Source organism: Lepus europaeus, chromosome 3 (genome assembly GCF_033115175.1).
Source record: "Lepus europaeus isolate LE1 chromosome 3, mLepTim1.pri, whole genome shotgun sequence".
NCBI lineage: Eukaryota > Metazoa > Chordata > Mammalia > Lagomorpha > Leporidae > Lepus > Lepus europaeus.
The window spans coordinates 96,462,934-96,607,112 of NC_084829.1; the positions used below are offsets into that span (position 1 = coordinate 96,462,934).

At 38.6% G+C, this 144,179-nt stretch overlaps 1 protein-coding gene across 4 annotated transcripts; it reads right to left on the reverse strand.

The window, feature by feature from the left end:
• Positions 1-9,911: 9,911 nt before the first annotated feature.
• On the reverse strand, positions 9,912-87,896 carry FBXL4 (F-box and leucine rich repeat protein 4). Of its 4 annotated transcripts, none has more exons than XM_062186528.1 (9): positions 87,781-87,896; positions 74,857-74,974; positions 73,634-74,233; positions 66,366-66,711; positions 57,841-58,085; positions 47,760-47,973; positions 21,669-21,740; positions 15,082-15,445; positions 9,912-10,449 (listed from the first exon to the last, which is right to left on the reverse strand). In XM_062186528.1, exons 3-9 carry the CDS (start codon positions 74,143-74,145, stop codon positions 10,286-10,288), a joined length of 1,917 nt encoding a protein of 638 aa, XP_062042512.1. In that variant the 5' UTR covers positions 74,146-74,233; positions 74,857-74,974; positions 87,781-87,896; the 3' UTR covers positions 9,912-10,285. The 4 variants fall into 4 exon arrangements, with proteins under 4 accessions (XP_062042512.1, XP_062042509.1, XP_062042510.1 ...); XM_062186525.1 differs by having other exon boundaries at positions 9,913-10,449; positions 73,634-74,218; XM_062186526.1 differs by lacking the exon at positions 87,781-87,896 and adding an exon at positions 84,313-84,332 and having other exon boundaries at positions 9,913-10,449; positions 73,634-74,218.
• Between the last annotated feature and the right edge of the window lie 56,283 nt (positions 87,897-144,179).

The window sequence follows — 144,179 nt, forward strand, 5'->3', positions numbered from 1 at the left end:
ACTAGTAGTAGTGAACTGTTATTATTATACTTTAAAAAAACATATTATGGGGGGCTGGCGCCGTGGCTCACTTGGTCAATCTTCTGCCTGCAGCGCCGGCATCCCATATGGGCACGAGGTTCTAGTCCCAGTTGCTCCTCTTCCAGTCCAGCTCTCTGCTGTGGCCCGGGAGTGCAGTGGAGGATGGCCCAAGTGCTTGAGCCCCTGCACCCGCATGGGAGACCAGAAGGAAGCTCCTGGCTCCTGGCTTTGGATTGACACAGTTCTGGCCGTAGTGGCCATTTGGGGAGTGAACCAACGGAAGGAAAACCTTTCTCTCTCTCTCTCTCACTGTCTATAACTCTGTCAAATAAAAAAAATATTATGAATTAAACATTTTTAAATAGTCAATGATCAGAAATTAGTCTAAATTTTATTTTTATTACAATACATTTGATGATTAAAATATTTTATGGACTAGCACAACTTACAAATATTAATTAAAGCACAATGAAGTCCTACATACAAATGTTAAAAAACCAGCACTTCCTTTAGGTATTCAGTTACTAAACTAGGATTTATATTTCACAGAATTTTAGAATACCAAAAAGAAACATCCTAAAAATCAAGTAAATGAATAAAAATTGATTTAGAAATTATGCATCAAAGTAAGAATTAATCATGCTCCAAATATTTTTAACCATATCACCAAAGTATTAGTCAAATTCCAAATCTTCTTATATAAAATGTTATTATTTATGTTTAAAGATTTATTTATTTATTTGAAAGGCAGAGTTATACACACACACATGTGCAAACAACATACACACAGATTTTCCATCTACTGGTTCATTCCTCTAGTGGCTACAACAGCTGGGGATGGGCCAGATGAAAGTCAGAAGCCTACAACTCCATCCAGGTCTCCCAGGTGGGAGGCAGGGGCCCAAGGACTTGGGCCATCTTCTGCTGACTTCTCAGGCTCATTAGCAGGGAGCTGGATCAGAAGAGAGCCAAACTGGCCCTCATATGGGATGCTGGCATTATGGAACAGCTCAATCCACTGTGCCCCCAAAATATATTTTTAAACAAATTCCAAGGCATTATCTATAGCAAATGTGCTAAAAGTTACTGTACTCCATACCTTTGCAAATACACCACAGAATGCTGCTGAGTGGCCTTTTTCCAAACTGTGCTCTGAGAAACTGAAATTCCCAGGACATGTCGAAGGTGTTCCACAGAAAACTGAGAGAGCTACAATCCTTAACTCATGCCTCGTTCACAGAGTTCATTGCATCTTCAGCCGTAAAGGAACCTATGTGACCAACCTACAGCCCATGCTGATGTCACCATAGTTTATTTTCCTGGTATGTAACAGTTCTTAAAAACCTCAGTGTGACTATTCTTATGCATTCTGTATATTTGGCTCTCTTACCTCCCAATCTATGGCTAGCACAGAGGTGTTAATATATCTCTGTTGTCAATATATAGGAGAGACTTCAAAATGTTCAGGGAAAAGTGGAATTAAAAGATGATTTGGTGTAAAAATTTTGAAACGCATGCAGTTTCTCCATAATATACATTTTTCTTGTACTTTTTTTGAAGACCACTTGAATACTGAATATGTATGACTGTCATTCATCCTGGCTCACCAGAAGCACTTTTGGCATGATCAACGGAAAAGCTAATTAGAGGCCAGCGCTGTGGCACGGAAGGCTAAGCCTCCTATTGTGGAGCCGGTATCCCATATAGGTGCCAGTTCTTGTCCCAGCTACTCCTCTTCCAATCCAGTTCTCTGCTGATGGCCTGGGAAAGCAGTAAAGGTTGGTCCAAGTGCTTAGGCCCTCGCACCCACATGAGATCCAGAAGAAGCCCCTGGCTCCTGGCTTTGTTTTGGCTCAGCTCTGGCTGTTGTGGCCATTTTGGGGAGTAAACTAGCAGATGGAAGACCTTTCTCTCTCTCTCTCTCTCACTCTCTGTAACTCTACCTCTCAAATAAATAAAACGCTTTTTTAAGAACAAGCTAATTAGACATGAATGGACTGACTTTTATCTAAAGAAATATATGATACCTTAGAAGGAAAGGAGGAAAACACTGCAACACACATTGGTTTAAGTAACAAACTTTTCAGTAAACACATCTTAATTTGGGAAAATGACTGAGATGGTAGCAAGAAATAAAGAACAGTGTGAAGTTGTATTTTATAGCATATTTAATTGCAGACTCATTTTCGATTCAATATGCACCCAAGCTAATGTCATTTCACAGAATGAGGACACTGTTGGTGTTCTCGCACAGGTGATGGCTCATTTTCCAGGCTTATCCTTGTCTCATTTCATGGGAACAGCAACAAAAACCCATTATTCAAACCTTCCATTATATCCAGCAGTGCCCTCAAATAATCAATTTTGAAAGTCAGCTAATGAGATACTCAAGCTTACCTTATTATTCTAGAGTACAAACTAATACAAACAACAGAAATCATTGGACACTGAGAAGCATAATGTAAATAAAATTTAAACCATCTCAGTCATTTCTCTATATGGGTCTTAATTAGTAACAGAGTTGTTTCACTTTTGGTATATTCTACTCAATTTATCTGTTCACATGATTACTTTGTTTTTAAACTTTTCCTTAAAACTGCTATAATTGTGGTGTAGTGGGCTAAGCCTCCACCTGTGGCACTGGCATCCCATATGAGTGCTGGTTCATGTACCCCCTGCTCCTCTTTCCATCCAGCTCTCTGCTATGTCCTGGGAAAGCAGCAGAAGATGGCCCAAGTGCTTGGGCCCCTGCATCCATGTGGGAGACCTAGAAGAAGCTCCTGGCTCCTGGCTTCGGATCGGCGTAGCTCTGGCTATTGTGGTAATTTGGGGAGTGAACCAGTGGAATGGAAGGCCTCTCTCTCTCTCTGGCTGTACCTCTCTCTGTAACTCTGTCTTTCAAATAAATAAAATGAATCTTTTTTTTAAAGAAACTGTATATTCTTAAAGAATATTGTTGAACGTTGAAGTGACTGAAGTTACATATTATTAAGAACTTAGCAATGCACACTGAAAAGATAATCTAATTACAATTTCTTTTTTAACTTTCATTTAATAAAAATAAATTCCCAAAGTGTAGCTTTTGGATTGCAGTGGCTTTTTCCCCCTCTCATAACTACCCTTCCACCCGCAACCCTCCCATCTCCTGCTCCCTCTCCCATTCCATTCACATCAAGATTCATTTTCAATTATCTTCATATACAGAAGATTAATTTAGTACATATTAAGTAAAGATTTCAACAGTTTGCACTCACACAGAAACATAAAATGTACTATAACTAGTACTCAAACAGTACTATTACTGTTTACTGTATTACTATATAACTTTTAGTTATAGCTATAACTAGTTATAGCACTAATTCACATTGAACAATACATTAAGGACAGAGATCCTACATGGAGAGTAAGTGTACAGTGACTCCTGTTGTTGACTTAACAAATTGACACTCTTGTTTATGGCATCAGTAATCTCCCTAGGCTCTTGTCATGAGTTGCCAAGGCTATGGAAGCCTTTTGAGTTCACCGACTTTGATCTTATTTAGACAGGGTCATAGTCAAAGTGGAAGTTCTCTCCTCCCTTCAGAGAAAGGTACCTCCTTCTTTGATGGCCCATTCTTTCCACTGGGATCTCTCTAATTACATTTTCAAAGAGGGTCAATGATGTATCTAATCTACTGCTAGCCTCTGAAAAAATCATGTACCTTAGTAAAATATTAAATAATTAGACAAAAATTTAAGTCAGTTGTCAAAGCTACCAATGAGTCATTTGGCTTTGCATTTCAATAAAGTTGACATAAATTCTTTCTATTGTAGTAAACATTTTTGTCTGCTCTAAGACAATAAAATACTGTTTTTTCATTCTTAAATCTAAATGGTAAAATGAGAAAGGTAACAGCTGAGAGCAGATCCCATTGTGGTTTACAAAATCAGGAATAGGCAAGCCTGGATTTATCAACTGACATGAGAAAGCCTTGGAATACAGGTTGCAAATTTGTTTGACTAGCCAAATCCAGCCTGCTCCTTAGGAACCACTTTTGTGTTTCTTAATTGCTAGAAAAAATGAAAAGAATAGTAAAAGATGAAAACAGCGTGGAATTTGCTGTCCATAAATAAAATTTTATTGGAAAATGGCCTCATCCACTCCTCCATATATTGTCTGCGATTATTTTCACACCACAATGGCACAGCTGGGTGGTGGCAACTGAGACTGACGGGGTACTCTCCTCCTTTTGCCCTGCAGCAGGACACGCTACAAATCAGCTGTGCAGCTTTAATTACCAGTGTTTTGAGTGCCGCATTTGTTGTCATACCACAATGATTTTATACTTCGCAGTAGTGAAAACAAGTGGGTCATTAGAAGAAAAAAACAGAAATATGGACCTCAAGTGATGTTTTTAAGGCACTATAGAATACAGATGATTCTGTTATCAAACGAGGTGGCAAAGTATGGTATTTAACATGCAACAGATATTACAGCTACTCTAAAGGAATATCATATGTGTTGGGATGCCAGATTAATAACTCATCACAATATTCTCAATTCACAGAAATAAATGATGGGAAAATTTTAAAATTTATTATTTATTTACTTATTTGAAAGGCAGAGCAACACACACACACACACACAGTCCATCTGCTGGTTCACCCTCCAGATGGCCACAACAGCTGGGTCTGACCCAGGTTGAAGCCAGGAAACTCAACCCAGTGTCCCACATGAGTGGCAGGGCATCATTTGCTGCCTTCCCAGGCACATCAATGGGAAGCTGGATCAGAAGTGAAGCAGCTGGGACTTGAATCAGCACTCTGAGATGGGATGCTGGCATTGCAATGAGGGCCCCACTGAATATTTAACACACAGTATTTTATCACAGAATTAATTAATTAACTAAGTAAAGGTTTATTCGATTGAAAGGTAGAGTTACAGAGAGAGGAGGAGAGACAGAGAGATGTTCCATCCACTGGTTTACTTCCCAAATGGCCACAATGGCCAGGGGTAAGCCAGGCCAAAGCCAGGAGCTAGGAGACTCATTTCAGGTCTCTTATGTGGGTTCAGGGGACCAAGCCCTTGTGCCATGCTCTGCTGATTTTCCAGGTCATTAGCAGGGAGTTGGATCAGAAGCGGAGAAGCCATGACTCAAACTGGAGCCCATATAGGATGCAGGCAGCAGCTTTACCTGCTACACCAAAACCCCAGTCTCATAATTAATTTATAAAAGTAATGTAATGACATTGAACAGCCCTTGTCTAGACTGTTGAGGAAGAATTTCTTAGCTTTTTTTCTTCCCCCTCCACCTCCTCTCCCTCCCCCTACTCCCTTCTCCTTCTCCTTCTCCTCCTCCTCTTCCTTCCTCGGACTAAACAAGAGAGGCAGGAGGAAGAAGGGTGGGAAAGTGGGTAGGAGGGTGGGTACAGAGGGAATTACCATGTTTCTAATGTTGTATTTATGAGATACACACAAATAAAAAAAAGTAATGTAATGGTAATGGCTCAGTTGGGTCCTGTCACTCATGTGGGAGACCTGGATTGCATTCATGGCTCCTGGCTCTGGCTGTGGCCTCACCCTAGCCTGGCCCAGTCCAGCCATTATTCAGCGAACTAGCAGATAGGGTTCTGTCTCTCTCTATTCTGTCTTTCTGAATGTCTCAAATAAATATAAACAGTTAAGCTGTAGCCAAAATAAATGACTCCATAACAAAGGGAGGAAAACCTTTTACTAGCGGTGATTTAAATTGTTTGCATATGCTGAAAAAAGTGTCTAAAGTTCCTTTTACAAAAATATTTATTTATTGAAAGGCAGAGTCAAATAGAGGGAGGAAGTGACAGGGCTGGGGGATGGGGGAGAGAAAGAGAGAGAGAGAGAGAGAGAAAATCTTCCACCTGCTTGTTCAATCCCCAAATGTATACAGTGGTTGGGGTTGGGCCAAGCCAAAGCCAGAAGCCTGGAACCCCATCCAGGTCTCCAAGGTGGGAGGCGGAGGCCAAGCACTTGCGATGTCTTCAGCTACTTTTCCCAGGAGCATTAGCAGGGAGCTGGGACTCAAACCAGCATTCATGGGATGCCGGCATCACAGGTGGCAGCTTAACCTGGTGTGCCACAGTGTCAGTTCCAAGAGTAGATTTTGTTAAATTATCTTTCAGCAAGAATAGTTGCTCAGGGCTGGCGCTGTGGTGTAGTGGGTAAAGCCACAACCTGCAGTCCCAGCTTCCTATATGGGCACTGGTTCAAGTCCTGGCTGCTACACTTCCGATCCAGGTCTCTGCTATGGCCTGGGAAAGCAATAGAAGATGACCCAAGTCCTTGAGCCCCTGCACCTATGTGGGAAGACCTGGAAGAAGCTCCCGGCTTCTGGCTTCAGATCAGTGCAGCTCCGGCCATTGCAGTCATCTGGAGAGTGAACCAGGGGATGAAAGACACCTCTCCTTCCCCCTCTCTTTCTTTCTCTGCTCTGCCTTTCAAATAAATAATCTTAAAAAAAATAGTTGCTCAAAGAATCGAGAACATTGGGAAAAACATCCATAGTAAGGACTAATAATAATGATAATAATAATAAAGGCAAATGATCCTGAGCTGTTTTTCTTCACTCTTATCAGTCAATAGATGTTATTGATATTGTCCACTTACTGTTTATTTAATAGTCAATGCCAGGTTGAAGTGACTGAAGCATTAGTCTCTATGAATTATCCACATGGAACAATTACAGGCAAAAATATTTTCTAAGAAGAAAACATGAATCTTGTGCCACCTAAAACAACAACCTTAAGCAGAAGCTAAGATGAGCTACAACTGGTAAAAAATATGTTTGCAGCAAAGATTTAGTTGGTTAACTTTACAAAAATTTTGAAAATGAGAGATGTTAAAAACCTATGTTTATTTACTAAATTATTCACCATCAGTTACTATGTAGAATATTATCTGATTTAATCTTATTTTATTGCACTAGTAGAGTTAATGGTGAACTTCATTTGCTCTTATTGATTTTACCATCAACAGTCTGTTATCTTTCATCAGATATAGAAGCTGAAAAGCCTGATTTTCCCTGCCACATAGAAGTTCATCGGCTCAGCAGTGGTAGTTTCATTCCGAGTTTTTTTTTTTTTAAGATTTGTTTGTTTGAAAGGCAGAGTTAGAGAAAGAGGCAGAAGCAGAGAGAGAGATCCACCTTTCATCTGCTGATTCACTTCCCAAATGGCCTCAACAGTCAGGACTGGACCAGGCTGAAGCTGGGAGCTCCCTCTGATCTCCCACATGGGTGCAGAGGCCCAAGTACTGGGCCATCTTCTGCTGCTTTTCTAGGCACATTAGCAGGGAGTCAGATTAGAAGAGAAGCATCTGAGACTCAATCTGGTGCCCATATGGGATGTCAGCGCTGCAGGTGGTGGCTTATCCTGCTATGCCATAACCACAGCCCCTACTGTGAGGTTTTCTAAAATTTTACTTAAGGTATACAAATTCCATGTATTTCATATTTACAGCTTCAGGAACATAGTGATACTTCCCACCCTACCCTTCCTCTATTGTGAGTTTTTGAATTCAGATTTTATATTGAAATTTCTCTGAAATAATTTATAACATTTATATTTTAAAAATGAATAAATATGAGTATATATTCTTATTCATTCAACAGATATTTACTGAGTGCCTACTATTTGCTATATGTATAAATGTACTAGCTTAAGAACTTTGGGCAGAGCAGTGCTTCTCATATATGTACTATTCAGAGTACCTGCAAAATTTGCCTACACACACACACACAGAGCTAATTTTTTGAAATAAATGCTTTTCTTAAATGAATAAATCTTACAACATGAGAAACATTTTAAAAGATTTATTTATTTTGTAAGTCAGAATTAGAGAGAGGGAAAGAGAAAGAGATCTTCCAATCGCTGCTTCACCTTCCAAATGGCCACAATGGCTGAGACTGGGTCAGGCCAAAGCCAGGAGCCAGGAGCTTCATCCAGGTCTCCCACAAGGGTGCAGGGGCACAAGCACTTGGGCCATCATCCACTGCTTTCCCAGCTGCATTAGCAGAGAGCAGTATTGGATGTGGAGAAGCAAGGACTGGAACTGATGGGATGTTGGCACTGCAAGTGGTACCTTAGGCTGCTATGCCGCAGCACCAGCCCCGAAACATGAGAAATTTTAGAGTACTGCTATCTAATAAAACTTTCTGTGATGATGGAAATGTTTTCTACTGTCCAACATAACTACTAGATTCATATGACTACTCAACAGAAGCATGGCTGGTATGAACTGAGAGAATGCATTTTTAATTAAATTTAAGTTCAGCAAACAGTTTGTAAGGAAGATGGTGGAGCACAGGGGGAACTCACTGCTCTAATCTGGGAGAAGATAGTTTGAAAACAGTGGAGACACTCTCAGGGAAGAGGGAGAAAATGGCAGAAGAAACTCCATGCATATTAGAGGGACACAGCAGACCTACGTGGAGGGTATGGACACACAAGCCTCCATACCAGTTTTGGAGAGTGAGGTGAGACCAGACTGCAACAGCCCAAGCCACTGGTGATAAAGCTGCCAAAAAATCCTGGAGGGACTCCAGCTTCGAGCCCTGTGGGGGACAGTGTACTTGCCAAACTAGAGGAGAAAAAAATTGGGGGCACATTTCTCTCTCCCCAGTCACCCTGCAGTGGTTTCCTGTAACAAGCTGATAGCCAAAGCAAAAAATAGGAATATTTATGGAAAAATGGCAGGGCAAAGTCATTACTGATCAATAGTCACCTTGAATGTAAATGGCCTCAACTCTCCAGTTAAAAGACAGACTGGCTGATTGGATTAAAAAAACAAAACCCATTTATGCAAGGCCATAAAGCAAATTCAAAAATATCAAAATCATACCATGCATATTCTCAGACCACAATGGAATGAAGTTGGACATCAGCAACCCAGGAATCTCTATAAAACATATGCAAACAGGTGGAGATTGAACAACATGCTCCTGAATGAACAGCAGATCATAAAAGAAATCAAAATAGAAATCAAAATATTTCTGGAAATAAATGAAGGCGACAGTATAACATATCAAAACTTATGGGACAGGACCAGCGCTGTGGCATAGCAGGTAAAGATGCCGCCTGCAGTGCCAGCATCCCATATGGGAGCCGGTTTGAGTCCCGGCTGCTCCACTTCTGATCCAGTTCTCTGCTATAGCCTGGAAAAGCAGAAGATGGCCCAAGTTCTTGGGACCCTGCACCCGTGTAGGAAGACCAGAGGAAGCTCCTGGCTCCTGGCTTTAGATTGGTGCAGCTCTGGCCATTGCAGCCAATTGGGGAGTGAACCAGCAGATGGAAAACCGCTCTCTCTCTGCTTCTGCCTCTACCTCTCTGTAACTATACCTTTCAAATAAATAAATAAATATTTAAAAAAAACGTATGGGATACAATAAAAGCAGTGTTAAGAAAACAAAGTTTGCCTCTGTTTTTTGTCCCATATCCCGCTCCTCCCACCCCCACTATAGCTGAATTCTAACTATTTAAGGTGCTAGAACACAGGGGAAAATTACATATGTATATGTAAATGAAACCAATAATATTTTCTATACATAAAAATTACATATAATTTAGAAGTGTTAAACCTTTTCTTTGGCAACACTGTAAGGCATCCACTTAACAGAATGCAAATTCATTCAACTTCTATTTGTTCTTGATTAGACACATATTTTTATGTTGGAATTATCTAGAAATAAAATAGATAACCAAAAGAGAAGTGGACAAACTACAAATTTTCCAGTTTAATAGTTAATATATCATCTTAAAGAGATCCTCATAGATAGAAAACAAGTCCTTTTCTCCAACTAGCTCTGACAATTTTGTGTATACCAAATAAAAAACTTGCCAGGTCATAAGGCTTAATAAGGCATCTTCACATGAAGGTGTGGAAAATTAACTTTATTTTTGCATAATATCATGACACTTTTCTGTTCAAAGTATTCCTTTAAAAATAAGTTAAATTTTTCCATATTATTCATTAATCATACAATCATTGACTAAAGCATACAGTCACTGATTAACATAAGGTAAAAATAATATCAGCCATTTACATTTTCTTGACGAAAAGTGCTTGTAACATTAGTGAAAACATTTAAACATTGTTTACATTTTTACTTGATTTAATGTGCAACTTGATATTTTTCTTTAGAATCTACAAATGTCTTAATTCTTACCATTATAAAAATTAAACAAAAAATAAAGCCCCCCCAAATAAAGCCCTACAAAAGCACATTAATTTTCTTACATAACCTAGATTCAATCACTGAGTAAAGCTCTTTTTTATGAACACTTTCGGAAAGCTAGCATTCAGTTCCAGCACAGCTCTGTTGTCAATCTGCGAACAGAAGGACACATCAAGTAGCGAGAGTTCTCTACAAGATTCCAGGAGTTTTCTTAAGGATGCTGGACTCACCATTCTTGTTCCTGTTTGAACAAACAACACAAAACATGTTAAATATGTAATTTATAAAGTCTTCTAATAATGAGTCTCTTTATTATTTACTGTTTGAAATAAAATTATGATAAATGACCACTGCAAAGTATTTTATTATGCATAATATTTTATTTTTTAATTAAAAAGTTAAGATAAAAATTATGCACATGTATGGGGTACTATGTAATATTTATTATATGTATACATTATACAATATACAATTATGGTGAAATTGTTTACCCTTTCAAGCATTTAACATTTCTTTGAAATGAAAGCACACAAAATCCTATCTTCCAGGTTTTATTTTAATAGATAGGCCTATACTTTATTATTTATAGTAACCCTAGCATTATGCAATAGGACCCCAGAAAGATGTATTTTTTTAAAAGAAAAGACTTCATAGTGAATCAATCTGGTTAAAAGCAAAACACTGAATTTTTCCAGCCAATCTGGCATCCAGGTCCCAAATGCTATCAATACTGTATTCACCACCTTCCATTCCTACCTCCTGGCCCCTTCAAATCAGCTACTCCATTCTTATTTTTGTCACCCCAGTCAAAAGCGTTTTCCATATCTCATTTTTCTTAATACAAAGGTCAAGTCAGGCAACAGCAATCATAATAATTAAACCTCTAGTTCCACACAACACTATAACTAAGCAACTAACTACTCTGCTAACAGTGCTGAGCATCTGCTTTAGCTACTGGAGGTACAAAGATGAATATGACATGCATTTTCATTAAAAGACATGTTGATCCAAGTTGAAGCAAAGAAACAGCACAATTTGGTTGGCTTTATAGTCAGTGGTGAGAATAAAATGGTTCTTCTGGAAGATGATGCATGATAAATTCTATTTAGCACATGTTAAATTTAAGTGATTATGGGATAGTTAACTGTTCACTAAATTATATAAAGCACCTACCTGCACATGGCAGGCAATTTAATAAGTATCAAGTACCAGCTGACTATGATATTGTTTGTGTAACACAATGTTTGCTTTAATACACAATACTTTAATGCAGCATTTCTGGGGAGAAACAATCACAATCACATGACATACCACACATCTAACGGGAGGGGCTTTACAATTTCTGAAATGTTAACCTAGCCTTATTCTCTGAGACCTCCTTTCTACTCTTCTTGCTGTCATGGGCCCCATAAATTCTAAGTGTACTGCCACCTGGCCTGGGACTGGCTCTAAGACAAATCAATGTAGATTCTCCTGGGACTTTTAAATTGGAAAAGTTTCAATGTCTATAGTTCCCTTAAACTAAGATATGTAAAGCTGGCTTGGGGCTGTTACACTGGCCATGTGTATACAGAAAAGCAAAAATAGCTTGTAAGATGAGGAGAGAACAATGCAAAACCAAAGGGAGAAGCAGAAAGAAAAGTCTTGGTGTGTATGCAGTGGGAAAGCGTGAGAGTGAGGAAAGGTACCTAAGCATGCAAGATAGGAAAAGGAAGGAAAAGGTGAGAATGGTTTCCAGTCCCTTCTGAGGGCTGACTGTAGTTCCTATACATGGAATCTGACACACATATATCTTTGTAATAATTTTTTTTCTTATGCTTAAATTATCTCAGGTGGGTTTCTGTGAAGTAAGATCAGAGAACTTCAACCCAGGAACACTAACCTATGTGGGATTTTCTGCCTACTGTTGTAATCATTTCTCGATTTGCTAGTCTTGCCCATTAGAATCAGAACTAGAAGTTCCTTAAAGCCAAGAGAATGCCTAGGAAGGAAGTCAGATTTAAAACTTCACTAGGCTAGGGTCCTCTGTACTCTGGTTCCAAAGTACTTTGCACTTCTTCTGTCTTGTTACCTATTTATAACATGGTTATGAGTTCAATCAGCTTGCTCTGTCAGGGCAGGGGCCGTATCCATGTTGTGCATTGTCATATCTCCATTGCTTAAAACAATGCTTGACATAGTACATGCTCAATAAATTTGTAATGAATCAAAGAATGATGGGATGGTGGTTAATTTTCCAATATAATCTCCCTGGACCCTCACAGTAAATACATTACTGCAGCAAATCTGATTTTGATCTCTTCTTTCTCCAATCCAACTCTTACTAGATTCTATATAAATATTCCTAAAACACAGTGCTGAAAATATCATTCCTTCCTCTAATTAAATCCTTGAAGAAGCTCTTCCTTGTTTAATTTTGTGCAGATTCTTTATCCCAGTGTTCAAAACTCTCCATGAGAGCCTCTATTACACTGCCATTCAAATTATACTATTATCTGAAGGTATTCTGTATTTCTGGCTTCTGTAGAGATGCTTCTCAATGTGCTGTGGGGCGATATCCCAATAAACCCATTTTAAATTTAAAGTACTGCACGCTGAAAATGTATTTAACTCGCCTAACCTATTGAACACCATAGCTTCGTGAGACAGTACATAGTAGCCTATCAGCTGTTTCCCCTCATGATTGCTGGCAGGGTTGCAGCTGTGGCTAATGGTGCTGTCCAGCACTGAAAGCGAGCCTCATACCACGTGTCACTAGCTAGGAAAAGATAAAAATTCAAAGTGCAGTTTTTATCGAATGTGTGTAGCTTCTTATTTATTACTGTAAAGTAATAAATAAAGAAAAAGAAGGAAATAACAACTCAAACCGTCACACACAAGGGATTGTCTGCAACCGTTTTTCACGTGATGCCCTCCGCCTAGCATGCCTTCCCGTTCCCTTGTTTCCTAGTCACTTTTCAAGAATATCTTTAATGACACTTTCCCCTAATTCTCCCAATAATACACGCTCTCTCTTTTCTGAGTCCCATCAAATGGACTAATCTCTGGCTTGCATAATATTTATTTATATATTTGTCTTACTTCTTGCTAGGTTATGAACTCTGTGAAGGTAGCAACTGTGTGTCTCACTCAGCTTTGTACTAAGGATCAGTATTTTCAGTCTGATGAAGTTAATCCTCTTAACAACCATATGTTCTAGTCACAAAATAACTTTTATCAACTTGATCTAACTAACAATCCTTTTTTTTAAAAAAAGGCTTCTAATATTTACAAATCAAAGAAAACTAAAAAGCAACAACAAGAAAATATAGCACCGTGGCTAGGATCTATAAAATTTAGCAGGATCTATACTAATTTAGCAGGATCTATAATAATTAGCACTATACTCTGAAGTGAAGTTTCTATTCATTTTTTTTATAAATTTTAGAGATTTATTTATTTGAAAGGCATAGTGACAGAGAGAGAGAAATATTGACTTTCCACCCACTGGGTAATTCCCCAAATGGTCCAGGTCAAAGCCAAAAGCCTGGAACTCTATCCAAGTCTCACACATGCCTTCCCAGGTGCATTAGCAGGAAGCTGGGTCTGAAACAGAGCAGCGAGGACTCAAAACAATACTCTGATAAGAGATCCAGGTGTTCCAAATGGTGGCTTAACCCACTGTGTCACAACATCTGCCTTCATATTCATTTTAAAAGCCAGTGGCCATGTTTCCTTGTTCTCATTGTGAAGTCATGACTTTCTCTTACATTTCTTACACTATTTCTTTTATAAAAGGTCTACAACAATTCAAGAGGGAAGGTGGGTAGGAAGGAAAGGATGTAAATAAGGCAAGTAGATGTAATGTTGCAAAAAAAAAAGTATTTAGAGTCTGGCCACCAAAAAACATGGTTTGACCTGTTGCCCCTCTACTTATTAACTGCTGAGCACTGGTACCCTCAAGTATGAAAAGACAATGATATGCAATTCCCTGAGCTGTGAAGATCCAGTAAAATACACTGATGAAGTATTCTGTCCAAAGTGTGCATGTAAAGGCAAGAGTTTTGGCATACATTTTTAGGTCAGAATTTCTTTGTAAAAGTAGTTTGAATAAGTTAATATCCAACTATATAAGCAACATCTACAAATGTATTGTAAACCTGGACTGTGGGAGAATTTAACTGAAACCACAAATTCAGGTGTTGAAAAGCTTCAGGTTTTCTGTTTTGCTGAAAGTTAAACAAACAAGGAAAAATAAATACAAATAGATTACCAGAAAATTCAATTCAAGTGCTATTGAGAGTTCCAAGCAATTCAATTTTGTGGGAAATTATAACTAAATGGCACAACTAGTACCTCTGGCTAATAGAAGAGGCATGTAACAAAATCTCACAGGTTTCCTTGCTGATGAATACAGTAAGGACACACAACAGATCTAACCTGGGGTCAAACTGCTCCAAAAAACTAGAATTATCAGAGATGGAGACTTCATAGTATTCCTCAATCAGGAGCTTAACATTAAGAATCTTCCCCCCAAAAAAATCTAACATGAATTCATTATACAAATGGACTCATTTTTTCTTTTCTAGCCTTAAAAAAATAGAGATCAGGACTCATTTAGATCCTAATTCTTCTAACTAGATCAAGAATTTGTGGTTATTGAGAGGTTTTGACAGGTTCAGTTACAAAATTACATTACTATCCTTCTATTTTACTTTACACCATTTGATACCAGTTAGTCGTACACTTCCCATCAAGCAAACTAGTCATATCAGGACAAAATTTTCATTGTACCAATAAGTTGTGCAAAAAGACCAAGATTGACCTTTATGTCAAGGAATGCGGCTTTAATGGGGCTTTAAAATGAATGTATATAGGAGCATTGTATCCTTACCTAATATGTCCAGTTGCCGTAATCTGGTACAATTACCTGCCAGTTCTTCAATGTCTGTGTCACACACAGACCTGTTGGCTGTAAGAAAGAGTTTTTGCAAATTTGGGAGCTGACGTGCCAGTCTGGCGAAGCAGCCGGTGCTGCTCTGCAGAGTGGGGCACCAGCCCAGGTCGAGTTCCTCCAGAAGTAGACACCCAGAAGCCAGTTCTGCTATTCCATTCTCGGTGATATTTTTACATCTCCAGAGATCCAGGGTCCGGAGCTTCTTACACTTAGCTCCAATCATACTAGCTACCACATCATAGTCTTCAATCTGGAAATCAAACAATTCCAGTCTTGTACATGCAGCGCTCAGAAATGCAGACTGTTTAGAACAAGTTAAAACATTCTTAACCACCTCCTCCACATGAACACACCCACTTGTTAATACAGATCTGCCCACTCATCTCACAGATCTCTATGCTTCCTAGAACAGCACGGGTAGCAATCACTTACTCAACAATCCATTTAACAGAACCCCAGTTAGATGTTAATGAATTGAGTCCCAAGGCAGTCTAAAGTTCTGTCTCCCACGAAGAATTTGAAGATTATGTGTTATTCTTTTTTGACCTTGCAGCTACTTGTTGACAAGGCTCAGTCTCTTGTATTTTTCTAAGATTTTATTTTATTTATTTAGTTGAAATAATTTAGTTGAAAGCGAGAGAGAGAGAGAGAAAGAGAGAGAGAGAGAATCATTCTTCCATTTTCTGTTCATTCCCTAAATGCATGCAACAGCCAGGAATGGGCCAGTCCAACGCCAGGAACTCCATCTGCGTCTTCCACATAAGGGCAGGGACCCAAATACTTGGACCATCATTCACTGCCTTCCCAGGTGCATTAGTAGGAGCAGAACAGCCAGGGCTTGAATTTGCACTGATATGGAATGCTTGCATTGAGAGTAGTGACTTATCCTGCAGCACCACAATTCTGGCCCCAGTCTCTTCTATTTTATATATGATTAATATACTGTGGTAGGTACAAATAATCTGTCTGATACAGATATGCACTTGCTAAGTTCTAAATCATGTGGAAATGACGACAGTACTAATAAGGATACTAGTTTGGGGTGAACATGAGGCATTTGGGGGTTGACATACAACATGAAAATAATTTAGATTACGAGATGTTAATCACTGTCAAGTTATTGGAGGTGTTCAAATCTTATCTCATGATTACAGGATAAATCCTTACAAATTCAGGGTTAAACATTTCAGTTCTTGGGCTTTAAAAGCTTTAACAATGTGTCTTTATATAAGTTCATTCAATAGGTTCATTTGATTTATAGCATGGATCAAAATTATCATGAGAAACCAAAAGGAAATAAAATAGTAAATGACTACAATGGTCATTTGCTTTTGTTCATTTGTCTATTCTTATTTTCTTTTTTTAAGATTGATTTATTTATTTTAAAGTTAGAGTTACACAAAGAGAGGAGAAGCAGAGAGAGAGAGAGAGAGAGAGAGAGAGGTCTTCCATCCGATGGTTCACTCCCCCGCAACGGCTAGAACTGTGCCGATCCGAAGCCAGGAGCTAGTAGCTTCCTCCAGGCCTCCCACACGGGTGCAGAGGCCCAAGGACTTAGGCCATCTTCTTACTGCTTTCCCAGGCCATAGCAGAGAGCTAGATTGGAAGTGGAGCAGCAGGGACTCGAACTGGTGCCCATATGGATGCTTTAGGCCAGGTCGTTAACCAGCTGCGCCACAGCTGTCTATTCTTATTTTCAACAAATATTTATATCCCTACTATGGGCCACCACCACTCTAGATGTTAATATAGCAATAAACAAACATTTTGTTTAATAAACAAAGTAAACATTTGTTTAATAAACAAAGATTTTGTTTACATTTTGGGGAAACACACACAAATAAATGAGCAAAAGAAATTCAGATAGTGATAAAAGGTGTAAAACAACAAAAAAAGGTGAGAGTAGTCGAGTCTAAGGAGTTGAGTGGGAAGACAGTGGTTGTTTGGCTTCTGACAAAATAGCTTGTTGCATTCAAGAGTCAGAAATGAGATGGGGGTGGCCTATGAGAGGTGAGGGAGTGGACAGACTCATGGAGCAGAGTTAGGCAGAGACCAGGGCATTTTATTTTAAGGACTACGGAAGTCAGTGGTAGGTTCTAAGCAAAGGAATGGCACAATATATTTTATGGAAGTCCAGTGAAGAGGCCAGTAATGCTATTGTGGAGAGACAAATAGGACTTGAATTTTAAGGTGGTAAATGGTGCTGGAAGAAACTGGGCAGAAGCGGGGCTATGCTTTTGAGTGAGGATGACAGATTAGATGTAATGGTGATGACTTCTAAGGCTCTGGTCTGCAGCATCTGTGTCTGGTGGAATCATGCAAAAGTCTATCAGAAACAGGCTGGGAACACAATTCTTTCCCTAAGTGTACATGAACATATAAACTATAATTAGTGTAGCCTATTAGCATTGTTTGAGACCAGAAATTGAAAAACTTTCCGAAATCCATGATTCTGATTGTGCTGGACTTGTACCACGGCAATCTCCATGGCGTACAGACTAAATTCTCTACCAGCATACTATTCCGTGTGAAATTCTTTCAAGAGTTTTCATGTGTGTGTGAAAATTTCACAACATTCTTAAAAATACAAATCACAAAGAAATTCAACTGGAAAAATAAGAATCAAATACTTCTTATTAGACTGGAAGTGACCTATCCTTTCCTTAATAATTATAACTCACTCTGAATTACAGAAATCATATAGAACAGTTGTTGCAAAAAGACCAGACACATCAATATTCTCATTCATTATCTAATTTTTAAAAATTTGACATATGCCACAGAACGATCATTAAGAAGTTAGGTGACTTGGCCAGTATCATACAATTAGATGGAAGTCTGAGAAAACGTGAGCTAGGTCTTAAAATTGTTAATTTGGCCAACTTTAAATTACTTCAACCACATGTGGGACTTTAACGTTCCTTCATCACATTTTATAAAATGAAAAAGAAACAGATAAAATTACTTTTAACAATATATTCTTTATCTATAACACTAGCATTTGAACATGAATATAACAAATTGAGATGGTTAACATTTGTTGGTACTACGCTTTCAAAATCTGGTATATTTTACATTTATATCACTTCTCAGTTTGGACTGGCTACATTTCAAGTGCTCACTATCTACATGTGGGTATCATCACCAGATGGAATAGCACAAGCTAGAAACTAAGTATCAAGTAAGGCTATCTGGCAAATTATGCACATTCTTTACTTCTCTTTCTCACCATCCACCAGTGGGTCATTTCATTGTTTCTTACCTCTTCCTGAGATGAATTTAGTAGAAAACAAATATAAAACTAAACACATTATTGATGTTAACTTCTATTCTGAATTTTCCTTGAGCATGACTCCCCAGAATGAAAACTGTACTTCGAAGCTTTCTGTGCTACAAAGTATGTCACATAGTTAAGTTCTAGATAACAGGAAGTTAGCTTTGAAAGGTATGCGACATCTAGAAAGTATCCTTCGGGAGAGGTGTAGGCTTCTTTCTTTCCAGGCTGTGTGTCACGGGGATGTGATAACTGGAGCGCCACTGTGGGTCATGAGGTCAGACGTGGCCATGGGGACTGCAGAGCAGTGAGCTAGAAGTCTGGCCTCTCAGAAATCTGAGGAGTAGCTTTACCATCCCAGCCTGTACCACTCATTTCCAAGACTTTATCTACATGAAAGAGAAATACACCATCTTGTTTAAGCAGAGTCAGCTGGAGGTTTTCTCACTGGCAGTTGAACCTAACTCTAACTCTTATATTTGCTCAAAGATTTCATAGAAGGGAGGGCTGGAGCTAATGGATAAAACAAACTTAAAATTGTTTTGGGATTTTTAAAAATCAGTTTTTTCACTGCTTTCCACTAAAGCAGTCCTGGATGACACAACTTTAAAACAGAGATGATCATTTATTAATTTTTTTTTAAAAAATCCTCTTTCCAGAGGAATAATAAAAATGTCCAAAGAGTCCTACCAAAAATGTTTATGGTACTGATTTGAATATTACTGGTGAGATACTACTCTTCATAAATTCTCACCACTGAAAATGTATGAAACTGGCAACTGTGGCACAAAGATTATTTTCAGAAAAAAAAAGAGCTATACAACTAATTTGATGTTAAATTAAATAGAAAAAAAAATGGCATAAGACGACGACTCAGAGAAGACATATAATGGACCATGATCACTGTGCAAAGTTAACATAGTGCTCTACTTATATTGACAAAGTGCTGCAAACAATACAAAACTGAAAACCGCTACCATTTTGATAGTCAAAGATAAATGATCAAGTATACCATCCTGACATCTGGTCAACTGGTAGAAAAGAAAGCAAGACAATCAAACATGAACTGTTTGTGTCACTTTCCTGGAGAACCCAGGACCTGCTGTAAAATAAGAACAGCATTTCTTTTTTTTTTTTAAGCTTTTATTTAGTAAATATAAATTTCCAAACAATTACGGACTATCCCAATCACGATGCTAGTAGTAGTATCTGCAATATTAGCATTATTTCTGAACTTCTCTGTCAAGTACTGAAAACTTTATTTCTGAGCAAACAATATCTTACTGACAACTACATACTTTAAAAATAGCCTGTTTATCTAAAGCAGCATGTCCTTTATTGTTTTACATACATAATAAGTGTGGCATGGACAAACAGGTTCATGGCCAGGTAAGACTGGAAAGAACAGTGTTTTAAAGAAGGATAAAAAGTTTCTTTGTTGTAGGACATATCATAGCAAAACTCTGGATGAGGGGCCGGTGCCACGGCACAGTAGGTTAATCCTCTGCCTGCAGCACCGGCATGCCATATGGGTGCCGGTTCTAGTCTCGGCTGCCCCTCTTCCAATCCCGCTCTCTGCTATGGCCTGGGAAAGCAGTAGAAGATGGCCCAAGTGCTTGGGCCCCTGCACTCACATGGGAGACCAAGAAGAAGCACCTGGCTCCTGGCTTCGGATTGGCATAGCTCTGGCCGTTGCGGCCATCTGGGGAATGAACCAATGAAAGGAAGACCTTTCTCTCTGTCTCTCCCTCTCACTGTCTGTATCTCTACCTTTCAAATAAATAAATAAAATATTAAAAAAAAAAAACCCTCTGGGTGAGGGGGAGGGAATGGAACTGCAACATCACTTCTTAACTAGGAATCCCCAATCTACTTGTTACACTCCTATATAAATACCTTTAAAAACTGTTTATAAGTTGTTATATCCTTCAGGACCAATTTTCCATGGATCAATTTAGAAAATGCTGACTTAAAATGTATATAACTAGGGACAGACATTGTTCCAGTTTAAGAGGAGGTAAATAATGTGCCAAACTCAAACAGCAGCCTTACCAATCTAATGAGGACAGGCCAGCAATAAAGCATAGATCTAAGCGGAAGTAACTGGCTAATTTGTTGTTAAAGAAACTGCCATCAAATGTTACTGGGCTCACCCAGAAAAGCCACTTGGGGGGGGGGGGGGCCCACAGAAGCTGATCAAATGGCTCATTAAGGTGTGAATTTGACCAGAAGTAAGGAGAACGTAATGAGTACCCAAGACTTTTTCTAGAAAATGGGATGGCCTGAGCCCAGATATCAGGATAGATCTAAGAGCATTCTTGGGGTTTAATAAGACCTAATTTCTAAGATTAAAGACTATGGGGACATGGAGATAGAAATATGTCATTCTAAGATGCCTCCTCTGCATCTCCCACATGGATGCAGGGGCAAGGATTTGGGCCATCAGCTCATGCTTTCCCAGACTCATTAGCAGGGAGCTGGATCAGAAGTGGAGCAGCCAGGACATGGGATGCAGGTATTGCAGGTGGTGGCCTAACCTGCTGTACCACATTTACCCCAGAAGAGTCATTTCTAATGAGCATGTATAAATGCAAACACACCTCTCCCATATCAATTGCCCCTTCAGCGTTAGTTTTATTTATAAGCTATATAGAATGATGTAGCTTACATAAAAAAGATTCAACGATTCCCTTGAGCTCTTTCTGTGGAACATGAAAATTGTAATTTTAAATCTGGAAGGACTTTAGAGATTGTCTAGTCCTACGTCTTTGGATTTCAGAAATCAGTAAAATTTCAGAGAAATATGAATTCCAACACAGAGTGTCCAATTTTTATTTTGTCCAGTAAGGAAAGTAAAATAAAATACACCCATTAACCTCAGCAACATTTCCGGAAAACAATCTCAGAATTTAAAGACTAAAGTTAGCTACATGGAAAATTTGTTTACCTTATTTTGCAAAGAAACCCAGAGAGGTACATAGCTCATCTGGAGATAACATCTGGCTTGGGGCAGAACTGAACTGTTTCTACCATACTAACATTCTTCCCTCCCTTGCTCTCATAGGTAAATATTGGTGTTTCAATGACATACTCCAATCTAAGAAAACTATTTGAAAGTGGGGCATAAAATAGTTCATCATAAATCTGAGAAACTGTGGGTGAGTGTGAGGTAGATGACTCAGAATAAAAGTCACCCATGGAAAGAAAGAGAGAGCAAGCAATTGAGTAAAAAGAATGTTCAAATACTTACCATTATACAACTGCCCAAACTGAGGTGCTGAAGCTCTGAACAGAAGTTCAAAATGCTGAGCAGTGCAGTTTGCTGCCATCAGGGACCACATCAGAGGCAAATATGGAAAGTGAATGAAAGTGAAACAAAGAGAAGAGGTCAAGTAGACATTAAAGGCTGTCACTGCTTTTCCTGAAATACAGCTCGAAATCCCAGTTACAGATACCACAAATGCCATTTAATGAGTCCCCAGGTGCTCCACCATTGATTGGCTTGGAGTCAAGGTAATCATTACTAGTCTTCATGTAAGTCATCACTTGTATATGGTTTTGTATGGCCTAAAGACACATATATTCCTTCTGAACTTTCAGTTCATTTCCCAGAGGTAAGCAATTTGGAAGTTCAGTTAAGAATGAACAACAAGACAAGTTAAACAGCCCCTCCTTAAAAAAAAAAAAAAAAAAAAAAAAAAACACCACAGGAGGCTGGTGACACTAGCAGCAGCTGTGACATTCACTGATCAGCTGCAGCCTGATGGAACTGCCAATAGAGCCACCCAAATCAGACTGCGCTGGTGACTTTAATGTCAAAGGATTCTCTTTGCTGACAACAATACCAACAACCACTGAGCACCTGTCAGCAGCAACATGCTGACTGAAACGTATATAAAGTGCACTTTCTGGTCATGTTCTTGCCATTTAAGCCCATTTATCCAACGCAATGGAAATGGCCTCACCACCAAAGAAATCCAGAAGTATGCTAGACTGCTACATAACAACAGCATCTAAAATATCTTTAAAAGTTGTCATTTCACTTTTTCATGTCTGCTGTGAAAAACTATAAATAATGAAACAGTACAAAATATTCATACTTTTACCTTTTCTTTTTTTTCAAGGAAAAAACTACTCAATTCCTGTGGCTAAGTTTCTTTGTAAATATTTGAAATAAACCATATCTAACAAAATTAAGATGTATTACAATTTCTGTTGAATCTGATCCAAGTATTAAGCAACCTAAAATTATCATTTGAGGGCAGGTAAAGAATGTGTCAGTGATAATACAAACCATTTGCTCAAATCCCAGATAATATAAAATATTTACAGAAAATCACTTAAAGCAAAAATCAAAATAATATTTTTAAGAGACTTTAGAGCAATATTAGAATTAACTCTCTTTCACTTTTGGGCATTTCTTTAAATTCAAGCCTAAAAAAGTTCACATCGATCTTACACTTAAGTTTCAAAATAGCATTTATGAGACATGTAAATGTAGCTCTCAGAATGTTAACTTTAGAAAGCATGTGTGAAGATAAATTAATTTAAGGTTCTCCACAATACTTAGTCATGTTAATAACAGAGAGGAATATGACATATTTTTTTATTAAGGTATCAGATCTTTATAACAAGATTGTTTTATAAGATTTTTCCATTAACAAGATCCAGAGCATATCAGAATTTTTGAGAGGTTCTCACATATTCTTATTATTAAATCTTTTTTTGTCCTTTTAAATTAAAAAAATTTTATTAATATAAAGAGGACAGATTTCATGTATTGCATAGGTACAGTTTTAAGAAGATAACCACAGTTCCCTTCTTCCCTGATCCTCCTCCTTCCTTTCCTTATTTTCATTAATTTTTGCAAAGACATAATTTTAATATATCCTATAATTAGAGGCTTAACTGACCACTAACCATAAAATTCAACAAGTTAAAAGCAGGAAGACCACAGTTCTACAGGAGTATAAACAAGGGCTAAAAACAACAATCATATCACAAGATGTCTATTTTATTCCTATACATTTTTTGTTCTTAAATTAAAAAATACATACATATGTAATTATGGAATTTATTTCATAATTTATTTAAATTATTTACTACAAACAATCTCAAGTATATAAAAAAGTATAAGATCCAAAATAAACCATGTAGCCACCACTCAGACTTATCAACTCTTAATATTTTGCCTTCTTTATTTGTATATCTCTCATCCATTCACATGCTTCCTTAGAAGTAATGGTTATTTATCATGACAGGTATTTAGAAACATGCTTAATATTATACAATTTTACTATAGATCCATAAGTAGCATAAAAGATTGATCGTTCAATGTGGTTTTTACATAAGTAACATTATGATACATATATCTTATGCATCTTCCTCGTCAGTATTAGTGACGGATTTGTCTATGTTGTATGTACAGTTCTAGTTCACTGATTTTTAACTGTTGTATAGTATTCTGTTATGCAAATACACTACAATATGCATGCTCTTTAAAGGGGTAGTTGTTTAAAATTTCACTATTACAAATGGTGTCAGAATGACTGTTCTGCATGCTTCCTTATGCATTTACAGGAGAGTATTTCTCTTAAGCCCATACTAAAGGAAGAATTTCCAGGTGTTTGGGTGTGCTTCGACTTTATTAGATTTTAGAAAAATAGCTCTCCTGAGTTCTTGCATCAATATATTCTTCCACCAGGAATGTAAGAGGGTCACAGTCTGACATCTTTGGCGTCATACAGTCATTTCATCATTTATTTATTATTGATAAAGAGGACAGATTTTATGCATTCCATAGGTACAGTTCCAAGAAGAAAACCACAATTCCCTATCTACCCCTGTCCTCCAATCTCCCTCCACTCCCCTTTCTTCTTCATCAGTTTTTGCAAGACATGATTTTTTAAGGATTTATTTATTTATTTGAAAGGCAAGGTTACAGAGAGGCAGAGGCAGAGAAGAGAAAAATAGGTCTTCCATCCACTGGCTCACTCTCCAAGTGGCCACAACAGCTGGAGCCAGGCCAATCCAAAGCCAGGAGCCAGGAGCTTCTTCCAGGTCTCCCTCATGGGTGCAGGGGCCCAAGGACTTGGGCCATCTTCTACTGCTTTCCCAGGCCATAGCAGAGAGCTAGTCTGGAAGTAGAGCAGGTGGGACTAGAACCAGTGTCCATATGGGATGCTGGCACTGCAGGTTTACCTGGCTTTACCTGCTATGCTTCAGCACTGGCCCCATAAAGACATAATTTTAATCCACTCTACAATCACATGTTTAATCCATCACTAACCATAATATTCAACAAGTAAAAAGTAGGAAGTGCTTGGGCACCTGCACCCACGTGGGCTCCTGGCTTCTTCACATGGACCCAACTTCAGCCTTTGCAGCTATTTGGGGAGTGGATGAGCCGATGGAGGACCTCTCTCTCTTCCTCTGCCTCTCTGTAACTGTGCCTTTCAAATAATAAACAAACAAATCTTTGAAAAAAAAAGTAGGAAGACCACAGTTCCACAGGAGTATAAACAAGGCTAAAAATGACAACTGTAGCACAAAATGTCCATTTCATTCCTATACATTTTTTTTGTATTCTATATTAACTGATCAATATCAGAGAAATCATGTATTTGTTTTTCTGAGACTGCTTGTTTCACTGAGCATAACGGTTTCCAGTTGTATCCATTTTGTTGCCAAGCCAGGATTTCATTCTTTTTATGGCTAAGTAGTATTCCACACTGTATATATACACCACATTTTCTTTATATGCTTATGTGATGGTATAATTTGCATTACCACAATTACTTGTGAGGCTGAAGAACTTTTCATGTTTCTTAGCCATTTGTAGTATTCTGCTCTGTAAATGGCTTAACATATTTTGTTGATTTTTCCTGTGGTTATGCTTCTTCCTTCATGACTTGTAGGGAATATTTTATGTTGCAAACCAAAATATTTTCAGTTGCATTCATTACAAGTATCTTCTCTAAATCTGAGACTTGTCTTTTCACTTTATTTATAGGGTCTTTGAGATGTGAACATTTTAAATTTTAATAAAGTCACCATTAATATTTTTTGTTTGTATTCTGTTTTCTTTCCTGAAAATTCCTTTTTTAACAAAGAAAGAATATTCTTCTTTTTTCTAAATGGCAGCTTTAAAGTCTTTAATTAGATTTTTAATACAACTATAATTTTTACATGATGGTAATCCAAAACATTCACAGGAAAATGGAATTAAAAGGTAAGGCTGTTTTGGTGCAACAAAAAAATTGAAATCCATGCATATGAGGGGGTCTTCAAAAAGTTCATGGAATGTATGTACTATGAAAAATATGTATGGATTTCAAAACTTTTGCACCAAAATAAACTTCTGCTTTAACTCCATTGCTCCATGAAATTTCTTAAATATCCAGAGGATGTCAAAATTGTATTCTCCACCCTTGCTCCCTTGTTCCAATTCAGTTTATTGTTGACTCTGCTTTATTCACTGATTTGTGGTGTTTCCTGTCATTTATCAAGTTCTCATATATTGTGAATCCATTTCTCCAACATTTGGTTTTGCTATTTGCTTGCCTTTCTCTACCTGTACCAACACTTATTACAATTTACAATAAGCCTTAAAATCCAGTAGGGCAAGTATCTTTTCCTCTTTCCTGAAACTCTCTCAGCTGTTGTTGATCCTTTACTCTTTTTGCTTTTTTTTTTGTTGTTGTTGAGTTTCTTTACAAATTTATTTAAGCAAAGTTTTTCTTTTTCTCCCCCCTATCCCCATCATCCTCTCTCCCATGTGAAGGACTTGAAATGTTTATTACACCAGAGGAGCTCACTCCTTCTTGGCTGCCCTTTTCCTCATAGCAGCCAGGATTCTGCTCGGTTCCTCCCATTTGCTCTTGGCTCCTATTTTCTTGATGAACTTGAGGACCTATTTGCCCTTAAAGAACTTCCACAGTTCTCCCACAGGGCACTAATACGTGGCAAAGCCGCACACCTCCTAAATCATGTCTGCCAGGAATTCGGTATCACTTGGTAAGGTGCCTGCAGTGTGACTGTGCCTCACTTGAGGCCTGTGTTGAGGCCCACAGACATACGGTAGCACAGAACTATGGTTGTGGCTTCCCATCACCGTCTAAACTGTGCACAGGGCCTAGTACTCCAGATGACAATTGATTTACTTTTTTTTGGAAAGGTAGAGTGATGGGGAGAAAGGGAGAGAGATGGACAGAGAGAGGGAGGGAGGGAGGGAAGGAGGGAGGGAGAGAGAAAAAAGGAGAGGGAGACAAGACAGAGATATCTTACATTTGCTGTTTACTGCACAAATGGCCACAACAACCAGGCTGGGCCAGACTGAAGCCACGATCCTGGAACTCCATCTGAGTCTCCCACATGGTTGGCAAGGGCTCAAGCACTTGTGCCATCATCTGCTAACTTTAGTAGGTGCAATAGCCGGGAACTGGAATGGCAGCAGCTGAAACTTGAACCAGTTCTCTAATATGGATGGGATACGACCACGTGTAGGTATCAGTGAATGGAACAGATAATAACCTACAGAGTAATATCATTACTACCATTTATAGAGGAGGAATTGGAGTCAGAGAAAATTAAATAATGTTTTAGGTATTTACCTCAACCTTGAATGAATTAGCCAGGTTTAAAATTTTATGATGACAATCATCTTCTTTCAGCACTTTGAAAGTAGAACTGCACAGCTTATAAGCCTCTATCTTTTGATAAGACATCTATTGTCAGTCCAGTTGTACTCCTTTGTGGGCAGTATGTCTCTTTTCTCCCACAGCTCTTACTCCTTTATTTTTGATGTTCTGTATTGTCATCACAATGTGTCTAGATAAAGATTTATTTTGTCTGACACTCTGAGTACACATGTGATTTAAAGGCAGGTAATGGAGAAATCCATGTGGAAAGAAGCAGAGGCCTCCAAACAGCTGAAAAAAAAAAACTGCCAATAGCTACATCGGTGTGTTTAGTGGCTGACCACCCATCACAGTCAAGCCTGGTGGTGACTGGAGTCCCAGATAACCACCTGGCTGCAAATTCCCTTAGAGCTTCCTTCAGGCTCTTTAAAGTCAAAATTCCTCTGAAAAAACTGATCCCCAGAAAGTATGTGAGGGGGCCAGTGCTGTGGTGTAGTGGGCTAAGCCTCCGCCTGCAGCACTGGAAACGCATACAGCCGCTGGTTTGTATCCCAGCCGCTCCATTTCCAGTCTAGCTCTGCTGTGGCCTGGGAAAGCAGTACAAGATGGCCCAAGCGCTTGGAGACCCGGAAGACCAAATGGGAAGACCCAGAGGGAGATTCTGGCTCCTGGCTTTGGATCGGCCTAGCTTCAGCCATTGTGCCCATTTGGGGGATAAACCAGCAGATGGAAGACCTTTCTCTCTGTCTCTCCCTCTCTCTGTAACTCTACTTCTCAAATAAACAAATAATTTTTTTTTTAAAAAAAAGAAAGCATGTGAGGGAACAGATGTAGGTTGTTTTGCTACTAAGTTTTGGGGTGACTGACATACAGCAAATTGGTAAATAATACAGAGACTAGCACATATTTTGCACAATTTATATAGTTATTAAAGAAATAGGGTTGCTTGTAGGATTAAACAAGTATGTTTATAAATATACATATAAAACACATGTATGTATATATATATGATATAAATATATATTATTTCCATTTATAGATGAGGAATCTGACTCACATAAAATTAAATACCTTGCTTGATTTTTAAAATTACTTCAATCTTGAGTGCTTGAGGCTTAAAATACTAAGATGACAGGCACGAACCAGCAGATAGGAGCCTTCTTTGTCTCTCTCACTGCCTCTTAAGTTAGGGCCTCCTTTTGTAGAAATGAGTTCAGAGCAGGAGTTGACAAACTACTGCCCGTGGTTTTCACCTAGTTCACGTTTTTTTTTTTTTTTTAATGAAGTTTTCCTGGTACACAAGCACACTCATTCACTAATGTATTACTCTACAGGACTGTTTTGCACTACAGAAGCTGAGAGGAGTAGTTGTGACAGACTGCATAGCCTATGGACTTAAGATGTTTACTATCTGGGGAGTGCATTGTGGAAGTCTCACAACCTGTGATACTGACATCCCACATGAGCACTGGTTGCAGTCCTGGCTGCTTTACTTCCAAACCAGTTGCCTGCTAATTCACCTGGGAAAGCAGCAGAAGATAGGCCAAGTGCCCTTGCCACACACATGGGAAACCTGGTTGGAGTTCCAGGCTCCTGGCTTTGGCTTGACCCGGCCTTGGCCATTCGGACAGTGAACAAATAGATGAATGATCTCTCTCTCTCTTTCTCTTCTCCCACCCGTAACTATGCCTTTTAAATAAACAAATAAATCTTTAAGACAAATAAATATATTTATGATCATCTGGTCCTTCACAGGAGGTTTTCAGACTCCTACTCACAAGGACAAAAACAGTAATACCACAATGAGTACTTGTAGTAATTCTACACATCTAGAACACACAAATGGATGGAGCAAGGCTACATTGTTAAGTGCACCATGAAAAGACATTTAGAAATAAAAAGTAAAAGACTTTATGAATGTCTCATTTAAGACTTAAGGTATTTCCCGACGCACAAATTCACAAATTTTACTGGTTAGTTCTGTAAAACTCAACTTAATAGAGGCAGGATTGGTTCTATTAAAATTAAACATAATTAAATAGCAATTTTAATGCAAAACAGCAGATTCATTTTCAAATGAGTTTATAATTTTCAAACAAAGGCAAACCTTATGTAAATCATTTTGGAAAGGAATTCACTATAGAATGACTGGATCCATGGTCATTTCTTCTATAAAAATTTCAAAACATATTCTAGGTGAATGCAATCATCTGGCAGAATATACATTCACAAAGAAAGAATTCTTTTGCATCCCACCTACAATCTCCCTAATAATACTGTTCAGCAGCTTCAAAGTCCAGTAGATAACTATGAGCAATAAATTCAACACTCCCCACACTAAAATAAGGATCTTTTTTTATTTTTATTTTTTGACAGGCAGAGTTAGACAGTAAGAGAGAGAGAGAGAGAGAGAAAGGTCTTCCTTTTTCTGTTGGTTCACCCCCCAAAATGGCCGCTATGGCCGGCGCGCTGCGCCAGTCAAAAGCCAGGAGACAGGTGCTTCCTTCTGGTCTCCCATTTGGGTGCAGGGCCCAAGGACTTGGGCCATCCTCCACTGCCTTCCCAGGCCACAGCAGAGAGCTGGACTGGAAGAGGGGCAACCGGGACTAGAACCCGGTGTGCTGGCACCGCAGGCGGAGGATTAGCCGATTGAGCAGTGGCGCTGGCCAAAATAAAGTATTAATAGCTTAGTAACCTAAGACCAAACTGTAAGAATAAACAGATAAATATTCAGGTTGAACACAGGATATTCAGCCATTTCAATAGTGAAACCCCAAAGTACAGAAGAAAACTACCAAATATTATAACTTCATTAATGAAGAGAAAAGCAAGACACAAGCTATGTAGGAACCGTTTTCATAAATGCAATTGGTGAAAAACAATTGAAGGGCATTCTTATAAAGGATCAAAGTCCTTAACCATTCGCTACAAATCAGGAAAGGATTTTAAAGAACGGGAGAAAGGCTGTTTCTCCCTCCTTTCACAATTGCTTTCCTGTTTCTTTAGCAGTTGTATTCCTCACTGTGTCCTTTGTGAAGCCTCCCAATATTCAGATGCAACAATGTTTACTTCTAAAAATAAGATTTCAACTTCAGAAACGTTTTCATTAGGGAAATGACTGATAATAGATGTGAAAGTCTAGAGTAAACAGACACAAAGTGTCATGTACCTGTAACTGTTATTAAGATCTTTATTTGTTACAAGGAAAGGTATTAATAGGTAAAAGAAGGCATGACAGCTTTTTAAGAAATGCTACCCCATAAACTTCATAACTTTCCATCTTCTAGACATCTAATGTACTAAGAAAAATACTTCACAAAAGGACAACTGAGGTATATTATATTCACATGTAACTTCTTGACAGTCTAAATTTATGATTAAGTAGGGTTATATTTATGCACCCATGCACATTTTATAATATATTGAGACTCTGTGTAATCAATGAATGAAGCACTATGTCTCTAGTTTACACTAATAGAGATTTATGGTTATTATTATTAGTTTATGACTTACATTCGATGTTAAAAATTAACTGTTTCTTATTTTTAATAAAGAGTGCAGCCCTTATTTACAAACTCTAACTATAAAAGGTAGGACTAAAACTTTGTATTCTCTACTTAAAAACATGATTTCTAGAAAGCATATTGATAAAGGGACAAATGGTAAGTTTACATGTTACAGAAGAGCAGCTAAAATACAGACTGGATATCATGTGATCACAAACAAAAACAAATCCATTGGTCAAAATACACTTCAAAACACAGCAGAGCAATTTCCCAAGGAGTAATATGGGATTTTTAAAAGTATAGCCATTAAAAGAAAACTCATAAATTTGTATAACACGTACCTTGAAAGAAATCCTAAAAATATAATTATTCAATTAGAACTATATATATTATTTATTATAACATTTATATTAAATTTCATATATCTTATACATTATATATAATGTACACATTATATTTAATGTATAAAATATAAGTATATACATATATATATATATATATATATATTTGTGTGTGCGTCTTTCTCCAATTTTAGCTTTGGGGTGTTTTTTCCCCCACTATTCCAATTTCAATAAATTTGTGAAAGGGGAAGCTGAAATATTCTGAGAATTATTAAAGTATTAAAACCAGTCATACATAGGAATAAATAATCATTCCAGAGTATTTAAATTCAATTACTTTATGGAGATTTTTTTTTTAACTTTTATTTAATGAATATAAATTTCCAGTGTATAGCTTATGGATTACAATGGCTTTCCCCTCCCATAACTTCCCTCCCACCCACAACCCTCCCCTCTCCCGCTCCCTCTCCCCTTCCATTTGCATCAAGATTCATTTTCAATTCTCTTTATATACAGAAGATCAATTTAGTATAAAGATTTCAACAGTTTGCACCCACATAGAAACACAAAGTGAAACATACTGTTTGAGTACTAGTTATAGCATTAAATCACAATGTACAGCACATTAAGGACAGAGATCCCACATGAGGAGCAACTGCACAGTGGCTCTTGTTGTTGACCCAACAAATTGACACTCTAGTTTATGGCGCCAGTAACCACCCTAGGCTGTCGTCATGAGTTGCCAAGGCTATGGAAGCCTTCCAAGTTTGCCAACTCTGATCATATTTAGACAAGGCATAAAAGACAGAGTGAGGATAGTAACCAATGATCCTAAGAGTGGCAATTACCAGTTTGAACAATTATACAGCAGTAAGTGGGGAAGAGGACCATCAGTACACACAGGTTGGGAGTAGAGCCATTGGTGGTAGAGTAGAGGTTATGATTACAAAGGAATGAGGCCCAAGTGTGCTAGACAGGGTCTAGAACAAAGGACAGAGTCATTATTAGATGTGCTAAGAAATCATCTATTACTAATTGTTCTCTTTTATATAGTTTAAATATACAGTATTGGAAGACTATACACTGATATATAATCACAACTTGAAAATAATATTCTGCATGTTAAACTTTATTTTATTTTTTTAACTTTTATTTAATGAATATAAAATTCTGAAGTACAGCTTATGGATTACAATGGCTTTTTTCCCCCCATAACTTCCCTCCCACCCGCAACCCTCCCATCTCCTGCTCCCTCTCCCATTCTATTCACATCAAGATTCATTTTCAATTCTCTTTATATACAGAAGATCAATTTATCATATATTAAGTAAAGATTTCAACAGTTTGCACCCACACAGAAACACAAGGTATAAAATACTGTTTGAGTACTAGTTATGGCATTAAATCACAATGTCCAGCACATTAATGACAGAGAGTCATAATGATAGGACTAAGAGTCAAAGGGATCACACAAACAAGATAAGTGTCTGCTAATACTAACTGATAGAATCAAAAAGGGAGAGAAAGATCCAACATGTGAAGTGGGATACACAGCAGACTCATAGAATGGCAGACGTCCTAAACAACACTCCGGCCTCAGAATCAGCCCTTAAGGCATTTGGATCTGGCTGAAGAGCCCATGAGAGTATTGTAGGCATGGAAAGCCAAGATACCATGGAAAAGAAAAGAAAGAAGAGACCTAAATGAAAGATCTCTGTGAGTGAGATCCCAGTGGAAAGAACGGGGCCATCAAAGAAGGAGGTACCTTTCTCTGAAGGGAGGAGAGAACTTCCATTTTGACTATGACCCTATCGGAATAAGATCAAAGTCAGCGAACTCTAAAGGCTTCCATAGCCCTGGCAACTCATGACTAGAGCCTAGGGAGATTACTGATGCCATAAACAGGAGTGTCAAATTGTTAAGTCAGCAACAGAAGTCACTGTGTACTTACACCCCATGTGAGATCTGTCCTTAATGTGTTGTCTAATGTGCAGTGATGCTATAACTAGTACTGAAACAGTATTTTTACACTTTGTGTTTCTGCGTGGGTACAAACTGATGAGATCTTTACTAATTATATACTGAATCGATCTTCTGTATATAAAGATAATTGGAAATTTAAAAAAAAACCTGGTGTTAAATTGGAAATGGCATAGAAAATTAATTAATTTAAAAAAAATTATGTAGGATCTCTGTCTTTAATGTGCTGTACACTCTTATTTAATGCTATAACTAGTACTCCAACAGTATTTTTTTTCACTTTGTGTTGCTATATGGGGGCAAACTGTTGAAATCATTCCCTAATATATACTAAGCTGATCTTTTGTGTATAAAGAGAATTGAAAATGAATCATGATGTGATTGGAAGGGGAGAGGGATCCGGAAAGGGGAGGGTTGTGGGTGGGAGGGAAGTTTTGGGAGGGGGAAGCCATTGTAACCCATAAGCTGTATTTTGGAAATTTATATTCATTAAATAAAAGTTTAATTAAAAAAAAAAGAAAAGAAACAATGACCTGATCAGCTTTTGTCCTGACTCTAGATGCACAATGTAACACTTTATCCTTTTTAGTATTTGTTGTTGTTGTTGTTGTTCTAGTACTAGTGGTTGAACTCTGTAATTAACACACAATTATTCTTAGATGTTTAAATCATTCCCACTCTTATATTTAACAGAGATCACTTTTCAATTAAATTTCAACACTTAAGAATAATTGTGTATTAATTACAGAATTCAACCAATAGTATTAAGTAGAACAAAAAAAATACTAAAAGGGATAAAGTATTAAGTTGTTCATCAACAGTCAAGGCAAGAGCTAATCCAGTCACTGTTTCTCAAAGTGTCCATTTCACTTCAACAGGTTTCCTTTTTGGTGCTCGGTTAGTTGTCACCGGTCAGGGAGAACATATGATATTTGTCCCTTTGGGGCTGGCTTTTTTCACTCAGCATGATGTGTTCCAGATTCCTCAATTTTGTTGCAAATGACCGGGTTTCATTGTTTTTGACTGCTGTATAGTATTCTATAGAGTACATGTCCCATAATTTTTTTATGCAGTCTACTGTTGATGGGCATTTAGGTTGATTTCAGGTCTTAGCTATTGTGAACTGAGCTGCAATAAACATTAAGGTGCAGAAAGCTTTTTTGTTTGCCAATTTAATTTCCTTTGGGTAAATTCCAAGGAGTCAACACTGTAGGGGTCAGCATTGTGGCACATGGGGTTAAGCTGCTGCCTAAGATTCTAAATGAGCTGCCTAGTATCCTATATGAGCTGCTCTACTTCTGATCCAACTACCTGCTAATGTGCCTGGGAAAGCAGAGGAAGATGACTCAAGTACTTGAGATTCTACCACCTACATGGGAGACCTGGAGTTCCAGGCTTCTGGCTTCAGGCTGGCCCACGCCCATTGTGGCCCTTTGGGGAGTGAACCAGAGCATGGAAGATCTTTCTTTCTTTTTTTTATGTCACTCTGCCTTTCAAATAAATAAATGTTTTTTTAAAGGATCAAAATTATGGTAGAAAAGTTAGAATTGAGATTCATCTCTAAAAAGAAAAGGTGACATAAATTAATAAAGCTTCTTATACAGGCTTTTAAGAAAAGTTCCCTTAATCTTACTGTAGATATTTTATAGCTAGCCTAGGCCACAGACAAAATCTTAGCTGTAAGAATTGAAAATGAATCTTGATGTGAACGGAAGAGGAGAGGGAGCGGGAAAGGGGAGGGTTGGTGGGAGGGAAGTTTGGGGGGGGGGAAGCCATTGTAATCCATAAGCTGTATTTTGGAAATTTATATTCATTAAATAAAAGTTTAAAAATAAATAAATATGCCTTGTAAAAAAAATCTTAGCTTTAAAGTACAGCTTTCAATATAAGCATGAGATGAGTTATCAAATTCCAATAATACATGTGTGCTTGGAGCAAAATCTAAGACTAAATATTCATACCCCTTTGCCTCACCCTGTAGTCTCATTTCACAGCCTCTTTCTCTGACTGCAAGTAGATCTCTCCTACAACAATATAAAGGAATACATCTTTCCTCACAGATGAATAAACTGATCAGGTTCCATAATGACCATAATGGATGATAGGGATTTGCAGAGCTGAACTTGGCAGTAACTTTGTTGAATATTCCCATCAAAACAATGTCCTCATCAAAGGGGGTAACATCTGGACCCTCATGGAAGCATGTAAGAGCAACTGAAGGCATATAATGCTTGACACTGATCATCTCAATTATGTCCAGCTAAGGGACTGCTCTGGTCTACAGTCTTCATCTGTCTTCTTCTCAAAGCACTTCTCTTTCTGTTAAGATTAAGGTATCAACCTTTTCTGTCTTGACGTCTGTAAGCACACGATTTTCGATGTTCTTCTAAGCTCAACAGATAAGTCTTCATAACTCTTGCTTCTTTTGGGACATGCCAACATCAAGAGAAGGGGTTAACCGTCCATCTCTAATGAATGGTGTCCCTTCCAGGTAGATTTCTTTGCTGGTTTCTGTCATGATTGCCTGCACCTTATGAGATGCATCTACCTGCCAAGCGATTACCTCCCCTCAGACAGCAGTGACAAGTCAGGGTTCAGAATGACTGACACTGTCAACTTCAGAGCCTAAAATAGATCCTTCTTATTTCAATTTCAATTTCTGCTCTAGGTCCACCATCAATGGTTCCAACAAATGAGGGGCCTACCTCACTTGCCATACTGTTTGGTCTTCGAGTCTGAGTTTGCTAGTTGCACTGGCTCCATTAAAGGAGAGGTCATCACTGCTTCTACTTACTAATGTATAATTACGATTTCTTAAGATGAAAGCAGTAAGGAGACCACCATACTTACATGTTAGAAAGCCAATTTATGGCACTAAATCAAATCACATTCTTTTCAAGAGACAAGTTTATATGTTCTTTTGTGGGAAAACCCAGACACTTTCATTGACAGGGTGAATTTTTACTTACAAATAAACAGGCACAGAAAAAAGAAAACAGGAGTCTTCATATACAAAGTTCAACTACTTTTGCTGTCTTCTAGTTCATGAAGATGAAGGCACAGGGGGTCCTTGAAACTGTCGACACAGCCTAGTAGGCCAAGTAAACAGTTGCTGAACCATACTTATGGATTACTGTCATATACTAGTTCCCCACAATACCTATAATCAGTTTTTTCACTTCTTCAGATTCTTTCAATTTATGCTCTATCATTCTTGAAGTGAGGCAATCAAAACTGGATGCAGGTGTTCCATTTATAACTCCAACTTTTAAAAAACACTCTTGGTTTTCTTGTCTGCTGCTAAGCAACAGAATAACATTCTTACTGAGCTACCCATCAAGCCCCACTCTCATTCCCCACTCTGGATTTTTTTTTTCCCAACAAAGGAAAGGTAAACAAGCTCAAACTTCTAACACTGACCTAGATTGTTTTCTGTAATACACAAGACTTGTCTTAAAGACCTCTTATCTACTATATTAAAAAGTTATGCTTATAAAATCCTTTCAAACCATATTGGTTTGTTAGGATTGCCATAAAAAAGTACCAGCCAAGGCAGCTTAACATGAACTTATCTTACAATTCAGAGGCTGGAAGCCCAAGATCAAGATGTTGGTACAGCCTAATTTCTTTCTTCTTGGTTAGTAGAAGGTCAAGTTCTGATGTCTTTCCATGGCCTTCCCTTTGTATTTGTGTCATAATCCCCTCATCTACACTCATTTGGACACCAGTCAGATAGCAATAGGGTCCATGCTAATTGCCTCTTTAAAAACTCTTATCTCCACAGGAAGTCACTTTCTGAGATACTAGAGGAGAGAGACATCAATGTAAGAAATTTTGGGGAGCCACCATTATGGCGCAGCGGGTTAACGTCCTGGTCAGAAGCACTGGCATCCCATATGGGTGCCGGTTCTAGTTTCGGCTGCCCCTCTTCCAATCCCGCTCTCTGCTATGGCCTGGGAAAGCAGTAGAAGATGGCCCAAGTCCTTGGGCCCCTGCACCCACATGGGAAACCAAGAAGAAGCTCCTTGCTCCTGGCTTCGGATTGGCACAGCTCTGGCTGTTGCAGCTAATTGGGGAGTGAAGCATCAGATGGAAGACCTATCTCTCTCTGCCTCTCTTCTCTCTGTATAACTCTCTGACTTTCGAATAAATAAATAAAATATTTTCTTTTTAAAAAAGGAAATGTTGGGCTGGCGCCGCTGCTCACTAGGCTAATCCTCTGCCTGCAGTGCCGGCACACCAGGTTCTAGTCCCGGTTGGGGCGCCGGATTCTGTCCTGGTTGCTCCTCATCCAGTCCAGCTCTCTGCTGTGGCCTGAGAAGGCAGTGGAGGATGGTCCAAGTGCTTGGGCCCTGCACCCGCATGGGAGACCAGGAGGAAGCACCTGTCTCCTGGCTTCGGATTGGCGCAGCACACCAGCCATAGCGGCCACTTGGTGGGTGAACCAACGGAAGGAAGACCTTTCTCTCTGTCTCTCTCTCTCACTAACACTGCCTGTCAAAAAAAAGGAAATTTTGGGGAGATATAATGCAGCCTATAACATAGCATTTAAAAACTCCAGGCCTATGCCCCTCCAAGGGTAAACTATGCTTTCTACTCTTAATATTTTATTTTTTTAATTAAACTTTTATTTAATGAATATAAATTTCCAAAGTACAGCTTATGGGTTACAATGGCTTCCCCCTCCCAAAACTTCCCTCCCACCCACAACCCTCCCCTTTCCCGATCCCTCTCCCCTTCCAATCACATCATGATTCATTTTCAATTCTCTTTATACACAAAAGATCAGCTTAGTATATATTAGGTAACGATTTCAACAGTTTGCCCCCATATAGCAACACAAAGTGAAAAAAAATACTGTTGGAGTACTAGTTATAGCATTAAATAAGAGTGTACAGCACATTAAAGATAGAGATCCTACATAATTTTTTTAAATTAATTAATTTTCTATGCCATTTCCAATTTAACACCAGGTTTTTTTTTAAATTTCCAATTATCTTTATATACAGAAGATCGATTCAGTATATAATTAGTAAAGATCTCATCAGTTTGTACCCACGCAGAAACACAAAGTGTAAAAATACTGTTTCAGTACTAGTTATAGCATCACTGCACATTAGACAACACATTAAGGACAGATCTCACATGGGGTGTAAGTACACAGTGACTTCTGTTGCTGACTTAACAATTTGACACTCCTGTTTATGGCGTCAGTAATCTCCCTAGGCTCATGGATTGGAAGAATCAATATCATCAAAATGTCTATTCTCCCAAAAGCAATTTATACATTCAATGCAATACCAATCAAGATACCGAAGACCTTCTTCTCAGATCTGGAAAAAATGATGCTGAAATTCATATGGAGACACAGAAGACCTCGAATAGCCAAAGCAATCTTGTACAACAAAAACAAAGCTGGAGGCATCACAATACCAGATTTCAGGACATACTACAGGGCAGTTGTTATCAAAACAGCATGGTACTGGTACAGAAACAGATGGATAGACCAATGGAACAGAATAGAAACACCAGAAATCAACCCAAACATCTACAGCCAACTTATATTTGATCAAAGATCCAAAACTAATCCCTGGAATAAGGACAGCCTATTCAATAAATGGTGCTGGGAAAATTGGATTTCCACGTGCAGAAGCCTGAAGCAAGACCCATACCTATCACCTTACACAAAAATTCACTCAACATGGATTAAAGACTTAAATCTACGACCCAAAACCATCAAATTATTAGAGAGCATTGGAGAAACCCTGCAAGATATAGGCACAGGCAAAGACTTCTTGGAAAAGACCCCAGGAGCACAGGCAGTCCAAAACAAAATTAACACTTGGGATTGCATCAAATTGAGAAGTTTCTGTACTTCTACTCTTAATATTTTAATAGAGGTAAAAAGGTCATTAGGTTTCCAGTTTCTTTCAAAGGGATCAGAAAAACAATTATGCAGCTAGCAGGGGGAATACTGGTGAAGGTATATGGGAAATCATTTCTTCAATGTCCAAAATAAACTTTCCTGAAAGTCTGAATTTATTTAAAAGTTTACTACTCTCATGAAGATAAATCATCATTTACCCATATAGCTAAAGACATGCTTGCAATCAATGTTTATCATACAAAATAAGAACAGGGAAAAAAAGGACAAAGGAATTGAAACAAAATCCTTGGTTATTATTATACCTAAATCTACAATAATTACCTCCTTGCCACACATAGTAGAACTAAGCACAACTAAAATTTCTTGTTCATTTTATATGCCCATTTTTTTGCCTAAAGTATCAGTTTTTTAAAAAATTACCCTTTCTACAAACCCATATTACTAGCTATTTGGGGATCACACAATCAACGGGGCCTAATGAATCTCAGCTCAAAGATCACTTACCCTAAAAAGGTTTCCTAACACACAGCATCCTTCAGCCCAGCACAGACCTATAACATTGTTAGCACTCATTTGGGATCACCTTGTACCAATGCACTCTGTCTCATTAATGTAACTTTATTATGTATTTACTTCTCTACACCTACTGAAATCCAACAAATAAATACTACCAATTCTACAAATGGCTTACATAGTGGGGTTTTTTTTTTGGCTGATTAAAAGACATTAGTTATTTCTCTGTTGATGTGATTTTTCTAAACACATCTAAAGAAAGAAAAAAAAGTGTCATGAAGTAAACCAAGAAAACAAACTGAACTGTATTTTACTACCCTATGAGGCTAACATTATGTCTGAACAACTATTTTTGCAGGGAGGGGTATATCAGCATCCCGGGATCTACCTGCCAGCATATAGGGCCATTCTGATCGTTCTGAGATCTGGTTCTTACTGAGTCATCAAGACTGTAGCATGCCAGGCTATGGCTAATCACTAAGAACACACCATAAGAACATGTCGCTCAGACATCAACAACACATCATTTTATGAGCCAAAATCTTTGAGGATTATCTGTTCCAATGCAGCAAAATTGAGGTTAGGCCTTTATAATATAATTGCTTGACTTAGTACACTATGTATTTATTCTACAAAGTTTCACTTGCATGTTTCTAAATATAATTTGAATAATGAATTGTGATTTATTAATTCAAAACAACTAAGATTTCAAAATATTTGTTCATAATAGAATCGAAAGATAATAATTCCATTTTCTTAAGATATCTGAAACTAAAAGGTACTTAGAAAAGATAGTTTAGTTGGAACTGGCACTGTGGTGTAGGGGGTAAAGCCTCTGCCTACAGTGCCAACATCCCTTATGGGTGCCGGTTCAAGTCCCGACTGATCTACTTCCAGTCCGGCTCTCTGCTATGGCCTGGGAAAGCAGTAGAAGATGGTCCAAGTCCTTGGGGCCCTTTACCTGCGTGGGAGACCTGGAAAAAGCACCTGTCTCCTGGTTTCGGATTGGCGCAGCTCCAGCCATTTCAGCCAACTGGGGAGTGAACCATCGGATGGGTCTCTCTCTCTCTCTTTCTCTCTCTCTCTCCCTCTCTCTCTCTGCCTCTCCTTCTCTCTGTGTGTAACTCTGACTTTCAAATAAATACATAAATCTTTTTTAAAAAAAGATGGTTTAGTTTATTTTTACACTAGACTATAATGTTGTGTATATGAGTGGCAACATTGTATTGCCTTTTCAACTGCAAATTAGAAAAGGATTAACAAATAAAAAAATCCCGCTTTAGATAAAGGCAGCCAAGCTATTAAGATAACCATTATTCGATGCTTTTACCTGATGCTTTTACCTATTTTGCTATTTTATCTACAACATTGAGGCTACTAGATCTGGGTTCAAATCCTGATTCTAATTATTGCTCTGGGCCCAAGACAATTTATTAATATTTGGAGATCTTAATGTCATCATCCATAAGAAGGGAATATCACCTACTCCCATACAATAAGGCAAAATATCTAGGACACTGAAAGAATATAGTCAATAAGTTTTCCCAAACTTTGGGACTAAAAGTCCAGTTTCCAAAATCTCCTAGAACTTTATATTATATATACATAGACTTGTATAAGTCTTATAAAATGCATAAATGTATTGTTTATTAACATAAATTTTAGACAGGCTCATAAATTGTATGCTTACTTCATAAATCTGACTACTCTGTAGTTAATATGCCATAATAGTTACATTTTTAAATACAAAGTCTGTATTTATTTTAATTTTTCTTTATTTTCATCTTGTTTTTTTTCTTTTTTATTTTTTTACTTATTTATTTATTTTCATATTATTTGAAAAGCAGAGAGAGAAAGAGACAGATCTTCAATCCACTGGGTCACTCCTCAAATACTAGCAACACCTGGGTCTGAGCCAGACTCAAGCTAGGGACTGAAACTCCAGGTCTCCTATGTGGTTGAGCCAACATTGCTGCTTTCCAAGGTTCATACATAGGTGTAAATATCTTTTATACTTGAGAAATGAACTCTCAATCTTCAGAAATTGCAGATATATATACATATATTTATATATTTATACACACATATAAACATATAAGATATAAACATATAAAATATGTATGTGTGTGCATGTGTGTGTGTATGTATGTATTCTACCAGTCTCTTGAGGCAAATTTAGGAAAACTAGACTATTTAATGAGTCTCTGAAACTTGGACCATGTTGACATAGCTATTTCAAAGCATCTCATGGAATATATATATTTTTTGACAGGCAGTTAACACTTCAAATGTTAAAAAATAAATAAGTATATTAACTTCTAGAATATATACTAGAATGATTAGAAAATTCAAAAAGAGACAAATAAAAAACTATTAGAACAATTTTAAGCATTCAGTAAGGTTAGCAAACATAATATACACCCCCTCTTTCCTTTATACTAACAATAGCCGGTTAAAATTAAATGGAAAGGAAAACAGCACTGGAAAATATAACATGCAATGGACAAATTGAACCAAAAAAGATATAGGACCTAAGAAAACTATAACATATTCTTAAATATAAAACAAGACCCACATAAACAGATGGGAAGCCTTTATAAGAAAGCAAAATGAAATATAATGAATGCACTTCTAATAAAATCTTTGCTGAAAGATATGGTTAGAAGAATAAATATATAAGTATTCACCCAAAAAAGTACTTAAAAGGAATTCTGAGGACAGTCTTCCCCTACCAGACAGTAAAGCATACTATAAAATGGCCAGGATATTACTACTACTACTACAACTACTACTGCTGCTGCTGCTGCTGCTGCTGCTAAGTATGAAGTGTACACTATGTTCCAGGTACTGTCATAGTGCTTTATATGTAATTTAATCCTCACAATGACCCTATGAGATTCATATTTTTTTAGTCCCATTCTAAAGGTGAAGAAACTGAAATATTAACAGGCTGAATATCTTGACCAAGGTAACAGTCAAGATAGGCACAGGTCTATCAGTGGGAAAAATCATTGGTATAATATTATATAAAAGTAATCTGGTTGTTTTTTTTTTCACTCTTTTTTAAAAAAAGATTTATTTATTTATTTTGAACATCAGAGTGATAGTGAGAGAGGGAGAGACAAGGAGGGAGGGATGGAGACAGGGAGACGGGGAGACAGAGAGACAGACAGACAGACAGAGACAAAGAAATTCCATCCACAATTTCATTCCGCAGATGATCACAACAGTCAGCCCTGACCGATGCTGAAGCCAGAAGCCAGGAATTTCATCTAGGTCTCCCACATGGGTGGCAGAGGCCCAAACACTTGGACCATCTTCAGGTGCTTTTCTCAGGTGTATTTGCAAGGAGCTGGATAGAAGCAGAGCAGCCAGACATGAACTGGTGCCCATATGGGATGCTGGCATTGCAGGCAGTGGTTTTACCTGCTAAACAACAGTGCTGGCTCCTCTTTATTCATTCTTAAGAAGTGTCTACTTGAGCCGGCGCCGTGGCTTAACAAGCTAATCCTCCACCTTGCGGCGCCAGCACACCGGGTTCTAGTCCCGGTCGGGGCGTCGGATTCTATCCTGGTTGCCCCTCTTCCAGGCCAGCTCTCTGCTATGGCCCGGGAAGGCAGTGGAGGATGGCCCAAGTCCTTGGGCCCTGCACCCGCATGGGAGACCAGAAGCGCCTGGCTCCTGGCTTCGGATCAGCACGATGCGCCGGCCGCAGCAGCCATTGGAGGGTGAACCAACGGCAAAAAGGAAGACCTTTCTCTCTGTCTCTCTCACTATCCACTCTGCCTGTCAAAAAATAAATAAATAAATAAAATTTTAAAAAAAAAGATCTTAAAAAAAAAAAGTGTCTACTAACTGGCCAGTCTTTTAACGTAATATTCTAGATGCTGCAAACATGGCAATAAAAAAGACACAGCTGCTAATATTATATCCTAATGTGAGGAGAGAGAATATGAGCAAGAAAACAAATAACCTTTCAGAGAGTGATACAGATACTAAAAAGGAAAGAAAACAGGTTCTGTGACAGAAACAAACTAGAAAGGGGGTTATTTTTCCAAGAAGTAACTTCTAAAAATATTTTTAACAATAAAAAAATCAAAACATTAAAAACATTTGAGACAGGAAGAAGAGCAAACCATCCAGGCTGAGGCCAGGTCAGAATGTTCAAGGAAAAGAAAAAAACCCAAAATGCTGAAATAGGGAGAGACACGTGTAAAAGAGAAACGTGGGTGCTTACTATAGAGGCCCAGGCACATACTCTCCAACCCGGACTCCACCCTACAGCACTGATGGCACACACAAGTAAAGCCATGTGCAGAAACATGTTAATGCTAGACAGTTTGTAAAAGGAAAATGGCTGGAAAAACTAAATGCTCCTCATGTGCAGTTTAACTTACACTACCCAGTTAAATTAGATCAACTGCATACTGACTTGGAAAGATGTCTTATAGACATCCCAGGGAAGAGATGTTTAAAAGTGAGTTGGCCAAGATTTAACTTACATTTTAATGTTTGTGGGAGGTGCTTTGACATTTACAAATGACTAAATTCAATGGCCTCTCAGTACTTGTATCATTTAATTTATTTGTGACATTTCACACAGCTGCCCACTCCATCTTTAAAACGGATGCTCCTCATCATGGCATTACATGAAAAAAGCAAGTAGACTAATATATACAACATGGTTCTGAATTTTTTGTATTTATTGCTATTATTATTATTACTTTAAAATGAGATTCATGACCTATGTTAAAGTAATTTTAGCCCCTAAGCCTGGTCCTCAGTAAATTCCACTCTGCTCCCTTCTCCTGCTAGGAAATAACTCCCTGCTTCTTTCTAGTTCATTCCTCCCAATGTTTCAGTTCACTTTGTTTCTTTACCTGGGAACATGAACAGTAGAACATCACAAAAGTTTTAAGAGCTCAGAGAAAAATATGTCTTTAAAATATAAAAAATTATATACTCCAAATAACTTTGAAATGATTGCAACAGCTCTAATAATTTTTTAAAAAATTTATTTGTTGAAAGACAAAGAGAGAAAAAAAGTACACTCCCTCTGTTGGTTCACTCTCCGAATGCTTGTGACTGGCAGGATGAGGCTGGAGCTGAAGCCAGGAGCGAGGAACATCATCTGCGTCTCCCATATTATGGTAGGAACTCAAGAACTTGAGCCATCATCTACTGCCTCCCACCTGCATTGGATGTTTTGGAAGAGGAACAGCTGGGATTAGCAGCAGTACTGATATGGGATCTAGGTGTCCCACACTGCAACTTAACCCACTGTGCAACAATGCCTACGCTTTCATTTTTAAAAAAATCTTTTTTAGGGGCCAGCACTGTAGTGTAGCAGGTAAAAGCTGCTGCCTCTGACACTGCATCCCGTATGGGCACCAGTTCGACATCGGCTGCTCCGCTTCCAATCTAGCTCCCTGCTAATGCACCTGGAAATGCAGCAGGGGATGGCCTAAGTCCTTGAACCACTGCACACTTCTGGGAGACCCAGAAGAAATTCTTGGTTCCTGGCTTCAGTCTGGCCCAGCCCTGGCTGTTACAGTCATTTGGGGAGTGAACTAGCAGATGGATTTCTCTCTCTCTCTCTGCACTCTGCCTTTCAAATAAATAAATCTTTAAAAAAATTTATTTATATTAAGGGAAAAATTTCATGCGTTTCATATATACAGTTTTAAGAACATAATGATACTTCCCTTCCTCCTTCCTTTCTTTTTCTTTTTCTTTTTTTTTTGTCTGGATGTGGGCCAGCCTGGGATGTGCTCCAGGTATCACTGCTTTGTTTTCATTTTTTTAAATTTATTTTTAAGGAATACAAATTTCATGAGTACAACTTTAGGAATATAGTTATTCTTCCAACCATACCCGCCCTCCCACCCACACACCCACCCCTCCTCTTCCTCCCTCTCCCCTTGCCAGTCCCATTCTCCATTAAGATTCATTTTCAATTAACATTGTACACAGAAGATCAACTTGATACTAAGTAAAGATTTTAACAATTTGTGCACATACACACACATACACACAAACTGAGAACTAGTTTTACAGTAAACTCTCATAATACAACTCATGGAGGACAGAGGTCCTGCATGGGGAGTTCATGCATAGTGACTCCTGTTGTTAACTTAACAATTCACACTCTTATGTATGATGTCAGTGACCACCTGGGGTTCTTGACATGAGCTGCCTAGGCTAGGGAAGCCTTTTGAGTCCACAAACTTAACTTTATATACAGAAGACCAACTCTATACTAAGTAAAGATTTCAACAGTTTGCACACACACACACACACACACAATGTATAAAGTACTGCTTGAGAACAAGTATTGCAGTTAATTCTCATAATACAACTCAATAAGAACCAATGTCCTACATGGGGAGTAAGTGCACAGTGACTTTTGTTGTTAATTTAACAATTAATACTATTATTTATGATGTCAGTGATCACCCGAGGTGCTTGTCATGAGCTGTCAAAGGCTATGGAAGTCTTTTGTGACCACGAACTCCATCAATATTTGGACAAGGCCATATAAAAGTGGAAGTTCTCTCCTCCCTTTAAAAAAATAATACATCCTTTTTTTGATGGCCACTTCTTTCTGCTGGGGTCTCACTCACAAAGAACCTTCATATAAAACATTTTTTTGCCACAGTGTCTTGGCTTTCCATGCCTGAAATGCACTCATGGGCTTTTCAGCCAGATCAGGAAAACTTGAGGGCTGATTCTGAGGTCAGAGTGTTACTTAAAATGATTATCATTCTATAAGTCTGCTGTGTGGACTGCTTCCCATGTTGCAACATTCTCTCCTTTTTAATTCTATCTATTATTATTATCAGGCACTTGATTCTATTTACATGATCACTTTAACACTTAAATCAGTAAGCATGTAAGTTACCTGCATGTCCATGTTTATTGCAACTCAAATCACAGCAGCTAAGACATAAAATCAACCTAAATGCCCATCAACTGGGAAAGCCAAGACTCTGTGGCAAAAAATATCCTATACAAAGAATCTCTGTGAAATCTCAGTGGAAAGCAGGGGCCATCAAAGAAGGATGTACTTTTCTCTGAAGGGAGGAGAGAATTTCTACTTTGCTTATGTCTGTATCCAAATACTGATGGAATCTGTGGTCACAAAAGGCTTCCATAGCTTTGGCAGCCCATGGCAAGAACCTCGGGTGATCACTGACATCATAAATAATAGTGTTAATTGTTAAAGGAACAACAGAAGTCACTGTGCACTTACTCCCCATGTAGGACCTCTGTCCTTATTGAGTTGTACTATGAGAATTAACTGCAAAACTTGTTCTCAAACTGTACTCTATATGTTTTGTGTGTGGGTGGGTGCAAACCATTGAAATCTGTACTTAACATAGATTTAGTCCTCTTTCTATAAAATTAAACTAAAAATGAACTATAATTAAGAAGAGAATGGGAGAGGGAGTAGGAGGTGGGATGGGAGTTGGGGTGGAAGGGTAGGTATGGGGGAAAGAACCACTATATTCCTGATTGTACCTATGAAATTTGCACTCATTAAATAAAACTTAAAAAAACAAATGCCTATAAACTGAGGACTGGATAAAGAAATTATTGGATATGTACACTATGGAATACTGCACAGCAGTTAAAAAAAAAAGAAATCCAGTCTTTTGCAACAAAATGGATGAATCTGGAAAACACGATACTTAGTGAAATAAGCCAGTCCCAAAGGGACAAATACCATATGTTCTCCCTGATCAGTGAGAACTAATAGAACATTTAAAATGAAATCTGTAGAAATGAAATTGACACTTTGAGATGGGATGACTTGAGCTGCCCTTGCATTCACTCTCAAGGAACAGTTTCGATTTGTTTGTTTTTCTTCTTCATACTATTTTTTTGAACTCTTTACTTAACATAGAGTTAATAATATGTGTATAAAGTCAAATGAAAATAGGTCTTAGTTAAAAAATAAGAGTGAGAATAAGAGAGAGAGGAGGAAGTTTGTAACTGTAAAGCTGTATAGTTCTGCATACATTCCTACGGACGTCCTTCTTAGAGTACAGTTTAAAAACTTATCATGGAACTCCAAATTCCATTAAGCTTGATGGTAAAAATGCCACCTTAATTGTTAAAGTGATCATATTAGAACTTACAGATAGGGTTAAGTGTTAAAGTGATCATATTTTTCTTTTAATATATGCAATGACAAATTTTTGCTTTATTTTATAATCCCAAGCTTAACCTTCCACTAAATAAATAATTCAACAAATAGTAAGTAGAAAAACCACTGCTCCTCAAGAGAATAGATAGGGTTATAAACAAGAACCGAATCTCAAAATGTCAATTTCACTCATATACATTACATAATCAGATGGCATCATAGACTTTGTTTAAAAGTTAGAAATCACATTATATTGAGTAATTAATAGGCAACTAAATATTCCATTGGCTATTACAGTAGCAGATATGCAAATGAGTTATTCTTACCTCCACCTTTGTTCGATAAAGAATGAGACGTTTAAGGTTGCATAATTTGGCAATGTGGTTAAAAGCTTGAGGTGGTAGTTTATCACAGGATGAGAGGTTTAATTCCTGCAGATTTGGACACATCTCAGAAATAACCTCCAAGCAAGTTTCATTCAGGAAGTGACTACAAGATAACTCAAGGCGTACTAATTCAGATCCACAAACCTTCAGAAACCTGTAAAAACAAAAAAAAATTCAATGTGAATTTTATAAAATTATAGGATATTTTCCGTAAGAACTTTGGAATTATATCAACTCTAAATAAACACACTCAGAAGAATAGAATTCTATTACAGAATATACAAAATTTGTTTTGCTTAAATTCTCATCTACAGCATACTGAAACATGTACAGTTAGGGTAAAATAAATTAACCTAATAGAAAAGATTGACATCATATAAAATATCAGCTAATCGAAGTGAAAAACAAAGAAAATACAGGGTACTTTTCTCCTTACCTGTTAATTCACATATGAGTTGGTAAAGTCAATAAACAAAACATAACAAAGCTCTAAACTCTTTGTACAAGTAGCTGGATTATACATTATGCTCCCAAGTAGCTGGATAATATATTTTGAACACTACACACAAAAGGACAGCTTTTATTAAGTGACCTCAGAAATCAGACAAGATTCCTCTAAGAAAAATGTTAGGTTGGTTTAACTGCATTTTTGTGATATAGTCCTTGTAGCTGTTACTATTTAGCAGGTTGACTGCTTGATATGGAAATTATTAGAAAATATTCACCACAGCTTAATATAAAAACATAAAAATAATCCAAGGGGAAAGATATAAAATGCTTTATGAGAGTAGGAATCATCGTGTTTATCTTAGTCACAAAATAATCTACAAGGAAATGTGCATCTAGGAGTGTTTCAATCTGGAATTTTAACAACTAAGCAAATGGAATCCTTAAATAGTACATCAGTTAACTTTGTCCAAGTCTCTCTTCAAAATTTTGACCATCAAGGTTCCATGAGTAATATAGTTAGTTAATTTATGCCAGTTTTTTTTCCAAAATGATTTTGCAAGCTTACAAATCAATATACAAAACAAAATTGAACTAAATCAAACCACATGTGTAAATCAAGGAAGTAACACTGTAGTACAAGTCAAAAGATGAATTTTTACCTTGTTCTGATGCTTCCTAGCAGTGATGTAGAAAAAGGCAGTCACCCAAATCTCAGCATTCCCTCAGCAATAGCAGGCAGACTTGAACACATAACAGTACTTACCACACTGCCTTGCTGTTTTGAACATCAAATAATACATGAAGGCAGTTTGTAAAGGTCAGGGCATCCCCACCAGTATTAACATGTGAATTAAATATTGGCCAATTCACACTTAAACAACAGAATTTGGTTGCTGCAAATTTACTTTAAATACATAGATATCTCAAAAAGTTTGTGGAAAATTGAATTAAAATATGTTTATTTTAGTGCAAAATTTTTGAAATCCATGCATAAAAGGGGTCTTCAGAAAGTTATGGGACATTCCATATTATAAAAAAACTATGTATGGATTTCAAAAAATTTTTGCATCCAAACCTATCTCTCAATTCCATTTTGTACAAAGTTTCTGAAGTATCTTCTTGTTGCAAATAACCCAGTAACCTACACATCTTATTTATAGCTGAACATCCATTTGTTCCTAGTCCATTGCAGTAGGTGTTCTGCTTTCTAACAGCATCCTTTCTTTTCAAGTGCTACTACATTCAATGCCCTCTCAGTATTTGGATCATGTCATTTATTTGTGACATTTCACACAACTGTCCACTCTTTCTTTAAAAGGGAAGCTCCTCATGTGAATCCCTCTTTGAGATGTCTTCCAGCCCATCTCATTAGTTTCCTTTGCTAGTTGTGTTAGCTGATTTTATTTTTCATTTTATTTGAAAGGCAGAGAGAGAGAGAAAGAGAGAGAGAGAGAGAGAGAGAGAGAGAAAGAGAGACAGAGAGGTCTTCCGTGTGCTGGTTCCCCTCCCAAATGCTCTCAAAAGTCAAGGTTAGGTCAGGCTGAAGCCAGGAGCTAGGAATCCAACTCAAATCTTCCACTGCCCACTGAGGCACATTAGCAGGAAGTTGGATCATAAGATAAGCATTCAACCAGGCACTCTGGTGTGGGATGCAGGAATTCCAGACAGGGTCTTAAGTGCTATACCAAATACCTACCCCATATTAGCTATTTTGTTAAAAAAATTATTTATCTAAGTGTCATACACATACAGAGAGAGAGAGAGAGAGAGAGAATCTCCTATCCACAGGTTCACTCTCCACATCTCCACATGTCCTCAATGGCCAGTGATGGGCCAGGGATGAACCTCAACAAAATAACTTCTAATTCTACTTTTCCATGACATTTTAAAATTACCCTTACAAAGCAGGAAAGGGCAATAGGAGATGTCAAGGGTGGAGAGAGTGGTCAGAGAAGGCCTAATGAGATGATGAGAACGAACTAAAGGAAGGGAGAGGGCGAGCAAACACTCATCTTTAGGAAAAGTGTTCCAGGCAAAGGGAAGGGCATGTGCAATGGCTCTGAGGCAGGATAACAGGCAGAGCGGGGCACAGTTTGGAAGCTAATTCGGGAGGCACAAAGTCAGGGAGGGAGAAGAGGGCAGTGCAGTGAGAAAACAGTTCATACTGTGTGCTATGACAAAGACCTTGGCTTTTGAGGGAGATGGAATTCCCCACAACCTACTCGTATTTTGCTTGGATCGCTCTGGTTTTTGTGTGGAAGAACAGACTGATGATGAATGGACCACAAACAGGGGGACCACTCCCACATCTTGTAATATTCAGAGAAGAGAAGACAGCACACTGGCTCCAGGTAATAGTGTTGATGTCATGATACACCCTCAGATTCTGCATCTACTCCAAAGGTGACAACATATACTAAATTATGATACCTCTTATATATAGAATCAAACTCTGCTATCATCTATGTCCCACTCTTTATGTCTGTTAATCACAATTTTCTGCCTCACTACTTTTTATACTGAATTTCATAACCCGTTTCAAATTCTTTGGCAATCAAAACAGATCCTTGGTGAACCCAGCACTTAGCACATGTCAGGTACATAAAAAAGAAACCTGTGATGTGAGTTAGTTGAGTGAATCTCTTGGGTTTGAAAACTCACCTGATAAGTTTAATACTCCTCTAGTCATGAACAAACTAATTTCTAGTGAGTAAAGATATTTATCTCTTAATAGAGTCAGACTATTCCCAAGAAATATAATGAAATTGAATTTCACCTTACTTTAAGTATATACCATAGTTATGGGAAATTTTTTCATTATTCATACACTAACAATCTAGAAATATATGTGAAATATAAGAGAAGTAAAGAATACCCTATTTTGATTGTGTAAGTCTAAAATTATTTGCAGATTACAAAACGTAGTGGGCATATTAAATCAGAATTAAGTTTTAGGCATCTTATTTCTTAAAGTTCATCATTTGACAAAGTCCTTAGTTCTACACTTCTTTTACTTATTTGATTTAGAATGATTTGATTTCCTTGTTCTTTTCAGTCCCACGACTCAACATTTCCCCTCCAAAGAATCTACAGAATGCCATCAGGCAGATCAGGAATCCAACTGTTTATAAACAGCAGACGGACTTCCCAAGTTGACTTAACGAATGAAATAATTTAAAAAAAGAAAATTTCTCTCTCTCTCTCTCTCTCTCTCTCTATATATATATATATATATATACATATATATATATATATACTTTCTTACTTCACTTATTCTCTAAGATTCCAATATTGCATATTTTTACTTGGGTCGAATATTTGGACAATATTGCCATATCTGTACCATCTACCATTTCATATTTCCTTCCCAAGAGGCGAAAGTAGCAGCAGACTTAATTAGCTGAACACAACTTACTTCTTCCCCTAATGCTCCTCATGTAAATTTTATTTTAACGCATAATTACATACATGTTTTTATCTTGATCAACTATTTATTCCTCATAATTGTGACACTGGTCCCCTGAAAGAAGAACTACAGTTCATTTGCTTCCTGTAACCTATTCATGCTACAGTGTGAAGCCTCATAAAGTATTTCTGAAAAAAACCTAAGTTCATATAAACAATCCTGAACTAGGTCCCCTGCTATGAGGAAAGCCATCTCTGGAGAGAGAAATAAATTGCTTATCCTTATGAGGTGAATTCATTTGTCCAAAGTAATACTAATACATAAGAAGTAATTTACTAAGTGGTAACTAGTACCCTAAAATAATTAAAATCACATGAATGAACAATTTAATCTGAGTTTACTCATCACAAAATAAAAGGCAATAATCCTCACAACCTCCCTGAAGTATAAAAGTATGGGGAGAATTAGATATAATATCAATAGCATATGATTCCTAATCTTACATTTTGTTAGCTGATCCTCAAATTTTACAAAGCCATATATTAATTAAGATATTTTTAACCTCAAATAACTCAGAACATTACTTGATGTATGTGATCCAAAATAAAAAAATAAAAACAAACTTTGCACTAAACTGTGTATGGTACTATCCACCAACAGTACAAAGAGGGAAAAGGAAAGTCCTAACGCTGTCTCTGCTCTCTAGGATTTGACAGTCTAAAATAGATAGCTATATAAAATCTATCCAGGCAACTGGATAAATATCTGAATGGGCAATAAGCTTTTTATTTCATAAATTTGTAGCTCTGTGTCATAATATCTAATAAAGTTTTCGAATCTAGAAACTATGCAGTAACACTCCCTGAAGGAATGACTATACACTACTTAAAACAAGTAGAAGGGATGGGGTAAAAACCCACCCTTGCATGAGGGAGAGGTCAGGGTGATTCACTAATAATTGAGGAAAAATGGGAGTAGAAAAATGAACTTAAGGCTGTTCGAAAGGAGAGATCCGATTAAGCTTTGAAACACAAATAGGCAGGGAGGCCAAGGAATATCCAAGACTTTAGGGAACTGTGTCATAAAAGCATAATTGTAATAGATGTGATTTTAATGAGTAATGATATGCATGAACAGTACTCAAAGTTGCAAATCACAAATCTGTAGCTAGAGTGGGATTTTAATAACTGATTAAAAGTTTTAAGTTCTCTTTATTCCCATTTAACCTATTTCTCATCCTCTCTGAGTAATACAAATTCAAAAAAGTTCTTTAAAATCCAGTTAAACAGTTCTTTCTTGGAAGAATAAGGATTTTAAGGGAAAAAAATTAAGCTACATCAAACTTCCCCATGAACTTGCTCAAAAAGCCGCTCATATCATTGGTGTCTAGCTTTAAAATAAATTTTTCTTCTTTAAAGTATTATAAATAAGTCTTCTTCACAGTAATGAGCATAAATAGACCCTAGTTATTCATAGATTATTCATTAATAATCAAGCCATGAATATTTATTGTTTATTCTGGGAAGGCTGCCTACAAGCCATAATGACTATCAATTCAGCAGTCAAGTCAAGGGGGCCAACAGCAATCAGCAGGCAAAACTCCAACATGCTCCTGCTCAAAGAGATTCTCTCTCCCTGTGACTTAAAACTTTTTATTTTCTCAACAGGAACAGTGACTATGCTTAAAGGTATGCTATCAAGATTTATGGTTTCACTGGCTCAAATACTGAAGGAGAATATGGAGAATTGAAAATTATGTATGCACGCCTGTGATTATTCAAACATCCCCACAGCAACTAACCTGGGTAAACTGAAAATAGAAGAGAAATTGCTGGTGAGAAAGTAGATTAGAGCTTTGCAAAAGCAGATCCTTATCCATTACCAGTCTAAAATTTAAAAAATTATCATTGCTAAGTTCTTTTCTCATGTACCAGAATAAGTCATAGAGTTTTTAAACACTGATTTAGAGGTCAGTGCTGAGTATTAGCACATTAAGCCATTGCCTGCAAAGCCAGCAACTCATATGGTTGCCAGTTCGTGTCTCGGTTGCTCTACTTCTGATCCAGCTCCCTGCTAATGGCCTTGGAAAAGCACCAGAAGATGGCCCAAGTGTTTGGGCCTGTGCACCTTCGTGGGAGACCTGGAGGAAGTTCCTGGCTCCTGTTTTTGGTCTGACCCAGTGGTGGCTGTTGCAGCCACTTGATGAGTGAACCAGAGGATGGAAGATCTCTTTCTGTTCTCTCCCTCTTTCTCTGTAACTCTTTCAAATAAAAAACAATTTTATAGAAAGCTTTTATTTAATAAATATAAATTTCATAAGCACAACTTTTGGATTAGAGCAGTTCTTCCCCCCATACTCACCCTCTCACCCCCAAACCATCCCTCCTCCTACTCCCTCTCCCATCCCATTCTTCACTAAGATTCATTTTTAATTATCTTTATATACAGAAGATCAACTCTATACTAAGTAAAGATTTCAACAGTTTGCACCTACACACACACAAAGTATAAAGTACTGTTTGAAGACTAGTTTTTACCATTAATTCTCATAGTATAACACATTAAGGACAGAGGTCCTGCATGGGGAACAAGTGCACAGAGACTCCTGTTGTTGATTTAACAACTGACACTCTTACTTATGATGTCAGTGATTACCCATGGCTCTTGTAACGAGCTGCCAAGGCTATGGAAGCCTTTTGAGTCCACAAACTCCGATATTATTTAGACAAGGCCATAATCAAAGTAGAAGTTCTTTTCTCCCTTCCTGAGAAAGTTACCTCCTTCTTTGATGGCCCCTTCTTTCCACCAGATCTCACTCACAGAGATCTTTCATGTAGGCCCTTTTTTGCCATAGTGTCTTGGCTTTCCATGCCTGAGAAACTCTCATGGGCTTTTTAGCCAGATCTGAATGCCTTAAGGGTTGATTCTGAGGCCGGAGTGCTATTTAGGGCATTTGTCATTCTATGAGTCTACTATGTGGCCAGCTTCCTATGTTGGATCATTGTCTCCTTTTTAATTCTACTACTATTAGCAGACACTTGGTCTTTCAAATAAAAAATCTTTTAAAAATTGATCTAATATTACCTTTACTCATCATTACCATGGTCGTTTGAAGGACTAAGAAGAAATTAGATTTCCGTTGTTTATTTCCAATGTTTTCTTCAATGTATAAAAGTATTGCTATTCAGCTATTTAATTTATAAAAATACATAAAAGATAGGACTGGTATTGTGGCATAGTGGCTAAAGCAGCCACCTGTGACAATGGCATCCCATATGGGCATTGGTTCATGTCCTGGATGCTCTACTTCTGATCCAGCTCCCTGCTAATGGCCTGGGAAGAGCAGTAGAAGATGGCCTTTTGGGCCCTTTCCACCTATGTGGGAGACCTGGATAAGGCTCCTGGCTCCTGACTTTGATTTGGACCCAGCCCTGGCCATTTTGCCACTTGGGAAATGAAACAGTGAATAGAAGATATCTCTCTCTCTCTCTCTCTCTCTCTCTCATACACACACACAGACTCTCTTTCTTGCTCTCCCTCTTAACTCTGACTTTCAAATAAATAAGTCCTAAAACATATAAAAATATATAAAAAGGATGTTAATATATACCCTTATACCATTATCTTCTCTCTATATAGCTGAAAGTAGGAACTTTATTATTTTAAGTTGTCAACAACACTCACTATGATGTCTTGCATACAAAAGGTGAAAACAATGCATTCCTAATAGTGGAAAACATTAGGGAAATAGCTATGAGGGTAACTAAAACATCCTAAAGGTCCTCACAATGTAAAATAATGCTTATCGACACCACTCATTCAATCTGCTCTCAAATTCAGTTAGCTTTGATCCTGATTGATAGTATATGCTCTAAATAGTGATCATTAGCTTCTGTTCTTGATCCTATCATCAGAGAATAGAATTTGCAGATGAAATGGGTATGTCTGGGGCAAGGAGCAGTAGGGAGGACTAAGTTGTGTTTGGGGCTCAGAAAACAACACCAGGGGCCGGCTTGGTGTGCAGCTAGTTAACCACCACTTGAGGTATCAGCATCCCATGTCAAAGTGCCAGTTCGAGTCCCAGATGCTCCGCTTCCAATCAAACTCCCTGCTAATGCTCCTGGAAAAGCCGTAGAAGATATCCAAGTCCTTGGATTCCTGCCACCCACATAGAAGAACCAGGTGTAGTTTCAGGCTCCTAGCATCAGCCTGACCCAGTCCTGGCTGTTCCAGCCATTAGGGGAATGAACCAGCAGATGGAAGATGTCTTTCTCTCTTGTCTCTCTCCCTGTTACTCTGCCTTTCAAATAAACAAAATAAATACGTTGAAAAAAAAAATAAACAAGGCCTCACATAAGGCACTTTGGCATGCTGAGGACACTGACCTAGACAGTGGGAGCAGAAGCAGAACCAATGTCTCTCAGACCCTCTTCTGCCTTCCTGGCTCTTGGCCCTCATTCTTCTCTGAGGTGAGCTATAGAAGCCAGAATTATGCTTCTCCAAGTCAGGTAAGGGGTACTAGAACCCCTTTACCTCCAAACAAGTCATACAGTATTTACTCTAACTTTCCTTTATCCATCTGTCTAGGAGCTACCCAAAAAGAAGTTCCTTGATCAACCCTCGTCCAAAAGGACATCATAAGATCTTCATAAGACTTTCATTCCAGAAGGGTCTTGAACCATACCCAGGAGCAAAATATGCTAATACAGAGACAAGAGTCTCAACAAGGAGGTCTTGCTTTCCCACTTTGCCTATTACTAACAGATCACACTCTTTTCTGTCCAGTTCCATGTCTGTACTGCTGTTCCTGCTTCACTGAACTACAGTATAAACTCCAACAGTTCTCCAGTATCTTTGAACCTTCGCTCTTAGGTATGCTGTGTCATATAAAACTGTGATTAACTAAACTTCTTACACTCATCTCTTGTTAATTTGTCTTTAGCTATAGGGGTATCAGCCATGACTTTTATGATGGGGAAGAAAGGAATTATGCCCTTTGTGCTCCTACATTGTGTTCCACTGGACAGCTGTCAAATGGACAAAGTGAACCCCTTCCCCAGACTCAATTTCTGGCAGAAAAGAAACTCAGTGCATCTACAATTTCATCATGTGCTGTGGGCCACAAATGCTTGTTTATTTTTTACCTTGACGCAAAAACTATCAGTGTTGGCATTCTGAATACACTGTTTCAAACATGACTTCATCCAAATCTAATATCAAATATCAAACACTTCTGGAATTGCATATTTTTATAACAAGGGAACAAGGCTCCAATAAACATCTCTAATTCGTAAACTACTGTTCAAAAATATATCCACTGTGGATATGTATAAAGGTAGCCAGCATTTATTTTTTGTCTTTAAAAACAAGATAATTAAAAAGAATAGGTAATTTCACCAAAGTTTCTACTCCTTCATTACTTAACTTCATGGAAATAATGGGATTATATGTAACATATAATAAAAACAATAATCATCAAAGTTAAGATAAAACACCTGTTTGTATCATAAGAAAAAATTACTGTGGCATTTATTACTAAATAAACATGCACTTGTGCAAGCTTTCAAATGTTTAACAGGTGACATTTAATAGTAAGAAAACTGCTGAAATAGAAAGGAACAGAAACACCTGGGCAGGTCTGCAAGTGTGGTCGTCTATTTAGCATGCAATTGCATTTTCAACATAATTAGTTTAAATGAGCTTCTAAATCCGGGTGATGTATTGCACATGTAATTAAGATTTAATTAAAAATGTTCTATAATAAATTGTTTTCCATTTATGACAAATCACATTAAAGAGGTAGATTTTGATTTGGAAATAGTCTTTAAAATGTCTTAATCATCTGTGCTGAAAATATGAGAAAATATGAGAAAGAAAAAAGGGAGCGCTGTTGAAAGTCACTTGGGATTTTAAAAATATAAAAAGGTATAGTTCACTTCCATATTATTAGGAACTTTAGCTGAAGAGAATAGTAAAATTCAAATATTTTTATAAGCAGCAGCATTCTGAACATATAATATACTAAAAGTATCTCTTTACTTCTGTGAGATTCATGATATATAATTTTGAACTTTTATTATAAAAACTACTGAAGAGTAAGTACAGCATGCTGATTAAAAAAAAAAAAAAAAAAAAAAAAAAACCTCAACAAGGCTTTGCACTAACCTGCTAAATCCTGCAACAGAAATGAAGCCCCTATTGCCAGTCCAAGACAAATTAAGCCACTGGACGAGAGTGCAACGAGCCTGTAGAAATTCTAAAGAGGTGTCATTTACTTTTGCCCAGTATGGTTGCAGATTGAGGTGGATGTACTGCAGAGGATCACAGCAATGCTGGTTCAGTAGTTTGCAAGTCTGTGCTAATCTACACAGGTCTGGTAGGGTAAGATGATTCAGAATCAGTTGAATGAGCTACATAAAACAGAGAAACCAAGATCATTAAGAGTGAAAACCAGTATCACTTTATTAAGCATGTGGCCTAGTAAAGAACAATAGTGTTACATATTTTATAACAGTATTTTCATATAGCAAATAAACCAACAGAATTATCCAAATTGGGGAAAAAACCTATTTAAGACTACATTATATTTCAAAACTGTTCAAAAGTATACTCAGCTCATGTTGACTACTCACTTTCTTAGGATACATTGATGTACTTTGATAATCTATTAATAAAACAATTTTTCATAGACTCAACACTTACTGAATACCTATTACCTGCCAGACACTAGTGACAGAAAAGAAAGTTCCTCCTCACAGAGTGTTCACAGTGCAGTGGGGATAATCAATAAGTACAGTGATATATTTTAAAAGCCTGAACAGAAGCAGCACAGGAAGACACTAGAGTCTAACACAACATACAAGTTTAACTCCAAGGCCAAAATGTGCTCACGCCAGGAAGACAGCTTTAAAAGATGAAGGGTGAAGTAAGTGAACAGTGAACAGAGTCTAATGGTGAGGACTGGGTAACAAAGACCCTCACAAGGAATTTGGATTCATCCTGAAAGCAATGAGTATCAAAGGGATTTAAACTGCCGAGAGACATGGTCTGGATTTGTGTTTTAGGAAGATCATCGCAGGTGGTGCTACTGAAGGGGGCAAGAATGGAAACTAGACAGGGGTTAATGCAGAATTCCAGAAGAGAGAAGAGGCCTGCTTAAGGCAGCTGGCAGTGATGACAGAGCAGTTAACAGATTCAAAAATTAAGAAGGTGGTATCAAAAAGATGCTTATCTCTAATTAAAGCTGTCTCCCTAGTCTGCTTTTTCTTCCTTCTTTTTAAAGATTTATTTATTTCTTTAAGAGTCATGGTTACACAGAGGGAGAGACAGAGAAAGATCTTCCATCCACTGGTTCACTCCCTAAACAGCCAAAGCAGGAGCCAGGGGCATCATCCAGGTCTCCCCTGTGTATGCAGGGGCCCAACCACTTGGGCCATCTTCAGCTGCTTTCCCAGGTGCATTAGCAGGAAGCTGGATTAAACTTGCAGCAGCTAGGACTCTAATCTGTGCCAATATGAGATGCTGGCATTTCAGGGGGCGGCTTTATTCTTTATGCCACAATGCTGGCCCCTTATTTTTCTTACTGGTAAGCATCTCAGGTCTAAACTAGTTTTCAAAGAACTTCTGCTTAAATATCTTATTTCGAATCAAGACTTCTAAGGAAAAAAAGGCTAAATTTTATTAAATGTTAAAAATGTCAGGCCTGGTGTAGTGAAGTAGGTAAAGCAGCCTCCCACAATGCCACTTGCATATGGGCAACAGGCTCAAGGTCCTGCTGCTCCACTTCCAATCCAACTCCCTGGAGTTCCCTTGCAGGAGAAAGCAGTGGAAGATGACCCACGTGTCTGGGGCCCTGTCACCCACGTGGGAGACTTGGATGAAGCTTCTGGCTCCTGGCTTGGGCCTGGCCCAGCCCTGGTTGTTGTAGCCATGTTGGGAAGTGAACCAGTAGACAGATCTCTGTCTCTTCCTCTCTCTCTGTAACTCTTTCAAAATAAATAAATAAATATTTTTTAAAATGTTAAAAGTATTACTTAGATGAAAAAGAAGGCTGAGTTTATTTATCTAAACTTTTTTGTTTTGTAATTATGGCCTTTAAAAATTTTGAGAGGCAGATAGGCAGTGAAAAACAGAACACCAGACAGAAGGAAGGTACTTCTCAAATGCCCACAGTGGCTTGGGGTGGAGTCAGGACAAAGCCAGGAGCCAGGAATCCACTCCAGGTGTCCTACATGGGTGGTAGGGACCCAACTACTTGAGCCATCACTTGCTACTTCCCAGGGTGTGCATTAGCAGGAAGGTAGAACTGGGATCAGAACTGTGACTTGAGATACTCAAATACGGAATGCAGACAATCCTGACCAGAGTCATAGCCACCAGGCCAAACACCCATCCTGTAATTATGTGCTTTCACTGAACTGCTCTTCTTCAATTTACGTAACTATCTAGGTTCAGTAGGAATTTCAGTTCAGAATTTTGTTCTTTTGGGGCCAAGATATACAGACTAACAACAATATGATCTCTAAAATAAATTTACTATATTTACTATATGAATATGAATATATTATAAAGTATGAGCATTGGCTGGCTAATGGATGCATTGTATATAAGGAGGTTTGAAATATTTTTTGTATCTTAACATCTGAATTAGACTTTAAAAAAATGACATCAGGGGAAGTGGTATGGCACAGCATGTTAAGCCATCACTTGTGAGGCTGGCATACCATATCGGAGTCCCAGTGAATTGCACCTCTTCTGATCCAGCTCCCTGTGAATGGACTTTGAAAGCAGCAGAATATGGCCCAAGTATTTGGGCCCCCGGGCACACATGTGGGAAACCTAGAGGGAGTTCCTTGCTCTTGGTTTCGGCCTGGCCCAGATCTGGTTGTTGTAGCCATTTGGGGAGGGAGTGAACCAGCAAATGGAAGACCGCTCTCTCTTGACTCTCCCTCTCTCAGTCACTCTGCCTTTCAAATAAATAAATAAATCTTTAAAAAAAATTAACATCAGGTGTGTGTTTTGAAAACAAGGAAATTAAAAGTCTCAAATCTGACAAAGGTTCTCTGCTTGACCAAAACAGTCAACCTGAACTTTCTTCTTCTAGGCTCATCTATGCATCTTCTTGTAAAAGTCAGTTTAGCAAATCCTCTACAAATCCTCCAGTGGGGGCCACCCATGTGATGTCCAATCACGTTAGTAAGAATCCTGTTGGTTTGATTTCACCAGGATCTCACTTATCCTCGATGCTTCCTTTCAGTAATTTTCCACCCACTTAACCTCAGTGTTCCCCTTGGCTACAAATTTCCACTTGCCCACACTGTGTTCAGAGTCAAGCCCAATCTCTCTCCCCTACTGCAAAATCTCATTGCAGGGGCTGACGTTGTGGCGCAGCGGGTTGAAGACCTGGTCTGAAGCGCCAGCATCCCACATGGGCACCGGTTCTAGTCCTGGCTATTCCTCTTCTGCTCCAGCTGTCTGCTATGGCCTGGGAGAACAGTGGAAGATGGCCCAAATTCATGGGCCCCTGTACCCACATGGGAGACCCAGAGGAAGCTCCTGGCTCCTGCCTTTGGATCGGCGCAGCTCCTGCCATTGTGGCCATCTGGGGGAGTGAACCAGCAGATGGAAGACCTCTCTCTCTCTGTCTCTACCTACCTCTGTAACTCTGTATTTCAAATACATAAAATGAATCTTTAAAAAAAAATCTCATTGCAGCAGTCCTGATACATACTGCAATTTAATAATTTTTAAAACAAGTTCCATCATCCAGACAAATCTGTTGGCATGTAAAATATACAAACAAAAAAATTTAGATAAAAATTTAGAAAACCCAAACACTGAATAAAGGTAGAAAAAAAGAGAAGTTTCTTACTCTCTACCCTCAATTCTAATAATCCTTCTCCATGGAGATAAACACTCTTAACAGGTTTTCTTACCTCTTCTAAATAAATGTTTATGAAATACTTTTAATATTCTTAAAATATTACTACTATATACACTATTCAGCAACTTGCTGTTCTTACTGATAGCATACTGTAGGTCTCTCTATATCTGTTAATATAAATCCATCTCATTGCATTTCAAAGACGTAGCATCCAACTAGTTTCTCACTGATGTATCTCCATTTTAATTCCTACTAGAATACTGCAGTATCATGTGGATGTAATATATATGTACGTTTATTCTGGCAAACTTTGCAAATATATCCTTGGAGTTAATTACATGCATTTAAAAGTTTTGATATAGTGCTGAACTGCCCTGAAGAATATTCATGTAAAATTATATATCCATAGTGTATAAAAGCACCAATTCACCTGTATCCTAAACAGAACCGCATCAAAGTTTTAAATTTTGTCATTCAGAAGGGAAAAAAATTAAAAAGAAAAAAGTATGGGACTACTTTTATTTGCAGTTCTCTATGTTTTTTAATTACAGAAATTTAACCTTTTGCTAATAAAGCTGCCAGTGTTTCCTTCCCATTTGCTCTGCTCCTGAATTATTTTTGTTACATCTTACCATAATTTCTCTGATATTAATAGCCCTCTAGGTAAAATAAGTTTTGTTCTAAAATTTTTAAGGTATATGTGTTGGAGTGCACTGGTTTGGTTACAAATGAGAATAAGGCTAAATGCCCACCCATCACTCTTCCAAAATTTTCCTGTTATTTTCATCTCTTCTTAAAGTGAACTTTTCAGTTAAAAAAATTCTGGTTGCATTTTAATTGGGACTTCATTGAATGCATGGTTTCCAGAAAGTTTTCATGGAAAACTGGAATTAAACAATGCTTATTCTGGTTAAAAAATATTTTAAATCTATGCATAGATTTTTTTTCCATAACACATTTTCCATGAACTTTTGAAGTTAATAGATCGGGGAAAACTGACACTATATTTTGTGCTCCTTCTCAAGGGTATGGTAGGATTTATCATTTAATGATCCTTTACGTTTCTAAAACTATGAGTTTGTCTATTAACTTTGTAACCTGCCAATTTACTTACTGTTCCTAATAGTTTTTGGTTTATGTTCCTAAGAATTCTCATAACGATATTGTCTGCAAATGATAACTTTTACAGCCTCCTATCCAAAAATTATGCATTCTCCTTCTTCCTTGTGTTTACTAGCATTGGTTTACACATCCAGAACAATTTAAAATAACATTGTTGTCTTATTCTTGCTTTTAATTCCAATGTGTACCATAAACAGGAGAAAACATATATATGTCATTTCAAAATTTTTAGTAACTAAATTTCTAAAAGCAAAAAGAAACAGATGGAGTTAGTTTTTAGCATATGCAATTAAAAGTGATCATTTCAACATGTAATCAGTATAAAATTACTGAGATATTTTACATTTTTTTGAAATGTCTTTGAAATCTTGTGTATATTTTGCATTTTCAACAAATCTCAGTTCAGACTAGCCATGTTTCAGGTGCTTAACAGTACATATGACTTGTGATTATCATATCCAACAATGTACTCCTAGTGTTTCATAATTAAATACGATAACTTGGCTGTTATATCTGATAATAGCCAATTAGTAGATAGATTAATAAAGTATTTCCTTTTTAAAAGAAATGAATACAATTTGATATCTATATAGCTATCACTTGTTAAGTAGTTTTGCCACCTGCTGAGATGATCACAGGATTTTCTTCTTGTTGGCCTGTACTGTTGTGTACATTCTCTGATATGCAAACATCCTTGAATTCCAGAAATGCTGAGTGATTTCTTATAATACCCTTTTAAAATCATCCAATGTGCTATATTTAAATTGTTTACATATATAAAACTGTTCTGTAGTTTTTCGCATACTATCTTAATCAGCATAACACTAGTTTCACAAGAAATTGAAAACTTTTTTATTCTATGAAAGCTTAAATACTATTATTTTTTTTCTTAAATCTTAGCAAGAATCTATGAATTATCTGAACTTGGCAATAGTTGGGGCACTTCTCCAACTATTTGCAGAATTAAAATTTTGTTTAATATTCAGTTATTTCAATAGAATTTCTAAGCAGTTAGTACAAAGAGATATCCTGATCTATCTGTCCTCAAAATTAATTCTATTCAATATAATTATTTAAACTATGAGAACACGGTATCATTGCAATATTTAAATATGGTTTAATTTCCCCTTGAAATAATGTGTTAATTTGAAAAGAACACTTTTTAAGTGTTTCCCTTTTTATTCACTGTGAGATCATTCAATGTTTCACAGCATTAACTCCTTACATGGTACACTTCTTTCACCAAGGCCATCAGTTCCCTCCAGAACTGATCCCAACTCCCGGTTTCTTCTACAGGACTTTGTTGTACAGACTAAACCCCTTGCATGTACTTGAAGCTTTTTCTCTCGACAGGTTTCTCCCCTTCAGAATACAAACATGCTGGAATCTCTCCCAACCTTCATCACAAACAGAAACTTTTCCACTCTGTGACATCCTCTACCACTACCCTTATCTTTTTATCCTTTAGAAGGTAAGTTAGAAGACATCATACCTGTAATAATTTTATACTCTACCTTGAATGGATAAAATAGTAAGTTGATTTTTTTTTTAACTTTTGCAGTGAAATGGGATTAAAAGATAACTTTATTATTTCAGCCATACTGAAATACTGGAGGCAGACATGGTTTCATTTACTTTTGCCTCTGTATACTCTCTTTCCTTTGCCTAGATTCCCCTCAGTCATTCACTTGAATTTGATGTGTCAAGCATTTTTAATAGGTATGGTTAAAATTCTATGAATTGTTTAAGATATGTCCACTGAAGTTAAATTTCTAGTTGTGAGAATGGGTAGGAATCCAAGAAGTGATCCACTGTCCTAAGGCAGTGCCCCCACTCACTACTGTGAGAACATACCCTCCTTAAAGCACCAAGGAGCCACTGTGTCACTGTCTCCTGCTCCTGTCTCTCACCAACTTATCCCTCATCCCATTAAGAACAGACGATCTGTCCATTCTGTAATGATGCTTCCTCTCCATAACTCAAGAAATGATTCAGAAGGCCTGGGTGGGGTCCTGGTCCCATGCCCTTCTGAGTAAACCCCCTACCATATATTCCTTCAATTCATCTTTATGTGGCAATTTCAGCAATTCACAGGATACACCACAGCATTTTAGCTGCAAAATGATGACCAGGTATTATAGTCACCATCAGGCATTTAAGAGGCTGACATATTGTTCCCTGTAAGTTAAATTAGTTATTACAATGAAACTGGAAATAACCACCAGTTTGAAAGGAGGGTATTTAAGTTTGTTAAAAGTTGAGCATTGGGGTCGACACTGTGACATAATGGGTAAAGTCGCCACGTTCTCATATGGGAACCTGTTTCTGTCTCAGCTGCTCCACTTCCAATCCAGCTCCCTGCTAATGGCTTGGGGAAAACAGTGGAGGATGGCCTAAATGCTTGGGCCCTGGCTCCCATGTGGGAGACCTGGAAGAAGCTCCTGGCTTCGGCCTGGCCCAGTCCCGGCCATCGTGGCATCTGAGGAGTGAACCAGTAGATGGAAGATCCCTCTGTCTGTCTCTCCCTCTCACTCTGTAACTCTGACTTTCAAAATAAATAAATCTCTAAAGAAAGGTGTATCGGGGCCAGTACCATGGCACAGTGGGTTAATCCTCTGCCTGCAGCGCCGATATCCCATACGGGTGCCAGTTCTAGTCCCGGTTGCTCCTCTTCCAGCCCAGCTCTCTGGTATGGCCTGGGATACCAGTGGAAGATGGCCCAAGTGCTTGGACCCCTGCAACCGCATGGGAGACCAGGAAGAAGCACCTGGCACCAGCCGTAGCGGCCAGTTGGGGAGTGAACCAATGGAAGGAAGACCTTTCTCTGTCTCTTTCACTGTCTGTAACTCTACCTGTCAAATAAATAAATCTAAAAAGCAAAAAAAGAAAGAAAAGAAAGGAGTATAAATTTTTCTTAAAAAGAAAGCTGGTGCTATTTTTAACTGCGCACAGCAGTTTTCAGCAGGAGACAGAAACGTCTAGCACTGCTCCCACCCCACGTGATATCTGGAAACAAGTGAGGAGAGGTTTTGGTGTCACCTGGCTGCAGAATCCTCCTGGCACTTGATGCCTGATAGCCAAGAATGTGAAATATACTGCAGGGACTGCAGGGCTGTTCCTGTACAACCACACATCCTGAATACAGGATCAGTCTAGACACATAAAAAAGCATTTCCTGGTGGTATCTCTGAACCTACCTAGGCCTAAAATTGTAGGTTGAAGAATACAGAATAGAATTTGAAAAGAAGAAGAAATAATACTCAGAGAAACTGTGGACTTCTAAATGAAATAAGCATTCATTTCACAATCTTTTTACTCTTTTATAATTAACAGCAAATTATATTTGACATGACTTTATAATCACATATTGCCCATACTTACATCATATAATTATGAATTAAAGTAGACTGAAATTTATTATTGGCTTATGTATTTGGTTCCTGTTAAACAGTGATATAATTTATTTATCTAGAATCACTAAAGTTAATCTAAAACAAAAGCAATGAAATTACTTAACATAATTTTGTATATTTTTTCCAAAATCAAAATACACAGCATATCAAATTATGTAAACCTTACCAATGCCTTTATTCCTCTGATATCTAGCAAAATAAACATAAATATCAAAACACTGAAAAGTCTACACTGATATATCCAATATTACTACTGTATATTTTTGGCTTACCTCATATGGTAGTTTATCAAAATATCCATTATTTGGCCCTTCCTTGAGGGCAACACTGCTAAATTTTTTGTTAAGACTGTCCATTCCACAACCAGCCTCTTCAGGATAGTCTTCATCCTCGAGATCATTCATGTCAATAAGTGAAGTCTTGAGAGACAGCATTGGCTTGTCCTTCAGACCATGTAGCACAACTGCATCTAATTCAGTGTAATAATCCAGAAGAGAACTATTTACTTCCAGTCGGATAAGATTTGTGGGAAAATTTATCTGCTTAATACAAGGTTTAAACTGGCGAGCCTGGGAAGCATTCACCTTCGTAGGTTTCTCTGACCAAAGAATCTCCCATCTGCCAAAGAAAGAAACTTCCCTATAATACAGTTTAGAATGAGATCTATTGGTTCCTTAAGGTTATGGCCCCATCCCCAATATGTTACAGTGAGAAACAAAAGCATCAAAAAAAGGGAATAAAATAAAATATACATACTGTTACAGGACATAGAAAATTTTTATAAATGAAATCACATAGGCCTAGTTACTGAATTTATTGTTATTTTTAACAAGCCCTCCCAAAACCCTGTTTTTTTGTTTGTTTGCGTGTTTATTTGGTTTATTGGTTGGTTTTTGCAGACTTCACAATGGTCAGTTTAAATACTAGAATAGCTGGTCAGAGAGATCTGAAAAACATCCAGTTTTATAGACTAAGTTAACCTTAAAAAGACAGAACACAAGACAAACGTCTTTTCTGTGTGTGCATCCTAAACCAACTGTAGAACAAAACCCATCATCTCGCCTCACGAAGGTTTCCTTCTCAGGTTTTTCTATGCCTGTTACTGGCTTCATACAAACTCAAAACTTCCATATATTCTTTTTAACGTTCTCTTTCATCATATCATTAAGTTTTGTCAGATCTTTCAGGAGACTGTCTCATATCTGACTTCTCCTGAATTTTCATTTTTGTCATCTTTTAGTCATCCTTATGTCCCCAGTACCTAGCAACATGTGAATAGCACTCTCCCTGTCTCTCTGAATGAACCCCCACTCCCCAGCCAGATTAATCATCACTTTAATCATTAATCATACAATAAACTCAATTCCACTTTTGTGTCTTTGTTCATGTTGTCCTCCCACAATGAAATGGCCAACCTACTAAGACTTGCCCATCTAATTTTTCCAGTCCCAACTCCATATAAGTGTTCTTATAAAACTATTTCTCAAGATTAAAGATTCTTTATAACATGGTATCATTAGATAGTTAACACTCTCATGTATGTCATAACTACTATTTTTCTAATATTATTTCCTAATAAACAAAAAATTAGAAACAGATAAAAATCCTTCAATAAATATCTTTCCTCTATTTCTCATAATTTACTCTTGCTATTGGGATTTTTAAGTAAATATTTTATGTCAAAGGATAAATTTTTACAAACTGCTTTAAAAAATTTAAGTCCATAGTATACAGAAAGAAGCACTGAAAATCTATTTTTCAAATTACCCCCTAATTGCATAGGCAATCACATCTCCTTATGATGTAATTTACAATTCACTGGTTACTAATAACACTTAAGATGTTTCTATATGTTCATTCATCATGAGGCTTCCCCTACTCCTTGCCAATAAACTATTGTTTCATTTCTTTGGCCCCTTGACCTATTGAGATCTAAGTAAAAACTGATTAACTATGCCAAGATGCATAGGAAGCTAAAATATGCAAGAGTGTGAAACATGAGGGAGAAATCTGAGCCAAAACTATAGAGGCCATCAATAAACAGACATCCTAATAGTCTGGGGGCCAAGAAGGTAGGTAGCACTAATTTCAGAAGAATGGAGAAGGAAAGTATGATACTTTCTACCTTTAGGAACAAAAGCATCAAGGCAAAAAACACAGAGGGGATTCCAGCCAACATATCATCAATGGAATCTGGAACCACAGAACAGGAAACTGTAACAGTAGGAACTTTTACAGTGTCTAGCACTTTTATAATTTCCCCATAATTGATGTTTCTACTGATTCTCTCCTGAAAATTAGGAACAAAAGCCACCAAACATAAACAGTTTTTGAATATTTGCATCCTTGACAGCATAAAAGCAGGAATGGATGGATTGATGTTGGTGGGCAAATGCATGCCTGATTTTGAAACACCTATTTCCAAGAATCATGGAGTAAACTGTAGAATGTATAAAAAAATTCAAACCTTGATTTTATTCCTCCTCTTGTTGCTATTGCAAAATGACATTACCAGATGGTATTGGAGGAATTCCTCATGCCCAAGAAAAATGGACTACTCAGGATCCTGTGAAATAACTGCCTCTAGAGTTCACAGCACATGTGGAATAAACCAGCTTGTTTTTATTGTTTGGCTCCAAGGAAGAGTTTTGTGATACTGAAGAGAAACCTTGAGAATGTAATACAGAAATCACCTCCACCAGAGGCTTTGCAATAAATAAATATGCAGACAATACATGTTCCTCATGTATAATTTGAAATACATTATAATGTAAATTAAATTATAAAATTACAAATATAAGCTTAAAGAAAGGCACTGATTAGAGAATAAATATTCTATTTTAATAATGCATTAATCTACCAAAGACCTCTCCATTTCCTTTGCAGAATATGCAAAAGAGACAAGGTGAAGATGATGCTCTAAACTGACTCCCTTAACATTTCTACACGCTTAAACATATCAGGATTAATGGTATTTTAACATCATTTTTGCTTCAGACTTCTATGAAGAATGAACATTACGTATCTAGTCACACATACATCAGATGATATAAAAATGATAGCATACTTAAAGCAGAAAAACAGAATCTTAATAATTTTGAGAAAGATTTTTGGGGTATTAATAAAAATATTTTCTGTGAATTCTGTAAAAAGTGTTATAAAAATAAAATTTAAGGGTGATTGTTCAAATAAATGAGATTACCAAAGAGATAAACATCATGTGATCACTAAAATTTACACCTAGAAAAATCATAAATCCAATACAGAATTCCATGTTAGTGTGTATACTTATAACACCTATCATTTTTATACCTGAAATTCTTTTTTAAATTTATTTTTAATTTTTTTTAAATTAAGGGTGGTTACCTTCTTAGAACTATACCTATGAAATACTGGAATCTCCTCTATTATATTAATTGAAAGGTTTTAAAATGTCTAAATATAAAATATATTTTCCAAGGGAATCATTAGTTTATTCACATATTTTAAATTTTTTCTTGATAATTTAAATGCAACTAGAAAAAGTGCTAAAATATTACGGGTATATGAATACTTAACGTTAACTATGAGACTAACATAAATTGATTTTCTGGTACCTACTTGAAAGTGAATTTTTGTGTCAAATTCCTTTTTAAAATCAGAATGTATCATTTCAAAGTTAGAAAAGTACCTATTGTACCCAAGAAGAGACTATACCAGTTTCTTTTATTCTGTACAACTAAAGCCAGAATATTAAAAACTGACCAGTGAAAACAAATGTTATCTTCTGGACAAATCTATTTAAGGCTCTGAAGTCTAGGGTACCATGTGTGCCTGGAGTCCTCAGACTATGTTTTAGTCCACCTGTGGAGCATTCAATTCTGGGATGGTAACCAGCAGCACTCTCTTCCTAAACCCAACTTAATGATCTTTCAGTTGATGGTCCTGAGTGCTTACTATGTGTCCTGTGCCTGAAAATAATAAACAAATCACTCTCTTCCCCTTTCTGTGATTGTTGACTTGCTGTTCTACCACTGAGAAACTCTCCAGGCAACCAGGAAGCAACAGGAAGACAAGAGAGGAAGAGAAATGTTTCATTAATGGAAACCAGGGGAAACAAATATCCTAGCTTGTATTCAGGTTTGAAGCCAGGTACCAAGGTGCAAAAAGCATTCCTGTAAACCAAATTTCTCCTGATTGATAATCAAATCTAGTAGCCAGCACAAAGAAAGTTTCCCTTCCAACCTGCTCAATCTCACTAGCTGAAACTGAGGGATAGTACAGGAAAACAAATATGAGCACAAGAAACAAGTCTGCTGACCGATGTACCTGCTCCTCCTTATTTCCCAGCCCATCCGAAATCCGACACAAACTGGCAATCTGCTTTTTAAAAAATTAGCCTATGAAGGAGCTGTTCAATTCTGACTTAAAACTCCAAAACTATGTTTCTTGGCCACAACATCAATGACAAATTTGTGTAGTCACTGCCTACCCAACTCCCTTTGGCAGCAATTTTTCTGTGACAACCTTTCTTTCTCCCTGCTTCCTCAAGTTCAATATAGTTGAAGTGTTTTCAACAATCAAAATAAATAAATTAATTAATTAAAAAAAAACCACCAATCAGTTTTTTTTTTTTTACTGTGATCTCAATTTGTCATTTTATCCTCTCTATTCCAAATTGTAACAATGAATTAGCCTATTTTCTAACACCCACAGAGGCATCCATTAAGATCTTATCTTCAGGGTCAGGGCACTCCATTATTGCCTTTTTCTACTATACACAAAGCACCAGGCAAGAAGCCAAAAGACTGTGACATCTGGTAGAATTACTTGTATCTTTTCTACTTCATTTACTGAACAAAGAAATGCAAGCTAATGAAACAGTAAAAAATGGCTTTTAAATTCTGAATATCGGGGCCAACGTTGTTGAGTAGTGGGTAAAGCCACAGCCTGCTATGCCAGCATCAAGCCCTGGCTGCTACAATTCCAATCCAGTTACCTGCAAATACGCCTGGGAAAGCAGCAGAAAATGGTCCAAGTCCTTGGGTCCCTGCACCCACATGGAAGACCCAGAAGAAGCTCCTGGCTCCTGGCTTTTGGGAAGTGTACCAGCAGATGAAAGATGTCTCTCTCTTATTTTGAGTACCCTCACGCTATAGGAAGTTCATTTTCTGAAAACAAATTCTTGAGCTACTCCAACGTACTCTGCATTTCTAACTTCTAAGTGGACATAAACAATAGGCTGGGTAGCCCAGTGGTTCCCAAAGGTACATGGTGGTCTTCCGTAATAAACAGGAAAAGGAATGTGTACTAGTTCATACAAACACATGCACACATATTATGTGTTCTTGCAAAATTCCCAACAGTTCTTTATTCAAGAATCTGATTTTATTAATTTCCTGATATAACCTGAGGTTCTTTTTTTTAATTAATTAATTATTTATTTATTTATTTTTGATAGGCAGAGTGGACAGTGAGAGAGAGAGAGACAGAGAGAAAGGTCTTCCTTTACCGTTGGTTCACCCTCCACTGGCCGCTGCAGCCGGCGAGCTGCGGCTGGCTCACTGCGCTGATCCGAAGCCAGGAGTTAGGTGCTTCTCCTGGTCTCCCATGTGGGTGCAGGGCCCAAACACTTGGGCCATCCTCCACAGCAGAGAGCTGGACTGGAAGAGGGGTAACCGGGACAGAATCCAGCGCCCCGACCAGGACTAGAACCCAGTGTGCCAGCACTGCAAGGCAGAGGATTAGCCTATTGAGCCACAGCGCCGGCCTAAACTGAGGTTCTTTTATGAAAAGATAGTGATAAATGAGGTTGCTGTTGCATTTTCTAAGTGTATGCTTATTTAGCAAAGTAAATAAACTGACAACTCCATAGGAGTTCCTCAGCTTTTATAATCATTGTTTTGCTCACTAGTTAACACAGTTCACTCCTCCCACGTGTGTCACTTAGATCTGCAGAGCAATCCTCCAAATGGGCTTGCCTGGCTCCTAAAGGCTTATGTCTGCAAGCTTCTATACAGAACTACCTTGAGCCCTCTGAGCTCTTCTACCCAAACACTTGCATGTGCCGGGAAGATATTTTCTTTCCCCCAACTCCTCTAGCCAACAGCCAAAGATGGGTTTAGGAGTAGAAGAGCTCAGTTCCCTAGCAACCACTTCCCAGCAGACTGGGAATTTACAAGAAATTTCATCTTTGCATATCTTCTTTACCTTCCCTACCATGCTTTCTCACTCCCTTACCGCTTTCTCCTAGAGCACTTCCGTGGCAAACAGCTGTATATGAACTCTGGGAAATTAGATCCCTGACATCTAGGAAATCTCAAAGTCTAAAAACACTAGTTTAGAACTCAGGAATGTCACTGACATGCTTGCAGCCCTCAAATAACTTGTTGTCTACCCTCTTGGACTTCTCCCATTCCTTCAGATGCCATTCTCTCACCTCAGCATCTCATCTCCACATGTGCAGTCCTCACACCACCTTCCTTTCCACTCACTCAACTCTCGGGTCTCGGCTGGGTCACTTCCTCAGGTCTTATTCCACAGATACATGCATGTACAGTGAAGCAACTTACGATAAGGTTACTCCATGCATGAATGTTTAAAGACTGGAAACAACGAAGTTCTCACTAATGGGGAACTGGCTAATAAGCTGGGGTACATACAAACCAGGTTGTAGGAAAGAAGGCAGATGCTCTCCTTGGGCTTATAAGAAAAGATCCAATATATTCTATGAAGTGAAATAAACCAGCAAGGTGCAGAAAAGTGTGAAAGTTATGGTCAGTTTTGAGTATGAAGTAAATAAAATGAATGCCTGTATTATATTTACTTGCATCTGCATAGACACTCTAAAAATCTACAAAGGAAGTTGATTAACAAAGGAGAAAGGATGAGATGTAGGCACATGGAGATTAGGGTACATGCAATATACCATTTTGATCTTTTTAGATTACTGACCCATGTGATTATATCACCTAGTCAAATCATTATATGTTTAAAAGTCAGGAGGCCAAACTACAAAAGCAAGAGAGAGGAGCTGTTAAGCAAATTAATGATTTAAATCGGCCTACAGGGAAATGCATGAACAACTTAAAGCATCATTTACTTTTCAGTGAATATACTTTATACAAAAGCACCCACCAAACATATCCCCTAAGAATGCCCCCTAAAGTTTTACTCTACAGGCCTATTTTGAGTTGTTCTAAGTATATACGAGCAATAACATAATGCCTCCATGAAAATATTTTAAAGGTCCTATTTCCTACTAACTTCTCAGGTTAGCCCATGTCCTTATTAGTTCAAATTGTACTTTTAATTTGTGCTAAATTATGTGACAAGCAAATATCACAATCTATGAATTATGATAGGATGAGGTGTCACAAATTTAAAGCATGCATTACATATACACATATGTGATTTCTCCTCAGAAAATGAAGGAATATTTTCAAATAAAATTTGCTTAAATTATCTGAAAGAATGTTTCCAATTAAAAAAGAAAAACCTCCAGTAGTACAACCAAAACTTTATGGCCATTTAACTTAGTCCACTAAAAAATGAATCTTACCTTACTTCAGCTGGTGGACTTGGGGAATAGGGATTTGCAGAACAAGCCAGAATTCTAATGACTGCTCCAGGATGATAGGTTTCCAGAACATGAACAGCCGTAGGATACACCTGCTGTTCAAAAGTAAGTTCCACATAGTCCTGGCTCTGAAAATTAGGTGGTGTCCTCTTGAATGGCAAGGAAGCACTGGGACACTGGTCCCACCAAGTTCCGTATGTTCGAAACACAGCTGTCTGAGTAAAGTCACCAGAACTTGGGAATACATTTGGAACGCCTGCTAAATTCCACATGGTATAGGACATACTATTCTCACTTCCATAATGGGAACTGAAGTCCACTACTTCTTTGGCATATTGGACCACCTCTGCGTTGAGAGGTGAAGTCCGGCTGTTTGATGCTATAGTTCTATGGCTGTTCATCATTTCCCCTCTTGTAGCAGTCCTGGCTCGGCGCCGAAGGCATAGATAATAAAACATAGTCAGAACTGTTAACATGGGAAAGACTGGTGACATCAAAGATGTGAATTATGAAGCTTCAAAAGGTCAGGTGTCCTCTGTAAGACGCATGAACTCTTTGAAGGATGTTCTAAAAAATGAATGGCTTGGTGAAATGAAATAATTTAAATAAGCATAAAATGCATGGATAAGATAACAAACAGCTTTACCCCAAATGTAATATTCCAGAAAGAAAAAAATACATTTTAAATTGTAACTGTAAACCTCTAGTATAAACAATCTGCTTAACATTATTTTAAATAATCTAAGTATTATAAATGTATACAATTTTACGCTTTATGAAAAACAAAACTGATACAAGGCAATGAAAGATGTATGATCCAAAAAACCCATTTTTATACATTATAGCCATCACTCCAGAAATAATAAGTCCTTGAAATTTTTAAATTATTTAAAATATATGTTGAATCATGGATTATCTAAGATAAATCCCAAAAAAACACAGGCATTGTTGTAATTTCATTTTTTAACATATGATTCCCTATTGCCAATACAACACTCTTCCAAACATGTTAAGTGCAGATTTCACATTATGGGAGTATAGTTTTTTTGGAGCTGACAGATAATCCAGACCACGTAAATTAACTGCCTAACATATCACAGATCACCAGACAGTGTTCAATTTATAACCCTTAGCATTATTTGTCAGGGCAGTCCATGGATGCCTGGCGTCTGGTTTGTTGCCAGCTACTCTTAGAAATCACTCACCCCAGAGAGAATGGTCACAGGACGCACTTGGGAAATGCAAAAGTTGGCAACCATCCATGTGACCTGAAATCTACAGGCCGATTTCAGGTGAAAATGTTGAAGCATAACATTCTTTTACCTGTAACAGAACAGTTTTGGAAAAATACTTTTTATTTCTAATTCCAGAAGTTGAACTTCTCCCAAAAGATTATTATTATAGGCTAAAAGCCACTTATTAGACACAAAACTTTAAAATTAAGGTTAAATTTTTCTACATTTTGTGCATATTTGAAAAATATTCTAAAAATTTTATGAGTGCAATAAAAATATAATGAGTCTTATCTACACAGAAGTTACAAACCCCTAATTTTCATTTCAAACTGTTCCTGTAGACACATTTTACTGTAGCTGAACAGTGTTGTTTTTTAAAAAAAAATTGGTTTATTTTCTAACAATCAAGCAGCCAGCACTCTCCAGATGGCCACCTTCGTTGCCAGTCATTGACAACATAGGTCTGGCCCCTTGGCCTCAGGGAGGTAAGCTCTTGGCTATTCAGACAGGTCCTTGTCTGTACATTCAGAAGAAACTTCCTAAAGCCAAAACTTGGACAGGATCACCTTATCTACAAAAGCTTGAGTACAAAAGCTAGAGCAGAGGCCAGGAAACCCGAGTAGGTATGACATTAACTGAGGCAATGGGGAAAAATCAGAAAAAATATCAAAGAATATACCACACATGGAGTATAGACCAACCTCCATGGATGAAATCCTACTCCATTCCCATGCTAAAATAGAAAAACAAGAAAAAGCAGTCCCAAACTAGTCAGACTTCAGAATCTGGCAGGTGTAAATCTGCAACCTCTTTGTGGGACATTTTCACACTGAAAAGACTAAACCCTCACTAAAGATGTATCAGAATAAATTGGGGGAAAAAATCACAGCTCACAACAGAAAATGAACTGCAATAAAGGACAGTCAGCAGATTCAGCCAAGGGGGGAAACTGCACCCCAAGAGCAAGAAGGACTATAACAACTGGAACAAGACTTTTTCTGGAGAAAGATAACAAGGCATTTATTAAAATAAATAGTTTCTGTGGCTCTCTTCTGTTCTGTAGTGTTTCTAGCATGTATCACGAGTCAATGAATCAGATTCACCTCAGGACAAAAATAGCAGATGATGAAATACAGGCCATACAATAAACATATGTGTGTGTAGGAAATAACCACCTAGCTATATTACTTCTTTATTAAAACATTTCATGCAGGACAAGTGTAAATCTGTCAAAAAGAATCTTACACCTACAAAAATCTGAAATCCTTAATATATACTATGAAATTTATGCATAGTAACTTTGATAGTATACATTTTCCATGAATTTTTTAAGATATTCACATGTATTCATATCCATTTTTTTGGATCAAAATAAATTTGCCTTTTCACTCCATTTTCCATGAACTGCTTTAAAAAATACAAGTTTTTCTTTTAAAGATTCTTTTATTTATTTGGAAAGTCACAGGTACAGAAAGAGATGGAGACACAGAGATCTTCCATCTGCTGGCTCACTCCTCAGATGGCCACAATGGCCAGGGCTATACCAGTCTCCCACATGATGGCAGGGGTCCAAGCACTTAGGCCATCATCCGCTGCTTTTCCCAGGCCATTAGCAGGGAGCTGGACTGAAAGTAGAGCAGCTGGGACTTGAACTGGTGCCCATATGGGTTGCCAGCATCGCAGGCAGCAGCTTTATCTGCTAAGCCACAACACTGCCTTCCCACCTCCACCGAACTTTTTAAAAATATCCCCACACTATCTTTGGACATTACTTCTCACTCCAGTCTATAAATTGCTTTAAATAAGCTCCTTCTACTTTCTTTACAAAACTGCTTATCAGAAGTTAAAACAGTTTTATAAAATCAAAGAAATATCTGTAAAATATCATCATTCACATGAACTTATACAATAATCCTTAGCAAGATGAAGACTGAAAGTCAAATTTTGTTTGCCATATCAAGCCACAAATTTTACAACTGTTTCCCAGCTAGCTTTACCATTGCAGATCACATGATAATATCAAAAGTAGTAAGAATGTCATATGGACAATATCATTTTTGAGCAACTTTGCACTCACACAACATATGTAAGAAGTGGGTTATAAACTGAAAATACATGTACTATATGCTCAAACTTTTTAGTATAGAAAAGTAAAATGAATGCTTAGTTTCCAACTATGGATAACCTTTAGAGATGTTTGGAAAATAAAGCCAAAAATGACAAAAGAAATTTCTGAAAGATGGAAAAATAATATATGGCATACTGAAAAGGCAAATACATTTATTCTTTTTTTTTCAGCAAAGCTGTTCTGAAAATGTTACAGAAGTTAAAAGTTGTTTTCAAAAATAAACAAAGCATGAAAATAAAAAAACAATTTGCAAACCCACTGCTAACACTCCTCATTAATTCTGAACTCCATTCTAATCTAGTAAGATGACACATAACAGTGTTATAGGAGTAGGGAACAATATAAGAGGAAGAAAGGATATCTCCCACTACCTCTCCTTGAGAAACGAAGCTGCAAAGGGAAAGAAAACCATTGTCTGAGGACTCATATGGGTAGCAAAGACCAGCACAGAAGTCCAGCTTTTCCATGTACTGTCTGGACTTTTGCCAAGGCATAGAGACAATCTGCATAACCGATGCATATCCCAATTGGCAATGACCAAGTATGAAAGATACGATAACTCTATGAGGAGAATGAGATGCAAAGACAAGGTGATTTCTTCCTAACTGGGGCAAACAAATAAATATCAGTCTGGAACACTAAATTTGTCCAAAAAAGTGATTACAAAATATAGATGCTGGAGATATTTTCTTTTCTAGTTCATCCAAAAAGCGACTTTAATCGTAAAGGCTCACAACATATAAGACATTATCTTTCATTTATCGAGAAGTTTAACAAGGAGACAGAATTACAAATAGGGTCAGCTTCATTTGTTGTTTAATCAAATCACTTATCAACTATGATTATGAAGTGAGAAATTCTCTACAACGACTGAATTTTTATACTAGCACAATCAAGAATACAAAAGAGCAGCCACTTTAACTTGTATCTTGAGACTTCCATATTCCTTGGGAAACAACTTGCTTTATACAACATGATTTTATTATAACACAACTTTATTTTCAGCTGCATCTTCCATATTATAAAATGCTTAACGAAGTTAAATAATACAATTACAGGGAAAGAAGTAACAGTGGAAAGGAGAAATTAAGAGGTATAGACAAGAGAGAACATATGTTTACTACTGAGATTTGAAGTGAGATGGGGAGTCGATGAGGCGGAGAGAAACAGGATGGCAGGAACTGCAGAGAAAAGCCTGTGTTTCGGCAGAGAGAAAAAGAAGGAAAAGGATTCTTTATAAGCAAACAAAAAGAAACAATTAGAATGAACTACAGCCAGGTAATACAACTAAGTTTACAGTGTGATGAAAGAACTTGGAAAAGAAGCTTAAAACTCAAAAGAGGATTCTCAACTTACATCAAAGTGGAAAGACATGGAAAAAGACAAACATGACAGGTAAGGCCTAGGCGCTTACTGAGGCAAGCCACAGCACAACACTTACTTGTGAAACAGCCCACAGGGACATGTCAATGAAGTGATAGAAAAAAATAAAAGAGCACTTAGACAGCTTTGTGGCACAGAACCAAAATGCAACAGAATGCATCATGTGGTCATAAATCAAGAAAGCAGCCCAAACCTTAAATGTTTACCATTTCTGAACCCTGAGGAAACTGACCAAGAGATACTTTTTTGAGGAAATGACTTCTAGTTGGATCTACAAATCAAAAAATTAAAGGAAAGAAGGAAAATATCAATCAAGAAAAGAGTGGACCTATATTTTAATTTGATACACATCCAACACTCATCATCAGTCCTCTTTCTGGGACTGTCCCTCTAGGCTTCTGTGCCAACACTTGCTGCTTTATCCTCTTTGCCTCTCTGATAACTTCTTCCCCCTCCCCATTCTTCTACAAATATATCCAGGTACCATAAAAGTAAGACTGTCTTTTTTACACCAAGTCATACAAGAACATTCCACCTGCCTTGAGACCTGTCTTCCCCTCCTCCCTTTCATGTCCATACATCCACCACCCTTGTTGTGGATCCACCAGAACACTCACCATGCCCTCAACAACACATGTACTTTCACGCCTCAGCCCCCTCAAGTCTTTCACCAAGGTTGGGTGGTTTCGGAATGGCCTCTCTCTCCCTCTGCTTGGCACCTTTTTACATTCAGGATCCAGTGCTGACTACCCACCACAAGTCTTTCCTTTGCTTTTATACAGTATATATATTATTTGTGATTTCTTATCTCCTGAGATATTTTTCTGTCCTAACAGACTACAGATTTCTCAAGTTCAAAGAACATGTCTTTTAAAAATAATACCCATAGGGTCTACCACAAGCCAATATACGCTCATAAACATTTGTTGTTTCATGGATGACAGCAGAGTGGATGGCATGAGAGAATTAAACAAGTTGAAAAATAAACAGAAAAGAAACCAGGAGCTCTTCAATATAAGCATTATGTAAATAACAAAATGAAATAAAAATTCCATATCTTGATATAGAGAAAAAGAGGAGGAAATGGATACTAAAAACTGAAACACAATAGGTAAGAATCAAAAGTATGAACTTCTTTGAAGCTATCCAAGAAGGAATATTATACATATTGAAATTTTACTGTTCAAAGAGAACATAAAAAGTGGTAACTTCTGTTAGTACAAAAGCAGCCCCTGAATACATAAAAAGAGATTTGACTCTGGCCACAAAGAAACTCTGATTGACATTAAAGAAAGATTCATGAAAGAGATGATTGGACAGGTAAAAGAAAGCTATTTTCTTAAATACAATGCCTTTTTGTAACACTCCAAATCTATGTTAAAACCATAGGCTGATTATGGAGACCTGAGAAAGCTTTGGATAAAAAAATTCTTTAAAAAAAAAAAAAAGAAAGAAACACAAAAACAAAAACCAGATAACTGGAGATCCAAGATGGCTCAGTAGGGAAACCCTGCACTCACTTCCAACAAAAAGAACCAAAACAAGGAAGGAAGGACTGTTTCCAGGAGCTGTATACAGCACAGTGACTCTGAACCCCAACAGAAAGGTCGGTACAAAGTACACTGAAGCTTCTGTCCTGGCTCCCTGAGAAAGATAAGCAGAAAACCTGCATCCTCCTCCATCACCACATCTCAGGAGCCCCAATTATTCTAGAGTCGTCACTGGATTTAAATCCAGTTTAGAAAACTGTTTGGGGTCTGAGTGATGGCTTCTTTCTAAAAACAGAACCCACATTGTCTGCTTGTCACCAAAGCCCCAGACCCAACCTGTTGCAGAATTCCATGCTGTCTTAGGGGACAGCAAGCAGCACTTTTGCTATCAGAAGCCCCCACAGCCAGAGCCATGGCATTTCAAGGGACTCTCTGCATTCTGTAGCTGTAGGCTATTTTTGAGCTGTGAGCCACACTTACTCACTCTGCACAATCCTGGGAAGTCTCTCTCTGCTTCTTGGGACTTGGTGCCTGTTGCAGCCACAGCCTCAGACCTCAGGAAGTCCACTTTGGCATCTCTTAGCACAGTGTGCTGGGAGGCCAGGGCAAAAATCCCAACATCACCCTTGAATGCCCTGTGCGCACTAAAGACAGTCACTTCTGTATCCTGCAGCTCTGGAACTATGACTGTTAATCCTATAATCCCTGAATAACTTGCACTTGCTCTTATTTGGGGCCTATAAGGTGGGACCCGAAGGGCTCTATCTACATTCCACTGCTAACAATTTGTGCCTGCCAGTGCATAATCCCCAATGTAACTTGCCCATAAAACATAAAACCTGGGTTTCCTGATGGCCATTATTGGTTCTGTAAGTCCTCCAAACACCTATACTTGCCCTGAGGCAAATATACTGAACTGAGGAAGTTTCTAACTCCATTGCACTGCTGTAGGCCCACAGATGCAAGTGCACAATCCCCAGCATAATCTTCAGTTTTTCCACAGGACCTGGGCAAGTTACCTTTCTGCCCACAGCTCTGTGATTGTGACTATTGATACTGTATTTTTCATATCACTGAAACTAACCCTGTGGGACCTAAGGAACAGCCTACCTACATTCCACTACTCCAGGATCACACCTACCAGTGCAAAACTACCATCACAAACTCTGCTGTGATTTGGAAACCCACATCTACTTGGGTGTCAAATATGAACTCCACAAACTGCTGCAGACTAGACAATTGTAGCACTCATAGACACTACTGACACTGATTACAACTGAAGAAATCACTCAGAGGTTATATGTCTAGAGTCACTTAGAACCAAAGCCACACCCCACATTCCATCAGATAAAAAATCTTTTCCAATGAAATTAATTCTATAAGGAAGAAGGAATTGTTATACCAGATGCTCAGATGTCAAGGTAGGGACACAAACGTCAGGAAGGAGCAAGGAAGCATCACATCCCAGAAGAACACAATAGTTCTCCACAAGTAGATTCTGACTTGCGGAAATCTATGACATTTGTGAAAAAAGAATTCAAAATAACAATCCCAACAAAACTGAATGAGATGTAAGAAAATACAGATAAGCACTTCAAGGAAATGGGGAAAAATAATCATGATATGAATGAGAAATGAAAGCGAAATCATTAAAAAGAATCAATCAGAAATTTAGGAGCTGAAAACTTCAATCAATGAAGTGAAAAATACAATAGAGCATCACCAACTGTATAGACAAAACAGAAGAAAGATTTTTTATCTTGAGTACAAGACTTCTTAAATAATCCTGACAGCAAAAATAAAGAGAAAATAATTTAAAATATTGGAGAAATCCAATGAGCTATATGGGATATCATTATACAAACAAATATTCTTATATAGGGATATTTAAAGAAGTGAAGGGAAAACTCAGTAAGTACCTATTAAATGAAATAATAGTTGAAAACTTCCTAAGTATTAAAACAGATATGGATATCCAGATATAAGGAGCTCAAAGGATCCTAACCAGAGTAAACTAACGAAGACCTTCTCTAAGGCATAGTATTGTCAAATTGTTAAAAGTTAAGGGAAAAAGAGGGACCCCAAAGACAGTTACAGAAAGACATCAAGTTACACATAAAGGAAAAACAATTAGAGCACTATCAGACTCCTCAGCAGAAACCCTAAAGGCCAAAAGAGAGTAAGAGGATATATTCAAGGTTTTGAAACAAAAATACCAACATTATATACAATGAAGCTAACCTTTAGCAATGAAGGAGAAATAAAGTATTTCTCAGAGAAGAAAAAACTGAGAGAATTCACCCAGACCAGCCCTACAAGAAATCCTGAAGGGAATCCTCCATTAGAAGTGAAAGGATGATAGCAATTATTATGAAGACACAGTCAGTAAATAATTCAATGGCAGAGCAGATACCCAAAAGAGAAAGAGAAAGAACTCAATCTTATCACAACAGAAAGCTACCAAAACAAAAGTTCAGTGGTAAGAGGTATAAAGAAACAGAGAATATATAAAACAATCAGTAAGCAATCAACAAAATGATAAGTTAGCTCTTGTCTATCACTATTAACTTTGAATCTAAATGGATTAAATTCTCCAGTCAAAAGATAAATGCTGATTAAATGGATTAAAAAAAGGACCCTCACCTTGCTCCCCCAAAAAAACAAAACTCAACTCTAGGTTACCTACAAGAAACTTACTTCACAGGAAAGATGCACACAGACCGAAAGTAAAAGGTTGGAAAAAGAGATACCACACAAATGGAAACAACAACAAAAAGAAGCTAGAGTAGCTATACCCATATCATATAAAACAGACCTTAAATATAAAACTGTAAAAACAGATAAAGAATACTGTTTTTTTAAAAAAGATTTATTTATTTGAAAGACAGAGTGACAGAGAGAGAAAGGGAGAGATAGAGAGATCTTCCATCCACTGGTTTACTCCCCAAATGGCTGCAAAGGCTGGAGCTGGGCCAATCCAAAGGCAGGAGCCAGTAGCTCCCCTCAAGTCAGCCATTGTAATCCATAAACTGTACTTTGGAAATTTATATTTACTAAATAAAAGTTTAAAAAAAATAGCTATAAAAATCAAGTACTTAGAAATAAATTTAATAAAAAATGAAAGATCTCCATAACGAAAATTATAAAACAGAGATGAAAGAAATCATCAAATGGAAGATGTTCCTTGTTTATGGATTGGAAGAATCAATATTATTAAAATATCCATACTTCCTAAACCAATCTACAGTTTTCAGTGCAATTCCTATGAAAATATCAAAGATTCTTTATAAAATTAGAAAAACCAAACTTAAAATTCATAGGCAACCACAAAAGACCCAGAATAGCTAAAGTAATCCAGAGGAGGGGGAAAAATCAAACTGGAGGCATAACAATACCAGATTTCAAAACAGACTACAAAGCTATAGTAATTAGAACAGAATGGTGGCCGACAATGTGGCTTAACAGGCAAATCCTCCGCCTTGCGGCACCAGCACACCGGGTTCTAGTCCCCGTTGGGGCACCGGATTCTATCCCGGTTGCCCCTCTTCCAGGCCAGCTTTCTGCTGTGGCCTGGGAAGGCAGTGGAGGATGGCCCAAGTGCTTGGGCCCTGCACCCGCATGGGAGACCAGGAGAAGCACCTGGCTCCTGGCTTCAGATCAGCGCCATGAGCCAGCCGCAGCCATTGGAGGGTGAACCAATGGCAAAAAGGAAGACCTTTCTCTCTGTCTCTCTCTCTCACTATCCACTCTGCCTGTCACAAAAAAAAAAAAAAAAAAAAAAAAACCAGAATGATACAGGCATAAAAATCTACACATAGATCAATGGGACAGAATAGAGAATCCAGAAATTAATCCACATACATACAGCCAACTGATTTTTGACTAAGGTACCAAGAACATATATTGGAGAAAGGAATAGTTTTTTCAGTAAGTGGTGCTGACAAAACTGGATAGATGTTTGTAGAAGAATGAAATTAAATTGCTGTCTCTCACTACAGAAAAGTCAACTGATGATGGATCAAAGACCCAAATGTAAGACCTGATACTATGAAACTGCCATCAGGGAAACACAACAAGACATTGGTATAGGGCACAATTAAAGACCGCGAAAGCACAATCAAAATAAGCAAAATTGGACAAATGGGATTCTACCAATCAGAAGCTTCTACAGAGCAAAAGAAACAACACAGTGAAGTCACCCAACAGAATGATGAAAATATCTGTGAGCTATTTATCCAACATATTCAGAAAATATCAGTACCTCAAAAACTTAACAACACAAAACCAACTATTTTGGTTAACAAATGAGTAGAGGACCTGAACAGATAGTTCTCAAAAGAATACAACTGAACTACTAATATATGAAAAAAAATTCTTAATATCACTAGATGTCTGGGAAATGCAAATGAAAACCACAGATATCACCTTATTCATCGATGAGTCAAGCACAGCAGGGTGTCAGGTTAACCTGAAAGAGGAACAGTTTAGCGTAAGAAAAAGAAGCAGACTCTGATTAAAGATTTTATTGTAGGGAAACCAGAAGATACTGTCTACTGCCAAAGGTGGAGGCAGAGCAGAGGCCTCAATATCTGGTTAACCCAAGATTTTACTATCAATGCTGATGTGACCGATTAATCATAAAAAATGTGCAGTTTCATGAAAACAGGTTTTTATGATGAGGGAGTTTAAACACAGTGAAACAGGGAACAATGGGGAGTTTCAGTGTTTCCTTGAAAGACCCCTTTGCCTAGAAACTAGGATTAAGAGAACAATCACAATGTGGAAGAAACTTGAGGGTACCAAATTACTAACAGCGGCAAACATTCCACTTGCTGTTTAGCAGAGGAGCCCACAGTATTTCCTTAGCTGTTTTGGCATCAGGTCAACTGACCACTGCCAGTAACACAACCTGACCGGTCACCACTGCAACTCGGCCAAGCATGCTTCCAGTAGAATTCAGGCCATGCAGGTGGTTCCTGACAATCTCTGTTACAATGGTTACTGCCAAAGAGACAGTAACAAATGCTGACAATAATATGGAGAAAGCAGAACTCATATACACTGTTGGTAGGAATATAAACTAGTGTAGCCACTAGGGAAACAGTTCAGAAATTTCTTTAAAAACTAGATATAAAAAAAAAAAAAACTTGGTTTTAAATTGGACATTGCATAGAAAATTAATCAATTTTTAAAAAATATCATGTAGGATCTCTGTCCTTAATGTGCTGTACATTGTGATTTAATGCTATAACTAGTACTCAAACAGTATTTTTCACTTTGTGTTACTACGTGGAGGCAAACTGTTGAAATCTTTACTTAATATATACTAAACTGATCTTCTGTATATAAAGAGAATTGAAAAGGAATCTTGATGTGAATGGAAGGGGAGAGGGAGCAGGAAAGGGGAGGGTTGCGGGTGGGAGGGAATTGGTTAAATAAATTCTGGGCCATTCCTGCAATGAAATACTAAAAAGACTTTTAAAAAGATGCTACATGCACAGCTATAGAGAGACATTCATCAATGAGAACTAAGTGGCAGCAACAGAAAATTATAAATGATACATCACTATTTATGAAACTAACGTAGACTTACATGTTTTTATATCTGGAAGGAGAGAAACAAATCATGAAATAGTGATGATCTTTGTGGAACAGGGTTACTGAGTGGGTGAGCACACAACACTTTCATTTTCTCCTTTGGCTATCTGTTGCTTTTTATTTTTTAAAAAGGTATTCACTTATTTTATGATCTAGTAAAGTTTTAAAGTGTTTATTATACGAAACTTGAAAATGCACATTTGATATATTCAGTAAATACAAGACTGAGGGATCACTTTTCAAGGAATTTGTATCTCAGGACTGCTGAAGTCAGATACAGAACGTCCTGATTCACAACTGAAGTGGAAAGATACCACACTTTGGAAGGCAAAATGCAAAGTCAAAAGACATGCAGATTTTGAGGCAGGCTGTTTCTCCATACACAACTCAAGAGGAATGAGTAACAGACGGAATTAATTTAACAGCTGATGATTCAACTAACCTTGGCAAAGCCAGCTAAAAATATTAATGTCAATAGGTAAGAAATTCAAAGGGTCAGGATGGGGAGAGGGGAGAGGCAAGGCATAAACAAAAGGAATCAACTTGTCCCTACTGCTTATTCCAAAGACATTTTAGTGATGTCTACATTATGCTCGCCATTGTTTGAACCACTACACGTTAAAACACATTATAAAGCTACAGGAGTAAGAGCTGCACGGCATTATCACAAAGAAGTCAGTGATCACTGTACAACAGTTCAGAAAGAGTTCTCAAGCACATACAGGAATTAGGGCCTGTGATATATGAGTACATAGCACTGGGGATAGGGATAGAATTCAACAAATGATGATGGGCCACTGGCTAACAAAACAAAAAATAGAGCCTTAATTCCTGTCTCACAGCAATACAATACAAGAGTATTATTATAGCACTGGAAGAACTAGAACAGAAGAGGATGTTTATACACAATTCATGTGTCAGGAGTCCTTTCTAAAAATTAACTCCACGAAGATGGAGAATGTTGGCCACAACAACATAAGAGGATGAGGCAATAACAACACTGCATAGAAGGAGCAGCTTTTGTCAACTGACCCTACTCATCCGTGGAAGTAAGAGGACCAGTTGAGGGTATTTTAAGATAGCACTGTGCAAAGTACTACAATCGCATTACTGCATCACTACATTTAGTTAAAAAAAAAAAAAAACAACTGCAATCTTATATAGAGGTGGCCTCTGATTTTGAAGTCAGCAACAGAGGGAAGGGTATTAAAATTCAAGATTTAGAAAAGCCCAAATGTGGGGCAATTCTTTCTGAAGCAGTGCTCTGAAAGGAGTTCTGGAAAGACGGTAATACAGCGAACACTTGGAGTGCGCACTGTAGGGCGATGTATGTTCCTACTGGGAAGACAGGTACACTGGCCATTTTCACCCAAGAACTTACAAGTATATGCTATGACGACTGAAGCCTTGATATGTCCAGCAAGCTCACTACCCAACCAACAGGTGCAACATGTAGGACACAACAAAGAAGCTTGAGGCGAGCTTGAGGGGGGGGGGGGGGGGGAATGAATCCATATGCTGAACGTAAGAAGTCAGAGTGAACACAGGAAGCAGAAAACGCAACTTGTATCTTTGAACAGCCCAGAATACGCAGAGACCCCTGCACTTGGTGGTAGTGAGCCCTCCGGGGCATCCAGCCAGCCAGCCAGCAGCGGTATTCCACCAACGCAACGATCTGATACAGGTTTCCATCATCATAACTTTCTAAGTATTTGCATATTTCAACTAATGGATGCATACCGAGGTTTTGTGGCAATGAGCACTGAGAAACCAAAGAAACCCCAAACCACCCCCACTTGCAAACACGTTGACAAGGAGACCAAGTGCATGGTCACCATCACCTTCTAGAGAGGTACCCCTACACATAGAAGCAGGTTGCAGCTGGGAATCTCGTACAATGCTGAGCAAAGACGACATGGGCCTAGGAAAGCAAAACCCATCAGAGGTCGGAGGGAAATCAAGGCAGGAGGCACAGGAGGGCAAGTAGCCGATAGGCGGCGGCCAGGCCGCCACTGCGCAGGGCGCGGTGGCCACAGACCCCGCAGCGTAAACAACCCTTGCTGCGCGCACGCCCGCGCCTTTTAGCTACACCGCAGCAGCGCCCAAGGAACCTATGCAGTTTGAGGGTCCCCAGCAAACTCTGCCAGCGCGGCCGCCCGGGCAGGAGCGGATGGCCGGGGCCTCCGCCCGGCGCCCAGGCTCCCCAAAGCCCGGCACGCCGCCCGGGCCCCGCCCCAGCGCCGCAAAGAGGAAGCCAGAGACCCGCAGGAGGGGGAAGTAAAGGAAGGGCCGTACCCTGTAGGGTCCGGGAGAGGCGCGCGCCGCGGGCCTCCGCAGCGACCAGGCGGCGCGGAACGGCCCGGGCGCGGGGGCGACTCCCAGACTCTGGAGCTGCGGCAACACAGCGGCGAGCCCGGCCCAGCGCGACCCGGAAGGAAGACGCGCAGGCTACGAGGAGGGGCGGGGAGGAGGCGGGGCCTGGGGAGGCGGGGCCCAGGGGAGACCGGGAGGCGGGGCGGGGAGGAGGCCCCGGGGCCCCGGGAGGCGGGGCGCCGCGCCAGCCTGAGTGCTCGGCGAGTCCGGACCGCCCGTGGGAGGCGTTTCCTGCTGGTTTCCCGGCCTGGGGGTACCCTATAAATGGCCCAGCTCCTATGCAGAGGACCAGGGTTGCAGGTCCTCTGCCACAACAGTCCCTTTCAGGGCACCAGCCGGCCGCCGTGTGTACTGCAGTGGTGCCAAGGGTTCAATCCAGGGTTTGTGGGCCCGATGATGCTAAGTAGGACAGCAGGTGCTGTTCCGCAGAGGAAGTGGAATACTTGTTATGGGCGCTCTGGAAGCATACAAACCTCTTCTTCCCCTCATACAAGTCTTTCCTGCAGGCTGATTTCCAATCCAATATTTGGAATCCGAGACCATACGTCTCATGAAGAAGATGCTCTCCTGGTCTCCCTTAGTCATTTTGATTTATTTTCAGTAGCTATCGTACCATATTTATCTTGTTGGGTGATTTCTATGAAGGTGGAAAAACATTTAATAATGAAATGTTGAACACATTATTTGCTGCTATCTGATTATTCCTCAAGAGGCAAAATACTAAGGATATTTATGTGTAAGTTCTATATGTGAACTAAACCGATGTATGATTTGTTGTAAGAAATATATATAAAAGTGGCCGTTTAAAAAGAAATTGAAGCTTAAACCACACACCCCCAGCCATGAATGTCACCACCAATTTCTGACTTGCTTCTAAAGAATAGAGTATTGGAAAGGAGAGAAAAGTAAATTTTGGAAAAGCATTACTCTGGCCATATGTGATAAGTCCACAGTGTGTACCCTGATGTGGTGTGATGAGAGGAACACTTTGTCTCTGCAGTATTCTTCCTCAAAACCCATAAACCCAGTCTAACCTTAAGAAAGCACCAGAAAACGCAGGTGTTCCACAGAACACCTGAAAACTTTCAGGTTAACGAAACAAAAGAAAAGGAGGAAAAACAAATTGCTCCTAGAGACAAGATGACTGAATATAACATGGTATTTTGAATGAGATCCTGGAACAGTAAAAGGACTTTAGTGAAATCAGAGTAAGAATATTTTAATTAATAGTAATGTACCAATATTAGTTGTAATAAATGTGCTATTGTAATTTAAGATGTTAATTCTTTCTATGAAGCCTGCATCACCTTAATTCCTAAGCCAGAGAAAGATGCAGCATTGAAAGAGAATTACAGACCAATATCCCTGATGAACATAGATGCAAAAATCCTCAGTAAAATTCTGGCCAATAGAATGCAACAACACATCAGACAGATCATCCACCCAGACCAAGTGGGATTTATCCCAGGTATGCAGGGATGGTTCAATGTTCGCAAAACAATCAACGTGATACACCACATTAACAGACTACAGAAGAAAAACCATATGATTCTCTCAATAGACACAGAGAAAGCATTTGATAAAATACAACACCCTTTCATGATGAAAACTCTAAGCAAACTGGGTATGGAAGGAACATTCCTCAATACAATCAAAGCAATTTATGAAAAACCCACAGCCAGCATCCTATTGAATGGGGAAAAGTTAGAAGCATTTCCACTGAGATCTGGTACCAGGCAGGGATGCCCACTCTCACCACTGCTATTCAATATGGTTCTGGAAGTTCTAGCCAGAGCTATTAGGCAAGAAAAAGAAATTAAAGGGATACAAAAAAAAATATGTTAACAGTAAGGGGAAACAGTACTGTCATTGCAAAATTTCTAAATATCTAAAAATCTGTAAATCTGAATCTATTAGAAAACTATGTGGATTCAAATAATTATTACTTTAAGATTTATTTATTTATTTGAGAGGTAGGGTTACAGACAGAGAGAGGGAGAAACACAGAGAGACAGAGAGAGAGAGAGCTTCCATTTGCTTGTTCACTCCCCAAATGGCCGCAATGGCCAGAACTGGGCTGATCCAAAACCAAGAGCCAGGAGCTTCTTCCAGGTCTCCCACATGGGTACAGGAGTCCAAGCACTTGAGCCATCTTCTACTGCTTTCTCAGGCTATAATCAGAGAGCTGGATTGGAAGTGGAGCAACTGGGATTAGAATTCGTGCCTATAGGAGATACTAGCACCACAAGTGGAGGCTTAACCTACTATGCCACAGCACCGGCTCCTCAAATAATAATTTTTTTTTGTTAAATATTTTATTTATTTAGAGAGGTAGAGCTACAGATAGAGAGAGACAGAGAGGTCTTCCATTCAGGACTTGAACTGGCGTCCACATGTGATGCTGGTACTGCAGGTGGAGGCTTTAGCCCACTACATCACTGTGCCACTCCACAAATCTAGTCCCAGCTGCTCCACTTCCAATCCAGCTCTCTGCTATGGCCTGGGATAGCAGTAGAGGATGGCCCAAGTCCTTGGGCCCCTGAACCCACGTGGGAGACCCAGAAGAAGCTCCTGGCCCCTGGCTTCGGATCAGCACAGCTCCAGCCATTGCGGCCATCTGGGGAGTGAACCAGCAGATAGAAGACCTCTCTCTCTGTCTCTACCTCTCTCTGTAACTCTATATTTCAAATAAATAAAAATAAATCTTTAAAACAACAACAACAAAAAAAGTAAATAAAACTTACCCTTTTGTAGTTGCTGGTGAGACTTCATTCAGTAGATTCCTGCAGGGTGCTTAAACACAGTCTTAACTACAGCATTTTCTCCCTTCTAACATAATTTCTAAATTTTTATTTACTATTACTTGTTTGGAAGGTGCAGAGATACAGCGAGAGAGACTAAAACAGAGAGAGATCTATATGCTGGTTCTTTCCTCCAATACACACAACAGCCAGGGCTGAGCCAGGCTGAAGCCAGGAGCTCAGAACTCCATGCAGGTTTCCTATATGAGTGGCAAGGACCCAAGCACTTGAGCCATCACCCACTGCACCCCAGAGTGCACACTGGCATAAACTAGAAATAGTAGCACAGCCGGACTGAACCCAGGCACCATGATATGGAATGTAGGCATCCCAAGCAGCATCTTAACTACTCTGTCCAACACCTACCCCAACATAATCTCTAGAGAAACCTTTTCATTGAAATAATAAATATATTCAGAAAAGGACACAAAATGTGAGTTAGAGTTTGATGAAAAGTGAACACAAACATGTATTTTCCAGAGATAAAAAAAAATTACTAGTACTCTGAAGCATCTCCTAAATTCTTCCCCTTACTGCTCCATAAAGGCATCCATTATCCTGACTTCTAACCCAGAGACTAGTTTTGCCATGTTTTAACCCTTAGGTGGATGGAATCATACATCATACCCTTTTTTGAGTCTGGCTTCTTTCTTTCAACATTAGGTTTGAGTTGTTCATGGGGTGAGTATGGAGATAGTTTCTTGAGTTGTTATTGTAAAATAATACTTCAAAAATTTTGTGGAAGGTAGATTTGAACAATAAGCTTATTTGGTGCAAAGATACTGAAATTCAATGCATAGTTTTTTTTGTAGTGTGCAGTTTCCATTAACTTTTTGAAATACCCTTATATACACATACTGTAGTTTATTTTTTCAACTTTATCTTAATGGATGCTGAGCTGTTTTTAGTTTCGATTGCTGCAAACAATGCTAATATTGACATTCTTGTAAATATTTTTATGGTGCATATTTTTTTAAAAAATGTTTATTTTATTTATTTAAAAGGCAGAGTTACAGAGAGAGGGAGAGATATTGTCCATCTACTGGGTCACTTCCCAAATGGCCACAATGGCCAGGGCTTGGCCAGGCCAAAGCCAAAAGCCAGGAACTCTGTCCAGGTCTCTCACACAGATGCAGGGACTCCAGTGCTTGAACAATCTTCTGTTGCTTTCCCAGGTCCACTAGCAGGGAGCTAGATCAGAGGCAGCCGCTGCAGTATGGGCTGCCAGCATCACAAGCCACAGCTTGACCCACTGAGCCACAAAGCCAGCCCAGTGCATAACTTCTGCAGTCTCCTCCATACATTTTCATATCCTCACTGAGAGATATGGTAGTTGTTCTGTTACTGATTTCGTTTAGTTTTATTTTTTGTGGTACTTAGAGTACTGCTTGGAAAGGGTATAAATCCATTGTTGAAGAAAGGAAAAGGCTTGGGGAAAGTTCCCTCTGTGATTGAACAGAATTTGGCTCATCATTGCTCAATCTACCCTTCCTCCATCCCTGTCCCCTCAAGGGCCAAGTTGTTGCCAAGCTTTGTTTGCTAGGCCAGAGAGCTAAGTGAGACCAAAGAAAAGGGCAATGCTTATCAGTTAGTGATGGCTCTCATTCAGAGGTTATTAAATGGAATGTTGTTTGGAGCTGAATAGCATCCCACGCTGTAACAGCACTATTACAAATAAAGTCCCAACAAGGCTTAATTGTGTATAAAGTCACTAGCTCAGCAAGCTTGGTTATGATCCCATCTCTGTTAGCTTCAAAAGTCACAATGTTCTACTCAAATGGGGAGGCTGGCAAAAAAGCAGCAGGTTCAGAACTCTTCTTTGTCCCAATCTCCTAAAATACCATCATACTCTCCACTATTTTCAAGGGATTTCTCTTTATTGTAAAATGAGATGTCTATGGATTATAAACTTTCAGGACCATGAGGAGGCATGACAATAAGGTACTGTACCAGAGAGGCAGAGATTTCATTCAAAACACTACAGATAGAGCTTAAACTTTCTTCACAAAGAGCTCCTTTGGTTTTTCTATCAGCGGTTCCCAAGTAAGTCCTCTCAAATCAAGACTTCTCAGAAAACACCACTCTACATATTTTCTATATAACATTCAAAATAATTTGCCCCTACTTAAAATTTTAACTGCTTTGTTTGAAAGTAGAGTTCAGTCAGTAATATTAGTGTAATATTTTTAATATGTCAATCTCCAAAGAGCATAAATAATAACTGATGAGAATAATCCTTAATCAACTTTTTTAACCTCATAGATCATAAAAATTTCATCTTGGTACTAATCTGTCACAATATTAGTTTGGAACCAATCAAAATAATTAAGAAGAAAGTCAGAAATTTAAACTAGATTAAAGTCCAAAACTTTCTTTTCTTTACTTATTTTTAAAAGACTTTATTTATATGAGAGGTAGAGGTACAGACAGAAAGAGAGACAGATAGAAAGGTCTTCCATCTGCTGGTTCACTCCCCAAATGGCAGCAATGGGATCCGAAATCAAGAGCCAGGAGCTTCTTCTGGGTCTTCTACAAGGTTACAGGGACCTAAGCCCTTGGGCCATCTTCCACTGCTTTCCCAGGCCATTGGCAAAGAGCTGAATCGGAAGAGTAGCCGGGACAGGGACCAGTGCCTATAGGGATACTGGTGCCACAGGAGGAGGTTTAGCTTACTACACCACAGCACTGACCTCTAAACTTCTTTTCTATAGATAAGGAAATTGACACTCACAGAAATTAAATGAATTTTCCAAATCACAGTGTAAGAGCAGTCAATGAAACCTAGTTCTCTTTTTAATCCAGCAGGTTTTTAAATGATGCTGTAACATAACTTTCCAATTTAATGAAATTTACCTAATCACACTCTCAAAATACTATTACCTTGAAGTAGCTAAATACAGAGGAAATAAAACTTGAACTTGGAAGTTGGAAGACCTATCTGTCCACCTCTGCCATGTTAATAGTACTGTGATCTTGGATAAGTTACAACTTCTCTGAGGTTATATTCACTTTTATGAAATGTGTCTTCTCATGGGACTGAGCAATTTAAAAGAAATCATATATGTGAAAGCATCTTGAGAGCTGTAAAGTAGTATTTGAAAGTGTGAATATTATTAATATTTGTTAAAATATGTTAAAGATCAGTAATTGAGCCTTTCCAGCACAAAATGTCATAATAGAATTTTAAAGTTAATTCCAGTCAAGCTCTTTTAATTGTCACCAGAGGAGAGAAAAGCCTAGAAAGACTGGATGATTTACCTAAATATTTATGACAAGTTACTTGCAAAAACCAAGACTTGAACATAGATTTCCTAAATTGAAGCTTCCAGTGACCAATTTCTTGTGTCTTTAATAAGAGAATCTGATTATTCGTACAGTGGGGTAAAAAAAATTGATACAACTTAAAACTGAATTTACTCAAGCCTACAGGAATATCTTGAAATATAGTTTAAAAATAAAAACCTATCTAATTTGTTCTTTTGATGTTGCTTTGACTTGTACCATTCCTTTTTCTCAGTCTATAATGATATACTTTAAAACTGTACATTAATAAATATTGCTCATGGTTAGGAATAATGTAGGAGAATACTATATTATTAATACTACATTTGTCTTCTGGAGGCAGAGAAGAAAATAGAGCTCTTCTTCAGGTAACTTCACATCTCTAATTCTGCAAGGGCTAGAACCCCATGGCCAGGAAACTGACGCTCATGACCACCACTTGGGTTTAGCCTAAATAAGGCTACAGTCCCTCTCTATACATTTTTCCTTTTTAAAAATGGAGATGCTTTGAAAGTTTTTATGTATTTGTATCAGGCAGGTCCCTGTGGTCCATTCAGAGTAACATGTTAATTGGTAGAAAGACAAAGATTTTCTGTCCACATAGGTAAAGAAAAAGTGGTAAGTGATTATCGAGAGTCTCAATATGAATGCACCATATAATTTAAGGTCTTCAGTTTCTTACAGTTGTTTTATCCTCAGTGGAAGACTTGAGGGGATTGGACTATCCAAACAAGATTCCAGTTTTCACCCACTTATCTGTACCCTTGCACAACTGCTAATGTCCCTTCCCCAGCTTAAAACCTGCCACTTTAAAACAAAAAATTTTAAAGAGAATGATTTTCTAAGTTATCCACCTCCATTGAAATGCAAAGAAGTAAATTTTCATTATAAATATTTCTACATATATAATATACCACAAATACAAATGACTCAGAATAATTCAGTAAGTATAATTTAAAATAAAACCTTCACATTAGTTGGTGAACCTTTATTATAAATTTTCCCTAAACACAGTACTCTTTGGCAATGCATTGTGTTCATTCATCAGCCTTGGCTGTCTCCTGAACAGTTGGTGAGTGGACAAAGGTCACCTGACAAGGGGCTCCCTAAAAGTGCATCATTAAAACATCATCCTTTGTGATGCTATAACTCTTTGGAGTTTCTAAGCTAGATTCTTCAGTGCCTTGGGGAAAATTCCTCTGTATCAAAGTCATTTAGAAAAGAGAAAAGAAAATGATTATTTAAAATAAGCTGCTGCTGCTGCTGCTGCTTCTCTTCCTCCTCCTCCTCCTCCTCCTCCTCCTCCTCCTCCTCCTCCTCTTCCTTCTCCTCCTCCTCCTCCTTCTCCTCCTCCTCTTCTTCCTTCTTCTTCTGGTTGTTAATTAGTAGATTTCCAGAATTTTGAGGAGAAATTGACTTCACCTCTTTAATAGGTTTATCAACATAAAGATCCTTATTATACACTGATGTTTTGCTATTTTTTCTTGCTTATCATTTAAGCGTTTAATGGTGAGAGATTTGATTGCTTTAGAGTGTGTGTGTGTGTGTGTGTGTGTGTGTGGCGGGGGTGTCTTTTTTCTCCAAATAGAGTGACTCATAAATCAGGTCACTAAGAGAAGAGGATGAGAAGCCAGGGTGGCTGCTGGCAGCATTCCCCGTTAGCCTGCCTCCTGGCCTCTTGGTCTCCTGCCCCTGAGAATGCCTGTGGCTGCCAGGACAGCACAAACAACCTGGAGGTGAGCCAGACAAGATTTAACGATGGGCAGTGAGATCGATCTGTTATGGAACCAAGCACTTTATTTACTATTTGCTAAATAGATTGCTATTCATATAGTGTTGGATCATTTTATAGGATGAGAGGTCTTGAGCTAATTTCATTTGGTATGTTCTGTTTCCCTAATAATGAATATTTGCCCAAAGCCTTTAGTGCAGTTAGGAGGCAGCCTTAATGCAATCACTCAAAAATACCTCTTTAGGCAACCACCACAAGAATTTGAAATTCAAGAGTACACTTTTGAACTACGTTCTTTGGAGGTCATACTTTGATGATTAGAGGGAACATTTTTTGGTAATGACAATATCAGTGTTTTATTCTCCCACCAATAAGAATTTATGTTCAGTTAGAATGAAAGTTACATTTCACATACTTTGTGTTTGATAGTATATTCTATTCCAATTTTTCCTATTCCTTAAATAGGATCTAAGCAAAACTATTTTACATGAAATGCCTGAAAAACACCATTTTCAGTAAAAATAGTTCTCAAACTTTCATGTGCTTATGAATTTTGGCGGGGATCATGTTAACATGTAGGTTCTGATTCTAGGTGGGGTATGAATTCTGAATTTTTTTTATAGCAAGCTTCTGAATGATAGGGGATGCTGCTGAACTGTGAACTACACCCTGAGTAGAAGGCTTTAAACCATTTCACTTGCGTAATATTTTATTTAAGCTATGAAGACTTACCATGAGCATATACTAATATTACAAAGCAATGCCTGGACTAACTGGAGACTTGAGCAAGGCAAATGCATAGACCCTAAATGTGAAACATTTCTAAAAGTCTTTTTCAGTTTTAGATTTCCTTGGAAATGGAGAGAGGTAATCCATATTCTATTTCAATTTTGCTGTAAATGCAGTGCAGTCAAAGCCTAGGAAGTGATAGCACAATGAGCATCCCTTTAGTCTCGGAAGACCATAGCTGGCCCATCTTCTGAGTAACTGAGCAATCCAGTAGCCAATAATAGCAGAACTGGGGAGATAGAATTTTGCTATATGCCATAAATGCATGAGTTTGACCAGCTTATCTTTCTGTATGTTAAAGTTGTGAGCCAGTAATGTCACATCTGCACCTGCTGTTCCATGCTGGCCTGCTTTTGTTGTCAGGAAGTGTGAGTGCAACACGATGCCATGGAAATGAGGGCATAAGAAAAACATCAGATTTGTTATTCACAGCAACAGCTCAAAGTCCAGACAGGTCCAAAGTAAATCTGAGCAAGGACTTGCTGTGACTTTGTGACCAAAGACTCAATGTTCTCATACCATTAGTGGGCTCTGGCACTTTATCAAATTTGTGATATTGACTAACTACCAGCAATTGCTGATTTATGGCAAAGTTTTTTTCAGCCATATGCTTTCATCTTATGGAAGCATGTTGAATCAGTCAGTTTATGATGTCTGTGAGCTTGGATGTTTACATATCTAAATAGAGGGCATCTTGCTCTTTCACCTGTTGCTGTTGATGTGACCTTGCAGTACTTCACTTGCCTTAAGTTACCTATTTTTCAAAAACCACACCATACTGCTGGGCATTTGGGGAGGGCAATTAATAAAGTTATAGCATTTGGGAGATACATTTTACTGTTCTACAGATTTTGAAAATTGTTTACTTAAGTGGAATAAAATAGGAATATAAATAGAAGGATTCCTAAGGAGCATCTAGATCAGAATGAGGGACCAGTCTCTTTTCCAGGGCCCTAGGTCAGAAGAACACTGGAAGATGCACATTTTACTTTCCCTTCCAGATCTAATACAAACCTTAACTACTAGTTGATGTATTTTTTTTTCTTTTCTGTATTTTGTACCCTCTACCTAGATACAAGTACCAATCTGGCACCAGCCTTGCATCCAAGGAAGGATTAGGGCCATTCGAACAGGCTAGACCAACTTCAGTAATTTCACTTCTCCTTCAAAACAAATCCCTTGTTTTGCTATCAGTCAGCACCTGGGTCTTTCCAGAACCACACCCATGGGACATTTGCCCCTCAGCATTTCTAAAGGGACCTGTATTACTATTGTGTGTGTTATGACTGAGGCTGTGGTTATGAACCACCATGTTACAGCAATTCTTAAACCTATTATAGAATGTTGATGACCAAGCCACAGCTCACAATAGTTGGACCATGGATTTGTCTTAGGTTTCCATCTGTATCCATTTCCAGAATTGGGGCCTTCAGACTATCAGGTGCCTCCTTCATCACTTTCCACCATCCCTCATTCACTACATATGGAATTCAGAGGGAAGCAGAGTTTGGTAACAGCACCATTTAGGATCTTACAAGAACATAGAAGTGTCTAAATATAAAAATATATTTTTGTCCTGTGTACGTCTAGATTCAGGAGAGTGTTAACTGCAGTCAAATCATCTAGAAAGGATTTAGATCTCTGATAATGTGACATTGGCTGTTCTTTCACCTTTTTTGACATTTTGTCAAATATGGATGACATCTATTCTTAATTGCAACTAATAAAAGAAAATATGTAAAACCCCGCAAAACCTGTGCTCTCTCCACAGGATAGGTTTTAGTTTATATCAACACCAGGGATTATTAATATACTGGTATTTTCAGACTGAACTAAATGATTGAATTTTGCACCATTAAACGTTCATGATTGGTGATTCTGTTGTGGGTGGCTGATTCTTCATATGTTAATGAGGACCTATGTATAGTTTTCTTGATTAACTCATGGTTCAGGACTTGTTACTTCAAGTACCAAATAAGATTTAGTTTTTGGAGGTATTGCATCTAATATCTCAATTATTCATCTTAGGAATTAGTATAAAATTAGTGCAGATTCCTGTTCATATGGAAATAGGTGGTTATGTTAATTAGAACACTGTAGCTGGAAAAAATCTCACATAATGACAGGATTGATATTAATATCCTTGAATGGATGATGTACATCATATTGTTAGTAAGATATTACTCATTCATGCATACTTGTTCTAAATAATTATTTTACGTAGTTTACTTCACTTCCAAAGTAAAATCTATTCAGTATTGCTAGCAAATATTTTGAAATAGCAAAATGCTAACACATTTTTAAACTTAAAGTATAAGTTATGTTAAAATATTTAAATGTATTTCCAACTATTTCTTATCATATTTTCTATCATTTTTTGATGTTCAAGTTTCCACACTTAGAAACTATAATGGTTTATTCATTCTTAATCATGACTAAATAAGTAATGTAAATGTCTACCCACCATACAGATTAAACACTAAGTATGTGTTATAACTTACCATCAGTAAAATTCCTAGTTCTCCCAGGTAAGGTCCCTTGGAACCTTTCTGAATATATATATATATAAAGCTAAGCCCCATATAAGTGGAAGAATCACTTATAGAAATGCTGAAGGAAATGAAATACCAATTTATTTCATATGTGAGTGTGTGGATAATCATACACATATAGTCTCCTAGACTCAAGTTGAGGCCTCTAATCAGTTTAAAATTTCTAAAGCTTGTCATAACATATAAGATATATAATAAACAAATTTCATTATAATAGTATAACCTATAATATTTCCACCATGCCTTTTCATTTAGAAATTTAACCTACAAATTTAACTCAACTAACTTGTATTGGGGGGTCTATGTAGTGAACGTGGTGGGGGGAATAAGCACCAACAAGGACCTCCCTGGGTATGCAAGGACATAATCCATAAGTATTAATATTCACAAGAAGTGGGCTTAAAAACATTATGAATAAAATACTGTGGAAATATAAAATTGCATAAGATAGCCACTAGGCCCAGCTGTTTATATGAGTTGGTATGTTGAACTGAGCCAAAGACAGGTACAATTCCAGGGGTTTGGGAGCAAAAGCAGCCACACGAATAGAAGCATCCAGGGGAAGAAAAGGGCAGAATGGCGATGTGATAGAGATTACAGAAAAAAGAGCTAAGTATCTCCCCATTTCTGCCCTCAGCACTTTGTGATAACTTCACCTTCTTTCCATCAATGCTGTGAACATACTGTTTTCAAGTCAAGATTGATAGGTGAAGAAATTCTAAATCAGAAAGTAATTTCCTAGGGAGTGCATACACAATAATTTTACTTCTTCAAATTCCCCAAGACAACAGGATTTCATTCACTACCATCATACCTGTTCCCTGGGTGCCTCCAGGTACCCTAAGGGGACAAAGTATCATCCAGTAATTCTATACAGGCAAACACCTGATAGCCCAGGACATGCCAAAGATGACTGGGGGGGAATAAAAGGTTGCTGGGGTAGGGTCTGTCAGCTGAAACTGGAAGTCCCAGTCCTGGATATCTCTTCCTACTCCAGTCACAACCCCCAAATGACAAGGAGTGGGAGTTTCAGATGAAAATACTGAGCAAAGTATCCTAAAATGGAAAGGCTTCTCCAACCATTTCTAACTCAAAATTCTGAGAAGAGGCTCTCTATACATACTGCTTATCTATCCACTTACCCAAGAGCTACTCCACTTTGTATGGCTACACAACAGATAACTCCCGAACCTCACGGAATAAAATAACCCTTTAAGCTCACACACAGAGCGTCAGGAGTTTAGACGGAGCACAGTGGGGTCATTTTGCCTCTACCCTAAACTGTCTGAAGCCTCAGCTAGAAAACCTGAAAGCTTATGGCTGGAACATTTGAAGGGTCATTCACCTGTGTGTCTTGCAGCTGAGCAATGGCTGTTAGCTGGGATTCTCAGTTCCTCTCCACTTGGGTTTCTTCATGTGATCTCCCTGCAGAAAATCTAGTTTGACTTCAATTCAATGTAGTGGCTGAGTTCAAAGCACAAACATCCTAGAGGAGAGAAGCAAACGTAAGCTATTTCCTTCCCCTCACCTAACTTTGGAAGTCATAAAGCACTATCCATACTTTTGTCATATTCTTCTTTTGAAAGTGTCGATGAGCTCCAGATTTAATTGGTACCCCTGCATTCATGCTCAGATTGCTTCCAGAATTCACACAGTGAAATATGATCACACCACAAGAATCCTTGAAATTTCAATAGTTTTTGATGCAGAGGTTAAGATAAGACTTCAGATACATGCATCCCATAGGCAAGTACCACAGTTTGAATCACAACCCTGTTTCCAATGCCAGATTACCGCTAATATGAACTGTGGGAGGCAGCAAGAGATGGCTCAAGTGCTTGGGTGCCTGACACTACACGAGAGACTAAGTTTGAGTTTCAAGTTCTTGGCTTTGGCCTGGTCCAGCCCTGGCTGTTGTGGTCATTGGAAGAGTGGACTAGCAAGTGGAAAATCTCTTTCCTTCTCTGTGCTTTTCAAATAAATAAGTTAAAATAAACAATTTCAAAAATCACTTAATTTTAATATTAAAATTTTGAAAGACTCTTCAATAGCTTCCCAACATTTATAGGATCTGGGCCAAAGTTCTACAGTTGATACAAAATACATGACATCTTGTGTTCTATTCTTAGCCTCTGAATCCCCCAGATTCACCTCTGGCCCTTGCATTATATGATCAGCCATACAGAATTAGTATGAAAATAACTCCAGACTCTAGAATTTACTCTTCAATAAGTTTGCACAATAGAAACTTTCAAGGCAGAAGATGTGCACTGTATCAATGAAGAGTATCTCAGTTAGCCTCAAGAGGTTTTTCAATAAAGAAAAAAAAGCCCTCAACCTAACCTTTCTGAATTCATTTTGAGAAAGTTGACCAAGTATAATTCCACAGAGAAAAATGCTTTAAAAGGAGTGTTTGTGATCTATATTGCCTTCTAAATATCTGGTCATGTATTTATAATTATTTGCTTTGTATACAGGTATATTTTGTGTTTTCTTTGTGTTTACTTCTATGACTAACATTTATATTTTTACAGTATAAAAAGAACAAGAATTTTAATATGTAGCACTGTATCTATAGGATAGAAAGAATTTATCTAAGGATGACTTGACTTCTGTCATACAAGAACCAATTATGCTCTCAGAAGTGCCCTATACATAAAGTAAGAACTAAAATGGGAACAGAAAAGATATTTAAAGAACTCCAAGAAAATAATTTGCACAGCTCTATTAATAAAATCCAAAAGAAATGAACAGTAGTCTAAGAAAATATGTTCCAAAATTAGCCCCTGAAGTGGAAAACCTAAATAAATCAATTTTCAAGGAAAAAATAAAGTTGTCATAAACGACTCTGCAAAAATGTTCAGGACCCAGATGGCTTTACAGATGAATTGTTTCAAACTTTCAAGGAACAAATTGTTTCTATGCTATATAAACTGGTCTAGAGCACCGATAAAGAAAGCAACTGTCTCCATTCCTTGTATGAAGTCAGCATCCATCTAACAAACTTCAAAACAACAACTATTTTTCTTTAAAAAAAGTGACACAGAATTTCTAAATAAAATAAAAGACAAGCTCAATTACTTTAAACATTTTAAGCGTTAAAGAATGACCCAGTAAATTAATTTCAGAAATTCAAGGATAGTTCAATAGAAAATGTATTAATAGATCAAAAGAGAAAACTATAATATTATCCTGTATCACAGATAAAAGTCATTTCTTTTTAAATATTTTTTTCAGATTAATTTATTTGAGAAGTAGAGTTACAGAGGAAGGGAGAAAGAGAAGTCTTCCATCTTCTGGTTCACTCCCCAAATGACTGCAACAGCCTGGAGCTGGGCTGAACCAAAGCCAGGAGCCAGGAGCTTCCTCTGGGTCTCCCATCAGGGGCTGGGGCACTAGGACCTGCTTTTCACAGGCCATAAGCAGAGAGCTGGATCAGAAGAGGAGCAGCCCAGACAGGATCCAGTGCTGATATGGGACGCCGGTGCCACAGGCGGAGACTTAGCTTCCTGCTCCTCAGCACCAGCTCTAAGAACTTATTTTTATAAACTAAAACTGGGAGGATATATGTGTACTATGTGTTTGACATATCACTTACTTTTTTTAAGATTAATTTTTATTTATTTGAAAGACAGAGTTACAGAGAGAGGTGGACAGAGAGAGCGAGGTCTTCCAGCCACTGGTTCACTCCAAAGATGGCCGCAATGGCCAGAGCTGTGCCAACCCAAAGCCAGGAGCCAGGAGCTTCTTCCAGGTCTCCCACATGGGTGCAGGGGCCCAAGGACTTGGGCCATCTTCTATTGCTATACCAGACCATAGCAGAGAGCTGAATTGGAAGAGAAGCAGCTGGGACTAGAACCAGTGCCCAAATGGGATGCCAGTGCCTCAGTCCAGGGCTTTAACCTGCTGTGCCACAGTGCTGGCCCCTATCACTTACTTTTAAAATGAGAATGAAAAGGTTAAATAATAAAAACCTGACATACAACACAGTATCATGAACTCCATACATTTGTACCATGGAGGAACCTATTTCAATCTAACTCTTACTACTTTCTCCCAGAAATGGAGAGTAAGATGCAAAGTATTTCCCACAGTGTGGCCCTGGAACAGAAAAGGAAAAGATAGAATGCATGGGGACAAAACAGGGAGCAGAGAGCGGTGCACAGGTACAAAACCCTGGTCTTAGGAAAAAGTCATGTACAGCAGGCATTTTGCTGAGTGTGCCACTAGGGAGAAATACAACTGATGGAGAAGTAAATGCTGATGGAAAGGATGCCCGTGTTCTGGCGCTGACATGAACAGTTTTGGCGTAAAGAGATGCTCATGTAACACAGACCACAGGGAACCCGAACACTCTGGAACACAGGGAAAAAAATAAATCACAGATCCTGTTCAATATAAGAAGAGCAACCAACTATAGCAGAACAGTGTTACCTTCACTGCGAACCACACCAGTTATCTGCTATCAGTTTGAATACTTATCTGGAGTCCAGTTCATTGTACAACACCTAGAGTATAGCAGGGGCCGGCGCCGTGGCTCAATAGGCTAATCCTCCGCCTGCGGTGCCGGCACACCGGGTACTAGGTTCTAGTCCTGGTCGGGGCGCCGGATTCTGTTCTGGTTGCCCCTCTTCCAGGCCAGCTCTCTGCTGTGGCCCAGGAGTGCAGTGGAGGATGGCCCAAGTGCTTGGGCCCTGCACCCGCATGGGAGACCAGGAGAAGCACCTGGCTCCTGGCTTTGGATCAGCGCAGTGTGCAGGCTGCAACACAACAGCCACGGCGGCCATTGGAGGGTGAACCAATGGCAAAGGGAAGACCTTTCTCTCTGTCTCTCTCTCACTGTCCACTCTGCCTGTCAAAAATAAAAAATAATTATGAAGGAATCTGTAGGATGCACAATTTAATCTTTAGACCTTATAAGAGAGATGGCTAACATTTTTCTGCAATAGCATAGCCAAAATAAGAACTTAAATAATAATCTCATAGCTAGATTCACTTCGCCATCAGCGAAGTATACAGTAAGTAGAAAAAACCTCCCTTTCAGACCAAAGGGAAAGAGTTTAAAGTGAGAATATAATTTTCCTCATGGGCATTGTCTACCTTAGAAAAACTACTACAGAACATGCCTGTGACTATAGACTTGTAGTTCAGGCCACCGAAGATTAGAGATGGGACACGGGCACTCCCTTGACTTGCATCCTCTGGTCTGCTTTAACACAAACCAGGAGGAAAAGAAAGCTCGGCATCAGAAGCAAGGGGTGGCAGGCCTATTAATGGCTGATCTGTACAGTGATCTGCCCTCAAGGAGACCCAACAGGCCAGTCCACTGCAGTGGCTTTCAATGTGGTAAGTCTGGGCTTCAGCAGAAGTCAGCTTGTGAAGAGCCCTGGCAGCTCTGCCAAGAGTTGGATCACTGGAAATGGACCTGCCCTGGAGTCGAAGGATGCCCAGGTCAGAGCCACAGATCTTATTGGCTCTAAGCTGAAAAGCCCTTCACTCAGCCCAACTTCCAAGTGACCACTGCAGCTGAGGGGATGGTCAAGTAGGGTCAGCAACATTGCAGGCAGAACTGTAAATTTCTTGTTAGTGATGACACCTGCTTTTACCTGGCCAGCTCTCCTCCCAGGCCAGCCAAGTAATGAAAGTCAACAGAGTACCTTCCCCTAGGAGGTTCACACCTCCCTTAGGATATACCCCATGTGAAGAGATAGATAGGTCTGGGCCTCTTAACTTACAAGGCCTAAAGCCCACCAGATTATTATCAAGCCCCTTCTGTCAGGTTCTATTTGCCTCTCAATCAGAAAACTTAATTGTAGCTTAGACAGCACCTTTCTTAGCTCCTCTAATAATGACTCTGTCCTTTGTTCTAGACCCTGTCTAGTGCACTTGGGCCTCATTCCTTTGTAATCATAACCTCTACTCTACCACCAATGGCTCTACTCCCAACCTGTGTGTACTGATGGTCCTCTTCCCCACTTAATGCTGTATAATTGTTCAAACCTGGTAAATGCCACTCTTAGGATCATTGGTTACTATCCTCACTCTTTTATGACCTTGTCTAAATATGAGCAGAGTCGGCAAACTTGGAAGGCTTCCATAGCCTTGGCAACTCATGCGACAGCCTAGGATGGTTACTGGCGCCATAAACTAGAGTGTCAATTTGTTGGGTCAACAACAGGAGCCACTGTGCACTTGCTCCTCATGTGGGATCTCTGTCCTTAATGTGCTGTACATTGTGATTTAATGCTATAACTAGTACTCAAACAGTATGTTTCATTTTGTGTTTCTATGTGGGTGCAAACTGTTGAAATCTTTATACTAAATTGATCTTCTGTATATAAAGAAAATTGAAAATGAATCTTGATGCAAATGGAAGGGGAGAGGGAGCGGGAGAGGGGAGGGTTGCGGGTGGGAGGGAAGTTATGGGAGGGGGAAGCCATTGTAATCCATAAGCTGTACACTGGAAATTTATATTCATTAAATAAAAGTTAAAAAAAAATAAAAAATAAAAATAAAAATACATAAATAAATAAAAATAAAAATAAGAGTACAGCAGGAGTGCACTCATCCTGCCACAAAAGGCCAGGAAGACCTCAGGGTCAGCCAGGTACAGAGCCATTTTTTAAGGAGAGTCTCCCAAATTGTGTGTTCCCTACCCTCTTCAAAAGCTGAAAGAGGTGCGTCTGCAGATTCAAGTGAAAACAAAACTACCACTTCAGCCACTGCCAACTGGGGAATAGAATAATATATAAAGTAAAGGCAACCTCGTACTGGAACCAAGACTTGTTCATGTGGGGCATTCCTATGGACTGATGGCAAACCCACAATCACCTGTGTGTGTGTGTGTGTGTGTGTGTGTGTGAGAGAGAGAGAGAGAGAGAGAGAGAGAGAGAAAGAGAGTATATATAGAGATAGAGGGCCAAAAGTGATAGGAGAATGATATTACACACACACACACACACACATATATACACACATACATTTCTTTTATTTACTTACTTATTTGAAAGGCAGAGTTACAGAGAGACAGAGGCAGAGAGAGAGAGAGAGAGAGAGAGAGAGAGAGAGAGAGAGAGGTCTTCCATCTGCAGGTTCACTCCCCAAATGGCTGCAATGGCCAGAACTGAGCTGATCCAAAGCCAGGAGCTTCTTCCAAGTCTCACACATGGGTGCCTGGCCCAAGGAGTTGAGCCATCTTCTACTGCTTTCCCAGGCTATGGCAGAGAGCTGGATCGGAAGTGGAGCAGCCCAGACTTGAACCAGAGCCCATATGGGATGCCAGCGCTGCAAGCAGTGGCTTTACTTGCTGTGCCACAGTGCCAGCCCCCACACATGCATTTTTTAATGAGCTTTTTGAAGACCCTCTTGAATATATGGGTCTTAAAACATTTTTGGACCAAAATAAAGTTATCTTTTAATTCCATTTCCAACCAACATTTTGAAATACTGTTATATAATAACCCTTCTGCAGTTTTCTTAGACACACTCTAAGAATCCTTCATTGGATTTTCTTCCTCCAACCACAGCTTTAATTTAAGTATCCTCTAAGGTTTTCCCTCTAGTCCTATTCTTACTTTATTCTCTTTTGCTGAGTCCATCTTTCACTCAATTCAGTGCACATTCATTGTGTTTAAACTCTGCTAAGCATGAAAGATTGAAGAAAAAGAAATACATAACATACAGTTCCTGCCTTTGTGGAGCTGAGTGACAGCCATGTGGAGGAGAAAGGGAAGGACGCTCCAGACAGAGAGAATGGTACGTCGTTCAAACATCAACAGGTGCAAAGCAGTACAGGCTGTGTGAGGAACCACAAGGAGATAAGAACCACTAGAGCGGAAGGTTGGATGAGAAATGACAGATTCCAGCTGACCAGTAGATCATGTTAGCCTCTTTTCATTACAGAGGGTACAGAAATTTGTCCTCATGGGAACAGACAATTATTCTTAATTTGGATTTGATTTTCCTGCCCTTTATGCCTTTGCCATCAACTCTTTCCATTGATTGACTGAATATCTTATCATCCTCATTGCCCATCATGCTGAAGAAGCTACCTATTTGAAATAGGAGAATAACCTACTAAGAATTTAGATATGTCCCAGCTGTTGTACTGTTTAGAATAATGCACAGGGCAGATGTCACATCCTAATGATATTTTCATTCTTTGGTCTCTTAACTTCCCCCAATTAAATAAAGCCTATGGCAATAAACTAATTATAGACAATGAAATCGCTCATAAGGAAAAAACTTAAATGAAAGGGTGATGTTTGGAATCCGAGTATGTGATTAACTTTTTAAAAAAGATTTATTTGAAAGTCAGAATTACGGGGAAGGGGTAGAGATATCTTCTATCTGCTGGTTCGCTACCCAAACAGCTGCAACAGCCAGGGCTGGGCCAGGCCAGAGCCAGGAGCCAGGAACCTCATTTGGGTCTCGCACATGGGTGCAGGGGCACAAGTACTTGTGCTGTCTTCTGCTGCTTCTCCAGGCACACCAGCAGGGAGATGAATCAGAAGTGGAGCAGCCAAAACTTGAACCAGCACCCACATGGTGCACTGAAAATGGCAGCCCAACCCACTATGCCACAGCACTGGCCCCCATTATTAACTCTTAATAATTTGGTTTGGTGGTTTGTGTCCCTAGGCATCTGTGTCAGGAATCAACAAAACTGTTAACACTCATGGCTATTGTATCTTACAGTGGGAAGACATTGATGATCAAGGAAGGGAAAAGGTATAATAAGTAAACTCCACAAAACACCAAACATAGCTTCTAGGTGTATCCTCTCAGTGGAGTCACTCAAGGGCACACTTAATTTTCCCACCATCGATGTTTGACAGCATATACAAAGTGTTGCCGAAACAAGCAGCTCAACGGAGACTTGGTATTCAAGGACTATATTGGAGGTCAGCCATTGTCTTAGTCCTTTTGGATTATTATAACAAAATGCCTGATAAACAACAGGTATTTAATTTTCTGGAGGTCAGGAGGTCCAAGATCAAGGCACCAGCAGATTCAATGTCTGGAGGAGGCTTATTTCCTAATTCATGTCTGGCACCTTTATACTCTAACCTTGAAGTGGAAGGGATAAGGGAACTTCCGGATACTCTTTTACAAGGGTAACGATTCCACTCATGAAGGTATCCACCTTGATGACCAAATCTGCTCCCAAAGAAGTCACATTCAAATAATACCATATCAGGGATTTGGTTTCTACCTATGAGTGGGAAGTGGGGTGAAGGGTATCTGGTCTATAGCAGTCATGTAGGATGATCTCAATTATTCAGAGGCCTGCACCATAAATCACATTTTTAAAGGTATACTTATCTGGTCAAATGATACAATATAGCCCAAGAGCAATCATTTCACACATAACATTCCCAGGTCTTAAAGATCATCTCCCAGGAGCCAAAGACCAGCCCTGAAGAGAGTTCTTTCTTTTGAACATGCAAGGTTTGAGCAATCTAGGCCTATTGAGTTTGCTTTTATCTGTGTCACAGCCCAGTCCCTAAGGGCTCAGCAGGTTAAGAACCTGGTCTATGCCCAGCTAGTATCATAAGAGGGAGAGCAAAATTAAAACTGTCCCGGGCAGCCTGAAAAAACAGGAAATGCATACTGGCTGGAATGTTGATCCTTCTCTGCTCAGACTGGATATTTTCTTTTCTTTTTTTTTAAGATTTATTTATTTATTTATTTGAAAGTCAGAGTTACACAGAGAGAGGAGAGGCAGAGAAAGAGAGGGAGAGAGAGAGAGAGGGAGAGAGACAGAGAATCTTCCATCAGGTGGTTCACTCCCCAATTGGCCACAACGGCTAGAGCTGCTCCGATCCAAAGCCAGGAGCCAGGAGCTTCTTCCAGGCCTTCCACATGGGTGTAGGGGCCCAAGGACTTGGACCATCTTCTACTGCTTTTCCAGGCTATAGCAGAGAGCTGGATTGGAAGTGGAATGGCCCAGACTCAAACTGGCACCCACATGGGATGCCGGCACTACAGGCCTGGGTGTTAACCTGCTGTGCCACATAGACTGGATATTTTCACCATTCCTGGAGTGACACTACTCCAGTCTTCAATTCTCTCCTCAACTCCACCACATATTATCTAGAGATTTGAGAATGAAAGCTTTTTACTGTCCTAGGGGTTAAAAATGCAACTCTTTATTCACATGGTCCAATGGAGGCTAAGAGGATGCATGAGAGTTTGCCTTGGTTTGATCCGAAATTGGTGAGCCTGAGTTCTTGTGAAAAGATCCACTTGTGAAAAGATCCAGCTTCCAGTTCTTTCTATCTAACTTTCCTAGACTGCTTTGGAGAGAATGCTTGGCAAGGCTGTGATGCTACTCTGCAGGATGAATTAGGTGCCCTGTATCAGCAATGCTCCTTTTCTCTCATAACCAGAATGCTTTTGTCTGGGCTACAGAGAATGGAGGTGAGAAGGATGTCATTCAGATTGACACTCAAGGACCACAGTCAATATTTCAGCTTAAGATAAGGCCAGACCAGGGAAGATAGTGTACTCCATGTTAAGGAAGTTGAACTGGATCCGGGAAGTAGTGGAAAACTATTGAAAGAATTTACATATGCCAAGGAATACTCATATTTATATCTAGAAAATATTGTTCTGATGTGTATGTTTGGCATAGTGGCTAATATGCCACTTGGGTTGTCCCCATCTCATGTTGGATTTCCCAAGTTTGAGTCCCAACTCTGCTTCTGATTCCACTTCCTGTTAATGCACACCCTGGGAGGCAGCAGATGTTGGCTCAAGTGCTTAGATCCCTGACAACCACATGGGAGACTTAGATTGAGTTCCCAGCTTCCAATTTTGACCTGGCTCAGCCTCAGTTGTTGTGGCCATCTGGGAAGTGATTCAGAAGAATGGAGATCCTTTTTCTGTCTGTCTTCCTCCATCCCCTCCTCCATCTCTTTCCCATACAGCCACACTCACTTTCAAATAAATAAATATGCTTTGAGCATAATGAGGACTGAGAAGGATAAGAATGGATGCCAATTTATGAGGTAATTGCATTGACTAAGACTGACCATACTAAGACAGTATCAGTGGGAAGGAATTTAGATAAAAATATTCAGAACGTAAAATTGGCACGTGCTGGAAAGAGAATCTGTTAGTTAAGGGCCTCCAGGAAGAATACAGAGGGAGGAGTAATACCTACATGGGTGACTACATATAGGAGGGACTGTTGCATCTTTATTAAGTTAAATGTTGGAAAAGAAATTTTCGTACGACTATTGTGGAAGAAGTAAGTCACAGACCTCAGATAAGGGACAAATAAGAACCAAAGAGACCTCAATGGGGAAGTGACAATGAGAACAGAAAAGTCATAATCACTATTGAATTTTTAAAAGAAAATTATGTGTGATTGACTAATAGCATGCAATGTATTCAGAAGTAACAATTAAGTTAAAGTTGATTCCTGTGCCCCAAATTTTAATTCCTGGCTAAAGTATCAAAGTCATCTGACTGGAGTACCAGGAGTAAATAATATTGTTAATTCTAGTAAGAAGCTTCTATTTGAACTTTTATTGTATGGCCAAATTAGTTCCTTCCATTTGGCACAAAATTCTCATTATATTTAGAATCATTATCCCTATTGGGAAAAAAATCTTCCTTGCCCAGAATTAAACTGATGTCAAATTAACATTTGTGCTGACAATGTTCAAGTACCATAGGTTTCACTGGAGTTATTCTTGCTCCCTGTTGAATGGTGATTTAGTTTGTGAAACTGTTTAAGGCATGATTTTAATTCTTGGTTATCCACATTTAAATATCTGAAAAAAAGCATTTGGAAACCTCAGCTGAAAAAAAACATAAAAATTCTGTTATCAAGGTTCCTGACCTTTCTACGTTTCTAAGAAAGGGAACTGAGACTTCCGGTCTTCTTAATACATTTTTGAGGACAAGTTCATTGAAGTAGTCCTTTCTATTTTGCATTTGTTTCCTTGGCTTCAGTTAATGTCAGTGTGAAATCTGTGGTTCTTCATCTGTTACTTTCTTGTTTTTTCTTTTAAAGACATTTATTTATTTGAAAGGCAGAGTTACACAGAGAGGAAAAGACACAGAGAGAAATCTTCCATCCACTGACACACTCCCCACATGGACAGGACGGTTGGGGCTGGCTCAGGTTGAAGCCAGAAGCAGGAACTCCATCCAGGTCTCCCATGTGGGTGACAGGTAGCCAAGTACTTGGGCCATCTTCTGCTGATTTCCCAGACGCTAAGTGCAATAGCTGGGACTCAAACCAGCACTTATATGGGATGTGGGCATCACAGATAGCAGCTTAACCCACTGAGCCGTAACACCAGCCCTGACATCCATGACTTTCTTTTTTTCCTTGAACCTCTGTAAAGTTCAGGTGACTTACATTAGAATGAATGAGTGAGAGAGAAGTACAACTTCTGTTTAGGTTTGACTATGAATTGCCAATTGGTGAGGAACTTAAACTGGGCTATTAAAACATCAGTTATTCCAACTCTAGCCAGGATACAGCTGACTTCAATTTGGAAACTTACTGTTCTTTTCCTTTTAGTCCTCTGAAAATTTTTTTCTACTTTATTTATTCATCAAATGATTGCTTGTGGAAGCCAGGTATGCCAGGTAGTAGCGATATATCAGTGTACAAAATGAAGGCCCTTCACTTGTGAGTCCTACACTAGAGTGAAGCTATAAAAGAACATACATGGCAGATAAATGGTAGGCGATTAGTGCTCTGAGAAAAAGAAAAACTAGAAGAGGGCAGGGAAGAATAAAGAGATTGGAATAGGGTAGAGGAGCTGCTATATTAAATATACAGATCATGTGGACTTCACAGAGAAGATGAGATAGGAGCTGTGAGGGAAATCACCAGAAAATTATCTAGCAAAAGAGCATTCAGGCAGAGGGAAAAGCAAGAGTGAAGAAGACTCTACTGTATGTTAGGACCTAGAATGTTCCAGAAATAGTAAGGAAGCTCATATGAGTACAGTGGGGAGGACATGTAGAGGAGGGGAATTCAGAGCAGTACCATGGAGGACCCAGATCATCAGGGCATTGTGAGGACTCTGTCTTTACTCTGTTATTTTGTGCTGTTTCTTTTTAGCAGAGGATACAGGCTATTGCAACCCCAGGTACTTACAGGTACCCAGACATACATGCTAATGAAGTCAAGGCCCCATTTAAGCCAATAATAACTATGGTGTCTTCTTTGTTCTTCCCAAAATAAGTTTTCTGTTAAGCTTATATTTTCACCATCTCTCCAGGACATTCTTGACTATTCCTATTTCTATGATTCTGCACATTCCTCTTACACTACAGTTTTACCTTTCTCCTGGTAGCAAAATTCTCTCCTTTGCTAAGCTCTACTTCAAGGCACATCTATCCTCAAAATGATGTTTTCTCCATCCTCACCTGTGTTTTTTTCTCCAATTTAATCAGAGCCTCACAATTTATCACTTGACTATTTGCTGTCTTTTTTTTTTTTTTGACAGATAGAATTAGAAGGTAAGAGAGAGAGACAGAGAGAAACGTCTTCCTTCTGTTGGTTCACTCCCCAAATGGCTGCCACAGCCAGAGCTACACCAATCCAAGGCCAGGAGCCAGGTGTTTCCTCCTGATCTCCCATGCAGGTGCAGGGGCCCAAGCACTTGGGCCATCCTCCACTGCCTTCCTGGGTCACAGGATGCTGGTGCCACAGGCGGAGGATTCACCAAGTGAGCCAAGGCGCCGGCCCTGAATATTTGCTGTCTTGTGATATTCCTTTATTACATCATGCATGTTATTCTTTCCTTGTAGAATATGTGCTTCCTGGAGTCTGGATCACCTCCCTACTTCATCTGTAATTTCCAGCATTTGCAGAGAATTTATGTCATATCAGATGTTGGTTATACAGAAATGGGTGTGGTTCCACCTTTATCCTAGAAAACTTCAATCTGGAGAGAGAATGACTAGTAAATCAATAAAGAAAATACTAGGCAACCAGTGTATGATCCTGATTCTGAGTCACTGTACACTGAACAGAGAGAAAAAGAGGAAGCAACATGCGTTAGATGTCAGTTACTCATCATCACGTTACCTCATGTAATCCGACAATAACCTTGCAGATAGAGCTTACAAACCTCATCTTAGAAGATGAGGAAATTAAAGTAGTGTGACTTCATGATTATTCAAGGATGAGAACTAAGCCATTGATTTTGCTTAGCTACACAATTCTCCTGTTTTCCTTTTATCCTTTACCAATCCAAAGAACAAAGCAACAAATAAATGCATTTTAGATCAACAACAAAAAATAGCATTCATCTTTATATTACCTTTTAAGTATCAGATAATATTCATGCTCAATATACTTTATTTTATAAACATCAGTTTTGTCTCTCCTCAGACTTTGATTTTAAAAAATGAAGTCTAGGTGTAACCATAGTCTTCACTTACAGTTTCTATTATATGTTTGTTGAAAGATTAGTTGTGAAAAGAAAATTTCAAGTTGGAATTCTAACTCTACCTTTAATTCATCATGTTACTTAATTTAGCAATTTTAGGTCACTTTAAAATAGAGACCCAGTACGAGCACTATGGCAGATTTAATTAATATTTTTTAAATACCTCCTACTATGTAAAGGAAAAATACTATTTTAGTTAACAGAATTACAGATGTCTTTGCATGCATAGTAAAGTCTGTAGAGGGGTTGGCGCTGTGGCGTAGCAGGTAAAGGTGTCGCGTGCAGTGCCAGCATCCCATGTGGGTGCAGGTTCGAGTCCTAGCTGCTCTATTTCTGATCCAGCTCTCTTCTATGGCCTGGGAAAACAGTAGAAGATGGCCCAAATTCTTGGGCCCCCGCATACTCATGGGAGACCTGGAAGAAGCTCCTGGCTCCTGGCTTCATATTGGCACAGCTCTGGCTGTTGCAGCCATCTGGGAAGTGAACCAGCAGATAGAAGACCTCTCTCTTTTTGCCTCTGCCTCTCTATAACTCTGGCTGCCTTTCAAATAAATAAATGAAAACAATCAAGGGAAAGCCACCAAGTTTTTAAAAAAAGTCTGTAGAATACATGCATTACACAGTTAGGTGAATTCTCAAATAACTCATATGGAAACAAATGATTATCCAAATAAAAACAAAGTTTATTTATTCAGAGCTTCCTATAATATAATGAAGGAGTCAGCCGCCATCACCTGCATTTTGGTAAAGACTCAATGGCAAGCAGAAGAGTGAGAAAACTTCACAGTAGATAGAAGGAACCTTTGGAAGTTTTTATGTGGGTTAACTATATATGGGCATCCTATGTGGTTGGTTAGAGGGTCATATTTGTTTTCTCTAGTTTTCCTAAATTGGGAGCAAGAATAAAAATCAGGGAAGCCAACAGTTATTAATAAAATCCTGGTCATTTGGGACCAATTGTTCCAGAAGTTATTTGGCTTCCTGGAGCAGTTCCTATAGATAACTGTCTGACAACTGTTGGCTTCCTGGTCTGCTTGCTACAGGTTATGGGTCAAGTTCCATTTTATATATGGTCTGGCCATTGCCTGTTTGTGTATTCAGTGCCTCACTGGAGATCAATCAAGTTGATTTGTAAATCTCTATCAACTTCACATGTGCTTTAATAAATTGTTATTTTTAAATTTAGTTCCAGCATTAACATCATAAAATTGATGTTTTAATTTTATGATATTAGTACTTAATGATATTAGTAATTTAAATATTTCTTTCTCTTATCAAAACTTTCAGCTAAATATTCCAAATGTGACCTTAAATTTTTATTTTGATTCATTAGATGGTACATGTAAGGCATAAAATTCATTGTTGGATTCTAAAGAGTTTTCTAATAACATTACTCTCATTATCATCATTTTTAATTACCTCTCCAAAAAAAGTTAGACTGATATGTTCATATTCTTCATAGGGCCACAAAAAATTAAATATTATAACTGGAACTAAAGTTACTATACATTAAACCATATGTATAACATATTGGTATTTGGAACATGAAAGCACTCCAAAAATTCTCCATAACAAAAGTCGTAGTAGCCAACACAGAAGAGATACTCAATTTGTGCTAAGACAGTCACAGGACTGCTGTCAGCATTGTCGCTTTGGTAACTAACTGCTCTCACTCCCTTCTCATAAAGGTGGCCAGAAAGTCAGAGTAGGCATTTGCTGTTTGCCTGGTTGGATAACCTCCGGCTAGAGATGTACCCCTCCCATCATATTTATCTCATTATTGGAATGAGATGAGGTTCCCCCCTCATTTTAAGGAGTAGTGGATCCAGGCCTAAACCAATCAATACATAAAATCATGATTGCAGCAATTGGCTCAAATGGACTCACGACCTACACTGGTCCAATCAAAGTAAGTTTTAGGGGTTTTCATGAGAATGCTGGAGCATAAACTCTCTGGCTTGCCAGATGGACATAAGCCAGGAAGATAGAAACCCCACCTTGCAACCGCAGGAGGAGTACACATGAATGGGATCAACAGAGATAAAGCACAGCCCCCTGCAAAGAGAGAGAGAAATCAGAGAGCAGCTGATGACACTGTTGAATCTGAGTATTTTCTAATTATAAAATGAACACTTCAAAGCATAAGGACAACTTACAAATGGCTAAAGGAGCTAATAATCTCACTACCTATAATCCCATCAACCAGGAGTAAGGAGGCTAATATTTTAGAGAGTAAAATTTCCGTAGGTAGAGTCAAATGGATGAAGATATGCTTGCAGCTGGAAAATCAGGGATTTGGGGGAAGCAAAACAGAAGAATAACACTATATTACACTTATCATCATTAACAACCAACAGAAATTACAGTACAAGAGGGGACAATTTCTTCAGCAAAAGTCTTGTGAAAAAGATAGTTATTTCTTCAAGGAAAATCTCTATACGAATCGCACACCGAATGACAGAATTTGAGCACAGACTATGTAAGAAACATGGCTGGTCCAACACAAGTTTGATTAAACAAATTCATACATGGAATCTCATTGTTAATGAAACACTACAAAGTTGATAGATGAAACCAAAACAACAGTCATTGCTTTGAAAGGGAATGGATGACTTCAGGGAGTTTGTCATCAGGAAATATGCTTCCTACTTCGTAGGGGAAGTAAAATAAGCAACCACGTACTTAGTGTGATATCAGGACTACAAGTTTTTATTTGATCAGAAAACTGCTTTTATTTTGGGTCTTTCATACAGCTCCCACCTAAGCCCAAGCTCCACCCCAGAGAAATTTCAGTAAGTTAAAGAACAAGGTTTGATGCATTAGTCCTAGAGAGACGTGTTTCTTCCCTCAAAAAGAGACGAAATTTGACTGAGTCAGTGTTATGTAAAGGAGCTGGAAACAATTCCTGTGCCTTAGCCCCAAATGGCCTCAGTGCTATTTCCTTCTTCACAGCAGCCTGAGACTAATAACCTCAAAGTCTATCAATGCCAAACTCAACTTCTCGCATTGAATTGCTTTAAATATAGTATAAATAAACATATTTTGAGCCACATACAGTCTACCTACTTTACATACCCCATGAAACTACATCCAACATCTGCTAACCACAGATAAGACAAAGCCTGTATCTATAAAAGACAACACAATTTTGTTGCCCTTCCGAGTTCTCTGACCCAGAAGCTCCCCCACCTTACTGTTGAGCAATATCACCCAGACACATAAGCCCCGCTCTGATTTGCCCTTCTCCTCTGACAGTTCCCTTGTCCTATTCCTCTGTTGAGTTGAGGCTTAATGCTGCTGTACATGGAAGGTCTCTTCCTGGGAGGATATCCCCTGTCTTGCATCCCTGTCCAAGCACTGCCCAGTAAAGCTTATTTTGTGTTGCTCTCATGGCTTTGTGTCTCCCCTGCTCAACCCCCAAATCTCAGATGGTTTTCATGTATTGGCATCATCTTGGGTAGGAGAAATATGTTCTCAAAATCTTATCAGTGAAACAAATTTCATTGTATGTCGATACTAATATATTTCTGCTCTTCCAAGTTCTGAAACTACTGAGTGATAACAGAGTGAAGGGTATGGTGATCAAACGTCTTAGAGAAGTACTGAAGACTGTGGTATTCCTGGGTGGCAACAGTGGCTCTCCTAGTGCCATACCCAGAACTCGGTAGATTTACCAACTCAGTCACAGGACTCGCTGGGGATCCAACTTTCCCACTTCAGGGGCGGATCAGAGCTCATGCTTTGTCCAGGTGGGTGCACTCCAAAGTGACAGTTAGCTAAGGGGCTCAATCTTTTCCCAAGCGTGCTAGTCAGAGAAGCCACTGATGATGGGAAAGATACAGGCCAAGACGTTCCTGAGGAAAGATTCTCACATGAGAGGAAGAGGCAACATTGGAAATAAGTGCCATCCTCCTATGATCATACTGTCTTTTGAGATCACAACTTGTCATAAGACTGGAAATGTTTCTGTGGAGAAAATTTACATCCAAGATGGGATGATTTTCCTTGAGCACCACCAAACTTTTACAATTGTACATTCAAAGGAAGAATGCTATTATCCTTTTTGATAAAAGGCATATTCAAATGCTAAAATTATGGAAATGAGAGTGGCCAAAATTATTTTTATGTTTTTAATAATAACATAGAAACTTAAAAATATGTCAGTTTAACTGAATGAAATACAATGGACTGATAAATCCTTATTTTTGATGAAATCTTCACATTGTTTCCCATGCTAAGAAATCAAACCATAGTTTGTGGTTTGTTTAGAAACTTGTCTGGTGATAGAAATTACTTTGGCTTTTTGAAATGAACACCTCCATCCCTGTTCTAAGAAAAAGAGATGTGAAATTCCAGCAGAATGACAGCTTAAAATTTTATACAGCAACAAAAGACAGGGAAACATGTGCAGAAAAACATTACCCTAAGTGTCTCCAATGCAAGTTGTTGTATGACATCTACCAAGTCACCACCTTGATGATGAATTCTATAAGCTCCCGTATCTGCCAAACATGCTTCCATATTATGAGCTATACTTGCGAATAGCAGCCGGACTGAAATGAAGCATCTGAAACTGAAGCCATAGGAAAGGAGGATGGGTAAGTTTTGAATACTTGAGAACAGGGGTTATATAAGGGTACTATGGCTTTAACTATAAGCCCTGAAGCCCTGAGTGTGTTGTGACACTGTTGTGACATTTAAGAAGAGTTACACCAGACAATTTAGATTTCACTGTGACATATGCTGTATAAATTCTTTAATGTTTAGCTTATCTTGCACTAAACAGCAGAAGAATACTTAGTAAGTGCAAGTAGGTCAACATCACTTTAATTTGCATTATCAGTTCAGAAGAACATTTTACACTATATGTGTTGTGATAAAACACTGTGTCATTTCTGTCACCCAATGCAGAGTATTTTTAGGTCTTTGCACATTATGTGTAGAGATATTTGGTATTGCCTTTAATGTAACTTGCCATCTGTGTTCTAGTTTCTAAGCATTGGCAGAAGTGAGCTAAAAGCATTGGCCAAACTTCAAGGGGTTAAGATTTTTGCTAACAAATATGGACTATTTGATATGAAAACCATCATTGTTTGATATGTCAAATAAAACATTTGTCAATCAAAAGTCTTTAAGCACTGGGCTATGTGACATTTACTCTTTTATAAACCAACAAAGTCCCTGGTGGCATGCCTTTTTTCCTCTCATTTAAATAGTGGTAGGAGAACAAATCATACTTCAGGGCAAGTTGATAACTGCCAGTCACGATTCCTGCCTTGTTTACTATAATGAGGAGGGTAATAAATGCATCTGACCATTTCGGCTGGCATTTGCATAGATGAATGATTTGTCCAGTCAGACGCTCTCCAGTGATTTGGGTCTTTTTGTCAGCACAAAGAGCATTCAGTCTCCCTGGAATTTACAGCAGCCAAGCTCTCATTAGCAAACATCCTTTACCATGAATGATTCAAATAATTACCACTGAAATAATAAACTGTTTCACAAAAACATTTTATTTGATGGCTCCAAACATCAACTTTTCTGAATTGTTGACATTCAAATAAGCCAGAGAGCTTCATTGTTAAGGAACAATGGTGCTCTTGTTAAAGGGTGGGCATTGTTTTACCTCCAATAGACCTTTAAACTTGGCTGGCTATCAAATGCGTCCCTCAAACTGCCAGCCAACATTCTGAGTAATCAGAGGGCATGTACCAGATGGAGCAGTTAAAACTTTACATATTCAAACTCCAGGAAATATTCTTTAGTTTTTCTTTTGAGGTTGCAAACCTAGAACTTCAAATTAATTAGCAGCTGCTACTTTGTATCCTTTTCTGCAACTATTGGAGCCAAATAATATTAAATGTCCTCACTTATGCTGAGCTATTCAAGTGCTGGGTCTTTGCTGTAATGGTATTCTTTGTGTATAATTAAGTGTAATTTGATATAGTTTTGAAGTTCAAGCAAATGAGCAAGCAACAATTATACCTTATTATGATTTTCTCTAGTGCATAGCCATAGGGCTGCTCTGCGTGCATTACCAAATTCATAGCACCAGGCAGAGAGTAGTTCCTGTTATCAACTTTTTTCACCCTCTGTGCCATGCATAATTTAGAGAGTTTTATTAATTTTGAAATGGTTTAATGTATGCGCATGTTCCAAAGATCTAGGTAGATTGTATGACTAAGTTTAGCTTTCATAGAGCAATTGTTTATGCATGTAAATGTCTGAAAAATATTTTCCCTCAAATCTTAAAAAGCTGTGGTTTCATTTAAATAGATTAACTTGCACATTGCACCTTCTTCCTTACCTGCAAGGAAAAATTCTGGGAGGGAACGAGTGGAATATATTTCTGTGCTTTGCAAATTTCCTCATTACTTTGCTTTCACTTTCAAATTTAGACATGTTATATATAGCAGGAATGAAAAACTATCAACAATACAGAAATACCTTGCTGTTCATACAAAATTACAACACAATACAGGAAAATCATGATCATTGGTAAGCAAGATTTTAAAATGTTAAAATTGCAGCATATCTTAAAGAGACTGATAATACAATCTAGATTATACAGACCCTATAGCCACACTTCCACAGAAGTCAAGGATGTCAGAATTACTCTTCAAGATGTGCCTGAGACAGACAGCCCCTTAAAATGGCATGCAATTTCTTAAGCTTCCATTTCTATCTCACAAAGATAGATGCAAATTAGAAACACAATTTGTCATACTTAAAATAATTTACTTTACTTTATTGGGACGTGTGTCCTAATTCTTGAGTTTCTCTGTTGCTTCTTGCTCAGAAGCTTGCACTCTGAATGGGGTGGTTTTCTTGTTTACCTTCCTGATGCTGCCGCTCTGGTCAGTAATCATGGTCAAGACCACAGGGCCTATTTTTCATTTTGTTATTTGGCTTGTCAAATCAAAGGTCAAGAGATGATGAAGAAACCTCAAAATAGCCCAGGATTGGCAGATTTTCCCCCACGTTTTCTAGCAGAATTTGGTACTGATGAAAGTGAGGGAATAAAGGAATGGCTATAGCCATAAATCATGCACGCAAGAGCTTTCCAAGTTGTGCATGGCTTCACTGCCTGGTGCCCAGAGGCCCAGAAAAGAAAAGCAGGCATCCTACCATTAATAGTGCCATCCTCATGCTCTCAGAGCCAGGGGCAAGCGAGGACAGCTTTCTGACATGGGCTCATCTTTTATGATTGGAGATGTTGACAAAGAATAAGTGCAGCTCTAACTTTTTTAGCTGGGATCCCTTTTAGACATGATTTGATATACTGGGCTTCGAGAATCAGAAGTGACACCAGGATTACAGTAAGCAACAGAATTTGTGCTTGAATTGAGGTCCCTTGACAGCTTAGGTGGCTGTGACTATCTTCCTGGTTACAAGTTTTTTTTTTTTTTAAAGATGTATTTATTTATTTGAAAGAGTTACATAGAAAGAAGGGGAGACAGAGGGAGGGAGCGCCGGCCCATACTAGAATGTTAATTGTATTTAGAGATGGGGTCTTTATAAAGAGGGGATTGAAGCCGGCGCCGCGGCTCACTAGGCTAATCCTCCGCCTTGCGGCGCCGGCACACCGGGTTCTAGTCCCGGTCGGGGCACCGATCCTGTCCCGGTTGCCCCTCTTCCAGGCCAGCTCTCTGCTGTGGCCAGGGAGTGCAGTGGAGGATGGCCCAAGTGCTTGGGCCCTGCACCCCATGGGAGACCAGGAGAAGCACCTGGCTCCTGCCATCGGATCAGCGCGGTGCGCCGGCCGCAGCGCGCCTACCGCGGCGGCCATTGGAGGGTGAACCAACGGCAAAAAGGAAGACCTTTCTCTCTGTCTCTCTCTCTCTCTCTGTCCACTCTGCCTGTCAAAAAAATAAAAATAAAATAAAATAAAATAAAAAAAAAATAAAGAGGGGATTGAGTTAAAATGACAGGGAGGGCTCTAGTCTGACTAGCATCCCTATAAAAAAGTGGAAGTTTAGACAAATACAGGAAAGCAAGCCCATAAAAGTCCATGTGAAGAGTCAGCAAGAAGGCAGCCAACTGCAAGCCTGCAAGCAGAGTTTCAGAGGCAACAAACATTCTGGCACCTTGGCCCAGGCCTCTGGCCTTCAGCATGGTGAGGAAAGACGCTGTGTTCTTTGAGGCCACCAGCCTGTAGTATTTTGCTATGGAAACCTCCAGAAACTAGTACAAGCGCCTTGAGTGTGTAACTTGCCCTACTCTCTGAATAGCCCTTTTGGGGCCCTCTGTACCTGAAATGTGTGTCCTCACCCTCCACCCTTGTGCCTTGCCACAGCCTTCACTCTCACCTCAAGCAGTCTCTTCTCCAGAAGATGCCTTTTTTTGTGCCCCCAGGTCCAGAGTCCCTCCTACCTGCTTGGGAGCAGGTTATGGCACTTAGTCCATGGCGCTAAGCAGAAAACTTGTTTCTCACTCTCTCAGACAGCATCCAAAGGCTAATAGGGCTCTGCTAGGCCCAATTTTAATGGGAAAACCTGATGTTTCCAATCTCAGTGGCATTGTAGGTTTGCGCCTCTCTAAAAAAAGAAAGGTCCAAGCTATATGTGCCCTGAAGTAGCTTTGGTGAAACATCTTCCTTGTTAGAGTTGGTAAAACAGAAAACAAAGAACACATGTACGGCAAATGACTAAAGTCATCGTGGACAAGAAAGTTGCCACTAAAGGATGTAACTCACAAGGGGAAACAACCTAAGTCAGAGAGAAATTTGGGAAAGTTGCTAAAATAGATATGCGGTGGAAAATCACCAAGTTCAAAAATAGAATACATAGTAATGTAAGAATACGGTTGTTAATGTCCTGGACGTGGGCCCTCAGACTTGTAAAATTCCACGCCACACTGACTTTGATTCCTGAAGGCACACACACAAATATTGCACTTTGTAAAAGGGAGAAATAAAATTTTGACCAGCATAAATTAAGAAACAACAAACAAGGTTAAAATATGAGAAGCAGACAGCTTTTATTCTGGTACAGAATAGATATGCAAACTGGGAGACGTGGGTTCAGCTAGAAATCAACCAAGTGTTCCATGAGGACAGGGTGGAAGGGCTTTTTAAAACATGGAAAGGAAATGGGACTTATGCAGATGCAACACCCTTTGAAGATAAGCAAGATTGAGCAAGTCCTGCTGTTTGAGAACTGGTACAGACGAGGGTGGTCATGAATTTTACAAATTCTTGAAAATGTTCAGTTTTGGGGTGAACCAGTCACTCTGGTATTCCTCAATCTTTGAGGTGTTGTTAGAGTCAAGAAAACTGTTCTATTGGGCAGTTTCAGTTCCCAACATTTCTGCATGGCAATCCATCCCTGGCAGCCAATCTCCAAGGCTCAGAAAAAGATTTTTGCTTTTTTTGACCACTCTGCAATCGTTTTGACTTTTATTTTAGCATCAGTTGGGGTTGCCACAACCACCTTCTTAGTTACCATTAATTTTCTAGGATGGCTCACAGAACTCAGGGAAACTCATAGGTTTCATGGTTTATTATAAAGATATAGAAGAAGAGAAGGACAAGCAGAAGTATGGGGGGAGTGTGCGGAAAACCTTCCATGCCCTTTCTGGGTGCACCACTCACATGTTTAGCAACACTGAAGCTCATCAAATTTTGTTGTTCAAAAGCTTTCAGATAGCTTGATCTCCTGTCACTCTCCCTGCCTTCACAGAGGTCAGTGGATAGGCCAGAAAGTTCCAACATTCTAATCCTCCAACCACTTGGTCTTTCTAATGTCTGGCCCCATCCTGAAGCCACCCTAAGAAACCTCATTAACATAAACTCAGGAGTTATCAAAAGGGCTCATTATAAATAATAAAAGATACTCCTATCACTCAGGAAATTCAGGGGTTTTTAAGCATTCTGTGATAAGAACTGAGGACAGAGCCCCAAGGTTTCATATTATTACAAATGCATGCTCACATATACCTCTACACACATATATGTGCACACACACACACATGGGTACACCTGTGTGAAGGAGAGGCTAAATACACAATCCCAGAAAGTAGCTCAACATTTTACCTAGTAATACCTATTTTCTTTTTCTTTGTTAGCTGCTGGGAGACTCTGTTTTTATATCCAATCTGGTGTAGAAAGTCTTTCAGTTGGGCTATACTTAACTAAAGTCAAAAAGTTACCAAATGTTACTAAGCAAGGACTCACTGCCTGACATGCACAGAAGCCATACTACGGCACCAGATTTTGGAAAAAAAGGAAAACTTCATTGCAAGGTCGACTGGTAAGGAGATGGAAGGGAAGGCTTAATTCCACCTCACTGATTTGGGGTCTAGGGCAAGTTTGGCCCATGGCACCAGATCTTCCTGGTCAATATACCTCTCTCAGGGTTCCGGTGATCGGGTTTTGGTCATGCTCCGGTCTCTGGCTGTTCAAGGAGGGAATGTTGGTTCCAACCTTCCTCCTCTGCACCTGCCCAGCTTACATGATTGCAGCTGCTCTATCCGGGAGACAACTTGACGTTCTGTTATTGACAGAATTGAGCCAGCTGGCATTGGTTCTGAGGTTGCATTAAATAGAACTGCCTGCTTACCCTGAAGCTCCTGAATGGGAGAATTTCTACTGCAGCTGCAGTGACCTTTAGCACAGGACCTTGTACATAGAAAGTGCCCAATCATACTGTTCTTGAGGTGGAATGAACTAAATGAGAGAGAAAATGATGGCACAATCAGGGAAGAGAGGAACAGAAAACTTGCTTATTCTTGTGCATGCCTCAAACCTAACAGGCTCCAGTATTTTCATTCTTTAGTTCTTGACCTTCTCTTCAATGATGATAATTATACTAATTATTTTTGCATTTGAGAGATAGATTTGAATTTAAATTTTTAGAATTAGAATGACAAATTCTGCTTTTCCTAGTTTACTAGAGAAATATACACTTACAACTTTGGTGATAACTTCTGTGTGACTGTAAATAGTTACCACGGAAAATTTATGGATGCTTCCTCCTATATGTAGAATATTTTCCTCTCTCACCCTTGCCCCTGAACTTAGTCGCTAAGTTTTAATCATCACAAAAATATATTTATTCAAGGAAATAGCAAGTTATTCACTCAGCTAATTTTATTCATCATTGTTTCATGACGTCTTCACACTTCTTAATTTAGCACATCAAGGTGAAGCGATTAGTTTATCTCACCTTGAAATGGCTATAGTCCACCGGCAAAACATGTTTGTGACATTCTTGTTGGATACTTCCTCTCTAGTACTAGCTATCTGTTTAATTATCGTTGCTTGGTATTTCCAAGTCAGAAGAAGTATGTGACCAGCAGCTAAATGGGGTAGATAATAAATCAGAACAAATAAGGGCATCAGAGAAAATGTCATCTCTTAGGACCATTATGAACGATAAGGTATTGTTTCAGATTAACATCTGCTTTTACTTTTCATGATGATAAGAAAAGCCCAATTAACACCTAGAGTTTAAAAAGATGCAACTTTTTATTTATCCAAGACTCTACTGCTAAAAACCTTGCCAGTTTTACAATTCTAAAGACAACAGCTTTTTGTAAATGTGTTTTATTTGCAGTTATAATATCTATAGTTAAATCAGTTCATTAAAAATAGAGTCGTAAGCTATCTCCCCAAACTGCCATATTTGAGTGTTTCAGGCAAAAATCATTTAAATTATATTCTTACATTGCATTTGGGTGGGACTGTGAAGTCATCTAGTATACAAAATAAGGTTCTTGGATAGGAAACCTTTTCTTAATTAAAACAGAGGTTAGGACACTATAATTGTATGTTACACAATCAGCTACTCCTTCCAAGATTAAGTATGCAGTGTCCCTAAGTATTTATCATGGTAGTATTCACTACTCTTACCATCTAAAGAGTTGAGTTCTGACTCAGTCCCAGGGCAAAAGAGCAACAGTAGTATGTAGTCAATGAAAAAAGCAACACCTTCTTAAGCTCAAAAATAATCACATAACACACTAAAGCTTCAAACCCTTTAGTATGGTGCAAACAGGATATATTTTGTCTTTTGAATTATGTTCTTTCTTCTAGCCCTACTTGGATTTATTCTTTTCACAAGAAAGCTAAGGGACATTTTTTTTTCTAATAAGAGCTGAGAATATTCTAGAGTTTCCATGAAGTTGTTCTGTGAAAAAGTTCTCTGAATGAGGGTGCATGGGCAGGGTGGGGGCATGGGTTTGAGAGCCTGGAGACCTGGTTCCTACCCTGCTAATTGTATGATTGGGGTTTCGCTCTTAATCGCTGTCTACCTTTATGTCCTCTTTGTTAAAATAGGAATACTAATAGCCACCCTGCCTGCATAGTTGTTACAAAGATCAAATGAATTAATAAATGGGAGAGTGCTTTGGAAAAGTTAAAAGTACCACTCAAGCATTAGTTATGCCTATTTGGCTTTCATATTCTTTGGAAACCCCATTTATAATAAGGCTCTCATGGAAAAGTAGCTGTTTCTTGAAATCTCATGAAAGCTTTGTCTTTGTATTATCTCTTATGGGTTCCTTTGGAAGTAGAGCAAGTTTCTCTGATCCCTACTGTGCTGTGCATACATTGCCCAAAGCGATTCCAGGGCCAGCCTCTCAACGGACAGCTTGTTCTGCACAAGGTCTGCTCAGTGACGACTGGTGCTATGGTGATGAAATTAAAAATACAGTTGTCCTTAGTATCTGTTGGGGATTGGTTCCAGGACCTCCACAGGTACCAGAACCTAAGGATGCTCAAGTCTCTTATAGAAAATGATGATGTGTTATTTCCATATAACCTACTTACATCCTCCCATATATTTTAAATCATCTCTAGATTATGTTTAACACCTAATACTACATAAATGCTTTGTAAATAATAATTTTACTATATTGTGTAGGGAATAATGGCAAAGAGAAAAGTCTGTACATGTTCAGGGCAGACACAATTTGTGTGGGAATATTTTCTATTTACAGGTGGCTGAATCCACAATGTGGAACCCACAGAGGGTGAGCCAAGTATACATACACTGCTGAGAGTGGTTTTTTTGATACAAAATGAATACACATTCCTAAGAGAAAATTTAGAAATGATAAGAATCTACAAGGGAAGAAAAAATGTGAACTACCTATTATCCAAATCTATGCATCATTAATATTTTGAAGTGGATCATGTATGTCCTTCAGGTATATTTTCCATGCATACACAGCACACATTGTATATTTGGTAATATACATGTTATTACAAACTGAGTATTTGTATCCTCTAGAAATTCATATGTTGAAGACGTAAACCCCAATATGAGTACATTTGGAGACGACAAGGGGCTTTAAGAAGTAATTAACATTGAATGAGATCATAAGGGAGGCCATGATCTAATAGGGCTTACATCTTTACACAAAAAGACACTGGCAAGGACCCCCTACTCAACCTCCCACCCATGCTGTGAGGACACAGCATGCAAGCCAGGGAGAGAATCTTCCCCAGGACTCAAATCAGCCACTGTGTTGATCTTGGACTTTCCTGTCTCTAGAACTGTGAGAAGTAACTTTCTGTTGTTTAAGTCACCCACTGTATTGCATATTGTTGTGACAGCCCAAGCAGACCAATACTCATGCATTAATTACATCTATATCATTTTTTTATTTACTTAACACTAAAGTATTGTGAATTTTTCTCCATGCATTATCTATTCAATAATGGTATTCTAAAGGCTTTACAAATTTTTACAACCTTCTATCATTGGATATTTAGATAATTATAGTATTTGGCCATTATATATAATGTTCTGATAATTCTTTGATGCGTATTCTTCTATGTATCTCTCTATCCTCATAGTAGAAGTGCTGAATCAAGAAGAATGAATATTTTTAAGCTTTTCATATATCTTACAAAATGCCCTCCAGAAAGACTATTAATTTATACTCCTATAGAAACTAATTTCAGGTTGTCTAACTTCAGAAATTCTCAAAAACTGTAGGCAGTATAATTTTTTAAAAAAAATATTTATTTATTTGAAAGGCAGAGTAACAGAGACAGGGAGAGACAGATTGAAAGAGAATCTTTCATTCACTGATTTACTCCCCAAACATGCAATGATACATAGTAGATGAAAAATAAATGTGCTTTTGATGGTTAAATGGATTAATAGGAAAATCACTTACTATTTTCCAATTTCAAATAGAAGCAAGGAGCATCAGATTCTATTCTAAATTGCATATTGGGCATATGTTTGGGTGCAGCAGGTTAAGCTGCTGCTTGGGACCCCAAACCCCATATCAGAATGCCTGCTCAAGTCCCAGTTACTCTCTTGCTCATACAACCTGGATGGTGAAAGGTGATGCCCTAAGTACTTGGGGCCCTGCCACCCACTTGGTTTACCCAGATGGACTTCCAGGATCCCAGCTTCAGCTTGGTCCAACTCCAGCCAGTGCCAGCATTTTGGAGTGAACCAGTGATTGGAAGATATCTGTGTGGTGTGTGTGTGTGTGTGTGTCTGCCTTTCCCTCTCTCTGTCATTCAGCCTTTCAAACAAATATTTTAAATATTTTATAAAGATTTATTTATTTGAAAGGCAGAGTAACAGAGAAAGAGACAGAGACAGAGAGAGAGAGAGAGAGAGAGAGAGAAAGAGAGAGAGAGAGAGAGAATCTTCTATCTGCTGATTGACTCCCCAGATGACCACAATGTCTGAGACTGAACCAGGTTGAAGCCAGGAACCTGGAACTCTATCCTAGTCTCTCAAATAGATGTCAGAAGCCCAAGTGTTTAAGCCATCTTCTGCTGCTTTCCTAGGCACATTAGTAGGGAGCTAGATCAGAAGTGGAGAAGCAAGGACACAAATAAATCAGTGCTCTGATTTGGGATTTTAGCACCGCAGGTGGCAACTTAATCCTCTGAGCTTCAATGCCAGCTCACCTCCAATAAATGTTTTTTTTTTTAAATAAAATTAATGCCTATAAATTCTACCCATTTCTACCTCAAATGCAATCTGTTTCACATTCCTCTCAGCAATGGTAAATTTGACTTTTTTTTCTTCCAAGCTTTCCTGAAAGACTATGTTACCAGAAGTTATTGAAAGGCTCATTCTTCAAAAGATTATCTTCTAATTCTTTGACTAACTCAATGACTAAGCCTTTGGTTGAATTTCAAACTAACAGGGAAAACATTGAGGAAAGTATAATTTGCAATTTGTCCAAGTCAAATGGAGAACAAATGGCATGTAAAAACACCATTTATTCTTTTGTAATCATCAGTTACCATAGAAATTTTGCTATAAGTTGACTTGGAAAATTCATTGTTTATTTCTTGAGTGCATAACCCCAGGAGATTTTGGTCATTATTTTTTTTAACTTAAACTAACCTTGATCTCTCTACTATTGTTCATTCCCAGTGAAAATATCTTGCTATAAAATTAGTGTCTATTGTGTGATCATTTGTGAAGAGGCAGTGATTGAGAGATCTGTTACCAAAGTTTTGATGCAGTTAAGAAAGAGTTAAAAGAATTTTATTTCCAAAAGACCAGCACAAAAGTACTCCTACATGTACTAGACTTTCAGATGCCTCAAATATTTTCATGAATGAAAGCCCTTTTGGTTATTTTCATTATAGGAGAAATTCTTTTATAGAAAATTCAAACCAACAAAGGAAGCTCAGATTGCAGTTCTAACATTTTTTAACAGAGTTGACCAAACATGAGTTTTAAATTGACGTATTATGAAGCACAATAAGTAAGTTTTCAAAGGCTGGCTCATACTGCAAAGCTTTTTGAAACAGACCTCTCCTTTATGTAACTATCTTTCTGGGAGTTCATGGAGTATCAGAACATGTGGAACTTAAATTTTCTGGTTATTACAATAGCCACAGAGAACAGGGAGCTGGGCAAGGAGGGTCAGTCACTTCCTGTAGATTCGTCTGTGATAAATTGGCCCTATTACCAGCTTCGAAGTGGATGAGCCCTTATACTGCTGACTGACTGCAAGAGTTGTTAAAAGAGTGCACCAACTGTGAAAGGTTAATTACCTATGAGTAAACAATTCAACTCGAACAATTTCTCTTAATTTCTACTTTGTCCGACGCATAAAGATGGTAGTGTTGGCAGCAATGGCATAGGTAGTGGTGGTGGCAGGGATGGATATGGAGGTAGTGGTATGTATGCATCGATGAAGGGAAGAGAGTTACAAAACCGAATGACCTCGCCCTGCCTACCAGTATGGTAAAAGCTATCATGGAGTAGAATCAAAAGCTCCGGGAGCAAAAAGGAAAGAGAGAATCATTACAAAAGATGTGGAAGAAGCATGGATCTTCTAGGAGGACCCCAGCTGTTCCGGTTTCAGAGAAAGAGAGATCAAAATTAAATTCTGTGGAGGCAGAAGACAGTTTCAGAAAGAGGTTTTGTAGGTGGCCAAAGAAGTTTATCTGAGACAGACCAAGGACTGGTTAATAAGAAGTTAGATAGACAGATGGAAAAAGAACAGGGGGCCAGTGCTGTGGTGTAGCAGGTTAATGCCCTGGCCTGAAGTGCCAGCATCCCATATGGGCGCTGGTTCTAGTCCCGGCTGCTCCTCTTCCAACCCAGCTCTCTGCTATGGCTTGGGAAAACAGTAAAAGATGGCCCAAGTCCTTGGGCCTCTGTAACCACATGGGAGACCCGGAAGAAGCTCCTGGGCCCTGGCTTCAGATCGGTGCAGCTCTGAATCGGCGCAGCTCCAGTCATTGCTTCCATCTGGTGAGTGAACCAGTGGATGGAAGACCTCTCTCTCTGTCTCTATCTCTCTCTGTAACTCTATTTCAAATAAATAAAATACATCTTTAAAAAATACATCTTAATCTTTACTTAATATATGCTAAATTGATCTTCTGTATATAAAGATAATTGAAAATTAATCTTGATGTGAATGGGACAGGAGAGGGGGTGGGAGAGGGGAGTGTTGTGGGTAGGAGGGAAGTTATGGGGGGGGGGGAGCTATTGTAATCCATAAGCTGTACTTTGGAAATTTATGTTCATTAAATAAAATTTTTTAGCCGGCGCCGCGGCTCACTAGGCTAATCCTCCACCTTGCGGCGCCGGTACACCGGGTTCTAGTCCCGGTCGGGGCACCGGATTCTGTCCCAGTTGCCCCTCTTCCAGGCCAGCTCTCTGCTGTGGCCCGGGAGTGCAGTGGAGGATGGCCCAAGTCCTTGGGCCCTGCACCCCATGGGAGACCAGGAGAAGCACCTGGCTCCTGCCATCGGATCAGCGCGGTGCGCCGGCCGCAGTGCGCCAACCGCAGCGGCCATTGGAGGGTGAACCAACGGCAAAGGAAGACCTTTCTCTCTGTCTCTCTCTCACTGTCCACTCTGCCTGTCAAAAAAAAAATTTTTTTTTAAAAATACATCTTAAAAAAAAAAGAACAAGAATCTGGACAGCCCAAGGCATTTAGTAAGTCCTAACTCCTTTCAGGTTATCTGCAATAATTCATCTTCATAGAGAAAGTTTACTCCATCAGCAGAGTATAAACTTTATGGAGGCAACCAATCTGTTTATTTTGTTCTTTGCCCCCCAAAAGTACCTGATACTTATAAGTACACAGAAATACTAAAGGCAAGAATATGTGGAGATATTTGATGATGATTGGTAGAACAGTAAGAGAGATCTGTGTCCCAGAAGCTGGTGTCTCAGAAAACATACCACCCTCTCAAGATATCAGGTGACAGCATGACTGGCAGATGGTGAATTATAATAAATGTGCAGAATGTGAAAAGTATTGATTAGAAATGTTTTTATTTCCCTGGAATTGGCATCTAGGACCCAATATTGAAGCTAGAATAAATTATAATAGGGCTTCCTTTCCACAATTTTTCTTTCTGTGGTTTCATTTTCTGCTATTTCAGTTACCCAACTTGAATCATGGCATGAAAATATTAAATGAAAAATTCCAGAAATGAACAATTGATACATTTTAAATTGCATGCTGTTCCGAGTAACAAGATGAAATCTCACACCATGTTATTCTGTCCGACCTAGGGTATGTGTCATCTAAGGTATCCATGTTGTATATACCACCTCCCCTTTCATTAGTAATTATCTTAGATTCACTATTGTGTTATTGAAGTACGGGTGTTGAAGTAACCTTTATTTTGCTTAGTAGTGGCCCCCAAATATAAGAGCAGTGAGGATGGCAATCAGGGTATGCCAAACTGCTTTCAATAAGTGGAAAGATGAAAGTCCAATAAAATATTTTGAGAGAAAGATCACATTCACCAACTTTTATTAAAGTATATTGTTCTACTCTGACCTCAGAAGCAACACTTAAGGTTTCCTGGTCTGGATGAAAGGCCTGTGAGAGCATTTTAGGCATAGAAAGCCAAGACTCTGTGGCAAAAAATATCCTACATGGAGGATCTCTGTGAGACCTCAGTGGAAAGAAAGGGTCATCAAAGAAGGATATACTCTTCACTGAAGGGAGAAGAGAACATCCACGTTGCTTATGGCCGTGTCCAAATACCGATGGAATCTATGGTCACAATAGGCTTCCATAGTCTTGGCAGCCCATGGCAAGAGCCTCAGGTGATTACTGATGTCATAAATAGGAGTGTTAATTAATAAAGGAACAACAGAAGTCACTGTGCACTTACTCCCCATATAGGACCTCCATCTCTAATGAGTTGTACTATGAGAATCGACTGCAAATTTTGTTCCCAAACTGTACTCTATATGTTGTGTGTGTGTGTGGGTGCAAAGTGTTGAAATCTATGCTTAACATGGAGTTGGTCCTCTGTATATAAAATCAAACTAAAAATGAACCATAATGAAGGAGATGGGAGAGGGAGAAGGAGGTGGGATGGGAGTTGGTGGTGGGGAGGAGGATGGGTATGGAGGAAAGAACCTCTATATTCCTAAAGTTCTATCTATGAAAAAATGCATTCATTAAATAAAAACTTAAAAACAAATAAAAAGGATGACTGGCAGGGTTGGCGCTGTGGCATAGTAGGTTAAGCCTTGGCTTGTGGTCCTGGCATCTCATATAGGCTGGTTGGAAACCCAGCTGCTCCACTTCTGATCCAGCTCCTTGCTAACGACCTGGGAAAGAGGCAGAAGATCACTCAAGTGCTTGGGCCCCTGCACTCATGTGGGAGACCTGCAAGAATCTTCTGGCTCCTGGCTTTGGCCTGACCCTGCCCTGGCCATTGCAACCATTTGGGGAATGAACTAGTCTCTGTCTTTCCTTCTCTCTCTCTCTAACTCAGGCTTTCAAATAAATAAATAAATCTTTTAAAAAATATATTTTCCATTTTATTATTATTTGTTACTCTCTTACAGTACCTGATTTATAAATTAAACTTTTTCATAGGTATATATTCATGGGCAACAAAGTATACATATGGTTCATAATATCCCTATTTTCTGATACCACTGAATGTCTTAGAATGTATCCTTCAAGGGATCACATTGTGGTTCTGCTGGTTAAGCTGAAGCTCAAGAAGGGACAGCGCTGTGGTGCTGCAGGTTAAGCTGAAGTTCAAGTACTTGGACCCCCAACACCCACGTGAGAGACTCACGTGGGATTCCTGGCTCCTGGCTTTAGCCATTCAGGAAGTGAACCAGTAGATGGAAATTTTCTATCTCTCAATTTCTCTCTCTTTTAAATCAATCAATCAATCAATCAATCTTTGTTAAAAAGATTGCATCCCTCACAGATCAGGGAAACGTTGCACCTAATCTTGCATGTTATAAAAAGATCAGGAGTTGATTAGAAGCAAATATCTCTGCAGAGCTTCCTAAGAGTTGGGCAATCAATTCCGGTGTTATAAGAAAGCAGGGATTCAAAGAAATTGCTAGAGTCATAAATCATTAGCTCAATTTGAAGTACAATGTGGGTTTTCTTTTTTGTTTTTTTTTTTTTTTAAAGACTTCTTTATTTATTTGAGAGTTAGAGTTAGAGAGTGAGAGACAGAGAGAGGTCTTAAGCTACACCGACCCAAAACCAGGGACTTCTTCCGGGTCTCCCCTGTGGGTGCAGGGGCCCAAGGACTTGGGCCATCTTCTTCTTGTTTTTTCCCAAAGAAACCATTTATTTAATGGGTACAAATTTCATAAGTAAAACTTTAGGAATATACTAATTTGGCTGGCACTGCGGCTCACTGGGCTAATCCTCCACCTGCGGTGCTGGCACTCTGGGTTCTAGTCCTGGTCGGGGCGCCGGATTCTGTCCCGGTTGCCCCTCTTCCAGTCCAGCTCTCTGCTGTGGCCCGGGAAGGCAGTGGAGGATGGCCCAAGTACTTGAGCCCTTCACCCGCACGGGAGACCAGGAGAAGCACCTGGCTTCTGGCTTTGAATCAGCGCGGTACGCCGCCTGCAGCGCACCAGCCATAGTGGCCATTTGGGAGGTGAACCAATGGAAAAAGGAAGACCTTTCTCTCTCTCTCTCTCTCACTCTGCCTGTCCAAAAAAAAAAAAAAAAAAAAGGAATATAGTAATTCTTCCCATCATACCCACCCTTCCACCCCACCTCCTCCTCAATCTTTCATTCCCAGTCCCATTCTCCATTAAGAGAGAGAGAGAGAAAAAAACAAAAAACAAACAAAAAAAAAAAACTGTTCTTTGACAGTTAAGACAAGGGCTGTTCAAGTCATTGCTTCTCACTTTCACTTCTACAGATTTCTTTTTAAGTGCTCTATTAGTTTTCACAGATCAGGGAGCACATATGGTATTTCTCCCTTGAACTGGCTTATTTTACTAAGTACGATGTTTTCCAGATTCATCCATTTTGTTGCAAATGACTGGATTTCATTTTTTCTAACTGCTGTGTAGTATTCTATAGAGTACATATCCCATAATTTCTTTATCCAGTCTTCTGTTGATGGGCATTTAGGTTGATTCTATGTCTTAGTTATTGTGATTAGAGCTGCAATAAACATGGGGGTACAGATAACTCTTTTATTTGCTAATTTCATTTTCCTTGGGTAAATTCCAAGGAGTGGAATGGTTGGGTCATATGGTAGATCTATATTCAGGTTTCTGAAGTATCTACAAACTGATTTCCCATATTGGTTTTACCAATTTACATTCCCACCAATAGTGGATTAGGGTACCCTTTTCCCCACATCCTTGACAGCATTTCTTGTTTGTTGATTTCTGTATGAAAACCATTCTAACTGTGGTAAGGTTAAACCTCATTGTGGTTTTGATTTGCATTTCCCTGACAGCTAAGGATCCTGAGCATTTTTTCATGTGTCTGTTGGCTATTTGGATTTCCATTTTTGAAAAATGTCTGTTTAAGTCCTAGGCCCATTTCTTCACTGGGTTGTTTGTTTTGTTGTTGTGGAGTTTCTTTATCTCTGTGTAGATTCTGGTTATTAATCCTTTATCAGTTACATAGTTTGCAAATAATTTCTTCTATTCTTTTGGTTGCCGCTTAACTTTCCTGAGTGTTTTTTTTTTCAGTACAGAAACTTCTCAATTCGATGTAACCCCATTTGTTGATTATGACTTTGATTGCCTGTGCCTCTGGGGTCTTTTCCAAGAACTCTTTGCCTGTGTCAATCTTGCAGGGTTTCCCCAATGTTCTCTTGCAATTTGATGATATCAGGTGGTAGATTCAGGTCTTTAATCTACTTTGAGTGGATTTTTGTGTAGAGTGTAAGATAGGGGTCTTGCTTCATACTCCTGCATATGGAAATCCAGTTTTCTCAGCACCATTTGTAGAAGAGACTGTCCTTGCTCCAGGGATTGGTTTTTGCTTCTTGGTCAAATATAAGTTAGTTACAGATGCTTGGATTGATTGCTGGCATTTCTATTCTGTTCCATTTGTCTATCCAGCTATTTTTGTACCAGTACCAAGCTGTTTTGATTATAACTGCCTTGTAGTATGTCCTGAAATCTGGTATTGTGATACCTCTGGCTTTATTTTTGTTGTATAAGATTGCTTTGGCTATTTGAGGTCTCCTGTGTTTCCATATGAATTTCAGCATCATTTTTTCTAGATCTGAGAAGAATGTCTTTAGTATTTTGATTAGTATCTCATTGAATCTGTAGATTTCATTTGGAAGAATGGACATTTTGATGATATTGATCCTTCCAATCCATGAACATGGAAGATTTTCCATTTTTTTTGTATCTTCTATTTCTTTCTTTAATGTTTTGTAATTTTCATTGTAGAGATCTTTGACATCCTTGGTTAAATTTATTACAAGGTATTTGATTGTTTTTGTAGCTATTGTGAATGGGATCAATCTTAGAAGTTTTTTTTTTAACTCTTTAATTATCACACAATTATTCTTAGGCATTTAAAATTAACTGAAAAGTGATCCCTGTTAAATATAAGAGTGAGAATAAGAAAGGGAGGAGATGTACAGTTCAGCACATGCTCACTTGGACTTACCCCTAATGGTAGAGCTAGAAATGTGCCAGGGGATTCCAATTCAATCCCATCAAGGTGGCATGACCAATGCTATCTTACTTGCTAAAGTGATCAGTTTAAGTTCATAATTGATCAAAAAGATAGGATTAAGTGTCAAAAGGATTACATAAATAAGACCAGTGTCTGCAAATAATTGATAGAATTAAAAACTAGAGAATGATCCTACATGGGAAGCAGGATACACAGAAGACTCAAAGAATGGCAAATGCCCTAAACAGCACTCTGGCCTCAGAATCAGCCCTTAAGGCATTCGGATCTGCCTAAAAAGCCCATGAGAGTTTCTTAGGTATAGAAAGCCAAGACACTCTGGCAAAAAAAAAAAAAATGACCTAAATAAAGATCTCTGTGAGATCCCAGCAGAAAGAATAGGTCATCAAAGAAGGAGGTACCTTTCTCTGAAGGGAGAGAACTTCCGACTTTGACTATGGCCTTGACTAAATAAGATCGGAGTTTGTGAACACAAGAGGCTTCCATAGCCTTGGCAGCTCATGATAAGAGCCTCGGGTGATTACTGACGTCGTAAATAAGAGTGTCAATTGTTAAATCAACAATGGGAGTCATTGTGCACCTTCTCCTCATGTAGGATCTATGTCCTTAATGTGTTATACTATGCGAATTAACGGTAAAACTACTACTCAAACAGTACTCTATACTTTGTGTGTCTGTATGGGTGCAGTCTGTTGAAATCTTTACTTAGTATATACTAAGTTGATTTTCTGTATATAAAGATAAATGAAAATAAATCTTGATGAAGAATGGGATGGGAGAGGGAGTGGGAGATGGGATGGTTGTGGGTGGGAGGGAGGTTATGGGGGGAAAAGCCACTATAATTCAAAAGTTGTACTTTGGAAATTTATATTTATTAAATAAAAGTTGAAAAAAAGTTCTTTTTCATCCATGGCATTGTCTGTGTATACAAAGACTGTTGATTTTTGTGTATTGATTTTATACCCTGTGACTTTAACAAACTCTTCTATGAGTTCCAATAGTATCTTGATGGAGTCTTTTGGATCTCCTGTGTATAGAATCATGACAGCTGCAAATAGGGATAGTTTGAATGCCTCATGCCCAATTTGAATCCTTTTGATTTATTTTTCTTGTCTAATGGCTCTGGCTAAAACTTCCAGGACTATATTGAATAGCAATGGTGAGAGTGAGCATCCTTGTATGGTTCTTGATCTCAGTAGGAATGCTTTCAACTTTTCAACATTCAATAGATGCCCAGGCATTTGTTGTAAACTCTTTCTTCTTTTTTTCTTTAAAATTTATTTATTTATTTGAAAGACAGAATAACAGTTGTGGGGAGGGGGAGGAAGGGAGACTTTTCATCCTCTGGTTCGCTCTCCAAATTGCTGCCATGTCTGGAGCTGGGCTGATCCAAAGCCAGGAGCCAGGAGCTTCTTCCAGGCTTCCTACATGGGTGCAGGAGCCCAAGCACTTGGGCCAACCTCCATTGCTTCCTCAGGCACATTAACAGGGAGCTGGATTGGAAATGGAGCAGCTGGGACTTGAACTGGTGCCCATATGGGATGCCAACACTGCAGGAAGTGACTTTACCCACTACACCACAACACTGACCCCTGGAAATTCTTTCTTGGCACGCTTTTCTGGCCCAAACAAAATTATCGCTCAGCTGAAAAAAAAAAAAAAAATCCTGCCCTTTGCAACAAAATGGATGCAACTGAAAACCACTATACTTAGTGAAATAAGCCAATTCCAAAAAGATAGATATCATATATTTTCTCTGATCTTGGGTAACTAACAAGAGTACCTAAAATGTAATGTATTGGAGTAAAATGGACATTTTGAGATTTGATGACTGTTTACAGCCCTTGTCTCTTCTGCTAAGGAACTGGGTTTTTTCTTCATACTATTCATTGGATTCTTTACTTCGTGAAGGGTTAACCTTGCAATTATTAAGTAAACTGAAAATAGATCTTTATAGGAGTGGGAAGGAAGAAGAGTTGGACACAGGTGGGAGGGAAGTATCACTGTGTTCCTAAATCTGTATATATGAAATACATGAAACTTGTATAACTTAAATAATTTTTTTTAAATGTGAAAAAAAGAAAAAATATTAGCAGACAGCATGTTATATTAACACACTTATTTTACACAGATTTGTACTGAAATTACACAGCTTCAGAAAGCACAGTCCAGTAACTGAGAGACCTTCTTCTGTGGCCATATATGTTGTTTACCATAATTAATAAAGTACATTATTTGCACCAAGATCATTTGGTTATTTGCGTTTAGTGGACTCATACACATTTAAAGGATACCTTAAAATCTGCCACTCTTGATATGCATGAACACTAAAGCACTGATGTAGATAAAAGTAATTTAAAATTTCTCAAAGAAGAAATTCTAGGAAATGTTGATTAAAGAAAACCCTAGACATCTATATAGACATCTGTATTTGGCTACATATGCATCTTCCTATGTAAATAAGTAACTGTCAACCCATAGTCATAAATATTTATTACAGCAGCATGTATTATAAAATTAGATTTTTGCTTTCAAACAGAGCTTATACATTGTTCACTCACTAATTTAACTTTTTACAAAAACCTTTAGGCAAACAGCACATATAAAACATTTTACCCAGAAAGCTAATAATTTTCCCAGTTGTTTAAACAATGCACTGTGGCGTATTGCATAGTATTTCCTTTCAGGCTCAGCTTCATTTATTAAATACACAAAGAGACTCAGTAGGTAGAGGTTGGAGCTCAGGCTGTTGGGTTGTATTGACCTGCACTCAAATCCTGATCTGATTTAGCCATGATATTTATGCTGCATAAGCCTCATGGCCTCACATGTAAAATGGGATAATAGCAATATTTACCTCTTGAAGCTTTTAAATCATTAAACAAGATACTGCTTATTATGGGTTCCATACAGGTTAATGATTTTAATTCTTTTTTTTTTTTTTAAGAAGACAGGAAGCCATTTTATTGTCTTGCAATGCATAGCGGGTTCACAGAGTGATGCTAGCACAGGAAGGTCATGTTAGTCCCAGCAGTAAGTCCTCCAGTGCTCTCATTACCCTCTAGTTCTCTCCACGTGAATGGAATGTTCTCTCCCATCATGAAAGAGACCCGGCTCTGGTTTGATGACAATTTTCTTCATCGTGTGTGCCCCGGTGGAGAGATGCACTTCCAGGCGGCCTTTGTTGAGCAATATCGCATAATAAGCCTGTCCAGTCTGCCTTCGTTTTCTCCTTGGTGGTACTGGTGCCCCTCCACTTCCCAGGAGGATGATCCCAGACTCGTTCCTGGTGCTGAATGACAGATCGATTTCTGTTCCTACATCAATCGGCACAGGGGAGAACTCCACAAAACCAGGCTTGGGGAAACTAACTGTGTGAACGTTCTCCAGTGAACATCCTTTGGTAACACCAACATAATCGGGGCTACTGAGTATATTGTATGCAGTTCTTGAAATTTCAATGTCCTTGAGGCAACCAGAGTATTTCCTCAAATTCACTTCTGGTCTTAAATTTCAGATATTTATCATTGTTGAATTAAACTGAAAATCAGAGGCAAACTGGTTAGGATTAAACAACATAGTCTTAGTATGGGTTGTCATTTAGTTTTTCTCAAACACTTTAAATGTATCATTTGCATAAGACTCACCATGGAAAATTTTAAAACATTAGGGTGCTGGTCTTCTGAAGATTCTGAATTAGTCAGTAGGTCTGGTCTTAGGCCAAGAATGCACATTTTTTAAAAGCCCCCACGGGGATTCTGATGACAATCAAGTTTTGGAATATTATTGTAAATTCAATTCAATAAAAAATTTCCCTAGCACTTCTTTAAACCGGATGAGCATCGTGTAGATGGAAACTCAGTCTCACAGGTTTCCTGGCTAAAAAAATGTCCATATCACAGCAACTGCAGCCTCATTCCAGAAGTGTTCTTTTCAACTCTTTAAAGTGTTGGCCATTGCAAGGAAGTCCCAGAATGGCATGAAAGAAAGCACAGCACTTTCCAGGGGATCAGCACCTCCACTGATCAAATGAGAGGCACTGAGTTAAGATAAAGCAAAACTCTCTCACATCCTCACCCAGTGCAAAGGTAGTCAATAAATACCCATTGACTAATTACCATGCACTTAGAGTCACCCTCTGTTTATATCAGCCTGTAATATATGTCACTTAGGAAATGGGAATTTTTCCAGTGAGGTTTAATTAGTATGGTTCTCCATTGAATACCATGAAAAATTGCATAGTTTCTTTTCTCCCACCTTCATGTCTTCTCTTTCTATTGCTATGTGTTTTAATCACCTGCTCCCTCTGCCTGACATGTTCCACATTCATCTTTGTGATGGCAGAGAAGCTGCTGCCACATTTTTCACCCTTGGAAAACTGCCTTTGGTGTGACAGTACCCTACAGCCCTTTGAAGCATTTCCACAAAAGCAAGGAGAGGAAATGGGGAAGTTGAGATGCTGCTGTGGTCTTCACACATCAGTTCATAACTTGCCTAAATATTTATTTATCATCATGTCAAAAGGCCTTAAATGGGTGCCCGTAACACAGATCTGTTTTCTGAAAAATATTCCTTTTAGTAAAAAAGTTGCTCTGTGCTTCTAAACTGTTATTCCTTTATCATTGGGGGAAATACCTACTATTTACTTCTTTAGCGTTTTCTTTGGGACACTGTAAAAGAAAGATGTAAATTCCAACAGAGCAGGAAGTGTGTGCTTTGGCCACTGTTATATCCCCCATACATAGCACAATAACTAGCAACTGTAGATCCCTTAAAATTTTTGTATTTTAAAATAAGGTACAAATGTTTTTAGAAAGGAGGCTTGGAGAATCAGAGACGGCAGAGAGGCCTTTGAAAACAATTTTGGGAGAGAGAGAACCCTCGATGGATGGGAATTTTTTTTAAAAAACTTTTTTTTTAATTAACAGACATAAATAGCTGTTCATATTTATCGTATTCATGGGGTACTATGTGATGTTTTGGTATGTGTGTACGTTGCACAATATCTAATCAGGGTAAATATTGTTATCTTTTCAAATAGTTAGTATTTCTTCATGGTTAAAACACCCAAAATCCTATCTTCTAGTTTCTGGTTTCTTAAAATAGAGAAATATACAATAGCATTATCTATAGTAACCCTAGTATGCAATAGAACCCTACAAGGTAAATTTTCTTGTCAGTACTAAGAGAGAGAGAGAGAGAGAGAGAGAGAGAGAGAGAGAGATATTAGGTGAAAAGGACAAAATGGTATTTTTCAATGAAAGAAATTATGTTCCCCTCTTCCCCTTCCTTGCCCATGACATCAAGGGGAATATGGACAGCATATATATTCCCCAATTGCTCTGAGAATAAGTCTTACAAGGGTTTTATAAGGCCCTGGGTGACCTAACCCGGTCTATCTGTATAGCTTCAGTTTTATCACCACCACTCCCTAACATGTGTCCCTTATTCTGAATTTCCTTCCCATTCCTTTGCCTTGGCATATTTTGTACCATCTGCCAGCTTGTTCCCTTTCATTCTTTAGACATCTGTTTAAGTGTCATTTCCTCCAAGAAGTCTTCTCAGATCTTTCGGTTGGGCTCCCTTCATATGATTCTTCATTATGGCACCTCTTACATGGTCATTGACTGTGTGGTTGCCTCTGCTGAGACTGTGAGCTCCAGAGGCAATGGTCGCTCCCGTACCATCCATTGTTGGTTCTTGAGCACTGAGTGCAGTCCAGCACTAGTTAATACATATTTATTAAATGAATGAAGAAAAGAAGAGTAGAATGGAAGAAATCTGTAGTCTGAGCAAATAGGAAAAGATCATACCATCAAGGAGATGATGGATACACAAGGTTGCTGTTGCCTGGGTTTTCGTACTTTTGGAAGATGCATTCATTGGCCTATAAACCTGTCTTGAATGCCTACCTGTTCAAGGTGATGTCGCCAAATCGAGTTTTGTTATCTTGGTTTAAAAAGGCAGGGATGGGGAGACCGTTACACTGAGCAAGATAATTCACCACGTACTTCCTGACAGGTTTAATTTTCTCATTCCCATATGATGCACTGCTGGATTGTGGCTTTTCTGCAAGCAGGCTTTAAGTTCCACTGGGGGAATGCTATGGTTTGTAGTTTACAGAAGTGGCAGTGGGAGATGTGACAGAAATCCTGTATGCCCCAAGTATGTGGGAGTCCCATCTGACCTGGGTACCCCTCTACTACCTGACTTGAGAGACTCTGAATTCTTCCATTTATAGTAGGAAATTTTCTTATAAACTCTTGTAATTTCCCCATCTTTTTTTCTTTCTTTCTTTTTTTTTTTTTTTTTTGACAGGCAGAGTGGACAGTGAGAGAGACAGAGAGAAAGGACTTCCTTTTGCCGTTGGTTCACCCTCCAATGGCCACCGCGGTTCGCACCGCGCCGATCTGATGGCAGGAGCCTGGTGCTTCTCCTGGTCTCCCATGCGGGTGCAGGGCCCAAGCACTTGGGCCATCCTCCACTGCACTCCCTGGCCACAGCAGAGAGCTGGCCTGGAAGAGGGGCAACCGGGACAGGATCGGTGCCCTGACCGGGACTAGAACCCGGTGTGCCGGCACCGCAAGGCGGAGGATTAGCCTAGTGAGCCGCGGCGCCGGCCAATTTACCCATCTTTTTAAAAACTCTGATGTAATCTGAACACATCATATAGCCATTTTATTCTTTTCTGTTTGGTCAAGGGTTTTGCAAATAAAAACTGATTATTCAGAGTCAAGAAAAAGAGAAATCTGGAAAGAAGGATTAATTTGTGTAGGAAATCTATTTTCTACAGTTATCTATTTTTATTATCAACTGCTTCACTAGAGGAGTAATATTATGTCCAATAATTCTTTTGAATACCACCAAGGAATTTAGCACATAGATCATTAACAAATACTCACAGGTACATTATTCTAAGAATACTAAGCAATAATCAAATATCATTTATCAGCCATCAGTAATTTATATCTATGGGATAAGACATTGGCCAATAGGATTAATGAATAGAGAAATCACAAAGTCAAAAAATATGTAGCATTTCAAGAAACTGAAGGATGACAAAAAAGTATGCATTCAATTATGCTAGTAATGCATTAAATGTCATAGCTATGAAATTACCTTTTTTCTTAATTAGAATTCTTCAAGCATACCAATTGAACTTGTCTTCACTGAGAACCACACCCTAGACAAATTCAAAGCATGGAAGGAAATTATTTTCTAGTTAATGGAGCATGAAAGTTTATTTTAATATTGAGGGTTATGATGGGTGAAATGTAAACTGAGAAGTTTTCCATTTTATCATGGGTTGTGGTATAATTGCAGTACTTAAATTTTGAAATAAATACCCAATTATCATAGAGCGAATAGAAGGTCATTATATTTCACTTGGCTTGTGTATACAGTCTGGGAAATGTATATCCTTACAAATTGGCATGCTGTAATACTTTGTATATGTAATTAATCCAGGAACTCAGTCTTATCATTTCTTGATTGAACTGCATGGGATCCATTCTAGCAGAGATAACTTTAGTCTTTCTCTTTTCTGAACCTTTGTATTAACCATTCTATTTGCTTGAAATGACTTCTTCCTCTCCTCCACCAATCCATGAACTGCTTTTCTTTCAAAATATTTAAAAATACATCTCTCCTACGTAGGCCTTTTTGTTGCATTCTTTAATCATTTATAATTAAATATATGTGGGCAATCCCAAAAGTTCATGAAAGTGAAATTAAAAAATGTTTCTTTTGGTGTAAGAATTAAAATCTTTGACTACAGGAACTCTTGAAAAAGTTCATGAGAATGCATATTATGAAAAAAACTCTTCATGGATTTCAAACATTTTTGTAACAAAATCAACTTATCTTTTAATTCCATTTGCCCCCCCAGAACTCTATGAAGCACCCCTGTGTATGAAAGTGGATGTCATAGTCTCTTTTGGACTACTATGACAGAATGCCTGAGACTGAATAATTTATGATGAACAGAAGCTTATTTGCTCACAGTTCTGGAGGCTGGGAAGTGCAATATCAAGGTGCCAGCATCTAATGATGGCTTTCATGCTACATTATCCATGGAGCAGGAGGGACAGAACCAACCCTTTCATGATGACCCCGATCCCAACCACAACAGAGGGGTCCTTATGGCCTACTCATCTCCTTTAAAGACCTCACCTCTTTGTGCTGTTAAAATAAGAACTTCAAAAGGAATTTTAGAAGGGACAAACATTCAAACTCAGCAGTTGGGTCAGTTACAGCAACCAGCTATATAATCCAAGTAACAAACGAGGAATTTATCTTTGCTGGGATAAGATGGCTGGTCTTGGCTTACCTGCTCTGTATTTGTTTATTAGGAGAGAGGTGGTGGAGAGGAATGGAAGGACTATTG

What these genes read in the sequence shown, in the direction of transcription:
- FBXL4 (XM_062186528.1), bottom strand. Translation starts at nt 74,145, where the DNA reads ATGTCACCAGTCTTTCCCATGTTAACAGTTCTGACTATGTTTTATTAT. An exon ending in TTGATAAACTACCATATGAG is followed by an intron (nt 58,086 to 66,365) that starts GTAAGCCAAAAA and finishes TGTTTTATGTAG; the next exon opens with CTCATTCAACTGATTCTGAA. An exon ending in TCTGTTGCAGGATTTAGCAG is followed by an intron (nt 47,974 to 57,840) that starts GTTAGTGCAAAG and finishes TTGTTTTTACAG; the next exon opens with GTTTCTGAAGGTTTGTGGAT.